The 144179-nt window shown below is 43.0% G+C and overlaps 6 protein-coding genes and 1 pseudogene across 6 annotated transcripts; all 7 read right to left on the reverse strand.

Annotated features, from left to right (window-relative positions):
• Nucleotides 1-692: 692 nt before the first annotated feature.
• On the reverse strand, nucleotides 693-58362 carry Ube2k (ubiquitin conjugating enzyme E2 K). The gene is made up of 7 exons (XM_036200412.1): nucleotides 58024-58362; nucleotides 30513-30606; nucleotides 24386-24444; nucleotides 14082-14164; nucleotides 4087-4186; nucleotides 1851-1979; nucleotides 693-1590 (listed from the first exon to the last, which is right to left on the reverse strand). The coding sequence occupies exons 1-7, from the start codon at nucleotides 58084-58086 to the stop codon at nucleotides 1516-1518; spliced, it is 603 nt and encodes a 200-aa protein (XP_036056305.1). The 5' UTR covers nucleotides 58087-58362; the 3' UTR covers nucleotides 693-1515.
• A 37839-nt stretch (nucleotides 58363-96201) lies between these two features.
• Nucleotides 96202-97300, reverse strand: LOC118591877 (smad nuclear interacting protein 1-like). Its single transcript, XM_036200333.1, is given in 2 exon segments — nucleotides 96202-96621; nucleotides 96623-97300. Coding segments are annotated over 2 exon segments (1098 nt in total).
• An 8741-nt stretch (nucleotides 97301-106041) lies between these two features.
• Nucleotides 106042-107091, reverse strand: LOC118591878 (annotated as a pseudogene).
• Nucleotides 107092-113281: 6190 nt separating this feature from the next.
• Nucleotides 113282-114358, reverse strand: LOC118591880 (smad nuclear interacting protein 1-like). Its single transcript, XM_036200334.1, has one exon. The coding sequence runs from the start codon at nucleotides 114356-114358 to the stop codon at nucleotides 113282-113284; it is 1077 nt and encodes a 358-aa protein (XP_036056227.1).
• Nucleotides 114359-121360: 7002 nt separating this feature from the next.
• LOC118591881 (smad nuclear interacting protein 1-like) lies at nucleotides 121361-122437 on the reverse strand. Its single transcript, XM_036200335.1, has one exon. The coding sequence runs from the start codon at nucleotides 122435-122437 to the stop codon at nucleotides 121361-121363; it is 1077 nt and encodes a 358-aa protein (XP_036056228.1).
• Nucleotides 122438-129414: 6977 nt separating this feature from the next.
• On the reverse strand, nucleotides 129415-130512 carry LOC118591882 (smad nuclear interacting protein 1-like). The gene has a single exon (XM_036200336.1). It carries the CDS (start codon nucleotides 130510-130512, stop codon nucleotides 129415-129417), a length of 1098 nt encoding a protein of 365 aa, XP_036056229.1.
• A 6129-nt stretch (nucleotides 130513-136641) lies between these two features.
• LOC118591883 (smad nuclear interacting protein 1-like) lies at nucleotides 136642-137739 on the reverse strand. Its single transcript, XM_036200338.1, has one exon. It carries the CDS (start codon nucleotides 137737-137739, stop codon nucleotides 136642-136644), a length of 1098 nt encoding a protein of 365 aa, XP_036056231.1.
• Nucleotides 137740-144179: the final 6440 nt, after the last annotated feature.

The raw sequence follows: 144179 nt of genomic DNA on the forward strand, positions 1-144179 counted from the left end.
ACAAGTTGCTGGAAGAACCTTCACATCTTTAATATTATAGTATAGTTAATGGTTCTTTTATTGCTTATAGTATCAAGATTATTGAAAAGTCAAATGAAGTTATGCTGAGTAAATAGGTTCAAAAAGTATTTTCCAAACACTTTATGACTATAAGATGAACACTTCAAAAAAACAAATCTTTTAGTATGACTTCCAATAGAGAGCCTTACTTTAATTCAGACTGATTCCATTACATTTCTGTTATTTATGCATTGGTCCTCAAAATTTATAACTGAATCTCCTATGTAACAACTGCCTACATAAATTCATTTGAACCTTATTAAGATGGTTAAATGAAGTGTTTGAGTTTGTAAAACGAACAGTGTTCAAATGTTGAACTTAGGATGAGATGTGACGGTCATTAAGAACAGGAAGTCTATGTACAAGAGAAGGGAAGTTTCAATTCTCACATTCTCAGAAACATCATAAGAAAGCTAGAGTTATAATGCACCCTATTCCTATGTGCATGTCAAGCATGTACAGTGGGACACTAACAGCTTTCGTGTGTGGACATGGGGAGTGCAAGAAGAGGCATCTCAAGTGTCTGATAAAGCAAACTATAAAGTCCTAGTTAAACCGGACACTACTGGAAACAGTTGGCTGCATCCTTCAAGTTTCCAAAGATTTCAACAGTTTAAAAATGTCAAATTCACTGAAAAAACTAAGTAGGGTCCTTTTATTAAACCTGGGAACACTGCAACATCAAGTATTACTTCTTTCATAAGAGAAATAAAGTTGGCAGCCCCATTTGTACATTATTACTTACATAGTGAAGAGCTCAGACAGGACATTTCAAATCTATGACCTAAAACAGAACGAGGATACTTCCTCAGCACAGCTCCACCAAACACGGAGAACTGACCATGGGAATTAGCTCTGGGTGCTAACAGGGAAAAGTAAGCGTGTCCTCACCCGTCCACAGGGACCAAAAGGCTCTAATTAGGTTATCTTTAAATCTGGATAAATCTCATAATTCAAGACCTTCCTAATGCTTAAAAGGGTGGTCTTTTCAGCTACCCATCCTAAGAAGTCAAGTACAAGCATGCAAGCAAATTCACAGGCACAGAGGATCCAGGTTCAAACGCTTAAGGTAGCTGTGATGCAACACGACACTGTGAGTGGCCGACACTCGAGTGTTACCCTAGCCAGTCAACAGAAGCCTGAAGTCAACTTCGCTAGTCTTCTCACACTGCTAAACACTAACTGAGCATGTTTTTCCATGGGCTTAGCTTAGCTCAAAGAATTTTTACACTATTAAGAAAAAAATTAAAGTATTTCCCCTTTTTAAATTTACACAGACGTTTAATTAGCTTTATTTACAGAGCAGGGAATTTTTTTTTTTGCAGTCTCCAATGGTGCCTAGATAACATCAGTAGGCAAGAATGCCAGTTTAAAAGAAATTTATGCAGAATCCTAAAAATAACAGATGTTGGTGCTCCTCAAGAGGTGAGCGTGGCTGGCAGCAGCTTCCATGCCTCAGTTACTCAGAAGCAGTTCTGTTGCAGTCTCTACATCCCATGATTTTGAAGACAAGGCCACTATTACTGCATTCTGTAAAGAAGAGCACAATAGCATCATCACATCTCAAGGAAGCACTTGCTAAGCTCTGGAAACACTATGGTTTGCACGGTGAAAAAAATCATGCAATCTTTCCTCTACCAAAGACTGGAATCAACAAACAGAATCATTACTGATTTCAATATCAAACACTATTCACCAAAACTACATCTCTTTTCCACTGCTAGCCCACCTGTCCCAAGGCTGGGAACAGTTTAGAACGAGGAAGTCAAATCAATTCCTCCTGTACTTACCCTATCAAAGCCCATAGCACACAGGTTTTCTATTTTTTTGGTGTATTCTGGACTAGAAACTGGTGCTCCAGCATACACATGTGCCCAAAGTCGAGCTGTCTGCTTGAACATTTCAGGATTTTGTTTGTACTACATGGAGGGGGAAAAAACAATTAACATGACAATACAGTTGATCAGTAACATAGCAGCTCAACTAAGCCTCTATTTAAGACAGGACTGGTGGGCTTGGGCTGTGGGGCAGTGAACGGCAGGGCTAGCCCGGGTCGACAGCTCAGTACCAGTGCCTCAGGTGACCAAACAAAGCGATTCATTTCTCACTGCACATGTGTCGTTCAACCCATGAAGCTTTGTGAAAAGAAAGGACAGAGCAGTACAATTAACAGACACTAATACTAAGTGAACTATTGCTGAGATGGCATACAAATTACACAACTAAACAAAATCAGTAGCATGTGAAATTACATGAACGTTGGCTGATAAATATAACCAACTATGCTACTACTAGGCAGAGCTCAAGCTGAGACACCTCTCTTCAAGCTGTTCTGTGTAGTGATAAGAACACAACACTCAAAAAACCTAACTTGTATCATGCTTTAAGAAAATTTAAAACTCAAGAGTCCTTTTAGATGGTAAGATTTGGCACATGAATTTGAAAGAGATGTGTGATTTTATTATTATTATTATTATTATTATTTATACAGTATTCTGCTTACATGTATCCCTGAAGGCCAAAAGAGGGCACCAGATCGAACTACATATGGCTTTGAGCGACCATGTGAGTGCTGGGTATTGAACTCAGGATCTCTGGAAGAGCAAACAGTGCTCTTAACCACTGAGCCATCTCTCCAGCCCCAAATCTGAAATTCTTTAAGAAATACCTTACAGGAAAGATGCTTGCCAATTTAGTTGGATTTTTTTTCTTTAGTAGTTCCACATCTCATAGTGTGTGTGTGTGTGTGTGTGTGTGTGTGTGTGTGTGTGTGTGTGTGTTGGTCTGTATATGTCACTGGGAACATGAACAGGGCACTTGCTGTAGAACTCTGACCACTTGAGTTTGATCCTGGAACTCAAAACGTAGATGTCTCCACCAAGTTGTCATCTGATACACACATACACATACACACACACTGTGGCTTTTGTAAAAACTATCAATTCATTTAATATTGTGTTTAATCCTAGCACTCAAGAGACAGAGGCAGGTGGATCTCTTGAGTTCCAGGCCAGCCTGGTCTACAGAGTGAGATCCAGGAAAGGCAGCCAGTCAGGACTGTTATACAAACCCCACCCCCCAAAAAATGGAAGAAGGCAAGCAAAAATTAATCATAGGGCCGGGTAGTGGTGGCATATGCCTTTAATCCCAGCACTTGGGAGGCAGAGCCAGGTGGATCTCTGTGAGTTTGAGGCCAGCCTGGTCTACAGAGTGAGATCCAGGACAGGCTCCAAAAACTACACAGAGAAACCATGTCAAAAAAAAAAAAAGGGTTGGGGATTTAGCTCAGTGGTAGAGCGCTTGCCTAGCAAACGCAAGGCCCTGGGTTCAATCCTCAGCTCCCCCACCCTCACCCCCCCAAAAAAAAGAAAAAAGAAAAAAAATTAATCATAGGAACTGAGAACTCCAAATATAGGGGGAAAAGAGAGAAGTATTTCATAAATTGGGAGAAGATGTTTGACTCTGTGAATCAGAATATTTTAATGAAGAGGTTAGCAAATGCTGTCTAAAGGTATGGATACTAGTTATTTAAACCTTTCATACCACAGACAGTGTATAACACTGTCACTGTGACTGGAGAGCAAATGAACAAGTGGATATGACTCTGTTCCTATAAAATAAGACTAGCCAAACCATCCAGAGTGGATGTAACTTGCCTTAGCCTTAGAGGAATTAAAGATAAAAAGCAATACATCCTCCACTCAACACATGACAATCACTACCCATACCACTACTGCCGGCCCCACTCAAGTGGTTATCACATTTACCACCAGGAAGAACCCAAGAACGGCTGCAGAGGGCGCCGTGAGTGCGCAAACCATAACACAGATGTGGGAAATAAATGTAGGATCTGGACGGTAGCCACACAGGGCTCACTGTGCGATGCTTTCATACATTAGGAAATACCATGTGCCCAATGAAACCATTCCAAATTTAGTCCCAATATACGATGTTCATATGCTGACATCAAGTATTAAAAACTACATACACACGTCTAAGGAAGTCTTTCAAAGTCTGCCTTCTTACCTGATTCGCTACTACTGCATCTTGGGGGTCATCTGGTTCCGCAGCTGCCAACAGGGCTTGCAATGACAATAATACTGTGCGCAGAGTCATTGCCGCTGCCCTAAATTTCAAAACAGGAAATATCCCACTTAAAGGGGGCTCTGAATGACAAAACCAAAGTGCATGTTTTCTGAATTGAAACAAGAGTCAGCAAATGTGTGTTTGCCAGTATTTTACCTACAATGAGTCTACTTCTAAGACAATGTAAACCACTGCATCCTGATCTAACCTTGCTTCTTCTCCTCCTCGGTACTTTTACCTATCTTGTAAGCTTTATCTATGCACGCTATTTTTTTAAATTCATTTTCTTCTTAAACAAAATAGTTTACAATTTATGTGTATGAGTGTTTTTTTCCATGTATGTTATGTACACCATAGTGCCTGGTGCCCGTGAAGGTTAGAAGAGGGCTCTGGATCCCCTAAAACTGGAGTTACAGATGATCATGAACTGCTATAAGGATGCTTGGAACCAAAGTCAAGTCCTCTGCAGGAACACATGCTCTTAACCAGTTCCTTACCCACATCTCTTAATAAAGAGACAATTATAAAGTTATTAATACTATACAACCTGGGGAATTCTTTGAAAAAATATTACTGTTTTTTGTTTTGCAAGACAGGGTTTCTCCATGTAGCTTTGTGCCTTTCAAACGCACAGAGATCTGCCTGTCTCTGCCTCCCAAGTGCTGGGACTAAAGGTGTGTACCACCACCGCCTGGATAATTTGATTGTTTTGAATTATAAGAATATTTATGTATGTACATGTGAGCACAAAAGCAGCTGATCCCCTCCAGTTGAACTACAGACAGTTGTATACCACTCCACATGGGGACCTGAATTCAACTTGGGTCCTTTGAAAAGCAGTACATGCCTTTGAGCACTGACCCATCTCTCCAGACATCATCAGAAGGGCAAATAAATTGGCTTTGAAAAGTTCTGCTATCAGTCCATAATATTCCAAACTAGGACAAGTTTTTATTTAAAATATTACCACTTGGGTTTGGAGAGAGGCCCCCAGTTACCCATGTGTACTGCTTTTGTAGAAGGTCTAGTTTAGGTCGCAGCACCCATACTGGACAGCCCACAATTGCCTGTAACTGTAACTCCAGGAGACCTAATGCTTTCTGGCCTCCTGAGGCACTCACATGGACTACACATACACACACCAATACATAATTAGAAACAGAAATAAGTAATGCTTCTAAATATATTTACAACAAAAACCTTGGACTTTATAAAGCAATTATTTGTTTAAAATTTGCTTCTCAAATACTGAAATGTTAATGAATGTAAAAACTACAACGCTAATACGTATTGAAGAACCAACAGTACAGTCTTCTGAGGCACTGGCCTGTCAGCCTAGGGCCTTGTGAAGGCAAGGCACTCTACCCTGAGCTACACCTGTAACCCCGGTATGCTCAATTTTTAACCACACAAATGATCGTTCTAAATCAATCTTTTCTGGTTGAGCTCCTAATTCCTAAAAACAAACAAACAAAAAACCCCCAGGACCAGCCTCATCTACAGAGCAAGTTCCAGGACAGCCAGGGCTACACAGTGAGACTCTGTCTCAAAACAAAACAAAGCAAAGCAAACCAGTAACTACTTGCAGTATCCATGGATAGTACATAAACAAGGCAATCCTGAATGTTTAGGCAAAAAAGATAACTTTTAGAAACAGCATGTGTTAAAGCAGTCAGTTTCATTGAACGTCCTTCCCTCCTGATAAGCAGCATCAGCAGGACTAGGGACTTAGCTCAGGGACGAGGTCTAGCTACAGAATAAAGAACTGGTCCCTCCTGTCTCTTCTTCCCAAGCTAAGACTTGCGGCACGTATCACGAATGCTCAGCTGATGCCTTGGGAACTTAAGAAATGAAAATTCTCATCACACCCCTGCTCAATTAGAAGCTGGAAATATTTGAACAGATTGTCCAAAGAAAATAGTATTTGAAAAATACTAGTCTTTACACTTGAAGCTAACTGGCACCAGCTGTCCCCCACCAATGAAGTGGGTGCAAGGTAAGTCTCTCTTTCATATATTGAAATGTTCGTACAGAGCCGGGCGGTGGTGGTGCACGCCGTTAGGCCTAGCACTCAGGAGGCAGAGGCAGATGGATCTGGAGGCCAGCCTGGTCTACAGAGTGAGTTCCAGGACAGCCAGGGCTGCTATACTGAGAAACTCTGTCTCAAGAGGGAAAAAAAAAAAAGTTCACTATACATCGTTCTCTACAACGATCTTTGGGAAGCCAGGCATGGTAAAATAGATATAATCCTAGCAGCAGGAGGTCCAATTCAGCCTAAGCGATAAAGCAAGACTGTCTAATTCAAGGGAAAAAAAGAAGAAGCAATCAGAATGAAAATTTCTAACTGGTCAAGTTATATCTCTAAGGAAGCTACAGCAATTAGGAAAACCTGGCATGATGCTTCGATGGAGCTGACCCTGCCAAGCACAGTCCTGAAAACCTTTACACTAGCAGGTGGTAGATACAGAAAACCAAGACTTCAAGGGAATCCTTAACTACACAAAGCATTGTGTGCTACACTGAGACCTATCTCAAAAATCAAACAAAAATAATAGAGTAAATAAAACAATAAACAGGCTGACATGCTAGATTAGCATTTAAAAGGCAATCATTCTTTTAAAAACTTTTAAAGCACAGCTTGGTGGCACACGCCTTTCCTCTTAAGAGGCAACCAATACACACATACAATAAAAAAGCTCTTAAAGAAATATAAGTTAAAACACATAACCAAACAAAAGCCCTTAAATATTCATACTTGTCTTTCCATTAACACAGAAAGATAGACATTCTTTCCCTAGAAGCGTGTATTAGCCGGGCGGTGGTGGGGCACACCTTTAATCCCAGTACTTGGGAGGCAGAGCCAGGTGGATCTCTAAGCTACACAGAGAAACCCTGTCTCAAAAAACCAAAGAGAGAGAGAGAGAGAGAGAGAGAGAGAGAGAGAGAGAGGGAGAATATCACTCTAATTTTAATTCTTTAGGAATTTCAGTGGTGGAGAGATGATTCAGTGATTAAGGGTCCTTGCCAATCCTTCAGAAGACACAAGTACAGTTCTCAGACCCCACGCAGCTTCCATGTGTCTATAACTATAGGTACAGGAGTTTCAACACTCTGTGGCCTCCACAGGCATCATGCATACATGTGATACACACATACATGAAACCAAAAGGCCAAAAACATATTTTTTTATCTTAAAAAAAATTCTAAGGTTTTCTTTCTTTTCTTTTCTTTTCTTTTTTTTTTTTTTTTTTTGTTTGTTTCTTGTTTTGTTTTTCGAGACAGGGTTTCTCTGTGTAGCTTTTGGAGCCTGTCCTGGAACTCACTCTGTAGACCAGGTTGGCCTCGAACTCACAGAGATCCGCCTGCCTGTCTCCCAAGTGCTGGGATTAAAGGTGTGCACCACCACAGCCCAGCTTCTTTCTTTTTTTAATATTCATAGGTGCTGTGTCTGCAGGTCCAGGTACACTTGACCAGGAGGTGCAGTCAGCTGTGTGAGCTGCCAGTGCTACTTAACTGCTGTGTCGTCTCGCCAGCCCCTCTAAGGTTATGTTTAAAGGCACGTTGACATTTAAAAGTAGCCTAAATTTATCAGCAAAAAGATGACCCACACTAGCAAAGCAACAGGCCAGAAGAATAACATCACAAAATGGAAACATGCAACGCAAGCTGCTGCCTAACCAAATATGCTGATGGACTGTGTGTTCTTTTGCTGGAGTTATAACACAGAACCAAGTCAAGCATTCTCGAACACAGAGCTAAGTGAGCTAAAGCCCAAGTCTACCAAGAACTGCCTTACACCCTTGCTTTTGTTCAGCATTGTGAAGAAAAATTTCACTTTCTGTCCTAACAAGGCTTTGAACTAATGCTAGAATTACAGGTGTGGGAAACCTTGATTCATGTGTTTTCGAACGCCTGCACGCGCTTTATGTAAGTGTATATGTATGCACGCACCTGGCTATTTTTTAATCTTTGTTTACTTTATGTGGATGAGTGTTCTGTCTGCAATGTTTGTTTGTATATCATGGGTGTGGCTAGTGCCTGCAGAAGCCAGAGGAGGGTGTGGATCCCCTGCCACTGGAGTTAGATGTGAGCTGCCATGTGGGTGCTAGGAGTTGAACCCAGGTCCTCTGGAAGAGCAGACAGTGCTCTTAACTACTGAGACTTCTCTCCATCAACTAAACTACTTCTTTTAAAAAATTATGTTTGGGGCTGGAGAGATGACTCAGTAGTTAAGAGTACTCTTAACTCTTCAGAGGACTCAGGTTCCTAACACCCACATGGCAGCTTACAACTGCCTATAACTCTAGTTCCAGGAGACTGGACACCCATGGGAAAACACCAATAAACATAAAATAAAAAATAAATTAGGAGAGAAAGAAAGTCTGTTTGAGCCAGATAGTGGTAGCACATGACTTTAACCCAGCAAAGACAGGAGGTTCTCTGAGTTCCAGACCAGCCTGGTCTAACAGAGCAAATTCCACAACAGTGAATTCTAGTTCATGCCTTTAATCCCAGTGCTCCTGAGGCAGAAGGAGGAGGCAGATCTCAGTAGATTTGGAGCCTGGTCTACAGAGTGAGTTCCAGGGCAGCCAGGGCTACACAGTGAAACTCTGTCATGAAAAACCAAAAAAAAAAAAAAAAAGAAGAAAGAAAGAAAGAAAAGGGAAAAGAAAAAAAAAGAAATAAAAAAAGGATGCTTGCCATCAACACAAAACAAAAGCAGTTTCTAGTAAAGATGTGTACTGGAAATTTAACTCTCATTCAGCGAGTACAAACTGTGGAAATTCCTCAAAGCAGTAAATGGAGTTAATATAATAAAAATTAAACAGCTATCCAGCCATTCTTCTTCTGCAAAGAAAGGGAAGGTGAGACTTCAACACTCATTCAGACACTCAGGCCAGCAGACAATACACAAGTGCCCGAAGAGAGACAGTTTCAACTGACGGATGAATGGGTAAACAAAACCTTTTAGTTTTTAGTTTAGCCTTAAAATGTCATCTGTGACATGTACAATGCTACCATACCAATAAACCTTAAAGCCTTATGTGAATTAAAATAAATTGGACATAAAAGAACAAATTATCTTATGATTTTATTGAGGGCAACTGAAGTATTCAAATTCAAGTTTCATCTTTTAGGTCAGCACCCAGGAGGCAGAGGCAGGTGGATCTCTGTGAGTTTAAGCCAGCCTAGACTACAGAACAATTTCTAAGACAGCCAGAGCTATAAAGAGAAACCCTGTCTCAAAAAAACCAAACAATGAAAGTAATTCTTGAAACTGTCTGCATAAAGTATATGGAACTTACCATAATTCAACCACATACTTAAAAATGGTCAGGAAGAAGCAAACTGTCCCTTCCCCACCATCCCTCAGGATACTCCTTTCCAATTTGGGCAGAATGGTTCTCATAGAGTGGTAATAAGGACCATCTGACACTAAGAAGAATATACTACCAACAACCATAAGCACACTCATGGAGAAGCCTCAAAGATTAATGCCCTATGCACATGGAGATGTAAGAACGCCAAGAAAGGAGACAGGACTCCAAAGATGTTACTCAACAGAGTTGTCTGGGCTGAATGTGCAATATGCCTAACATGTGCTAAGGGGGAAGACTAGCAAACCACGCCTTGTTCATTTGCTGCAGTGATTTGAATGAAAATATGTTCTATCCAGTGACGTGTATTTCAACACTTGGTCCCCAGCTGATAGTGCTGTTTGGAAAGTTGAGGGTACTTTTAGAATGTAGAGCTTTGCTGGAGGAGGTAGTCATGGGAGTGGGCTTATACAGCTTCCCCACTTCCTGTTCACTGTTTGCTGGTATGCCAATGAAATATGGTAAGAGCTGCACTGTGGACTCTTGCCTTCTGGAACCATAACATAGCCCTCTCATTTCTAAGTTGCTTATGGTCATGATATTTTATCTCATCAACAGAAAAACAACTGATACACTTGCATTCCCACTTTTTAAAACCTATTTTCCTGTCCCAAAAAGAAAAGAAAGGAGGTTGGCGGTAAACAAATAAACTGATCAATGAACGAAGTACATGAATAAATAAGTAAGGAGGCATGAAGACATGAAGTTGGGAAAAGATGGCAGGGGGTACTGAGGGAGTTGAAGGGGAGAAATGTATATACATTATGAAATTCTCAAAATAAAAAGTATTAATTTCTTTAAGTAATACTAGCTAGGTATGGTGGTATACCCTTAAATCCCAACACTTATGAGGAGGGCTAGCCTGGTCTTTATAATGAAACCTCACCTAATAAATAAATAGATGACAGATAAATGAATGAATGAATGGTACAATACTAGCCAATGATACTCAATGACACTTTGAAATAACTGCTACAAATACAAACAGCGCCAACCCTAGAACCTATCTTTACTGGCAATAACACATGTTTTTATTGTTTTATATTAACCTTTAAAATTTACATTTGCTAATATAAAAAATTAAGTATCTGAAAAAACTTGCGTTCTTTTCACAAGTGCTGGTTAAATCTGTACTTCATTGAGCTTTTCAGGATTTCATACGTATAATTAATTTTATTTTAGGAAGTACTAAAAGGCAAACAGAAATATGAAATTTCAAAATGTATTAGTTTGGGGTCGGCTAAGACGGCTCAGCAGGTAAAGAGTCTTGCAGTGCAAGGCTGGCAAACTAACTCTATGCCCAGACTGAAAAGGCAACGGAAAGATCGACTCCACAAGTTGGCTGTCCTCTCACCTCCACGCACGCCCTGATGCCGGTGCTCACACACCACCTACACACACTGATGAATCTCAAATAGTCCAGCACTGGCCTGGCATGCAGCCCAAAGTTCAATCACCAGCAAGGCAAAAACCATGAAAACACCAGGGACGAGGGAGGGAGGGAGGGAGGGAGGGAGGGAGGGAGGGACAAATGGAGCCAGCCACAGCTTGACAATCTGGATTGAATCCCCAAGACCCATATGGTGGCAGGAGAGGACGCCTCAAAGTTGCTCCAAGTACAGCATGACACACATACTCACACACATACACAACCACAGACATACAGGCAGACAGACAGAAATACACATTTTACACCTGTCTTTAGCAAATTAACACAGCTTTAATGACACTGCAGCAAATGGCCTGAGCAGGCGGGGGGGGGGGGGGGGGGGGGGGGGGGCTCTGCAGTCCCTCACACAAAAGGGAAGTGGCACTGGGAATCCAAAGGGTAGTAGGGAAGCTGCTTGTGAGACCACAAGTTCCCTAACAGATTTGTGTAGACAGACACAGCACCAGAGAAAAGAAAAGCCAAACCTGGTATGGAGGTGCACGCCTTTAACCTGAGCATGGGGAGGCAGAGATAGATGGATCTCTGTGTGTTCAAGGCCAGGCTGATCTACAGAGCAATATCCAGTAATAGCCAATGCTATATACTGTGAGACCCCGTCTAAATTTAAAAAGAAAGGAAGAAAGGAAGGGAGGCAGGGAGGGAGGGAGGGAGGCAGGCAGGGAGGGAGGGATCATAATGAGGCTTCCACCTAAGAAACTGAACAAATGTACAACTGCTAAGAGCTTAAATGAGGAAGGCTATGGAAAGAAGCCAAAACAAGTTTCTTTACGTTTCCTTATGTGAATGGGTATGTTTTGCCTGTAGGTATGTCTGTGGACCATGTGTGACCGTAATGCTCCCTGACCAGAAAAGGGCATCAAATGTCACCGCACCACATGTAGGTGCTGAGATTCCAACCTAAGTTCTCTGGAAGAGCAGCCGGTGTTTCTAACTGCTGAGTCGGCTCTCCAGGCCCCAAAGAATTTTTTTTTTTTTTTAAAGTATTTCACTATGTAGTAGAACTGGCTGTGTAGAGAGACCAGCCTCTAACTAACAAAGACCTGCCTGCCTCTGCCTCCTGGATGCTGACATTACAAAAAGTGTGCATCACCAACTCCAGGAACAGTAGGATGATAGGTTTTTAACACACTCAAGATGTTTATTATGTAATTCAAATATAGATAAGTAGACATTAACATGAGATGGAGTGTAAGAACATACTCATATGCTGGCAAGATGGCTCAGTGAGTAGAGGCATTTGATGGGAGAAAGAGGTACAGACTTCGAGAGGCTGTCCTCTGCCTCGCTCCATGCTCCGTTACTCCATGTGCACACAGACACAGGTATTTTAAAATGTAAAAGGAAATGTAATAGGAAAATAAGGAGGGTATTTGTAACATGCCAGTCTGGAGGAGAAGAATCTAGAACCGATCCCTGCAGCGTTCTCTCTCGTGTGCAAAGACCCGAGAGACACAGAAAAAACAAGCAGGTTATGGAGTGGAAACAGGAAAAGAAAGCCAGAATGGACATCCTAGAAGCAAAGTAAAAAGAGAACATCTCTAATTATGCAAATATGCACTGACATCACTGAGACGTGAAGTTAGAAGAGGCTGTAAATAAAACGTCACGGAAAAAAACCAAACCAAACCACAAGACCTTGACTTTTAAGATGCTGGCAAAAAAGTCACAAATCAAAGAATGACTTAGTTAAATATACTCTAAAATAAATCAAGAAACTTCAAACAAAAAGAAACCAAAACAAGAATCCTACTCTGTCACAGTATTAAAAAACAAAAACAAACCCCCTATACTAAATGTCACCACTGCAGTGTGAGTACATACTCACCACTTTCCCTTCGAAAGGTAAGGCAAGGTTAAACAGCTGAGCACTGCCACGTGATTTCTGGAAGATCGGTGCATTCTGCCAACAGCACTGCTTCCCTGTGTCTGGTGGGGTCCCACATTTTTACTCCCCCTTTCAAAGCAGGCCCTCACTATGGAGCCCAGACTGGCTTCGGACTTCACAATCACCCTACCTCAGTCTTCCAAGTGTTGGAATCACAGGTAACTATTACCTTACTCAATTTCATTTTATAATTCTGGACAGCTTTTCCATTCATAAGATTATGTGCTAATTATGAGTAAGAACATTGAATGGCTAATCTATTCCATCAGATTAATTACTGCTAAAATATACCAGGCTCCATTCCAAATATATCACATGAACCAATGTACTTCATTTTCTCAGGCCAGTAAACATAAGCATCATCTCACAAATGAGAAAGCCAAGGGGCACAAATCTGCTTATAACCATACAACCTCACAAGTGGGATAGGGATTTAAATCTGAAGGCTACAGAAACAGGAACTCTTAAATAGGCAACCACTAAGCAAGAGCGATGAATATACTCCTATAATCCCAGCACTCTGAAGGGTAAGGCAAGAAAAGAGCTCTAGTTCCAAGGCCAGCGTGGGCTCCACAGCACAACCTTCTTTAAAAGAAAACAAACAAGCAAACAAAGCAAACCAGTGTGCTTGTGTACGCAGCTGCACCAGTGAACTAATTCAGCAAGCGAAGGTGCTTGCTGCTTCCCACCGAGATTGCTACCTTGATCCTGGGGCCCAGAGAGTTCAGTGCATAGACATCTACAGGCTTTGTCTGACCTAACACACACACACACACACACACACACACACACACACACACACACACACTTAAAAATCAAACTCAAAAATACAAATACAATAACTAGGCAAATGACACGAAAGAAGACATGGGTAAAAGAAAATACTACTTGCAAAAGAACTGGTGCCACACGAGAGCCTAACTGCTCAATGAATGTAACTCTACGTGAAGACGACTGCTTCACCTTACATTTTCAGTCTCTTACAAACACCGCCTTTAGATAAACAAGAAGGAAATTTACCAAAATAAGAAATGAAACCCACGATTTTTTACATGTAAAATTACTTTAGGCAGTAGTTTATAAAAAGTCTCTTAAGTACATAGTTGAAAGTATATTTTGATTGAGATCATGATAACTTATGTTTTGGAGAATTAACACACTTAACATTCTTAGTCTTGGTTCTCCTATGAGACAGAGAAGAGCAAATTCGGAAGTCTCTTACCATTGATCTTTCAGGATATCCAAACAAATAGCCCCTGTGACGGAACTAATATTAGGATGCCATATTTTAGTGATAAACCGGACCTAGAATATAAAGCACACTTGAGTTTTTAAGTAACAAGGGAAAAGCAAAACAAAACAAACACTCCAATATGTAAAGGTAAAACAGAACTAGAAGAAAATAACATTCCAAAAGAAATTATATACTTTTATGGCATCATCTTTCCAAGGAGGTGTTTAGTAAACAAAACTTTCAGTAGGCCAAAGGTCAACGACATATGTTTAAAGCTTTTAATGTACATTCTACATGCAAACACAACTAACAATTATCGGATGTTTATACTGTACCTAGTATTATGCTAGATATGAGAAATAAAAGACTAAAAATCCAATAAAGTAGCATGTAAAACCAAATAGAGACATTAAATGATACCTACCCAAGTATGAGGTAAGGTACAAATCAGGCTTAAAGAAAAATGGATGCGCCGGGCGGTGGTGGTGCACACCTTTAATCCCAGCACTCAGGAGGCAGAGGCAGGTGGATCTCTGTGAGTTCGAGGGCAGCCTGGTCTACAGAGTGAGATCCAGGAAAGGCGCAAAACTACACAGAGAAACCCTGATGTGAAATACCAAAAAAAAAAAAAAAAAAAAAAAAAAAAAAAAAAAAAAAAATGGATGCATATGTACTAATGGCTTATAGTACCTCTAATTTTTCTATACAAGTTATTCTCAAACATTATTAAATAATTCAAATATCTGAAGGCCTACTATTACACGTCTAACACTACTGAAAACCTTAATCTTAGCGTTTAAGAAAACTAAAATCAAGATGGGTGTGGTAGTAGACATCTTTAATTCTAGCACTGGGGGACCAGAAGGCAGACCTCTGGGAGAGTTGGAGGCCAGCCTGATTTACAGACAGTTCATACCAGCCACAGCTACAAAAACACTGTATTCAATGTTACCTATCTTCTCTCAGTAGCTCTAACGAATGCTCACTCCTGATTTGACTATTTGTGATAGGCCAGCTCATTCGTCCAATATAAGGTCATGCTATTAGCTTGACTTTAGACCACACCCGAGCCCTCCATAAATGCCACACTTCCCTCATTCTGGGATTTGCCGCTGCTGTCTGCCTGAACTTTTGTGTGCCGTTTCTTTCCTCGGGAACATTCTTCTACACTCTCCTCCCCGCACCAATCTCATTCTTTCAGCTTCCATTACCTTTCACTTCTTCATGGTCTATTCCCACAAAACCCTCCACTTCTCCCCATAAATGACTTCACGTGTCTGCCTTGTCTGGTCTTTAATAAAAGGTTCTGTCTCCACCCACCTGCTATAGCATCTTCAGTGTCTAAAGTACCTGACACTTACTATATATACTTACAACTATGGCAAATTTATTATCACAGGGATAAACAAGAGCTCTTTCAAATACAAAGTAAGACATACAGAACTTATGGAGTCATTTCTTTTGTTTGTTTTTCCAGACAGGGTCTCTGTGCAGTCCTGGCTGTCCTTGAACTTGCTCTGTAGATCAGGCTGGCCTCAAATTCAGAGATCCTGCCTCTGCCTGCGCCACCATGGCCCACCATTTCTTTTCTTTTTTTTTTTAATTTTTATTTTATGTGCATTTCCTGGAACTGGAGTTATAGTTGTGAGCTGCCATGTGGGTGCTGGGAATTGAACCTGGGTCCTCTGGAAGAGCAGCCAGTTCTCTTAAGCACTGAATCATCTCTCCAGGCCCATTTCTTTAAAAACAAACAAACAAAAAAAAAAACCCTATTTTATTTGTGTATGTGTGTGCACACACATATGCACTCTAACTACACTTGAATGGTCCCTGAAAAGGCTAGAAATGGGTGTCAGATCCCTTGGAGCTGGAATTGCAGGAAACTCTAAGCTGCCTAAGATGTGTGCCTAGAAATGAACTCAGATCCTCCTCAAGAGCAGCAAGAGCTTTAAAATGAACCAGGCAGCCCTCCAGCAACCATTTCTTTGTAACAAATATACACACAAAGATGTACAACTTAATAACCAATCAATAAATTAAACTCATAAAGACATCAAATAATCACTGAAATTAACAGCAATATCTCAAGGAAAGCATAGCATTCTATAATTTTGGATAATTTATTTTGAGACAAAATCTCACTATGTATCCCTGATAGGTCTGGAACTATATAGATCAGGCTGGCCAAGAAATTGCCTGCCTCTGTCTTTTAGATTTATTTATTTATTTCATGTATATGAGTGCTCTATCTGCATGTATGTCTTTATACCAGAAGAGGCCATCAGATCTCACTACAGATGGTTGTGAGCCACCATGTGGATGCTGGGAATTGAACTCAGAACCTCTGAGAGAAGAGCAGCCAGTGCTCTTAACCTGAGCCATCTCTCCAGCCTCTACTTTGTGATCTTAAAGTGCTTCAGCCTTTGTGAGAAGAATGAAATATAAAGTATTTTTCTGTTTTGTTTTGGTTTTTCTTTTGTTTTTAAGATAATGACCCCAAACTCAGGATCCCCCTGTCTCAGCCTCCAGGGTAGAGAAATTTTAAAACTGCACTAACATGGCTAGCTTTTGTAAAATAGAATTTCAAATTACTACTAAAGATGCCAGAAAGAGTATTTAGGCAAGTGATCTGAGGACATACTAATTCATCTTGTTCTTGCAGGGAGTGGGGAGCCATAGTGTGCCTAGGAGACCCAGGGAATATAGAGGAAAGAACTCTACCAGTGAGCTATACTGCAAAACACTATATCTTGTTTTTAAAGAGAAACTCACACTTTTTTTTTATACTTATAGCAACTAATTCTTTTTTTTTTTTTAAAGATTTACTTATTTATTACATATACAGTGTTCTGTCTGCACGTATGCCTGCAGGCCAGAAGAGGGCACCAGATCTCATTACAGATGGTTGTGAGCCACCATGTGGTTGCTGAGAATTGAACTCAGGACCTCTGGAAGAGCAGTCAGTGCTCTTAACCTCTGAGCCATCTCTCCAGCCCTACCCATACATATTATTGAAGATATATATGTAAAGAACAAGGAATTAAATGGAGCAAGGAAACTGTTAAATCAATTCTTATTCTGATGTGAAATTTCCTGTTTAAAGACAATCTTTCTTCAAGAACACACTCAGTTACCCACTCAGCAGTGACAGACTAGTAAGACATGTTTGTCTACACCAGCATTCCATCCCCAATTTTTCTTTATTGTTTTTAACCTTCTTTCTTGCTCTGCCTTTCCTGAGCCTTATGTTATCCCTAAGCAACCACATGCTTTCCACACCACTGTTCTAAACCCACCTACTATCCACTATATATATATATACCAATGTTTCTTCCATTTCTTTAATTCCTGAACTAAGTTTACAGAAATCTAAAACTTTAAAAAAAAAAAAAAAAATAGGGTTGGGGATTCAGCTCAGTGGTAGAGTGTTTGCCTAGCAAGCACAAGGCCCTGGGTTCGATCCTCAGCTCAAAAAAAAAAAAAAAAAAAAAAAAACTGGCAGGGATGAAGTTAAGAAATTAGAAGTTAGAGCCACGTGGGTGGCACACCTCACATCCCAGCAACTGGGAGGGAGGAGGAGAGGACCCTAGGGCTAGTCACAGTATCTGTGTAGAGTTCTAGACCTGCCTGGACTGAGTGTAAAATCAAATCGGTAGCAGATGTCGGTACAAGCTTTGAATCCCACTTGGGAGGCAGAGGCAGGCGGACTGCTGAGAAGACTGGCAAGCCAGGTGCACACACCCAGTTTCAGGGCAGCCAGAGATACAGAGTAAAACTATGTCTCAAAATAAACAAGGAAACAAATTAACAAAACAAAACAGGCAAGTAAGCAAACTAAGAGTGGCTGAGATGGCTCAGTAACTGTAAGATCTTGATGAGCCAGTCAGTCAGACTTGGTACTTGGGAGGCAGTGAAAGGCCTCTCTGTGAAGTCACTTGGCCAACACAATTGGACAGACCCCCCAACACCACCCCCTTGGGATACAGAGTCTCACTATGCAGCCATGGCTAGCCTGGAACTCACAGAGACCCACCTGTCTTGGACCCAGAAAAGCTGGAATACAACACAATGCACAGCCTGTAGGACTCTCAAGCAAGCAAGCAAGCAAAACTTGTGCTATGGGGCCTACCAGCATGAATTCAAATCCCCACCTAGAAGCTGTCCACATGCACACCACAGCATAACTGTACAATAATGCTATTTTAGAGAACAGTGCAATGGTACAATGTTCTTTTTGAGTCACATTCCACGTCAATTACAAACATTTAAGTGATTTATAGTACTCTGGTACTATATACACTAATAAAAACAATTCAAGTCTCTTTATTTTCATGCATTAGCACCATGTAAGAAATTCAAAGCTTGCTGGGCAGTGGTGGTGCATGCCTTTAATTTCAACACTTGGGAGGCAGAGGCAGGTGGAGCTCTGTGAGTTCGAGGCCAGCCGGGTCTACAGAGTGAGTTCCAGGACAGACTGCAAAGCTACACAGAAAAATCCTGTTTTAAAAAAAAAATCTGAATATTGTATACACAGAGAAAAAATTATTACAGATCAGAAGAGACACTGCTTAATTAGCTATACAAGCAACGACTATCAGTATTATTCTCTCTTCCTACAATGTACAGTCTCCATCTCCCTCACTCTTTAATTCATTAATATTACAGCTTCATGTCAGACACAAGTCCACAAGTCCATCACTAACTTCAATGAAAACAACAACGTAAGAAGACTGTACTTACTCCAGAATAGAAAATACTTCACTAAGAGGAAAGAAAATACTCTATTATTGAAAACAGGCAGACCTGCTGTTAGATGACTCAGTAGTTAAGAGTACTGGCTGCTCTTCCAGAGGACCCAGCTTCAAGTCCCAGCACCTCTATGGCAGCTCACAACTGTCTGGAACTCCAGTTCCAAGGAATTGGACACCCTCACAGACACACAAACAGGTGGGACACCAATGCACATAAAATAACATTTATTTTTAATTTTTTAAAAAAGATTAGCATTGTTATTTAATATTCAGTTTCAGAGCTGGAGAAATGACTCAGTGGTTAATAGAACTGGTCATTCTCCCAGAGGACTGGGGGTTCAATTCCAAGCACCCAGACGTTTGTTTCTTTTTAAAAAATAAACTGCATTTAAAGAAAACCAAAGGCTCAGATCTTTACTGTTTTATTTTAGTGTATAAGGATGTTTCCATGCATTTATGTCTGTGCACTACGTATGTGCCTGGTGTCCAAGAAGACCAAAAGAGGCACTGGACACCATGAAACTGGAGCTGCAGATGGCTACGAGCCATTACATGGGTCTGGGACTCAAACCCAGATCCTCTCAATGAGCAGCCAGTGCTCTTGACACCATCTCCCCAGTCCCCCTACAACTATTTCTAACTTCAATTCCAGGGTATACTAGACACTCTTCTGACTTCCAAGGGCACTGCATGTATGTGGTGGACATACATATATGCAGACAAAACCATACACATAAAATAAAAATAATCTAAAGCAATTACTACTTATTTCATTTATTAAAGAGCTATACTGGCTAGTCCAGTAGTGAGTTGGCCATTCTAACTCAGGGCTTAAACAGCTATATACCCAGCCCATCAGCATCTAATTCTAAATTACCTTTTGGCGGGGGAGGGGAGGTTCGAGACAGGGTTTCTGTAGCTTTGGAGCCTGTCCTGGAATTCACTTTCTAGACCAGGATGGCCTTGAAGTCACAGATCTGCCGGTCTCTGCCTCCCGAGTGCTGGGATTAAAGGCAGGCACCACCACCACCCAGCTCTAAATTACTTTTACTACCTCAAGAAGAAACCCTGGGCCAAAGCAATTGCCTAGTAGGCACAAGGCCCCATGTTCAACCTGAACATAACAAAAATAGAAAAGAAAAAATGAAAGCCAAGGGCTGAGAACATGAGCCAGTGAGAAAAAGTAACTGACGCACAAACGTGAAGGCCTCACTCACTCACACACAGAGGGTGGGTAATACACTTGGTTCTTACTCCTTCAGGCTCGCAGAAGGATAATCAGTCTAATAACCTAACACACAGACTACCCAATCCTCAAGAACCTGGATGCTCATCAACCCTTAGACCAAGTTCTGTCACCTTTTAGAGCTAAAGGCCATTACAGAAAATTCAAAGCACAGATGACAGCTGTCACTATTGTTATCTAATACTGAAAATGCAATGGCTATAAAGTCTGTTTCTTCCTTTCTTTTCATTTCCATTTGGAATGAAAAATACAGTGTTGCTTGAGTCTAGGAGTTCAAGACAGGCACAGACCAGCACAGGCAACACTGGGCATATAATATCATATATCTTATTCTAAGAATTCAGGACAGAGAGGCAGGCAGATCTCTATGAGTTCCAGGCCAGTCAAGGCTACATAGAGGGACACTGTCTCAAAACAATCGAAATACCCATGGACTGACCAGATGGCTCAGAGAACAAAGGCAGTTGTTACAAACCAAGTCTTACAACTTGAGTTTGATCCCTGGGCCCCAACTAGTAACAGGAGAAACAACTCTCAGTTTGTCCTTTAACAAACATCAGTGTGTGCACATTGGACCACTTGCATGTACAGTGTGAGTGTGTGTGCATACACAGTAAATAAGCAAATAAATTTATTGAAAGCCCACTCGTGTGAATGGATAAACAAAGTGGAATGTGTGCATACAATGAATGAAACACTCAACATTAAAAAGGGAAGAAATTTCAACATGTTACAACATGGATGAATTGAGGCAACAAAATGCTAAGTGCAGACACCAAAGGGCAAATACTGTGTGATTTGTCATATACAATGAACATAGAACAGCCAAATTCACAGACACCGGGAAAAAATAGAACAATGGTTTTTCTTTGCTTTTGGGGGGAAGTGGGGAGAGTGGTATTTTATTTAGATAGGGTCTCTTCTATTTGTAGCTCTAGCTGACCTGGAACTTGCTATGTAGACCAGGTTAGCCTGGAACTCACAGAGATTCACCTGTCTCTGCCTCCCCTCAGCTGGAATTTCAAGAGTGGTTTATAAAAGCTGGAAGTAGGGCACTAGAGAATTACTGTTTAATGAACACAAATTTCACTTTAGGAAGATGAAGAAACTCTGGAGTAGACATTTATGGTTATACAAATGTCAATACATACTGCTGAAAAATACATCTAGAAATGGCTGAGGGGACTAGGGACGTAGCTCTAGAATGCTCACCTAGAATGTAGAAAGCCCTGCCTGAAATCCCAGCACTCAGGAGGTAAATGCAAGAGGATCATCAAGGTTATCTTCAGTACATAGACAGTTACTCTGTTTCAATTAAAGGGTTAAATCGGTAAATTTTATTTTACAATTACAAAAAGAATAGCAAACTCTCTTCCCTCTCAAAGTCAGGTATATCGCCGGGCGGTGGTGGCGCACACCTTTAATTCCAGCACTCGGGAGGCAGAGGCAGGAGGATTTTTGTGAGTTCAAGGCCAGCCTGGTCTACAGAGTGAGATCCAGGAAAGGCTCCAAAGCTGCACAGAGAAACCATCTCAAAAAATCAAAAAAGTCAGGCATATCTTAAAATAGATGTACATAAGCAACAGAGCTCCAAACTCATTCTGGAACACTGCAGGTGAAGCCAAGAAGTCAAGTCTAATGTGCACAAGGCTATAGGTTCAATCCACAACAACAGAAAACAATGAACGAAAAATATTCAACCTGCAATTTTCACTACCATATTAATTTTTGTTTGTTTATATTTTGATGCTGTGATCTTTTTGGTTTGTTTTCTCGAGGTTTCTAGTACAGCGCCAGAGGGCCTCAAACTCAGTCCTCCAACTGCCATCTCCAGGGGTTGAGGTTACAGGTTCCTATCCACTTTTTGGTTTTTCGAGACAGGGTTTCTCTGTGTAGCTTTGCGCCTTTTTCCTATCCACTCTTAAATAGAAACAACCAATAGGTTAAGTGATGTATTCCAGAACATTTCAGCTGCTATGATATGCTAATCAAGGACATTACACTATTAAAAGTTATAGATAAAATACAGAAGTAATAATGCCACTGAAAGACACATGTTCAATACATGAATTGGTACTCTATTATGTCAGCATTATATAAATTTTATAAAATACTAATGAGATGGGGAACAACTCTTTACTTAAGAGCATTTCTTGCTCTTCCAGGACCCAGGTTCAGTTCTCAGCACCTACAAATGGCAGCTTACAATGTCTCAGAACTACTTGTATCCAGATTCCAACTATAAGGGCTACTTCTAGTCTCATGGGCACCCATACACACTTAGCATATTCACATTCACGTGTACACACATAAATACCTTTAAGAACAAAAAATACAGGCCAAAAAAAGGAAAGCCTTCAAATCCATCATTTGGGAGCCAGAGGCAGTTAGACTTCTGGGAAGTTCCTGAGGCCAGCATGGTATACATAGGGAGTTCCAGACAGTCAGAGTTGCACAGTGACATACTGTCTCAAAATGGGGGTGGTGAGGGTGGGAGAGGAAGGAAGGGGTGTAGAGTTGGCTCAGAGGTTAAAAATGTTTAATGGAGGTCTATCAAGATGGTCTGGAGATTAGGAGCACTGGCTGTTCTTTCTATGAATCCAGGTTTCATTCCCAGCAACCACATGGCAGCTTACAATTATCTGTAACTCCAGTACCAGGGAAGGCCCTCTTCTGGCCTTCTGTGGTCACTGCATCACAGAGTGCACAGAAATATATGCAGGACAAACACTCAAGACATATTTAAAAAAAAAAAAAAAAAAATCCAAGAATATCCGCTCCTCTTGTAAAGAAGCCATGTTTTGTTGCCAGCATCACTAGGTGGCTCCTAACCACCTTTAACGCTAGCTCCAGGGGCTCAAGGAAGTTCTCTCTGGACTCTTAGGGGTCTGCTCTTCCATATGCACACAGAGATATACAATTAAAAATTAAAAATACATAATCTATTAAATTATTAACCCAGCACTTGGAGGCAGATCTCTGATTTCGAGGTCAGCCTGGTCTACATGGTAAGATCCTGCCCAAATAAATAAAAGCAGATAAATCTAAAACTTTTCTTTAAATGAAAGCTAAAAAAGAAGTATTTGTCGGGCACAGTTTACAAACATCTATCACTCTACCCACAGCTCAAAGAGAACTAGTTTCAAATGATACAGATAAAGACTCAAGTGCAGGAGGAAGCACCTCTCTCCAAACATCCAATGATCCAGGCTGGGATCGAGCCCCAGGGTGGATCACAGGAGGGAGACTAAAATGGACAAGAAAGTGAGATCCAGTTGCGGGAGCTGTGAGTGCCAGGACAAGGAGTTCAGACACTGTTAGCAACAACAAAAAAAAGGTAGCAGCACTCTTCTTTAGGAACTGAGCTGGGCGGTGGTGGTGCACACCTTTGATCCCAGCACTCGGGAGGCAGAGCCAGGTGGATCTCTGGGAGTTCGAGGCCAGCCTGGTCTACAGAGAGAGATCCGGGACTGCAACAAACACTACACAGAGAAACCCTGTCTTGAAAGAGGGGGAAAAAAAGGAACATTTACTGAACAATGAATGGGTAGGATGACAAAGGTAGACAGCTGATCACATAATAAAGTAATAAAACTAAATGCCTAAACAATGGCTATCAACGTAAAGGTGTAAAGAAACCGACTTACTCAAAACTCTAAAGTTTAGGCTAGTTTCCTTGTTCCATACAGTCCTGGAGTAACACCATTCTTTCTCAACACTCATCACGGTTAAAATAATGCCTTTTCCCTTCTACAACGTGAGCTCCATAAAAGAGTGGAAATCTTCCTGATAAATTCCTTGCACACTTTACGCATTTTTTTAGTTTGTTGTTTGTTGTAGTTTGTTTGGGGTTTTTCTTTTTGGCAGTAATTCAAATAGAACCCAAGGCCTAGCACATGCAAGGAAAGTGCTCTACCAATGAGCTAGCTAATCCCTGATCCTCAATTAATTTCTAAATGAGTGTAATATACTTCTTTAAACAACATTTATTTAAAGCAAGTAAGAAGCTCTCTCTAAATCAGTAATATATTTATCTGAAGCTAGTATTTGAGCCCTTATGAAATACAAATTTTACTTCAATATACAGTCATCAATGGCTACCTTTAGTAAACTCTGCTTTTCATTCTAACTTCAGAAGCAAACCATTGACCAGTGCGTGAAATCTTGTTTATTAAATTTAGTCACATTAACTCAGAATGCTGTAACTGAAATACATTGATATTCATATATTAATAAGGTGAGTCAAAAATACAAAATATTTTAAAACTCCATGCACAAAAGCAGGCTTACAATACCTTAGGGGGATTAAATGGATATGTTTCTGGTATTTTTATCTCTAGTTGATATCTTCCACCTAAAAAAACAGGAAAAAACAAAATTGAGAATGCTGATTGACTCAAATATGTGAAACCAAATACACTGAAAGACTATTTCAAAATATCTATTTTGTATTGAGTGTTGAGAAAATTAGAATTCCAAAATAAAATAATCAAAGTTATAATTTTATAAGAATAAAGCATAGAAAACTTTCACTGTATGTAATTATATTAATTAGCAGTAACAGAACTAGAGATACAAAAATACATTAACTCTACAGACAAACCAAGGTCAAATATTTTATTATTAATTAGTAGCATAAGGTTCAGAGGTCTTATTTTCTCTAGTCCACCTGGTAAGAGATACTAACAGGAAACAGAAGGTTTAAAAAAAGGAGAGAGGCAAGGAATTACAGGACACACAGTAGAGACAAACGACATAGATATGTCATTAACAAAAGGAAAATTCTCTGAACTAGTTCTCTCCAGAGTCTCGACCTTTCCATTTATGCCCCTAAGTGGGGCAAGGTGTGACAGACCTGTAACCCCAACACTTGGATAGTATATAAAGAAGAGAACCACTGGACAGTGGTGGTACACTCCTTTTAATCCCAGTACTAGTGAGGCAGAGGCAGGGGGACCTCTGAGTTCGAGGCCAGCCTGGTCTACAGAGTGAGTTCCAGGACAGTCAGGGGTACACAGAGAAACCCTGTCTCAGGAAGGAAAAAGAGAGAAAGGGAGGGAGGGAAGGAAGAAAAAAAGAGAAAAGAGAAGGGAAAGGAAAGGAAAGGAAAAGAAAGGAAAGGAAAGGAGAGCAAAAGAAAAGAAGAACCAGAAACCCAAGGCCAACCTTGGCTTCATAGAAAATTCAAGACTAGCTTGGGCTACATAAGACCTGTCTCAATAAAATTAAAAGAATCAACTTGTGTCCCTATCTTATATATCAACATTTTGCTTAAAAGAACAAAACAGGGAAGAGAGGGATCTCTGATTGGTATGTAAACTGAATAAAAAATTTTTCTTAATAAAAGAAAAAGGGAAAAAAATCGCAAAACAAAACAATAAACAGGCTCAACACTATCCTCTTCCAAGATTTTACAAAGTACTAATTGGCGATAATTTATATAAACAGAAAGCAACATTCTGTTTGGTTTTAAAGTTACCTTGACCAGAAGCTAAACAGGCATTTTGAAAAACTCTTAAAAAAAGAAAAAAAAAAGACAAACATAGCTGGGTTCTCACAAATGAAGTGTTCAAAATGAACCATGGCTCCATGTTCCTAATCAATGAAGGAGAGTTTTGCAATAGGTGGGACTGACTAAGAATACCCCTCTAAACTGGGTGTGGTAGCACATTCCTACAATGCTAGTACTTGGTATGGGGAGACTAGAAGATCTCCTGATTCAAACCCTGCTAACCTACAGAGCAGAGCATTCAAGGCCAGCCTGCCTTAAAAACACCTCTCCTTTACCCCAAAATTCTACCTCTAATTAACCTCCCAGTTTTAGATTTCATGACCCACTAACATGAAAGATTTGCTATTAAAAACAGGAAATAAAACTGTGCTTCTGAAATACACATGAAACAAAGGGATTTTTCTATTAATAATCAACGTATGAACTAGATTAAAAAAACTAGCCATGTAACTTAAAACTTAGAGATTTCACTACACTATTATTCCTTCATATTCATATGAAAAATAATGCATAATAAGAAGTATGCTAGTCGGCCAGGCAGTGGTGGCGCACGCCTTTAATCCCAGCAATCGGAGGCAAAGGCAGGCAGATCTCAGTAAGTTCGAAGCCAGCCTGATCTACAAAGGGAGTTCCAGAACAGCCAGAGCTACACAGAAAAACCTTGCCTCAGAAAACTAAAAGAAGGCATTATTATCATCAACCAATCAGCTCTTGATAAATGTTAAGTAGGGAACTGTTGTCAGTACATCAGGGGTTCTATCAATCTACCTTTCTCCACTGTTATGAATGTATGCATGTGAATCTCAGAAAAAAATAAAGAGCATTTCACAATACTAGGTTCTGTAAGCAACACCCACCTCTCCTCTCATGCAAATCCCAAGGTCTCACTATCTAGCCCAGGCTGGCCTTAGACCTGCAATTCTCCTGCCTCAGCTCTCCAAGTACTGGGATTACAGAAATGCAACATTATTCTGGATCTACAAAAGCTTTCTGATTCCAATTTTTTTTATCTTAAATTCCTTTGGTATGGTCCCTCTATTAAATGATATGTGAACCGAACAAGAAATCTGAATCAAGAACATATGGTGAAAGTGAAATACAAACAAAACCAGTCACAACAGAAGACAGAAAGACAGGTAAGAGAAAGGCACTGAAAAGAATTTTGTAACTATGGAGATGACCCTTTATATTAAGGGTTATAAATATAATTCCAAATACAGGTATAATGCAATTGGCTTGAATAATATACAGACTCAGGTTCTCCTTTCCAGTCGCTTACTACAGTGAGATTAAAACCACAGCCTATACTCACGAGGAAGTGGCTCCAGCGCATGTGCGCGCGCACACACAGTGCTCCCCACACAGGCCTCTCCTTTCCCTGCAGAGCCTCTCTTCTTCTGACTAAACTTCACCTTTCTGTCACAAAGCTCTTCCTTCTTAAAGGCCTAACATGATTTTCCAGAGTAGTTGAAGAGCCCAGAGATACTATGTAAATACTGTTAGACTGTGGAGTTCTCCAAATCTCATTTCTACTCCATGTTACACTGGTTTGTCTGGTATTAGACAACAACTTTCACAGAAAAATCACTGTAGCATCAGTCATGACATAAAATAATTTCCGCTTGGACAATGGATATTAATCATTAAGTTATCTCACCTGTGCAAACATCTCAGCCCATCAAAGCAGTTAATTGACGCTGGGTATTAAGCTCAAGGGCCCAGTCATACAAGTGGCCCCATCACTGAATATCTAAGGCATTTTTATAAGCACAATACACAACGACCTTCAATAAATATATTTACTTCTTGAGGAATAGCTTTTATTCCATTTATGTTTTACGCTACTTTATTTTAGAAACCAGGTCTTGCTATGTTACCTAGGCTAGCCTTGAACTCTTCGGCTCCAGTAACTCTCCCTCTTGATCACCTAAATATCTAAGTACAGACATACCACCACACACAACTTTAACAGCTCCCAATTATTAAACATTTAGCAACGTTTTCTTCTATCTTGTCGGGTGGGAGTGGGGCTGAAGCACATCCTCTGTAGCCTAGTCATTTCCAGAACTTAGGTATCCTAGGGTAGCCCTGAATTCGGGGCAATCCTCAGCCTCCTCAATGCTAGGGATGCAAGCATGAGCCCACTGTATCCAGAGAGACAACCGTGAACTTCAACTTCCTCCAAAGAGAAGAGAGGAAGTGGAAGAGAATTACTGAACGGCCATTTAAAGTCACAAATCTGAAAGAACTTTCAGACAAAAAGAACTAAATTAGTTCTTTACCACAAAGTTATTTAGGAAAAGGAAGTTAAGAAACCTGAGTAAGTGAAATGCAATATGGTAAATTTTCCATGTTTATTCTCCTTGATAATCTTTTTAATAATACAGATGAATATTTACAGGTAAACTTTTACTTTAAATTAGACCACAAACAAAAGCAGGCAGAGGAGCCACAGCTCAGTTAGAGCTTCTCCAGCAAGCACAAGGCCCTGAATTCTAAGCCCAGAATGCCTATCTCAGCTCCAAAAGAAAGCATCAGAAGGGAAAAACAAACAACTCATACCCTCAAAAACAAAACAGCAAGCCTGCCTTCCTTCCACGGTAAAGCAATTTTCACCTGTGCTCATATGCAGAAGGAAAAGTTTGACTTAACTGGTACTTTTCTTCAAATATTGCTTCAACAGTTTTATGATAAAAAGATCTTAAAATAATCTACTCTTCAGGCACTTGCCCCCAAATCATAAGAGAACTAATAAAAATACTGTCTTATTTTGAAGCAGCTACAGAAAGAAACAAATAACTTGTTTTAGCAAATTTGGACTGTTTTATCTTAGTTAAGAAAAAATACGTATTATCCACTTTTTCCAAGCTCACTCACTTAGGAAACACGCATGGCTAATAAGGTAACACACATTCATTCTACCCACTGAGCCAAAGAGGTCCCCGGGTATTATAAGTTTGCTGGAGAGCTCTAGAATAATAATACTATTTCTTGCATTTTAAAAATATCTGAACAATCTCAAAAAGCACTTCAGGAACAGTCATGAGGTTAGGGACATAGACCAGTTTATAACTTCTTGGGAACATACAAAGGCCTTGAATTTGATCCTTAATACCGCAAAGAAATAATAAAAGAGAAAAACAAAAACATAATTACAATACCTGCCATTAAAGAAGCTAGAAGAGCAAAACAATATTTGCTACTATGACATTTGATTTTTATAAGATAATTAAAATCTTCTAATGGATGTCAAAAGAACTAAATGAGCCAGGTGTGGTGGACCGTGCCTTTATTCCCAGCACTTTGGGAGGCAGAGGCAGGCACATCTCTGTGAATTCAACTCCAGCCTGGTCTACATAGTGAGTTTCCAGGACAGCCAGGGCTACACAGTGAGACCCTGTTGGGAGAGGAGGGGTGTATAACAAGCCAGACATATTAGTAGGTATGGAATACTTAGTAATATAAAATTTTTACACTTCAAAATTGGTGTCCCAGGCATATGGGTTGTGCCTGGGAGCCCAGCACCAGCCTCAAGCACAGCTCCCAGTCTGAGGACAGCTTAGGTCCAAGAGAACCTGTCTCAAAAAAATCTGAGGACAGGAGAGAATAGGGGGAAAGAGATAGGAAAGTCAGGCAAGGGTAGCTCACACCTATAATCCTTAGGAACTTAGAGAACGGAAGCAGGAGGACTGCTTCGAGTTTGAGGCTAGCTCAAACTACAACAAGAAAGACTTGCTAGTGACACTCTAATGATGCTCTAGCATCATGAATGAAAACAAACTTGGCCAACAATATTGAGTTCTTCTGAACTTCACTGCAGATTACTAAGAGCACTACATTTAAGGAAGCCATCAGCACCACTTCTAATACTTGGGGAATCATGATCTCCTCAAAAGCAGAAAGTTATTTAAAAGCATAGGCTTTGAAGTCAAAGGCAAGCTAAATCCCAACTGTTCCACTTAAGATGTTTGACCTTAGACAAATGACTTATCTCTAAACTCAAATTGTCTATTAAACAGGGATTAGTGTACTTACCTTGTATGATTAGGTGAAAACTGAATGAGAAAATGCATGTAGTGCTCTTACAAGGAAGAGCTACCACATAAGGCCATATGCTTTCTATTAAACAAATATTTGAATAGTTATTATGCCAAAAGCCATGGTTCTCCTACATGACCCAACTTGCAACAATACATGCTAATGAAGATTTGTCTAAGAAATCCAAATACTATAGGTTCTTCCCTTATCATATACTTAATTCCAGGTTCTAAAGTAAAGAGCTAAAGTCATAATTATGAATATGGAAATCAGCAAAGCTATTTTCTTTTTTGTATGTTTTAAAATAATCACTGAAGTGGTTTTAAATAAAGAAAATTAAGTATCTGAAAATCTGTATCATTACGTGACCAAATGAAATATGAAATGATAGGAAAGGAGAGCTTTAAAAGCAAAACCAACATCTTATTAGTCAAAATGTTAAGACAAGGTCTGTTATTAATCATATCAAGGGTATCTGAGTATATCTAAGTTCAAGGCTTAACATTCTATATTTAATCCTGTTATGCTATAAAATGTGTGGCTACTTTAAAAACAACAGAATTGAGACTAAGATAAAGAAAGAAGCATAGCAGAATAAGACATATGGAATGTTAAATTTTAGCCTATGCAACCTGTAACCTGGCTCTACAAAATGTATTTGAGAAATTTTTTTAAAAATCCGTTAAAACTCAGTTAAAAAAAAACACAACAAAAAACAGTCCAGTTAGGTGTCAAAATTTATCATCTTATAAACTGTAGTATATCCTAAGCCAAACATGAGTTTTATAGATAGATGTTCAAGATTACTCTGACTCAATCTTTCAGACAAGGTCTAATACGCACAATATTTTGATACAGAAAAAAGTACTTGCCTTCATATGGTGTGTCTGGAGGTCCTGCTATTTCTCCTCTTAATTCTGTAAAATTCTCATCTACAAGATCTACTTTAATTTGATTTTTGCTCGTCTTAAAAATAAACAGAAAATAAATGTTAGTTATACCAGCAAAAAGAAAGTCTAATTTAAAATATTACCTATGTTAAAAACCCATTTTTCATGTTTATCTACTTTAGTAAAACAAGTCAAAGCTCTTCTAAAACCTAAAAAAATTTTTTAATCAACACATTTTAACTTCGATATTTTTAATAAACCAGTACCAGTTTGAACAAGAGCACAAATGCTTGCTGACCTTGTAAGAATTATCTTACAGACAGATCACTCTGTTGGCCAATTCAGTGGGTGCTATTCATCTGTAGTGGACTGCTAAGATACTTTGTCTCTACACAGTCTCTGCTCAATCCCAAGAAAACAGATGGTTCAGTAAAAGCCATTTAGCTCTCCTTTGAATTAATCATAACAACTCTTAGATATCTGATTAACTGGTTAAATTACTATACCACCCACCGCAATGATAAACACTCTAGGCACAGCATTCTTTTCCATGGTAAAAGCCAAAATTCATTACTAGAATCTGCTAATGCCTTCAATTTATTTTTCTGCCTCATTCTAATGCCTCATTTTTCTGCTTCATTTTCTTCAATGACAACTATCTTCTAACTAAAACAAACCTACTTTTTACCTTATCTAAACCTACTTGCACTTAATGATTCTCAAAGTATTTTTCATAACCTTGTGACACACCGTCCAAGAGCCATGGTAACTTTAAATAATTCAGAACCACACCCAATGTGATTTACATTAGCATTCTTTTCTAAAGGATTTACCTGCCTGCAAATTAGCTCTCTTTATTTACCACCTTATGCTTTTCTTGTTATTTTATTGCTCTGCATACTGAACACTCTTAATTTACCAGTTTTCTTAATTTAAAACTAAAGACCTAATGTATAGGTTTTTTTCATTTGAATTCCATACTTTTATGTAAGTAACAGGCCTACATGTATGAAAGCAAGCTTCACAAAAGAGTCAACAGCAAGCTTGGTTTTTGTAAGCACCTTCTGAATGGATGGGCAGCAGGAATGATTGCTGTTTAAGGTCTTTAGTGTCTTCTTTTCACCTCTAACAGAAACCAACCAGTTTTACTGTCTGTCTAATAAATATTTTTAGCATAGAAATAGCATATACCTCAAAATCCAGGTTTTAAGTGTTCCTCACTCAAAGTATTTTAACAAAGGCACAGGATGAAAAACCATGACTTTTATGCATTCTAAAAGCATTCTAATTGGTAATGGTTTCTTTCATAACTGTCTATCTAAGATGACAGTATCTCATTTTTTTCAAAATATTTTGTTCAAAGATTATTAATGATAAATATACACGAGAAGTGTCTTCCTGTATCCTAGGAAATAAGAACTCTTTTTTAACTGTGGGGGAGGGCGCAAAAATGTGTATTTTAGTAAAGTAAAGAACACTGTGTCCATTATGAACAAGAGTCAGAACTGGAGGCACCGAGTTCTGCCACACAATCAAGCAACCGTAAGCACTAACTCCATACTTCATTTCTCGCACTAAGATGTTTAAGCAAAACAGTCTCTTGTAAAGCATCAGTGCATCAAAAATCACTACAAGGCATGCACAGTCAAACCTCTTCTGTGTAAAAGGAAGTAAGCAATGATAAAATGTTGCAGGACTAAAGAATCTAGTTAGAGTCAAGTTTTTGGAAGGGAAAGAGAAGATAATAAATTAGAAAACTTCTTTTCTTACAACTATCCCAATTCTCTGGTTAGTAAAATACTAAGTAAATAATTACTAATTTTTATACCTGTCCTTCTATCTGTCTACATCACCCCCATATTATAATTCAGAGAGAAAAATAATGGAATCTTTTTTTCACTCTAGAGAAAAAAGACTATTAGTGTATGAAGAATTTACTAAATCAGCTCAAGAAACTACCACCACCATGATGAATCCCATTATAAAGAGGCATTCTACATGGTGTAGAGTAGGGTCTTTATCTTCAGATAACTAAAAAGAAAATGGAAAGTTAAAAACTAGGATTTTTCAAAACTCAATTTTTCTATCAAGTTAATTATTCTTTAGAGCTTTACAGTTTGATTTACACATCTAATTATTTCACAATCCAAACCTCCCACTACCCCCACATCCTAACTTAAAAATCTGTGTGTAACTCAGGAACATTAGGAAACATGGACAACAGCCCTGGAAAAGGCATGGCCTCTTCAAACATGTGCTGAATCCTGCTCTGTCCCTGACTCGTGTTAGTAGTTCAGGGTATGTCACTGAACCCATAACTATATCAATTGTATTACTGAGCATTTATGTCTCACAGTCATTTTGATAACATAAATTTTACTATCTCTGTAATTTATGTCTTTTTTTGTTGTTTTTGTTTTTAAAAGGGGGGATAGTAGTGGTGCTGGGAATCAATCCCAGGATCTTTGGGCATTCGAGGTAAGACATCACCAGCATTATCTCAGAGTAAGTTATCTAAACAGACACTCCATCATTACCCTTGCTTAACAATAGCTACAAACCTTTGATTACAAAGCCTTGTTTTGGTTTTGGGTTTGTTGTTGTTGTTGTTTTTTATTTGGTTTTTGTTTGGATTTCTCTGTGTAACAGCCCTGGCTGTCCTGGAACTCGCTCTGTAGACCAGGCTGGCCTGGAACTCAGAGATCCGCCTGCCTCTGCCTCTGAGTGCTGGGATTAAAAGCGTACACCACCACCACCACCCAGCTACAAAACCTTATTTTATAACTCACTTCTCAGTTCTGCTACCAGACTAATATAACTTCCAAAAATGAAAAATAACATGTTACACATGAAGAGTACATCAGCCAGAGGCTGCAGTATTTACACAAACCCCTGAAGTGTGGTATTTGGGCACTGCAACTTTAGTGAGGATAACTGCAAAGTTGTTTTTCTATAACCTTGTAATAGTTCAGCACAAGGCAGGAGTTCTAGTCTCAGTTTTCCTGATTCTCCTTTGGATCTACAAAGCATTACTAATGCTTAAGCACAAAATAGATGGCCAGGCACCTCTTGAGTTTGAAGCTACATAGCAAGTCCTAGGACAGCAAAAAGCAGGGGGAGGTAGGGGAGATGAGTAAAAGACACAGCTCCTAGTAAGCAATATAATTATTAAAATAGAACAAAGCAGCATAGAACGTTGAAGATAATCTGTATGAAGCTAACTAGGTGAACATTATTGCTAACGAGAAAATGCAGAATCAGTTGGTAAGGGTGCCTAGAAGGCATGAAATCCTGGCTGGATTTGTGACCCCAAAACTAGGGAAGTGGAAGGAGAAGAATCAAAAATTGAAGGTCATCCTCAGCTACCCAGCAAATCTGATGCCAGCTTAGACTACATGACTTTGTCTCAAAAGGAGGAAATCGAGAAGAAAACTGGAGGAAAAAGGAAAAGATGGCCAGTCACATGGTTCAATGAGTAAAGGGAGCTGACACCAAAAGTGACAATTTCTAGAACCCAAGTGGTAGGAGAACCAACAACCCACACATCAAGACAAGCTGTCCTTTGATCTCCTGCACCCACATGTGCACCTGCACACAAATGTAAAATTAAGATGGTAAAAAATGGTGCAAGATGCAATGTAGTTCTAGGCTGGGAACAGGTATACAGAGCATGGCTGCAGCTTAAAGCTAACACTACCCTTCCCTCACCTCCAAAAAGGGTTGAGACACGTCTAATACATTTTCAGGGATGAGGGGAAAATAGTATAGAAAGCAATCCTTGACACAGCAATGCTGAGTCCAAGTATCAATGTGTGCTGCTACTGTTCTTTCAGTCTCTCTATGCAGACCAGGCCAACCTCAAACCTGTGGCAATCTTTCTGCTTCAGCCTAAGTGCTGGGGTTCTGATTATGTGCCACTATGCACACGTGGTATTGAGGATCAAAACAAGGCTTTGCAAATGTTAGGGTAAGCACTCTGCCTAGCTGAGATACAACACTAGCCCATAAATACTGTATTTGTTATTATAAGTACATAAAAGCCTGTGCATCACTTGCTTGTCTGGTGCCCATGGAGGGCAAAAGAGGCCACTGGATCCCCTGGAACTAGAATTACAGGGTGAGACATCATGTAGGTGCAGAGAATTGAAAGAGCACGTGCTATTAACTACTAAGCTATCTCTCTAGCCCAATTACTTTATTTTTTAAAGGTAAAAATTTTCAAATTCACCTTGCTTACATTTATTCTAAAGTGAAATTTTAAGCCAAATATCAAGCTGACATGGTAGTACATACTTATTATCCTAAACATTAAGAATGCTGAAGTATAAGGATCACCTTAAGTTCAGGGCCAGCCTGGTCTACCTACACATCAAATTCCCATCCAGATGAACTGCATGAACAGACCATCTTTAAAGGGGGTTGGGATATGCTGCTGGAGAGATAGCTCAGTGGTTAAGAACACAGTTTCCAGCATCCACAGGGTGTCTCTCAACTGTCTCTAACTCAAGTTCCAGGAACCCTAAATCACCAGCTGTGCAGGTGGTACACACACACCCACAGGCAAAACAGTATACACATAAAAACAAGAGGCCGAAAGAGGTGGTGCTTGCCTTTAATGTATCTCTGAATTCAAGACCAGCCTGGTCTACAAAGTGAGTTCCAGGTCAGCCAACAGTACACAGAGAAACCTTGTCTTAAAAAAAAAAAAAAAAAATTAAATAAACAAACGAATGAATGAATAGAGGGAGGATGGGAGAGAGGGAGGAAGACAAGACTACTATATGGGCATGGTATCCAGTACTCCTTCAGAAACAAGTCTATGAATGAAGCTGTTTGAGCATTCTGAGTTTCTAAGAAAGACCTCCACTCCTCCAATATATGAGCTGTTCTTGGAATGTGCTTTTGTGCCTCTCTCAGGTATAGTAAATAAGAGTGGGTTTGCTTCAGATTACCCATGATGTTACAAGCAGGGGTTGTCCTAGTGAGTGCATAAACCTTGAATTCATGTGAACTTTGCTAAAATGACCCTGCATAACCCTCCAAATACCCTCAGAATATAAACTGTCCTGAATAAAGGTGGCTATTTCATGAGACTCAAGTCCACCTATTTTTAGGCAACATTCTCCGAAGGTGCACGCCACCAACTAAGGCAGTAACATTCTTTTTTTGTATGCATGTATTTTGTTTTTCAAGACAAGGTTTCTCTGTGTAGCTTTGCGCCTTTCCTGGAACTCGCTCTGTAGCCCAGGCTGGCCTCGAACTCAGAGATCCGCCTGCCTCTGCCTCCCGAGTGCTGGGATTAAAGGCGTGCGCCGACGCCGATGCCGCCACCACCACCACCACCCAGCAAGCGGTAACATTCTACATCTGAGTTGCTTCCCTCCAGCCCTGGTATAAAGAAATTATTAATTTAAACCAAGTGTTGGTGACAAATGCCTTTAATCCCAGCATGGTCTACAAAACGGGTTCCAGGCAGCCAGGGCTGTTACAAAGAGAAACCCTGTCTTGAAAAAAGCCGGGCGGTGGTGGCGAACGCCTTTAATCCCAGCACTCGGGAGGCAGAGCCAGGCGGATCTCTGTAAATTCAAGGTCACAGCCTGGGCTACAGAGTGAGATCCAGGAAAGGCACAAAGCTACACAGGGAAACCCTGTCTCGAACCCCCCCCCCCCAAAAAAAAAAAAAAACCCAGAAAAAAAAAAAGGTGAGCTGAACCCACCCTGGGCTCTACAGTGAATTCTGTGCCAGCCTCAGCTACCGAATGAGAACCTGTCTGAGAGGAAGAGAAAGCACACCAGCAAACGGAGGCAAGAAAAAGGAAAGGATTTGATTCTCCACAAGCTGTATGAAATAAAGCTATTTTTTAAAGCTTAGCAGCTGCCATTTATTAAGTTTCAATGAAAGCTGGGACAAGTCCCACTCAGGACCTGCGGCTCCTCCCAACAAGTCTCACCCACCCTACCCTAACCCTCTCCCTCCCAGGAGCTGGGCTTCGCTTCCCTTCCCCACCTTCTCTTCCCTATACAACTTTCCAGGGCCATCATGTCTACAGAGCAGACATGGCCTCGGTTTTTCATTCACCATCATTTTCTTAAAATGTAATACACAATTCCACAGTACACACTGTTTACCTCTCATTTATTAAATCTCAATGACTTAGAAATAAGCCAAGATTTCTATATCAAAAATTTTTTTTGTGTGTTGGTTTTTGGTGCTAGGGATCGTGATACATGATGACAGGGGTTCTTGGGCATGATAACAGGAATTCTACCAGAAGTACACCTATAGTCCCTAAACAAATCTTTTAATTCTGAAGCATGAGGCATGTAATATTCCCAAAGAAGAGTTGACATGAAACTAAGGGACTAAGACATTAATTAAAAAAATAAAACAAAACAAAAACACACAAAAGGGACTGGCAAAATGGCTCAGAGATTTAAAACACTTGATACTCTCCATGTTCGGTTCCTAGCACTCACAGGGTGGTGGTTTTCACACCCATCTGTAACTCCAGTTCCAGAGGATTGGTACACATACATACACACATTCAAGCAAACACTCCAAATATAAAATATTTAAAATTTTTTAAAATCAAGAAATATGGTGAAATATATCAACACTATAAAACTAGCTGCCCCATTTAATCCAACATTCCAGGTCCTTTAAAACAGCTAAAATATCATTCATTACAATTTTTTTAAAAAGCTATAATAATTATGCAAATCACAGCAGAAAGAATAATAACAAAAAGACAATAATCTCAAAATCCAACAACTGAAGGATAGCTTCAAGGATTATCACACAATTCAAAGGAATAAACCAACAGAGGCACTGGAATAAAAGTGAACCAAGAGAGAAGATAAAGAGACAGTTCAGTCTGTAAAGTGCTCCCCTTAGAAGTTCCAGGACTTCAAACAAACAAATACGATCACAATGGACATGGTGACAGTCCCAGTCCCAACACCGGGGAGGCAGGATGAGTAGATCCCTCAAGTTCACAGGCCACCCAGCCTAGGCACTTACCAACTTCTTATCCAACGGTAGACCTTGTCTCCAAAAGAAATAAATAAGAACCTGAAGACTGACGCCTAGAATTGTCCCCTGGGTTCCATTTGTGTGCATGCATGTACTCACACTCAACATGTGTTGTGTCTTCTGATCTAAAATGTTTGGAAGTCATTACTCACACTAGAAGACATAAGCACAGAAATGGGAGTGGGATCTACATATGCACAAAACCCTCTGGTTCAATCCTCAGCACCACAAAAAAGGAAACCACAACAAGGCATAAGTGAGCAGAAGTATGAGCAATTAAAACCTCCTAGGAAGTTCCCAAGCTATCTGTCTTTTCCTCAAACACTGGTCCTCAAAATGACTATGAAAAGAACTCCAGCAGGGAAGAAAAAGGTGGCTATGTTGTAAGTCCACAGTACTCTGTCCTTAAACAAGATCCACCATCAAGAGAAACACTGCACCACAGTCTGCCCAGAGGCAAGAAAAATATCCAACTACGGCCAGTTCTAGCCTTGCAGTCTTACCTAAGGAGGGAAAAACAAAAGCCACACTAGGAAAGGTAACCACCAGGTACACAGATTCAGTAAAGACTGAAGACCACCCATAGAATGACAGAGCAGTTCTAGCTATCCCAGAACACCTTGCCATCAGCAGGCTCCTGTGTGACAACAGCTTACATACCTCTGAACTTAAGAATGGTAGGTATAAACACTGGGCCGTGGTGGCACATGCCTTTGGTCCCAGTACTTAGGAACCAGAAGCAAGTGGATCTCTGAGATCCAGGCAAGCCAGGGTTACACAGAGAAAACCTGTCTCAAAAACAAAACAAGACAAACAAAAAGAACAGTCTAAGGAACTCCAAAGATGACAATGAGACAAAACAATGCATGAGAGAAAATTTTATCCTCTGACATCTGCAGACACACAGCAAAGACTCAACACTGACTAACCCTTAATCAAATAAGCATAAAATCTCAAAGCAGAGATAGAGGCATCATTGGAAATAAAAGGACAGCCAGGGCTGTAAAGCAAGATGCTGTGGCCACCTCCTCAACAAGAAAACAAAGGTGTGTGGGTAAAAACCAGACCAGTCATGGGTAAAAGTCCTTGCTGCTCAAGCAGAGCATGAGGGCACATGCTTTGGTGGTGTTTTGTTTGGTTGGGGTTTTTGTTATTGTTCTTTTATTTTTCGAGGCAGGACTTCTCTGTGTAGCCCTCAATGTATCCATAGACCAGGCTGGCCTTGAACTCAGACCCACCTGCCTCTGCTTCCCATACTGGGACTAATTATGTGTGCTACCACACTTTACTGCTTTGTGGTATGTGGTGGGTATTATGTTCCCTGAAATATTGTATGTTCCCCCAAAATAAACATATCTGGGGTCAGAGAACAGACAGCCACTAGAACAAAGCCAAAAATGGTGGCTAGAAAATGGGAAGAGTAAGCCAGAGCAGAAGCTGGGTGGTAGTGGTGCATGCCTTTAATCCCAGCACTTGGGAGGCAGAGCTAGGTAGATCTCTGTGTGTTCAAGAACACAGCCAGCATGGCAGACACAGGCCTTTAACCTCAATACCAACCATAGAAGACCTGGAGATCTGTACAAACAGGCAGTGACAAGGAGGTCATGTGGCTGGGTTTACAACCAATGAGAAAACAGAACAGAAAGCCTATAAAAAAGACAGGACACACAGAAGTAGGTCTCCTGTGGAGAGGAAGGACAGCAGAAGCAGTGAAGGGTAAGGCTCTCAGCTATTGCTCTGACCTCTTGGTTTTTAACAGCAATTGTTCTGTTTCTTATTTAACAAGACGGTTACATCTACAGTGGTACTCTTGTTTTGGGGTCTTTTGTTTGTTTTGTTTTGTTGGTCAGTTTTGGCTGTGGGTTTTCTTTTTAGTCAGGGTCTCATTTCTAAAACGGTTTAGTATTTATTACCATTAAATGTTTGATTATTATACCTATTATATATACTTATGTACTTAAAACTGCATAAACATTTCTTGGGTAAGAGGTCACAATTAGAAAAAGGTCAAGAAGACTTGAAATTACTTCCGGTAATACCATAGGAGAGTAGCACTTACACCACTTATTTTATTTTACGGGTATGAGTGTTTTGGCAACATGCTTGTCTGTGCACCATGTGCTTGCCTAATGCCCAAAGAGGTCAAAAGAGGGCACTAGATTGTTACAGATGGTGGTGAGCCACCATGTGGGTGCTAAGGGCTGAATCCAGGTCCTCTAAAAGAGCAACAAGTGCTCTTAACCACTTAGGGAAAAACACAAAAACAAACCTTCCTAAGAGTTGCTGGCTGTGTTGTTTGTTCACAGCAATACAACACTGACGAAGACAATCCCTAAAGGTTTATAAATTGTTAAGTTTAAAAAAATGTAGAATAATCAACACATACTCTGTGTGTGACAGCCCTGGCTTTTTGACAATACTGGGGATTACCTTTACAGGAGAAACCAAGAGCTTGCTCTCCCTCTCCAAACAAAGACAAACAAACCTAAAGGTGGACAGCTATAGGCCAAGAGGTCCTTACCAGAGAGGGGCATCTTGTTCTCAGACTTGAAGAAATAAATTTGAGTCAGCAAGGCTGGGCAGTGGTGGCGCACGCCTTTAATCCCAGCACTCGGGAGGCAGAGGCAGACAGATCTCTGTGAGTTCAAGGCCAGCCTGGGCTACACAGAGTGAGTTCCAGGAAAGGCGCAAAGCTACATAGAGAAACCCTGTCTCAGAAAAAAGAAAGGGAGAGAGAGAGAGGAGGGAGGGGGGGGGAGGAGAGGAGAGGAGAGGAAAAAGGAAAGGAAATCATTATCTTGCTGAGCAGTGGTGGCACATACCTTTTGTGAAGTGAAAATTCTGTCTTAAATACACACACACACACACACACACACACACACACACACACACACACACACACCCTATATGAACTGGTATGAATTTGATGAACTAGGCTACCTCATGATTTTACTAATGGCTGAGTATATTACAATCCCCCTTTCAAAAAGCTTGGCTTAGGGACTGGAGAGATAGATAACTCAGCAGTTAAGAGCATTGGCTGCTCTTCCAGAGGACCGGGGTTCAATTCCCAATGTCCACATGGTTGTGATTCCAGTTCCAGGGAATCCAAACCCTTACACAGACATACATGTAGGCAAACACCATGCAAATAAATAAATCATTAGGGAAAAAAAAAAAAAAAAAAAGCTTAGCTTAGGGAAATAAACTCAATTCCGAAAGACGCCCATTCAGCATTGTACAGTATAGTGGGAAAATACTAAAACATGTTTAAACTTCAGTTCCTACAGTCCTTAAAAAAGGACTACTTAATGTAACAAAGAAAGTGCATACATTAAGGGAGAAAAAGACACATACAGCATACATAAAAGTGTACTTTGATTAAATGGGGGAGGGGGGACCCTGTTAGACAGATGTCTCAGCGGTTTTCCAAAGGACATGGTCTTAATTCCAAGTACCCACATGGCAGCTCATAACTATCTGTAACTCCAAGTCCAGGAGATCCCATGTACTCTTCTAGTCTCCATGGGCACCAGGCACACATGTGGTAAACACACACACATGCAAGCAGAACAACAACAACAACAACAAAAAAAAAATGTATTAATTTTTTTGAAAAAGGAAAAGAAAGAAAAAACAAAGAAGCTAGGGCTGGTAATCCTACCTACTCAGGAAGCTGAGGCTGGAGGGTTAAGTTCAAAACCACCCTGATCCACTTAGTGAGAGCTTGTGTCAACCTAAAGGGCAAAAGAGGGCTGGGGATGGATGTAGCTCTGTGGCACACCACTTGCCTAGCACGGGAGAAGCCCTGTGGTCAATCTCCAGGACTACCAATAACAGAGAGCGATATTGGCCAGCATCAGCAACCATCTTGTACAGCGGTTCTCAACTGTGGGTTGCAACCTCTTTGGGGGTCCAACACTGGGATGACATATCAGATATTTACATTAAGATTCGTAACAGTAGCAAAATTACAGTTATGAAGTAGCAGCGAAAATAACTTGGTTGGGGGAGTCATCACAACATGAGAAACTGTATTACAGGGTCACAGCATCAGGAAGGTTGAGAACCACTGATCCAGTTAGATGAAACTGTATATAGCTTACTTCCATCATCTTTTTGTACAAAAGAAAGGTTTTAAAAGTTTGTATGTGTGAGCGTTTTGCTTACATGGCTGCATGTGCACCAAGTACATGTCTTGTGCCCGCAGAGGTCAGAAAAGGGCACCAGATCCTTTAGAACTGGATAGTTATGAGCCACCACACAGGTGCTGGGATTCAAACCCAGGTCCTCAGCAAAAGTAACTTAGCCACTGGGATCTCTCTCCTGCACCATCCGTACATTTTTTTAATCCTCACAAAAAGCAAATAGACAGGACTGTGTTCCTGGCAAATATTAATAAACTGCAAACCCTCATTCTTCTACTGTTTTGTTGTTTCTTTGTTTTCCGGGAAAAAAAGATTTCTCTGTATAATGGCCCTGGCTATCCTGGAACTCACTCTTTAGACCAGGCTGGCCTCGAACTCAGACCCACCTGCCTCTGCCTCCCAAGGGCTGGGATTAAAAATATACATCATCACCACCCTGCTTCAAACCCTTATTCTTATGATAATCTCCTTGATTCTTATCAACAAAAATTATACCTTTCCCCCAAATATTTCATTGTTCCCAGATTCCCCTTTACCCTAAATTATGTTCACTTTCTTTAGCAAACCCAACAGCTGGCTTCATCCCAACATCAACACTCTGATCACTTCAATCACTGTTAAATGGTCTGCACACCAAAAACCCCAACTGAAACTAAACATCATCCTGAGCGTCTCTGTTTCTAGTCAAAATTAATCTTCCCACTTTGTTATGCATACCACCCCTACCCCTCTCCTTTTTCAAAGACTTCCCTAACAATCTTGTTGGAGGGAAAAAAAAAATCGGATTACTCTCTAGTATACTCAAACTCATCTACCCACCAACATACAATTCCCTCCATTATCTGCCACTTCTTCTCAAAGCTCCCTCAGACCTGACTTCCCCAGCTCTTTAAGGCCTCTCCTCTCTACTCTCCTGTTAAGCTAAACTCCTAATGTTACATTCTCACCTCATCCTTTAGTAACCCATTCCAAACAGATTTCTGTCTTCACCTTTCTAATAGAAACTCCAGCAAGGACACCAATGGTAATAATGTTGAAAATTCAAGGGTCTTTTTCCTTTTAGCAGCCTAACAGGCCAATTTCCTCCGAACACTCTTTTCTTGGCTTTAGTGACACCATGCACTTCTGCTTTTCTTAACACAAGTATTAACTCACTTCATCTTTTGTTAGTTTTCCTCAGTTTCAATTTCAGTATGTGCAAAAGGCTGAAAACAAAAGATCAGGACTTCATCCTAAAATCTGTATTTCAGGCGATTTCCCCCCTAAGATTCCCCAGTTGAGGATTTAAATGTATCACCTGCTTAGCTGACGTATGTCAAATCTCTCTCTAGATCTTGCCTTGCTTGTTATTTTTCATCAACATAAACCTAAAAAGGAAACAGCAAAATTCTTTTCTTTCCCATCTCTATCATCTCAAAAATTAGCATCACCACTAATTACTAAAACCAAAGACTTCAGTGTTTTGCTAATCCATGAGATTTTGTTGTTTGTACCTTTCGAGTATATCCCAGCACTGTACTACTCTTCAGCTCCCTACTCAACTCTACCCCAATTTACTAACATCTCTTGTCCAAGCGACCATCCTGCGTTTTTTCCTACCCTTTCTCAATAGCAAGCTAATGAATTTCCTTTCTCAATTTGATAGGGTGGTATAGTGATATTTTATTTGTATTGAAATGTGTGTTCAAGGACACAGCCAGCATGGCAGACACAGGCCTTTAATCTCAATACCAACCATAGAAGACCTGGAGGTCTGTACAGACAGGCAGTGACAAGGAGGTCATGTGAGGTTCACAACCAATGAGAAAACAGAACAGAAAGTCTATAAAAAAGATAGGAAACACAGAAGTAGCTCTCTTGCGGAGAGGAAGGACAGCAGAAGCAGTGAAGAAGGGTAAGGTTTTCCGCTCTTGCTCTGCAATTGTTCTGTGTTTCTTATTTAACAAGACGGTTACATCTACAGGGTGGCATAAACCTGTGGTGACAACACTTGAGACAGGCAGGAAGATCTGGTGGAATCCCAGGCCAGCCAGTCTACACAGCAAGACCTGATTCAAGAAACTGACAATTTTACACCCCCCCCTTTTTTTAAACTAATGAAAACAATGGTTTTAACTGGAAATCGATGTGTTCTACCAAAATACACTTTTGAACATTTCAATTTATCTGTGCATGGGGTGGGTGACATGTGGAGAAGAGAAAACAATTTGTAGTAGGTGGTCCCTCCCACCATGTGAGTCCCAGGGATCAAACTCAGGTCATTAGGCTTGGCAGCAAATACCTTTCTTTACCTGATAAAACATCTCACCAGCCCTAAATTACATTTCTTAATCTTCTTTAATTCAGTAAGAAGGTTTTTAAAAAGCAAAACCAGAAGTCATTGAAAAGAACTTCTGAGAAAGCTGTATGAAGGAGGCAAACTTGGCTGACTTATGTCTTTCCCTGCTGAACTTCAGATATGTTGTCTGGACAACCGTTTTGAGAATTTAAAAACATAAGGCACATCTTTAAGGACTATTAATTGAACATGAGAAGCAGTCTATGTCTTCCTGTAGTCCCAGCAGCACTGAGACAGATCAAGGTTGGAAGAAACTGTCAGGCCACATACATAGCTGGACCCTATCTCATAAATCCAAAGGATTTTCCATCTGTAATGCTAACATCACCTAAAACACCACCTTCAGACTTCCCACTTGTCTAAATTACTGACCACTATCTTCTTTGTTAGATCCAGAAACTCAAACCTCCAGATCAGTAGATCTCAACCTGTGGGTCACACCAGCAGACATTTACAATTCATAACAATAGCCAAATTAGTTATGAAGTAGTAACAAAATAATTTTATGGTTGGGGGTCACCACAACATGAGGGACTGTATTAGAGAGCCACAGCATTAGGAAGATTGAGAACCACTGCTCTAGATCCTTTTTCCTCAAATGCTCCCCATCTCCACCACCCCCACACATTAAAAAACACAACACCCAAACTTTGTATTTTCCTTTAAACTCGCCAATGGTTTCAACAGTCACTTAAAACATTCTAAGTTGATTTGGATCCTACCACCCTTTCCAAGTTCATCTTCATCATTGCCCACAAACTCCTAGCTATGTTTTAGTTAAACAGAACCCATTGCTTCTCTGAGTACTGATCTTAACAGTTTCAAGTCCAAGGGCTATGTAGTAAGACCACCTAGGCCTACCACTGCTAATGTCTCAAAACACTAAAAAAGAAAAGAAAAGGGCTGGAGAGATGGCTCAGTGGTTAAGAGCACCGACTGTTCTTCCAGAGGTCCTGAGTTCAATTCCCAGCAACCACATAGTGGCTCACAACCATCTGTAATGAGATCTGGTGCCCTCTTCTGGCCTGAAGGGACACATGCAGAATACTGTATAGCTGTATACATAATAAATACATAAATAAATAACTCTTCTTAAGAAAAAGAAAAGAAAAAGGCCAGATCTGGTGGAGCACACCTTTAATCTCAGTACTTGGGAGGCAGAGGCAGGCGAATCTATAAATTCAAGGCCAGCCTGGTCTAGAGAGGTACTTCTAGGACAGCCAGGGCTACACAAGGAAACCCTGTCTTGAAATTTAAAGACAAGGTGATGCTCAGCACTTGGAAAGTGGAAGGAGAAATTCAAGGTCATCCTCAGGTACACAGTGAAGTTAGGGTGCCCTGGCATATGTCTCAAAACAAAAGGTAGATGTAGATAAGAGATAAAGAAAAAAGGAAGGATCACTGTGGTGGGATTATAGTAAGATAACCTTTACTACCTATCTAAAGCAAACCTGTAACTTTTTTTTTGGGGGGGGGGGGGTTTTCGAGACAAGGTTTCTCTGTGTAGCTTTGCGCCTTTCCTGGAACTCACTTTAGAGACCAGGCTGGCCTCAAACTCACAGAGATCCCACCTAGCTCTGCCTCCCGAGTGCTGGGATTAAAGGTGTGCGCCACCACCGCCAGGCCAAACCTGTAACTTTTATATTTACAAAAGCTGACTAAGAAAAATTAAGCTGGGCAAGGTGAGTGAGCACATGCTTTTAATTTCAGGAGGTAGAGGCAAGCAGATCTCTGTCTATAGCCTGCTTGTCTACACAGCAAGTTCCAGACCGGCCAGGGATGCTTATGAGACCCTATCTCAAAAGGGGCGGGAGAAGGAAGAAAAGGAAAAGATCTTTTTTTTTCCATCTGTAGTTGTTATGATTATCAACTTTCCATAGCTGATCCTCCTGACATATAACTAAGTTTTATTCAAGTTTACCCAAATATGGCTATGTAAGGGTTATCCCCATGGAACTCTCTCCCTGAGGTTAAATTCAATTACTCAACCTTACAGCTTCCTTTAAGCTATACACACACACTTAAAATTAGCTGTTCAGTATCTCACCGCCTTGGTAGGCCTAAATCTACTCAGTAAAGCAGTGACAATGTCTATTTTATTAACCATCTAAGCAGTATTCAATAAATATCTGCTGAATAAATGAAAATATGAAGATAAACAAAAGAACCCACGGGAATATAGATGATGTCATATATACTACATAGATGCCCCTTGAGATCTTCAAAGGAGAAAACAACCAAATAAACCCAAAATAACTTCCTTCTGACCATCTTGCTTCCTAGTTTTTGACCTGGACTTCATTTTCTAAATAGAGGACTCAACCAAATTAGTCACCCATATATGGAATAGATATACAACTTGACCTGGACACCATCTTTAACAATTTTACACTTCTCCTAGTCTCAGAAACAGAACAAAATGTATTACTTACATGATGGTTGGGATAAGCTCCCCAATATCTTGAAACTTACTCAGGAACACAAGTGCCTCCTACTAAGCCACAGTGTACTTGAATAACAGAGAGTGGAGTATCAATAAGCTAGGTCTCCACCTTCAATGATACATCACCAGGGTTTTTTGAAACAGGGTTTCTCTGTGTAACTATGGCTGTCCTGTGTAGCCCAGGCTGGCCTGGAATTCAGAGATCCACCTACTTCTGCCTCCCAAGTACTGGAACTAAAGAAGTGAAACCACACCTGGCCCATTCTCATGTAGGCACATGGAGGATAGTACAGCACCTCACAAAGCAAACATCTTAGGACAAAGTATGACACAAATCCAGAGACATTTTTTAAAAAGGCCTGACAGCTGGGCATGGTGGCACACACCTTTAATCTCAACACTCCAGGAAGAGGCAGGCAGAGAGTTCAAGACCTGTTCTACATATACTGAGTTCCAGGCCAGCCAGGGCCACACAGTATACCTTGCAGGGGGGTGAGGTCTGACATAAATAACCACCTAGGGCTGGGGATATAACTGAGTACTACAAAACGTGCCAGGCATATACAAGGCACTAAATTTGCATGGAAGCAGAGATGTCTTAGTGGAGCACTTAGGTTAATTTAGAAACCAGGCATGGCATAATTCTGTAATCCCTGCATTCAAGAGGCGGAGGCTAAATTGTAAGCCTGTTCTCATTCAAAAGAATGAATGAATGAAGACTGTTATGGGATATTCATACACTGTGTGAAAATGTATTGCTGTGACTGGTATAATAAAAAGCTGAACAGCCAATAGCTAGGCAGGAGGTATAGGCAGGACTTCCAGGCACAGAGAGGACTATGGGAAGAAGAGAGGCAGAGTCCATAGCCAGACACAGAAGAGGCAGCATGGGCAGTATGGAGAGGTGAGGCAATAAGCCACGCAGCAGAACATAGATTAAAATATACAGGTTAATTTAAATTATAAGAACTAGTTAGGAACAAGCCTAAGCTAAGGCTGAGCTTTCATAATTAATAAGTCTCCATGTCGTTATTTGTGAGCTAGTGGCTCAAAGAAAAAATACAACTACAGAAAACATTTACATATAAAACAAATATTCATAAAAAAAAACTAAAAAATTTATAAAAAAAAACCCAACAACACCTAAACTACATCCAAAGACATAATAAGAAATCAGTATATACCACTCATATATACACTCAAAATTCTCAGCATAAACTGGAAATAACTAAATATCTAACAAATGTAAAAAGTGTTCTGAACTTTTTTTTTTTTTTAATCCTAGGGACTGAAGAGATTGTTCAGTAGTTAACAGTAATGACTGTTCTTGCAGTGGCGGCACACGCCTTTAATCCCAGCACTCGGGAGGCAGAGCCAGGTGGATCTCTGTGAGTTGGAGGCCAGCCTGGGCTACAGAGCGAGTTCCAGGGCAGGCTCCAAAAAGCTACACAGAGAAATCCTGTCTCGGAAAAAAAAAAAAAAAAAAGAAAAAAAAAAAAAAAAAAGAACAGCATTAAAGAACATTCATTAAGGACAGCATTAAACAAGATAACTCAGAGATGAGTAAGACAATCTCAATAGACAACTTGAAACAAATCTAGAAAATACAGTCATCACTTGGGAGAAGTACATAAAAATGGACAGGAGAAGCTAGAGAGATGATTCAAATGACTAAGAGAGCATGCTGCTGTCAGAGGGGCCAGTTCACTTCTCAGCACCCCTATTAGGGGGCTCACAATTGCCTGTAACTTCAGCTCTAGAGGATCTGATGTGCTCTTCTGGCCTGTTCAGGCATACACACATATATACACATATACATATGATATACATGTTTCTTTAAAAGATCTACTTTAGGTGGTGGCACACACTTTTACTCCCAGCATTCCGGAGGCAGAAGCAGAGACAGACAGATCTGAGTTTGAGGGCAGCCTGGTCTACAGAGCAAATTCCAGGACAGCCAGAGCTACAGAGAAACCCTAGAGGGGAGAGGGAAGCTTTTTGTTTTAAAAAAAAATCCCAGTAGGGTTAGGATGTAGCTCAGTTGGTAGAACATTTGCTGAGCACGACAAAATCCTAAGGTTCAATCCTTGTACCCCATAAACAGAATGGGGTGGTATATAACTGTACTCCCAACACTTGAAAAGGTGGCAAAAGAATTGAAGTTCAAGGTCACCCTCAGCTACATATCAAGTCTGAAGCCAGCCTAGGATACAAGAGAACCTGCCTCAAAAATAAGTGGAGAGGGGAGCACAAAAGCAAAGTGTACCTATCCAAGATCTGAAGCGACGACACTTTAAAATACCAAGCTAGCACATTCCAGGAAGCACAAGATGCTTAGAAGAAAAGGATTCTAAGAATTTTCAAGTTTTCTACAAGTCTATCTAGAAAATTGTACAGATGTAAGTACAATTAATAATATATTGAGTGCACTAAAGAAATCTGACAGTGACACTAGAGAACAGGAGTACATTGAGGGTTCAAGAAACTTATCAAGTGGCATTTTTAGCCATGGATGGTGACACATATAACCTATAATCATAGTGCCTGGAAAATGGAGGCTAGTGGATCAGGAGATTCAATACCAGTCTTGGCTATACAGAAGTTCAAGGTCAGCAGAGTCTACATGAGACCCCATCTTCAAAAAAAAGAGGTAGTATTTTAGGATAAATAAGTTTCATTTATTTCTTTTTGTGAGTAAGAATTTCATTTTCTTGTTCAGGTAGGTATTAATCTCCTGGTTCCAATGATTTCTTCTTGCCTCTTCCCAACCCTTTGGGTGCTGGGATTATATGCACGTGCCCCATACTTGGCTTAAGGAGGTTACAGAACCAAAGGACTGGTAGGATGTGGTCCTAGCACTTGGGAGGCAGAGGCAGGAGGTCTCTGAGTTGGAAGCCAGCCTGATACACATATTTAGTTCCAGGACAACCAGGACTATGTAGAGAGACCCTGTTTCAACAAAACAAACAAAAGGCAAAGGCAAAGGATTGGAGTCAGGAAGATGGATCTACAGGTAAAGAAAAGACTGGTAAACTGGGCTCAATCACATTAACTCACATGATGGGACCAGAGCCAACTCCTTGCAAGTTGCCCTCTGACCACTACACCCCCAACCCCCACTTCTTTTTTAAGCAAGGCAAGGGGCTAGTGAGATAGCTCAGTGGTTAAGCCATATGGTGAAAGTAGAGAACTGACTCCCAGGAGTGGTTCTCCAATCACACCACATCTGCCATGGCATACATACAAACACACTAATAAAAATGGGGGGATGTACCTAAAGACTTGGTACACGCCTACAGCTGAACTAAACAGCAAGCAGCAGTTCAGTACTATGCAAGCTTTGAGATACAAGTCTGAAGTTTATACAGGGATAAAAGTATAAATCTGAACCTTGATCCCAAATAGGCTAGGAAAGCTATAAAGGCTATGACTATGAAATAGGCAGCAAAGGACATAAAGAAAATGACAGTACAAGATCATTTTTAACTTTTTTATATTCCACGTATGTATTTTTGATATAAGGCCCCAGCTGGTCTCTCAAAAGCTGAGATTATAGACATGCACCACCACACCTGGCTTCTTTATTTTTAAATACATGTTCAAGTGTGTGTCTTCCTGGTCCATGTGAGTGAAGTGGCCAGAGTGGCCAGAAGACAGCGGGTACCCTGGAGCTGGAGTTACAGGAGGTTCTAAGCAGCCCCAAGTGGGCACGAGAACCAATCCTGGGCAATCTGCAAAAGCTGTAACTACCCTTAACAGCTGAGCCCTAACAGTAGCCCCTATTTTCATTGTCTGTGTGTCTGTGTAATGTACATGGAACCAGCAGTCACTATCAGGTGTGTTCCTCCACAGACCTCCTTCTTTTTCCTATTTATTTATTTATTTTCTGGAGGAGGGATGTGCATGTCATGAAACAAGCATGTGGGGGTTAGAAGATAATCTGCAGGATCCTGTGAATCAAACTCAAGTAGTCAGGATTGGGAGTGAGTGTCTTTACCTGCTGAGCCTTCCTGTCAACCCCTCACCTTATTTTTTTGAGCCAAGGGTCTCTCAGTGAACCTGGAGCTTACAATATTAGCTAGACTGGCTAACCAGCAAGCCCTGGGTACCTGCCTGTCGCTTCGACCCTATCCCCACTGTACCTGACTTTTATGAGTGCTTAGGATGAAACCAACTCTCCACACTTGAGCAGCCAGCATTTTACCCATTGAGCCCTCTCCCTGGCCGAGATCTATAATGGAAAGGTGGGGTAAAACTAAGTGACAGGGAGGCAGTCATAAAGAACCATATAGTGAGAGTATGTAAGTTACATAGAGTAAGAATAGTGAAACTCGTAAAAACAGAAGAGAGAAGGGTGACTACCAGGAATGGAGAGAGAGCAGAGTGTTCCTGAGTACAGACTTTTTTCAGTTTTACAGGACAAGGAAAGTTCTGGAGAAAACGGGTAGTAATGGCTGCACAACACCACTGTAAATGTATTTAACACCACTTAAGCACACATCTAAAGGTGATTAAGCTGGCAAACTTTGTTTAGCGCTTTATCAGGGCCAAGGGGTAGTACTGGAATCAACTCAGAGCCTTGCACACAAATGAGCTGTCCAAAGCTATGTGCTTTTTTTGTTTGTTTGTTTTTCGAGACAGGGTTTTTCTGTGTAGCTTTGCGCCTTTCCTGGGTTATGTGCATTTTTATCATACTTTCACAGAGTAAATTTTAAAAAAAACCACATAATAGGAAATATCAAATATATAAAAAGAATGCTTTAAAAATTAATCAAGGGGGAAAAAAGGAAAGAAAAAAAGACGTGGAGGAAAGAGGGACATTTTCTTTTCTATTTTCTTTTCTTCTTTTTGTTTGGTTTTTGAAGACAAGGTTTCTCTGTGTAACAGTCCTGGCTGTCCTGGAACTTGATTTGTAGACCAAGCTGGCTTCGAACTCCTAGGTCTGCCTGCCTCTCTGCCTCCCAAGTGCTGGGATTAAAGTCCAGCTGAGGAGGGACATTTTCAATACATACTTTTCCTTAGTTTACAAACTGTCTCCTAAAAGAGATTAACACCTTGAAGCCCATATATCCCTATACATTATTCTCTCTGGCCATCTGCCCACATGATGACAAGCTCTTAACGTAAACAATGACGTCAACTCACAGAAGCAGTCACTGAGGAGCTAAGGAGCTGGCTCCATGAGGAAAGCACAAATGTTAGCAAGGAGTTCGAATCTCCAAAGCCATGTATGCACTTCCAGTGTCCCTAATGTGAGACCTGGGCAAGACAGAGAGTCCCCCAGAGACTCCCAAGGCAGCCAGTCTCTCATAAAACAAAGAACAAAGAGACATCCTGTTTCAAACAAGAAGGAATGGTAAGACCAACACCCGAGAATGTCTGTAGTGTCCTCTCAAAGTGAGACCCTGTCTCAAAAAAAAAAAAAAAAGAGCTAGAATCAGTATTTAGAACTTCAGTAGAAAAACCAGGACTTAAAATCCCATTATGAAGCCTACACTCTTAATTACTAAATTTACCACTTTACAATCCAAGAATTAAGTATCTCTGCCTCCTGGCAAGTTTAAATTCTCATAAGAGGGATAAAGGAAAACAAATAGCTAATAGTAAAACTCTCTTTGCATTTTTATCAGTATTTACTAGTATTATAAAAAGACTATCATATGGAACACTGACATACTGTTTGGAGTAGACAAAAATGCGTTGTTCACCATTAACTAGCTTGGTATCACTGACCCACAACCAACCTCTTTGGACCTGTTTTCCAGTCTTTTTCTTTTTTAAATCAAGACAGGATTTCTGTGTGTAGCCCTGGCTGTTCTGGAACTCGCTCTGTAGACCAGCCTCAAACTCAAGATCCACCTGCTTCTTTCTGCCTTCCAAGTGCTGGGATTAAACGCGTGTGCCATCACCACCAAGCAGTTTCCCAATCTTACAGGTAAGGAACTCATTATGGTATCTTTGGGCTCTTTAAAAACAAACACGCACACTCACACACAATAAATTTTAACCATTCCTAAGACACTATTAACTACAGTGGGGTTTTGTCACTGTGGCTTTTGAGATAGGCTCTGAAGTAACTCAGACTGGCCCTAAACCCCTCATTCTCCAGTCACCACACCTGGAGGGTTTTTTGTTTGTTGAGACTGGGTGTCTCTCTGCAGCTCTGGCTGTCCTAGAATTTGCTATGCAGACCAGACTGGCCTCCAATTCACAATCATCCTGCCTCTGCCACTGGAGTGAATGCTAGCATTAAAAGCCTGGAGTGGAGGTTTTCGTTTTTGGTTTTGTTTTTTGTTGTGGTTGTTTTTTAAACAAAAGATTTTGAAGAGCCCTCTGAAATAGCTTACTTAGCAGGTAAAACTGGTCTGCAAGTCTCATGACCTGAGTTTGATTTCTGGAACCCACAGTGGACAGAAACACCTTTCCAAAGTTTTCCTCTGATCTATACACATAGACAGATGACAGACAGAAAATTTTAATTTTTAAGGGGATTTTTCAAAAACCTTCAAACTTGAATCATACAGTATATACTCATGTCTATTCTTTTACTCAAACACACTAATCTGTGCTGTCAGAAATCAGAAAACATGGGCATAGTGGCATGCATGTTTCATCCTATCACTGAGTAAGCTGATGAGTTCAAATCAAAACCGACAGATAGGCCTTTAATCCCAGCACTTGGGAGGCAGAGGCAGGAGAACCTGTTAAGTTCTACATAGCGAGTTCTAGGGCGGTCAAGACTATAAAGAGACCCTGTCTCAAAAAACAAGGAAAACAAAAACAAAAACAAAAACCCAGGAGGTCTACACAGCATGTTTCAGGTCAACCAGGGAGGGCCATATAGTGAAGCCCCTTCTGAGATTTTTAAAAACAAAATGAGAAAAACAACTGGAGGTTACAGGATTCAGGAGTAAGAGGCAGGTGAAGCTCTGACTTGAGGCCAGCCTGGTCTAAGCAGTGAGTTCAAGAACAACCACAACTGCAGAGAGGAGAGTCTCTGTCTTTAAAAAAGAAAAAAAGAAAAGGATAATCAAAAAGAAAATAACAAAGAAACTATGTCCTACAGAAATCAAAACACATTCTTTTAGAAGTTTGCAAGCTACTTGCATATAAGATAATTTAGGTCAAGCCAGATCAACTATAGTAAATTTAGTAAAATTTAAAATTATGAAAGACTAAATACTAAAGAAAAACTTAAAACACAACAGTAATTTCATGAAACAAACTTGCTTCTACCACAGATTTAAACATTCCTTTAATTCCTGCACTTGGGAGGCAGAGGCAGGGGGATCCAGTGAGTTTGGCGGCCAGCCTGGTCTAGAGAGTGAGTTCCAAGACAGCCAGGACTGTTACACAGAAAAACTCTGCTTCAAAAAATCAAAGAAAAGCAAAAATCAGCAAACTATAGCTAAGAATTATTAAAAAAAAAAAAAAAAAAGGACAGGTATCATGAGCATAAATATACCAAATTAAGAGCATTTTATATCACTAAACTTCAAATTTAAAAATATTTCATGTAGAAATTCAAGTAAACCTTTAATTATAGGTACCAATTAATGAGTTTATACTAACATTAACTAGTGCTTAAATGCTTTATCAAGTAATACAAAGTATTACAAGTAATAAAATGGCCAAGAGGTGGTGGCACACACCTTTAATCTCAGCACTCAGGAGGCAGAGTCAAATGGATCTCTTGAGAGTTCAAAGCCAGCCTGGTTTACAAAGCAAGTTCCAGGACAGGCTCCAAAGGTTTCCATAGAGAAACCCTGTCTTGAAAAAAACCAGGGTTGGGGATTTAGCTCAGTGGTAGAGTGCTTGCCTAGCAAGCGCAAGGCCCTGGGTTCGGTCCTCAGCTCAAAAACAAAAGAAAAAGAAAAAAACCAAAAAGTAATAAAATGTAGGCCCAATTTCGATAATTAAACGTATGCCTATTCTTACCAAGTGTAGTGCATAGTAACAAGCAAATCCAAATTCTAAAGCCACATTTGCAATAAAGTCATGTAAACAATAATTTAACTTCTTTGAACCTCAATTTCCTCATCTAAAAAATAGGAGATCTAATTCAAAAACCCGTTACTAAGAATTAGCAATAATCTATAAATAATAGTTGAAGAGGCATTCTGTAAAGGGCAGCTGCAATAATTGGAAGCAATAATACAACCTATGAATATATGACTTACTCTTCACAAATAGCAATTCACCTGACTTGACTCACAAACTATAATGCATTTTAGGTAAATTTCCCATTCTAAGCAACTCTGAGCCACTACTTAAAATTCCATCATATTGTAGAGTATCTAACTGATAAAGGCCTATCTCCAAGTAGTACTGTATGAAAAACACATGCCGCCTTTATTCATCAAGTACCATTCACATGACTCAAAGTCCATAGTGTGCCCAGTGATGCAACTTCCCTACACATAAATCAGTTTTAACCATTTCCCATAAATCCTTTCACTGTAGTGTACTGGCAAATACAAACCTCCACTTCCGACACAAACATGATTGTCTCTCCTTAGTACCTGACTTTGTCTTTCACATGTATGTTAAGGGCTTACATTTTAAGTAATACACTCAGCAAATAACTACTTCCAGCCAATTCCTATGACTAGAATTCAGTCAATGGAAGCTATCACAGAGTTCCGCCTGCTTCTGCTCACCCACCTCCAGTGCTGGGATTAAAGGTATGCTCTGACAAGTTATCTTTACAAAGGTACTTAAAAAACAGGCCAAAAATAAGTCATTAGATCAAACCAAAATTCTTAAACACTAGCATATGGATGAAACCTGGTACACTGGAGATTTACAAGAGGTCACATGCTGAAATAATTACTTGATCAGCTGTTCGGATATATATTTTTTCTTTCTGTTTTTGTTTTTTGTTTGTTTGTTTGTTGTTTTTTCAAGACAGGATTTCTCTGTGGAGCTTTGGTGCCTGTCCTGGATCTCACTCTGTAGACCAGGCTGGCCTTGAACTCACAGAGATCTGCCTGGCTCTGCCTCCAGAGTGCTGGGATTAAAGGCGTGTGCCGCCATCACCCGGATGGATATATATTTTATATACTTAAAAAGAAAATCTATAGACTGCACTATGAGTCATTCACTGAGGTGAAAATTAATCACTACAGCCTATGTATGGAACTGGGCATACTACAATGTCAATGAAATAAAATATTGGTTGAGGATAAAACTACCTGTTGGTTGTGCTTTTCTACATTATTAAATGTTTCTGGTTGAAACAGGGTTTCTCTGTGCAACTGCCCTGGCTGTCTTGGAACTCACTCTGTAGACCAGGCTGGCCTCGAACTCAGAGATCCACCTGCCTCTGCCTCCCAACGTTGGGATTCATGGCCAGCATGTGCCACCAAGCCAGTTTACAATATTAAATTTTATCTGTTCTTTTCCTAGCATCCTTTGCAGTTTATTTTCCTGGATTAAGTTCCCTGCTAGGCTTATAAAGGCACTGTTCCTGAATAATTTGTGTTCACATTTCCTATTTTCTTCCTCAGAAAAACTGACCATTTTTCCTTTGTTTTAGTCTCATACACTGGAATGAGCGTTTATTTCATTTGCATGTGTGGGTATAGAGGTCAAAGGACAACCTTCTACTATGTGATTCCTCAGGACCAAACTCAGGTCATCAGGCTTGGCAACAAGCCTCCTTTCCCCACGGAGCCATCTCCTCAGCCCATCACTTACATAGAAAGTCACATCACATAAAGCAAAGAAGGTATATGAATTTTCAGGGAAGTAACTTAAGTCTAAAGACCTGTACAACTTTATTGCATAACAAATGTTTTAGGCTCTGATAACAAAATGAGCTCTTATCTCTCATTAAGAATACATATCTACAACCCCAAAGTACATTTGCTTATTAAAGAAAAAGTTACAATCACTGTTAAAATGTATGTGAATACAGACACTCAGGCTGGTTCTGCACTGTTCCACAGAAACACAAAGTCATCCTTCCATTCAGAGTTTTGGCAAATGAATACAGAGGTCAGAGTTCATGCTATGTCAAGTGGATCACTACTTATTTCCGAGCCTGTTTACTAAGTCTGCTAATACAGGCATTTCAATTTGAAGTAACTTTCTACTTCAAATTGATGGAGAATTATCTGCAGACCCAACGGCACAAATGCTGGAGTGCTGGAAGATTTCTAACAACTACTCACACTTAAAATGCCTAATTTTAAAAATCATTACTGACATGAGCAGGATACCAAGCATATATGAAAACATAACAGCACTATTTATGGGACAAGGGAATGTGAACCTTGAGAAAAAGAATTATTTTCAGAATTTTGTTCCTAAATTCATTCACAGAAAATCTGGCATTTTTGTTTATTCAGGTCTGAAAAACTGTACTATCACTTTACACTGCTGAGTCAAATTATTAAATTCAATATTTCACAAAAAATAAATATGGTCAGCATTAATATATTTAAATCCTGAAGGACTCATCGGCAGCGAGAGTCTTATTTTTTAAATCTGCTACTTCATGATATACTATTTTGTGTCCGAACAAACCTAACTCAATAATGAGCTACAACAATATGTATCTGATGAAATCTCTTCTTTTTAATGGGCCTATTTTCAAAAGTAAGACTCAAGTTAACTCCGAGGGGCATCATAATGAAGTTTCACGGCACCGCACTAGTCAGAGTGGCACTGCCCTAGGGGAGACTCTGATATTGGTAAACAGTATTTTGAAATATGCAACTCATCCACTTCATTATTTTTCCTAGTTCCAATCACTTAATGTAACAAACAACTTGCCTTTCACCAGAAAAAAAAAAAAAACAAACTCTAAATGTCAACGACAGGGCCTAGTTACTGGTGGAGGCGTACGTGGAAAAGAGATAAGTATCTAACTTGGAATTAATCTCCTCTACGTAGTGTAAAATGCCTCAACGCCCCTTCCCAGAACGATACTGACCATCATGTCTCCGTGGGTCCCCCAACACTCTACTGTAAGGGAGTCCATACCGAAGGACCCTTGAGGCTCCTTCCTCAAAGACAAGACAGCACAGGCCTGGCAGGCAATACCCGGAGTACCCCCTAAAAGTGTGGGCCTGGGAGGTGCGCGGCTGCCGGGGATCTGGTTACTCTCTTTCCCCTTCCCCCAACCAACCCACTTCCCGGGTTTGCTCGGCCTGCTCGGTCCCCACCCCGGAGCCACACATCCAGACGTCGCCGCCGCCGCCGCCGCCTCGGGGCTCCCTCCAGAGCTCACGTGTCCCCCGACCAGCGCTTCTGCAGCTGCCCCCCGAAACCCTGGTCCTCCCCAGGCCGGCCGGCCGCGAGACCGTCTAGCCCAGGGCCCGGGGAGGGGAGGGGAGGGGAAGGCGGGGGGGGGAGGAGGAGGAGGAGGAGGAGGGGAGACCGCCGCTTCCCCATCGGCAGCAGGGCGGCCGCAGCGAGGCCTCGGGGTCGCGGCAGGAAGGGCCCCCCTCCCCGCCCGCCCGCCCCGGGCCGACATGGGGTGGTGGTGGGGAGGGGGGGGGGGTGTCCGGTAGATCATTTCTGACCTCCTCGCTCTTCAGCACCTCCTTGAACTCCCGCTTGATTCGCTGCACCGCGATGTTGGCCATGTCTCTGCCCGCAGCTGATTCGTACCCGCCTCCTCCGCCACCGCTACGACCACCGCCACCGCCGCCACCTCTTCCTCCACCGCCTCCGCCCTCAGTGATTCAGACCCGAGCACACGAGCGCTGCCACCGCCACCCTCGCCGCCGCGTTCCCCCTCACTGTAGAATCACCTCCGCGCCCGGCCACCAAAATGGCGCCGGGGCCGCGCATGCGCACCACGCTGACCCGGGCGGGCGGCGCAGCCGCTCCAGTGGGAGCCCCCCATACGTCTGAGCAGCGGAGCCCGCGCCGCGCCGCGCGTCTCAGCCGGGGCTTCGGACGCGTGGCTCCGCCCTGCCGGCGTCTGGGGCCAGGAGGGTGCGGCCTCCGCGCCGCCGCGCCGGGCAGCGGGGTCTGGGCCTGGCAGGGCTTCCCCCTGCCTGCCTGCCTGCCCGCCGGCCCGCCCGTCCGCCCCTGGGACCCGGAGGCCTACCGGTGCCGAGGCTCGCACCCGAGGTGGGAGCCCCACCTGGCGGGCTCCCCCGGCCCCACGCGCCCCGAGCCCCGCTCTAACTCTGCCAGACCCAGAGCCCACGGGCTGGAGGTGGAGGGGGGGTAAAAAAAACTCTGCAGGAACTCGGTCCTGCCCAGCGTCGGTTGGTAAACCCTCACCCTCCACCCCACCCTCCGGGAAATCCACCGCCGTAGCTTTTGTTCTTGGAACCATGATAACTTATGCAGCTATTATTCGGTCATCCCAGGTATTACAGAGGTTGTGTAATGGTTGGATCCCACGGGTTGTTCTCGGTACAGGTAATTGCCAGGGAGAGGCCTGTGGTTGGTTTCAAAGCCAGAAGTTAATCAATCGTTGACCTGTTTAGATAACGAATGCTGAGCTGTAGAACTGAAATGTGTTTTTCAAACTTGAATGTGCTTCGGAGTCCCTGGAGAGCTTGTTAGATTGCCAGGTAGGCCCTATCCCTAGAGTGTGGGTGAGCCTAAGAATGTGTGCTCCTAGCAGGATCCCTGACTGCCTGTTTTTCAGCGACCACACTGTGAGATCGGCTGAACTAAGCGTATGAGAATCTGTGTAATAGTGTAGTGCAGTTGAAGAACGAAGGAGCTTTAGACCTACAAAGGTGCTTGGCAGATTTCAGTTAGACAGTGAGTATAATTGAATGGAGAAGATAAACTACTAAGATGTTTCAAGTGAACAATAGTGTTGAAAGGCGATTTGAAAGTGGTCAGTAGAGTTTAAAGCAAATAAAATAGTTTGGGTGCTGGGAGGTACGTTGAAAATAACGTTTGGAAATAAAAGTGTTATTTTAGGAGTATGTTTCATGTATTTCTTCACCTGATTAACCAGTTGACTATTGTAAGACTGAGTTTACAAGCTGAGTGTGGTGGTACACACTTGTAATCCCAGAACTCCGGAGTCAGAAGCAGAAGGATCATGAGTTCGAGACCAGTCTAAGAGTGCTACAGGACTCCGAGAGGATATTTTTGCTCCCCGTTCTGTCCCAAGCCAACTCCGTTGTCAGCTTCGATTCCCTCATCTGTGAAATAAGGAGGTTGCTAGAGTCCAAAATTCTGAAACATCTTTAAACGTTTCCCTGAGTAGACAATTATAGAAACTCTTGTAGCAGAGCCCCCTAGTGGTTGTAAGGAGGAGTCAACTATTACAACTAAACACGACAAAGAATTTTTGCCATGATAGAACTCTAGAAATGCTGTAGGTATTTATGCCCATACATACAACTTAAAACACTTTGTATCACACTCTGCCCAACCTCAAGAAACGTAACAATCCATCGGGGAACAAGTTATAAAGGTCTGATAATTTCTTTGAAAGATAGGGACCTGGTAATGCTTTTTCTGTGCCGAAGCTTGAACCCAGGGCCTGTGCATGCCAAGTGTGCACTAGGAAAGGCATGCAGCCAGCCAGGTTGTGGTGTGTATTTATGTTTAAGCTGGCTCTGATTATACAACCCAGGCTGACCACAGATTGAAACTTTTCTGACTCAGTCTCCCTAATGACTACAGACAGACACCACCACACCAGGCTCAGGTTTGTGAATTTTTTTTAATGCAAGTAATCATTTAACTGCGGTCACATTTTTGGAATTCATTCTATTAACATTTCTAGAGAACCAAAAGGATGTGACTAGTGATAGCTGAGTAATTTTATGAGTAGTAGCATAGCAGTGTTAATGTTAGTTTTGGCAAAGCACCTTAGTAATTTACAATGTTCGCATTAACAGAAGGTGACTAAAGCATGGACAGAAATCTCTACTATCTTTGCAACTTATCTGTAAATCAATAATTCTCAACTGGTCATGGCAGCTTATTCCTGTAACCCCAACTACTTGGGAAGCTAGGGCCCAGGAGTTAGAGGTCAGCCTAGAGGAGGGTGGTCAAGAGAATGGAGTGTCTGGTCTGGGTGGAGACCCAACATTCCAGCTGGGCTAGTTCACTTGCTGTGGCTACGGGACCACCTTCAGCATACTAAGGAGATAGACGGCTTGATTAAGTTCTTTAATGAGATGTACTTTTCCTTCCCAGAGTTCCCTAGTGAAGTAGCCCAGGAGCTGAGCTTTGTAAGGAGGTAAGTCTGCCCACTCTTCAGAATTGCTCAGAAAAGTTAGATTTTACCTTCCTTCTGTCTGTTTGCCAAGTGTGCTGCTTTTCCTTAATACTTGGCCTCTTCCCCCCAACATTTTGGGCTTCCTTGCTCTTTCTATAAAGCTTCCCACTATATACATGGCTGCTTATTTTTCATGTGTCTGACCTCCATGTCACCTTCAATGATGTTTTTTTCCTTATCTCCTTCAGCAAGCTGCTGAAATTTGGAACTCACCTGACTTGAGGTTTTCATTTTCCTTTTGTTTTAGTTTGTTCTTGAGAAAGGGTTGCACTTTGGCTGGCCTGGAGCTCAGTGGTAGACCAGGCCAACCTCAGAAAAGATCCACCTGCCTCTGCCTCCTGAGTGCTAGGATTAAATACATTCACACCCCCCCCCATTTTTTTAATCCTTGTTTCCATTGGAGTCCATCCTTAAATTCTTTTATTAATGAGATTAAAAAAAAACCCAAAGGGGTAAGATAAATTGCAAAGATAGTAGAGATTTCTGTCCATTCTTTACTCACCTTCTGTTAATGCAAACATTGTAAATTACTAAGGTGCTAAGATATTACTAAGATTCCCATGGCTCAGAGGGTAAGAGCACCGACTGCTCTTCCAGAGGTCCAGAGGTCCTGAGTTCGATTCCCAGCACCCACATGGTGGCTCACAACCATCTACAATGAGATCTGGCATCCGCATCCTCTTCTGTATACATAATAAATAAATCTAAAAAAAATAGCGGGGCAGTGGTGGCGCACGCCTGTAATCCCAGCACTCGGGAGGCAGAGGCAGGTGGATCTCTGTGAGTTCAAGGCCAGCCTGGTCTACAAATCGAGTTCCAGGACAGCCTCCAAAGCTACAGAGAAACCCTGTCTTGAAAAACCAAAAAAAAAAAAAAAAAAAAAAAAAAAAGATCCCAGTAATATCAAGACCTTCACTCAAGAACCTTTTTTAATTATTACACAAGAATTCAGGTGGTGATGTACGCCTTGAATCCCAAGTACTCAGGAGGCAGAGACAGATGGATCTCTGAGTTGGAGGCCAGCATGGTGAGATAGGATAGGATAATAAAGTAGATTATTGTATCTACTTGTAAACTAAATCAATTAACTATCAGCTTTAGATAATTTGCATTGGTTTGTATTCTTGTATATTGGTACAAAAATAAAATTATTTTCCTATTTCTGTGTAAAACAATTTGTATATTCATACAAATGTAAAATTATATTTGTCATACTGTGTATGTTCTACCTCTGTTTAGGATATTTTGTATATATTAAGGATATTGTCATATTGCACTATACATTTCTACCTCTGATTAAGATATTTTATATGTTGTCACAAATTCGAGGTCATTGTTCTTATACTGTACATCTGTTTACAGATTGTTTACTCTTATAATGTGAAGCCTTAGTCTTTAGGTTATTTAAGTTGATAAGATTTACAGATTAATAGTCACCCATGCTTTTCATATTTATAGTCATGTTAGTCAGGTTTTCTAGATATGCAGAAATGTATATCAGATGGATAGGTAATCTTCAAACACTTTATAGACCTAGAGAATATGGCATTTAAATGTTCTAATAACTTAGAATTCTGTTGACATGAGACACAATTGCTCCTGGCAGCACCGATCTGATCCCAAAAGAATGTTGGGCTTCTGAGACATTTCTGTTTGAAAGTTTGTCTTCTTGGCAAAAAATGGCCTGCTGGACAAAGAACTGCCCTCGCCTCCACTGCTGACAGTATGCACATTGTCCTTTTCAGACAAGCAGGACACAAAGAAAAGCTACTGCAGAATCTTGCCAAGACAGGGTAAGATGGTCTTTCCTAATTCCTGCTTCTGAAAATGGTCTGTCAGATATTCTAGGCCTGTAGCCAAAAGTAGATGCCCCAGTGTTTCAGAGAAACATTGGGTGACTATCCAGGCAAGCAGCTGTCTCTTTCATTTCTTGCAATTTTTCAGAAGTTGCTTGCTTGCACTTCCTGTTTACTCAGGTAATATTATTTTCCTTCTCGGGTCTTTGATGGGGTTGAAGACTAGATAGTTGTAATTATAGTTTTACTTAGTTATGATAAAAGGTAGATTAAATGTGAAACTTTAGACTCACAAAAATAGGACAGAAGATAGAGTATTTTCTTTAGCTTTGCTAAATACAAATAGACTAGATATTGTAACTATAATTCTATGCTTGATAACTGTTCTGTTACATGTAATTTTACCATATTAAAATGAAAACCTTCTTTTTGATTAGAGAGAAAAGGGGAAGGGTTTGGGATGGTCTTTCTGTACGCTGTGAATATGTGTTGCTATCATTAGTTAATAAAGAAGCTGCTATGGCCTATGGCAAGGCAGAATAGAGCCAGGTGGGGAATCCAAGCAGAGAGACAAGGAGAAGAAGGCAGAGTCAGAGGAGATGCTGAGCACTGAGGAAGGGGTGGGGAGCAAGATGTAATGGAACACAATTAATGTCACGAAGCCACATGACAAAACATAGAAATGGATTGAATTAAGTTGTAAGAGATAGCTAGTTAATGATAAGCCCGAGCCACAGGCCAAACAGTATATAATTAATATAAGCCTCTGTGTGTTTATTTGAGACTGAACAGCTGTGGGACCAGACAGGACAGAAACTTCCTTCAACACTGGTCTACAGAGTTCCAGGACAGCCAAGGCTACACTAACCCTAAAAAGAAAAATATTACAAAAGAAAGAACTTAGGTAGGTGTGTGTGTAGGTCATGGCATGTATGTAGAGGTCATTGAGACGATTTGGGGAGTCAGCTCTACCATATGGGTCCAGGGATTGAGCTTGGGTCCTCAGGTTGGCAGTGTTAGAAATTAGTTTTCAGGGTTGAAAATAAGGAACCCAGCTTTCCAACTGAAATGTCTGGACAAGGCGAACTTTCCTCTTGACCAATAAGGTGTGTTCAGAAGCATGCACACACAGACAGGCAGTGCATTTGGTTTTTAGTCTAACTCAGGCAGTGACTGTGCCTTCCCCTCATCGGCTGGTTGGGTCCCACCTCACAGTCTTAATTTAATTGGCATGAAAGGAATTGGTGTGCAGGAAATGAAGGAAGGGAAAGAGGTCACCGATGTGGGCCATCAAATTCCTGGAGTACTGCCAGCCTTGAACCTTTGTGTAAACAAAGGAGGGATTAAAACCTTTGCATAAAAGTCTAACCAGGTGGGAGAGGAGATTACAAACACTCGAACTCCATTTTGTAAACACGTTTTATGGTATTTGATAGAAAACAGACTCATATTTGATATTTCTACTACAACAACAGCTAGCCACTGCACCATCTCACCAGCACCTAAATCTGCCTAAAAATAAACTACTTCCTCTAGGACCACCTTTAAAAAATGTATCAGGCCAGGCGGTGGTGGCGCATGCCTGTAATCCCAGCACAGAGGCAGGCAGATCTCTGTGAGTTCAAGGCCAGCCTGGTCTACAGAGCTACTCCAGGACAGCCTGCAAAGCCACAGAGAAACCCTGTCTCAAGAAAAAAAAAAAAAAAAAGTATCGACTCCTCAGTAATGCCATTAAATTAGGAATCCATCCTTGTCAATGTATTGATGAGGTCAGAGCCCGCATGATCTAACTATAAGGTAGGGAAGAGGGAAGATTACATTTGCATATGTAGTGTTTATGAATCTTTAGGTAGTACTGGAAAAAATATGTAAGCAACTGAGCAACAGTAGCCATCCTTGAGAAACAAACCTAAGTATTTGGGGAAAGAAAAGTAGGTTGGGGCCTCCCTGTGAGTGCTGAGCCTGACGATTGAGTTGTGACCGCAGAACGCATGTGAGGGGAGAGCTGACTCTTCTGTTTGTCTCTGACTTCCACACATGCACACCCGTACACATAACACACAAGTGAGTAGAAAAGTAAGTGAATGTTCACCATGCGTCCTGTTGTATTAGTGTATGCAGCGTGTAGTGCAAGCACACCTCCAGCTTGTGATCCTCCTGCATCAGCTTCCCAAATACAAAGATTTTAGACATGTGACTCCACACTAACCTGGAGATTGTTTTCTTTTTTTTTTTTTTTTTTTTTTTTTTGATGTGTTTTGTTTGTTTTTATCAAGACACGGTTTCTTGGCTGTCCAGGATCTCATTCTGTAGACCACGCTGGCCTTGAACTCAAAGAGATACACCTGTCTCTGCCTCCGGTGTTCTGGGATTAAAAGTATGCACCACTACTGCCCAGCCAAGATTGTTTTCTTAATGTTCTCTGTGATTAAATGGCAAAGTGGTACTTTAACAAAATCTATGGTGAAGTTTTTGTGCCACTGAGTCATGAACTAAAAGCCACTTTATTCATGGGACACAGTTTTCACTGAAAATACTGACTGGCGCATGCTCTGTTCATGCAGATGTATTTAATCTAAAAGAAACAAGACTGCCATACAGCTCCATGGTACAGCACTTTTCTAGAATGCACAATTCCGAGTGTGATCACCACAAAAAGAACAAGATACGCCTGTCATTCTGAGGCAAACAGCTACAAATGGGAGTTTTTTGGGTTTGTTTGTTTGTCAACAATAAAGTTCGACTTTTAACTGAAAGTTCTGGTTGTTAAAATTCTTAGAGATGGTGGTAGCACACAACTGTAATTTCAGCACTTTAGAAATGAAAACAGGGGGCTGGAGAGACGGCTCAGAGGTTAAGAGCACTGACTGCTCTTCCTGAGGTCCTGAGTTCAATTCCCAGCAACCACATAGTGGCTCACAGCCATCTGTAATGAGATTCTATATACATAATAAATAAATAATTTTTAAAAAAATGAAATGAAATGAAAGCAGGAAGCCCATCCTGGTTGAGAATATATACCCCCTCCCCCTCCCCCCTCCCCAAAAAGGAAGAAAATGTACCAATGTACCTACCTACCAGGTGTTTCTGATGAAATTTAATTTTTAAAAAAGTGAGTGATACATTTTGAAGAAATGTGCCAGCACCTGCAAGATCTATGTGAACAGTTGACCAATCTTAACAAACTGCCAGTGCTTTAGGAAAACCATTTAAGAATCATCGCCTGCAGGGTGGTGGCGCACACTCCAGAGACAGAGGCAGGGAGATCTCTGTGAGTTCAAGGCCAGCCTGGTCTACAGAGTGAGTTCCAGGACAGTCTCCAAAAAGCTACACAGAGAAACCCTGTCTCGAAAAACAAACAAATCAAACACTCTATTATAGTGTTAATTAATAAATTATAGGGGCTGGAGAGAGACAGCTCAGTGGTTTTAAGAATACTGACTGCTCTTCCAGAGGTCCTGGGTTCAATTCCCAGCTACCACATGGCAGCTCAGAACTGTCTATAACTCCAGTTCCTCACACAGACATCCATGCAGGCAAAAGAACAAAGCACAGGAAAAAAAATTTTTAATATATTAATCATTAAAAACAAAAGAACCGGAGGCAGAGCCAGGCGGATCTTTGTGATGAATTCGAGGCCAGCCTAGTCTACAAAGTGAGTTCCAGGAAAGGTGCAAAGCTACACAGAGAAACCCTGTCTTGAAAAAACCAAAAAAAAAAAAAAAAAAAAAAAAGAAGAAGGAACCAAGCCCACTGAGTAGTGGTGGCCCACAACACTAATCTGAGCACCTGGGAGGCAGAGGCAGGTGAACTTCTGAGTTAAAAGCCAGCCAGTTTACAGAGGGAGTTCCAGGACACCTGAAGCTACTCTGAGAAACCCTGTCTCAAAGGAAAAAAAAGAGAGAATCAAGACAGACCCATGGATCTTAATGCAACTGTAAAAGAAACTGCCGCTATTAGTACTCTAGTTTAAGTCTAGTATGAAAGACTATCTGTAATCACCTGAAAACACAATTAAAATATTATTTTCAAGGCTTTAATCCCCAGCACTCAGGAGGCAAGGTGGACAGACCTCTGAGTTTGAGGCCAGCCTGTTCTACAGAGAAAGTTCCAGGATAGAAAAATTTAACTGTTCTGCTGAAAAGGTTTTGTTTTGAAATCTATAACTATTTTTTCCACTAAAAATGCATAGTCCACATAAGCATGTGTATTCACCCATTCATTGTTTGAATAATTTCAAAGTTTTAGTTTTTTAGCCATACTTTATGTGTAGCCATATCATGTACATATTTTTAAATGGTTTGTTTTTATTTTATGTGCATTGGTATTTTGCCTGCATGTATGTCTGTGTGAGGATATCAGATTCCCTGGGACTGGAGTGACAGGCAGTTCTGAACTGTCATGTGGGTGCTGGAAATTGAACCTAGGTCCTCTGGAAGAGCAGCCAATGTTCTTAGCCACAGAGCCATCTCTCAAACCCCTATAACGTACTTATTAACACTATAATAGAGTGTTTTGATATGGTTTTGTTTGTTGTGGTCTTGTTTTCCTTTTTTTTTTTTTTTTTTTTTTTTTTGTAAGACGGTCTCTATGTAGCTCTGAATGACTGGAACTCACTATGTAGATCAGATGGGCCTCAGATTCACAGAGATCCACTGCCTCTGCCTGAATGCTGAGATTTAAGGCACATGCCATCACTCCCAACCTCATAGAGTTGTAAACAGAAGGAGAAAGGGAAATTTTTGGGGTTGTAAAAGCCCTCTCCCCAGATCAGATATTTAACCATCACTTTCTGAACAAGTCATTGACAAATGTACAGAGACCAGGTGTGCCTAATTTCTTTTGCATTAGTAATAGTCAATGGGATTAAAAAGCAAGCCCAACTTTTGAAGTTACTGCCTCAAAGAAATAACACAAGTTAGATTCTTTCTTAATACAAAACTGGGGCTGGGGAGATGGCTCAGAGGTTAAGAGCACTGGCTGTTCTTCCAGAAGTCCTGAGTTCAATTCCCAGCAACCACATGGTGGCTCACAACCATCTGCAATGAGATCTGGCGCCCTCTTCTGGCATGCAGGCATACATACAGGCAGAACATTGTATACATAATAAATAAATAAGTCTTTAAAAAAAACTGATTATTAGGACTTCAATTTAATTTATATACTCCTCACCACAGGTAGATACTATAATTGAATTAAAGTAGAAAAAATAGCTTTCTACCTTCTTTCATCACTCATTTATCCTTTTGCATACACTTCGTCAATTTTAGTTTCTAACATGATGTTAGAAGGATACCCATGTAATATTTTCAAATATGGTAAAGGAGTTCTGAGCTTATTTGAGAATATTGTATGAAGACATTTTGAGTATATTATGTAAAGCTTGGGGGATGGATATATGTTTGGTTCAACAGTTAAAAGCACTTGTTCGCCAGGCAGTGGTGGCGCACCACGCCTTTAATCCCAGCACTCAGGAGGCAGAGGCAGGAAGATCTCTATGAGTTCAAGGCCAGCCTGGACTAACCAGTGAGTTCCAGGAAAGGAGCAAAGCTACACAGAGAAACCCTGTCTGGGGTGGGGGTGGGGGAGCACTTGTTCTTGCAGAAGAACCAAGTTCAGTACCCAGCACCCACATGGTGGCTCACTACAGTCTATGACACCAGTTACAGAGGATCTGAAGCCCTGAGCACCAGGTACATACATGGTGCACAGACATTCATCAGGCAAAACATCCATACACATAAAACTAGTTAATAATAAAATAAAGCGTGCCGGTGCCCACCTTTAATCCCAGCACTCAAGAGGCAGAAGCAGATGGATCTTGGTGAGTCTGGCCACCCTGGTCTACATATCTAGTTCCAGGCCAGACCAGGTCTCAAAATAACAATAATAGTAATGAACAGGTCTCAGAATGTCCCTGTTTGTGAGGAATATGCAGCTACAAGTGAGATGTAACTAACGGGGCCTTCTCGTTCTCACTGGGCTCACCAGTTGCCTTTCCAGTAGGCCCTCTGCTGAGCATCCCAATTGCCATTGCTGAGTTGGTTAATTCCTTTTAGGTTTCCAAAGCAGAGTGCTTTATTTTAGAGCCTAGAATCACTGAGAAGCCACTAGGCTCACCTCAAAGGCCATGAATTGGCCAATATGAGAACTTACTGTTAAAGTTCATAACTAGTCAGCACTTACTCAGTATTTTAATTATGCCAATTACTTACCATTCATTTAGAACACAAATACTTCCTAAATCAGCGTTACTAAATTGCTCATGTTGTTGGCTCTCACAAATTAACTCTCCATTCTCATCTAGTCTGCTCTGTGCTCTACAGTGCTGGAGGTATGATCTGCAGTGTAGTCTCTGCATCAGTGGGTGGGGCTCCCTTAAAATCTGTGTTCTGTTTCAGTATGGCTAATGGGAAGTTCTGACAGAAGATGCAGCTGGGGGTTGATGGTGTCATTTTCTTCCAAAGCCCACACTTCCTGTCCAGTAGCTTTCCCAATAGCTCTTTAATCACTTCACTGTGTGGAGGCCCAAATTACTCAAGGTCAGAGAGAGAATCTGAGCTGCTTTAGCCAGCAAGGTTGCATCAGGATGATTTGACCACGGGCGTGGTTACCAGGTGTTTGGAAGGGTCTGCACTTGGCTGTATCTAGCAAGGGAGAGGTCTTTTGCCTAGCCGCTTAGCATTGTTATAAAAAGTGCTTTTGAATAAAGTTCTGGGCCGTTGGGTATTGACCCAGGTCCTCCTGAAGCTATCCTGCGTTTCTTTCTTCTCGTCAGCTAGGCTTATCTTTCTACCTGATATTTTCTTATCCATCTCTCCTCAAGAGTACTCAGGGTAGAGTGGGGCAAGTCCCTCACACCACTGAGTATTCAGGCATGTGGATACCAAGGCTTCCTGGTGTTGTTAGCCTTTGTCATCTTTAATGCTTGTAGACAATCTCCGTCAATTCCTCTCGTTAGCTGCCTTGAGATGAAGCTATGCCCTACTCTAAGTTACTCAATACTGTATAGAACAGTAGCTTTCAGGCTCTACATTGCCCTGTGTGACTCCATTTTATAAAATAGCAGTACTCTTTAAGTTCAAGTGATAAGGCCTAATGACTCTATAAATAAATAACCGCCATCTATCCAATATAAACCATGAGGCACAGACTGATAACTTATTTACACAGAGTATTAATACTTAACAAACTTTTCAAATCAGGAACACTTCAGCATGCAGGATTTTCTTTCTTTTTGATTATTTAACTTTATTTTATATGCATTGGTGTGAAGGTATCAGATCCCCTGGAACTGGAGTTATAAACAGTTGTGAGCTGCCATGTGGGTGCTGGGAATTGAACCAGGTCTTCTGGAAGAACAGCCATTGTTCTTAACTACTGAGCCATCTCTCCAGCCCTGGCTGGCTGGGTTTTCTGATACTGTTTTGTTATCATGGTCTGAACACACCAAAAACAAAAACCCCATGGATTAGCTAAAGGAGGCATATCTCACATTAGGGTATTGTAAGATGAATTGCTAAACAGTCTTAATTAAAAAAAAAAAAAAAAGCCCAAAGCCAGATATTGGGGTGAAAAACGGAGAGATCAGAGAAATAGGACAAGCCACAGCCAATCTTACCTCACCAATTCCTCGGCCTCCAGAGAGAGCTACTTCCTATATCCCCACGCCTATACGCCTTTCTGTTCTGCCATCTTATTTCCTCTCTCCACCCAGCTACATAACTTCCTGTCTGTCTGTATAGGCCTCCAGACCTCTATGGTTAGTGCTGGGATTAAAGACATGTGCTACCATCCCTGACTCTGTTACCAGTGTGGCCTTGAACTCACAGAGATCCAAAGGGATCTCTGCCTCCTGAATGCTAGGATTAAAGGTGTGTGTCACCATTACCTGACTTCTGTTTAATATAGTGGCTGGCTTTTTCCTCTGATCCTCAGATAAGCTTTATTGGGGTGTGTGGTGATATTTTATTTGTGCTTTAATAAATAAAACTTGCCTGGAGATCAGAGGAAAAGGCCATCCATTATAAGCTCCTGACACAGGTCTATGTGTCAGATGACAAACATCTGATTGTCCCTGAGCCTTCTATGTGTTTCCCCTTCTTGACTCTGCCCACTCAAACTAGAATTCCTGCAGAATTCTAGGCTCAGCTCTGTAACTGGATTTTTATGTTAAGATTTATTGTGTGAGCTGGGCAGTGGTGACACATACCATTTGTCCCAGGATTCAGGAGACAGAGGCGGGTGGATCTTTGTGAGTTCCAAGACAGCTAAAGCTACACATAGAAACCCTCTCTTGATAAACCAATAATGATAATAATAATAATAATAGTAATAATAGTAATAATAATAATAAAAGTACTGTGTGACATTTCCTGAGAAGTGGTATGTCTAATCACCCCAGAAACCATACTGACAGACTAAAGAGGATTCCATCCAAGACTATTTGCATGAACCCATGAGTTTATTGGGGTTACTCACAGGAGTGTAGGTGACTACAGAGCAGCTGCATCACCAAAAGTCTCTCTCACACACACCCAGGACCCCATCCATGCAGCTAGGTCAGGATGCGTGGGGCAGGAGGACATGGTGACAAATTTCAAGTGAGGGTATCCCGATCCTCTTCTTCCCACTCTTTCTCCAAGAGAGTGTAACCCTTGCCCACTGCTGTCAACATAGACTTAGCTATTGGGCTCCCCCACCCCCAACCCCCACTGTTTCCTTGGAGGACTGCAGGCCAAGGTTTTCTGTAGGTCACCAAAACTGCTGCTGCTTCATGATCGTGGTGGTCCCAACAGAAGGAAATGACTTAACTACAAAAACATCTCGCCACCTGCAGTGACTCTTTGCATCTGTACCATCTCTCTGCCCTTGCCTTTAGTCAGACTTTTTGGAACCCTATATCCTCTTTAACCCTTTCATAGCCATTTTGAAACCAGTATGAGGCTGGAAAGATGACTTAGCAAGTTATGAGTACTTCCTGCCCTTGCACTCATATTGGGTTACACCTGCCTCCCGCTCCAGGGCTTCTGACCCCTCTGGCCTCCAAGGGCACCAGTATTCACCCACACATATACACATAATGGGAGAAATGGGTCCATGGTTGAGGGCACTTACTATTGCAGAGCATCCAGGTTAGGTTCCCAACACTCCCATGGTGGGCTCACATCCATAGTTCCAGTTCCAAAGGATCTGAATTTTTTTTTTTTATTATTTTTTTATTTTTTATTTTTTTTTTGGTTTTTCGAGACAGGGTTTCTCTGTAGCTTTGGAGCCTGTCCTGGACTAGCTCTGTAGACCAGGCTGGCCTCAAACTCACAGAGATCCACCTAGCTCTGCCTCCAGAGTACTGGGATTACAGGCATGCACCACCACTGCCTGGCCGGATCTGAATCTTCTATTGAACTCTACAGGCTTCTACATGCATGTGGTGCGCATACACTCAGGCACACACACACACACACACACACACACACACATAAATAGGTTTATATAAACCTATCTGTGGTAGTGTACACTGTTGGTTGTTTTTACTCTTTACTCTGCTCTTTTGGGGGCCCACCACCCAGCTCCCAAATCACACACGGAGGCTCATTCATTCTTTGTTAGAAATGCCGAGTCTTAACTTGGTTTATTTCTAGCTAGCTTTTCTAAAATTATCCCATCTACTTTTTGCCCCTGGGCTTTTAGCTTTCACTATTCTTTTTTTTGGGGGGGCGGGGGGCATTTCCGAGACAGGGTTTCCCTGTGTAGCTTTGCGCCTTTCCTGGAACTCACTTGGTAGTCCAGGCTGGCCTCGAACTCACAGAGATCCGCCTGCCTCTGCCTCCCGAGTGCTGGGATTACAGGTGTGCGCCACCACCGCCCGGCTGCTTTCACTAATCTATATACCTTTCTTTACTTCTTATTCTGGGGCTGGCAGTGTAGCTGGGTGGCTGCCCTCCCCCCATGTCGTTCTCTCCTTTCCTTGCTCCTCTATCCTTGCTTTTTCTCTTTATATTTATTCTCCAGGGCCTGCCAGCCCTGCCTAGTTCTCTCTCCTGCCCAGCTGTTGGCCATTCAGCTCTTTATTAGGCAGGCACAGTAACTCAGCTTTACAGGATTAAACAAAAGCAACATAAAAGAATGCAACACGCTGGGCGGTGGTGTCGCACACCTGTAATCCCAGCGCTCGGGAGGCAGAGGCAGGCGGATCTCTGTGAGTTCAAGGCCAGCCTGGGCTACAGAGTAAGTTCCAGGAAAGGCGCCAAAGGTATACAGAGAAACCCTGTCTCAAAAAACAAAAACAAACAAAAAAGTAGTCAGAATGTTTGGGCTGGAGAGATGGTTCAGAGGTTAAGAGCACTGACTGCTCTTCCAGAGGTCCTGAGTTCAATTCCCAGCAACCACATGGTGGCTCACAACCATCTGTAATGAGATCTGGCGCCCTCTTCTGTGTACATTAAAAAAAAAAAGAAGAATGCAACACATCTTTGCATCATTAAACAAATGTTCTACAGCATAAAAGAACATAACACATCTGAAAATAATATTGTACAACAGTACACCTTTAATCTCATCACTCAGAAGACAAGGACAGGAGAATCTATGTGAGTTCAAGGCTAGCCTGGTCGACATAGAAAGAATCTGTCTCAAATAAATAAATTTTTGATGCCTAATCTTCATTGCCAACTTGACTGGATTTAGAGTCACCACGGGATGTTTCTATGAAGGTATTTCCAGAGAGGTTTAACTGAAGAGGGATAATCCACCCTGAGTGTGGGTGGAACCATTTTGTGGACAGGAATCCAAGACTGAATAAAAAGGAGGAAGTGAGCTGGGCTATGATGGCACAAGCCTTTAGTCCCAGCACTCAGGAAGCAGAGGCAGGTGCATCTCTGAGCTCAGGTCTACAGAGTGAGTTCAAGGACAGTCAGGGCTACACAGAGAAACCCTGTCTAGGAAAAAAAGAAAGAAAAGAAGGTGAACGAAGCATTTGTCTTTCTCTGCTTCCTGACTGCAGATGTAATGTGACCAGTGACCTCGCATCCCCACTGCTCTGCCTTTTCTGAGATGATGGACTGTACCCTAAGCCAAAATTGCAAGTTCCTAAATTGCTTTGGTCAAGTATTTTATCAGTGAGAAAACTAGCTTAATTTCATTATGTAAAGTGTAATTACTGGACTGAAAGTTAGTAATTAAGGTTGGAATAAAAGGAGCCTGCTTGCAAGTCTTGTGCCTTTGGGGTGTTGGTAAGGGAGTATTGGGGTACCTATGAGAGCACAGAGCCCTTTTGACTCTGTTGTACTTATCTTGAGGGGTCGGCATCCCAGAAACTCAATAGCCACCTAAGCCAGGGGATTCCAGATATTTGCCTCCTGAATTCAAAGAATGAAATTCACAGACCACAGAGGAGAGATTTAGAAAAAGAATTTATTAAGGGAGAGAAGGAGGCAGAAATCCTGTAGAGCAGGAGTTAATAAAGCCTTGGTCGGTGGGGGAGGGAGGAAGGTTGAGCAGCCCAGTTTCCATTCCTCATGGTTTTGGTCATGTCCTCATTATGGTTTTCAGTGAAGAACGTTCTCTTGGGGAAAGAAGAAAAAGCAAAACCAAACCCCATTACTGGCATCTCTAGCCCCTGGCCGTGGTGAAACCAGAGACATTTTTGGCTTAGGCACTTCTAGTGTCTCTGGTGTCTGGCGAGGACAAGGCTATAGACATTTCTGCTTTTAGCCAAGATAGAAACTAGTAACCTTTTCTTTGGGGGTCTCTTACCCAGAACTGCCTAGCCAGTGCCTATCTTCTGTTCTAGCAATATCAAAATGTGTTTTGATGTACTGAACACACTGGTTCTAGAGTCCACCAAATAAACTCTTCAGTTCAACCTAATTCATTATCTATGAAGTTCAGAGAAGCTGCAGGTGATGTTGTCGTCTCTATCAGGCCTCCCTCTAATGCGTAAAACTTGTGAAAATGGCTTACCTTTTCCCTCTGTTGGTTTGGAATGTGAGGATTTCCTTCAACTGAAGCTTCATAACTCAAACACAATAATCATTGTCCTGGAAGAAAAAAAAAATGTTTCAAACTATAAGAAATAAAACAAGATGCCGGGCGGTGGTGGCGCACGCCTTTAGTCCCAGCACTCGGGAGGCAGAGGCAGGCGGATCTTTGTGAGTTCGAGGCCAGCCTGGTCTACCAAGAGAGATCCAGGGAAGGCGCAAAGCTACTCAGAGAAACCCTGTCTCGAATAAAAAAAAACAACAAGACAGAAATGCAAAGGAGGTTATGACAATATTTTCAGTTGTCTTAAGACAGGGTCTCTGGCTGGTCTGGAACATGAAATGGAGACCAGGCTATCTGAAATGCAGAGACCTGCCTGCCTCTGCTTCCCAAATGCTGAGATTCAAAGTGTGTGCCCCAGGGCATGTAGGTAGTTCAGTGACAGAGTCTTTGCCTGGCACTCACAAGGCCCAGGGTTCAAATCCAGCTCCACAAATAAAGTTAAGCAGTGCTGGTTTAAAAAAGAAAAGGTGGGGCAGGTGCTGGAAAGATGGCTCAGAGGTTAAGAACACTGACTGCTCTTCCAGAGGTCCTGAGTTCAATTCCCAGCAACCACATGGTGGCTCACAACCATCTGTAATGAGATCTGGTGCCCTCTTCTGGCCTGCAGACATACATGCTATATACATAATAAATAAAAAAAAAAAAGTGTGTGCCACTACACCTGACTACTTTGGGGGAAGACAACTAAAAAAAGTTTTATATGAATTTTTTTTTTCCCCCCGAAGTGACCACAACAGCACAGAACTGCTGGTCTGGAGTAGGGCATGGTGGCTCCTGCTTGCAATCCCAGCACTTGAGAGGCTGAGGCAAGAGGTTTGCCATCTCAAAGCCAAAACTAGATAGTCAGTTCCAGACCCTACCTAAAAAACAAAACTAACCCAGGAGTGGTAGTGCACACCTTTAACTCACACAGTGCGACTGTCCCAATGCCCTGGCACTGCCACCATCAAATACACTCAAAGCTGCCCCAAAGGGAAGCGCAAGCCTGTGGCCGCCTTTGAAATGCCCTATGGAAGGTCCTTTCAGAAAGGAACTTGCTCTAAAGCGTCTTGATGTAGAAATTAAACTGACAAGACTTAATCACTTAGGGCATACTGACCTGAGAAGGTATATAAAATAAAACATCCTCGGAGACCAATTCATCTCTGCCAGCGGGGGGATTGCATAGATTCAGAAAATCTGTCTGCTGTGAAGGAGAATTTATGAAAAGAAGCTGTGTCTGCAAAGTCTTATTGACTGACAGAAACCTCAATGCCTGGAACCTAATTAAAACTTACCTCGGGCTATCTATAGCACCCCCAAGGAGCCTTTCCTTGCATACCACTGAGTCAGACCTTACATCTGGAGATAAGCAGATAAAAACCTTTGGAATGTATCTACCTGACCGAACCCTATCTCCACCAAGGTGCTAAACATGCTATTAGAGACCTAGAGCTTTCTCAGGTTTCCACCAATGTATTTTTTAAATGCCTTCATGTGTTACTTTCTTTGTTATAAAAAGTTCATGGAACTGCTCCCATGGTGGACCATGCTATTTGGAGAGATCCAAATCTATGTTCCTGGGCCGTGGTCATTCATTTTTGGCTCCAGAATAAGCTCTCTTACTCCATTTAGATGAGAGCTGTGTTTTTTTCATGGACACTACTTGTGCCTGAAGCTTAAAATCACATCAGGCACCACCTTTATGATGTAAACTGAACAAGCCCTGACACATTCAGGCTCATCATTTTAACCTTTTGAACTCCTCCCCCATGACCTTGAACTGAGCATACCCAGAAACATGTATGCCATCTTCCCTTTTTGAATGACACTGAGTATCCCAGGAATATGCCCTCCCTATGTGAGTATGTGTGGCCTGGCCAAATGAAATCATCAGGATTCCTTTGTTGGAGGAAGCATTGTTTGGAAATAAACACTATATGCTGGGTTTTTTTGTTGTTTTTGTTTTTTGTTTTGTTTTTTCAATACAGGGTTTCTCTGTGTAGCTTTGCACCTTTCCTGGAACTCACTTTGGAGACCAGGCTGGCCTCGAAATCACAGAGATCCACCTGCCTCTGCCTCCCCAGTGCTGGGATTAATTAAAGGCGTGCGCCACCACCCCCCGGCAGGTATGCTGTTTTACCTCTAGGTTGTGCTTTGCTCACGCGAGTGCGTGTGTGCGTGTGCGTGTGCGTGCGTGCGTGTGTGTGTGTGTGTGTGTGTGTGTGTGTGTGTGTGTGTGCCTGTGTTCCTTGGGATCACACCCACGGCCTCACGCCTGCTAAGTGTATTCGTTACTATTCTCAGTGACATGACGTAATACCTGCTGGAAACAACCTGTAGATTCAGGGGATACAGACCTTCATGGCAGGGGAGGTAAGGGAACCTGGTAACTATCCACCATATTTGGAGCTCCTATATAATTATTGCATGCTGGCAGATGAGGAAACAGTTTCTGATGGACCATAATCCTCAAGTCTTCCCACTTGTAACCCACCTCATCCAACTAGGCACCACCACCTAAAGGTTACACACCTCCTGAAATAATGCTGCTAGATGGGACCAAGTGTTCATACACATGAACCAATGGAGACATTTCACACTGAAACCTTAACAAAACCACCAAGCAACACTCTGCCACTTGAGCTACCTTCTCCTGCCCCCTCTTACAGCATTTTGTACGCAGGACCATGCTTGGTGTCAATGCTGGTTACTCTTTACACAGTAATAAGAAAATGCTTACAATATAAATAAATAGTAAGTGATAATTTTGAGCATGTATTTAAGAAGTTCTAATTTTACTTCACTTGAAATGCAAGTAAATCCAGTCCTCATCATTTGGGTATCTGTGAAGCAGGTTTTATTGTTATTAAGCACACATACCAGTACATTTTGGGTTTTTGAGATAGGGTTTCTTTGTGTAGCGTTGGTTGTCCTGGAGCTCACTCTGTAGACCCTGCTGGCTTCTGCCTCCCGAGTGTTGGGATTAAAAGTATGTGCCACCACCTCTTTCTTTTTTTTAAAGATTTATTTATTGTGTATTATGTATACAGTGTTCTGCCTATGATGCCAGATCTCATTACAGATGGTTATGAGCCACCAATGTGGTTGCTGGGAATTGAACTCAGGACCTCTGGAAGAGCAGCCAGTGCTCTTAACCTCTGAGCCATCTCTCCAGCCCCCAGCTTAATGATAGCCACCTTGATTGGGTGAGATGGAATTTCAATATTGTTTTAATTTATATTTCCTTGATGGCTAAGGATGTTGAACTTTTTTTTAAAAGATTTATTTATTTATTATGTATACAGCATGTATGACTGCAGGCCAGAAGAGGGCACCAGATCTCATTACAGATGGTTGTGAGCCACCATGTGGTTGCTGGGAATTGAACTCAGGACCTCTGGAAGAGCAGCCAGTGCTCTTAACCTCTGGCCTGGATTTTCAGTGATCCTTGTGCCTCTACTACATGAGAACAAACATTTGTTTTTCGTGTTCTGAGGATCACCTATTCACTGGATTTACCTATTTATTGAATAGATTGTCTCATTTCTTGACAGACTTTCAAATCTTTACATTTAAATTTAGATGTTAATCTGTCAGATTTTTAGCTAACGATTTTTTTCTGCCATCCTGTAGGCTGTTCTTCATTTGACTGTTTCTTCCGCTGTACAGAAGATTTAAAATTTTACTCAACCCCATTTGTCAACTTTTGGTTATTTTGTTGTTGTTGTTTTGATTTGTGTGGGTGGTTTTTTGTTTTTGTTTTGTTTGGGCTTTGCTTTCTTTTTGAGACAGGGTCTCACTATGTAGCCCCAGCTGGCCTGGAACTTGCTATGTAGACAAGGCTGACCTTGAACTCACAGAAATCTGCCTGCCACTGCCTCCTGAGAGTGCTGGCATTAAAGGCATATGGCACCATACAAGGCTAGAAATTTTGTTTTTGTTTTTTGAGACAGGGTTTCTGTGTATAACAACTCTGCCTGTCCTGAAACTCACTCTGTAGACCAGGCTGGCTTGGAACTCACAGAGATCCGCCTGCCTCTGCCTCTTGAGTGCTGGGATTACAGGTGAGTGCCTTCACTGGCTAAAATTCTTATTTGTTTACTTTAGGATGTCTTCAATTTATTCTTTAAGGATTTCATGCATGTGTTCAATGTATCTTGACCATACTCACTCCCAGCTCTTCCATCCAATTCCCTCTGACCTGTGCCAGCAAGTTCCGCTACCACTTCCTGACCTGGTTTTTGTTTGGGGATTTGGGGTTTGTTTGTTTGTTGTTTGTTTTGTAACCTACTAAGTCCAATTAGTAGGCAGCTGGATTGTTGACTGATCTTCTTGGCCTGTTCTTCTGCAGGTCTTGTTCAGGAAGCCATACCTGGAAAAAGCTCATGAGTTCAACAGTCTGGTCATATTCAAAAGATAGCATTTCACAGCACCTGTCCCCATCTTTTGGGTCTTGAATTCTTCATGGTCCCTCTCTATGATGTTCTCTGAGCCTTGGAGGGAGTTATTGATATACAAGTCCATTTAGGGCTGAGCACACAACCATCACATACTCTCAGCACTGATGAGTTATCAGTCTCTGTAATGCCAAGGCTGAAAGCAACACTAATCTACTAAGCTCCAAGAAATAGTTAGAAGGCATTTTAGCAATGTGTAAGTTCCCTACTAGGGCCTCTGGGGTCTCCTTAGCCATTTCCCCCATCCACTCACCCCCAGGTTTACAGTAGTAAGAGGCATGAATTTCCTGCTGTAGAGCGGGCTAAGAGCCAATAAAAAAACTAGTTATAGCTGGGCAGTGGTGGCGCACGCCTTTAATCCCAGCACTTGGGAGGCAGAGCCAGGTGGATCTTGGTGAGTTCGAGGCCAGCCTGGTCTACAGAGCGAGATCCAGGAAAGGTTTGCAAGGCTACACAGAGAAATCCTGTCTCGAAAAACCAAAAAAAAAAAAAAAGGTTATCTGCCTCCTCATAAGTCATGCTGCTGTTGCACCAGTAATCCCATTTCTGGCTGGTAGGTATTACAGCATTACTCAGGGTCCATTGATGTGTAGCACCTTCAGACACGATGAAAACTAACCCATCAGGGAAGAAGTCAGCTCGACTTCTCGAAGTCCTACAGCCAAAGTGTGCTGTGTCTACAGCAATAATGTCCTACCATCTCCTTAGGGCAGGCAATAGTTTTGTGTTCACTTTACACAACTAGAGTCCTTTGGAAAGAGGGAGCTCCAAGTCAGAAAATGTCCCCACTGGATGGGCCCGTGGGCAAGCCTGTGGTGCATTTCCTTGACTGGATGATTGATGTGGGAGGCCCCATCCCACTGTGGCAGTGCCGCCCCTGGGCTGGTTGCTCTGACTGTTCCAAGAAAGCCATGGGGAGCGAGCCAGTAGGCAGCATTCTTCCATGGCTTCTCCTCCAGTGACAGACTTATGTGGAAGTTTAAGCAAAGTAAACCATTCCCAGTTGCTTATGGCCATGGTGTTTTATCACAACAAAGGGAACCCTATGACAGTGACCAAGAGCAAGGGCAATAGCCTGTGGTGTTCTGGGAGTCCCTGAGGCCACCCTAACCAAAAACTCACGGGAGACATCCTATGCCTACCACTAAGATTTTCATTTACTGACCATGTCTCCTAGGGGAAGCATTAGCCACCCATGCAGGGTACCTGTATTCAAACTCTTAAAGAAATATTGAAGTAGCTTTCAAAAGTAGTGGGGGGAGGGGGTAATGGGATGGCTTACGAGGTAAAGGCACTTGTCAACAACCCAACAACCCAAGTTCAAGCCTTGAGACACACATGGTGGATAGAGAGAATCAACTCTTAACCACTTGATCTCTGACCTTCACATGCATACCATGATATAAATGCACATGTGCGTACACACACACAAACACAATAATTTCAATAAATACTACCCCACACACATACAAATCATTAGATCTTTCTCTTTTGTTTTTGTTTGTTGTTTGGTTTGGTTTGGTTTGGTTTGGTTTTGGAGCCAGGGTTTCTCTGTGTACCCCAGGCTATCCTGGAACTCACTCACTTTGTAGACCAGGCTGGCCTCAAATTCAGAGATCCACCTGCCTCTGCCTCCCAATGCTGGGTTAAAGGTGTGTGCCACCCTGTCTGGCAAGTAGTGAGTTTTCATAAGGACTTTTATTGGTGCCTACTAGGTTTCCTAGTGGCTGTACCCAGCAGGACTGCATGGGAGGTTGATTGGACCATGGGCCTGGGTACCAGGTTTGTAAGGGTCTAACTAGCAAGGGGGAGGTCTTTTACTCCACCCCTTGGCATTGTTATAAATAGACGTTTGGAATAAAGTTCTGGGCCAGTAGATAAGGATCCAGGCCCACCCAAGTCTATCCTGTGTTTTTTCTCTGTTTCTCTCCCCACTACTTCTAACTAAGTCTCTTAACCCTCATTCCTCAAGAGTTCCTGGAGTACATAAGTGGGGGCTGGTCCTCCATAGACTTTTCATACATCCTCGGCTTTGAATAAGCCATCCCTACCTAACTCGGCTCCTTTTCCCCTGTCACACCCCTGTTTAAACCTTTAACCTCCAGTACTGTCCCTCCCTGACTTTTATATTACGTGTTTCTTTTGTGGTTACTGTTGTTTGTTTTGAGACAGGGTCTTACAATATAGTCTTGGCTGACCTGGAACTTGCTTTGTAGACCAGGCTGACCTCAAACTCAAAGAGATCTGCCTGCCTCTGCCTCTCAAGTGCTGGGATTAAAAGCATGCATGATCATACCTGGCACTCAGGGGATTGAACCGAGGGCCTTGGGCATGCTAGACAAGTGCCTTACCACTGAGCTACATCTGCCAGCTCCAGTTTTTTTGATGTTTCTGTTTGTTTGGTTGGTTTTGGTTCTTTGAGACAGGGTTTCTCTCTGTAGCTTTGCACCTTTCCTGGAACTTGCTTTGTAGATCCACCTGCCTCTGCCTCCCGAGTGCTGGGATTAAAGACGTGCACCACCACCGCCCAGCCCAGCTCCAGTTTTATATTTGCATTTATTTCTTACTTTGTGTCTATGTTCGTGCACGCACACTCAGGAATGCAATGACTGGAGAACAATTTGCAGGAGTCATTTGTCTCCCACCATATGAGTTCTAGGAATTGAACTCAGGTCATCAGTCTTGACACAAGCATCTTTATCTACTGAAGCACCTTGCCAGTCCAAATTTTAGCTTTGTGAGGCTTTGCTTGGTGAGCCCTTCTAACTTAAAGTCTTTCTTTGCTGTGAGTTATAGTAGTGAGTTTTTCTTGTTCCTTAATTTCCTGCACCTTTGTCTACCACTGTTGAAGCAAAGTCTGGATCAGCCGAGAGTACCTGGAATGAAGGGCTTGCTTTTGCTTCTCTTGTATTTTGAGAGCACACACGAGGTTTTCATTCAAGGTTCTGAAAGAAGCCTTTATATTCCTTTCAAAGTGCTTTCTCATTGCAAGAAGGGACTGTGCACTGTCATTTCGGACACCTCACAGCATCTTCTTAACAGATGTCACCTTTGCTCATCTACCTGGTTCTGAGGAGGGACTGCCCTCAATGAAGTCAAGTTCAGGGTTCTCTGCTGCGGTGATCTCCTGTAGGCTCTAGAAGTCGTCCTTTATCAGATCCATGCTCAGCCGCTTAGCCACTCTCTCCACGGCCTTCCTATTCCTGGGTGTATGGTTACGGCATTCCAGGGCTAGACAGGACTTCTGGAACTTAGTAGATGCCCCTACTCCACCATGATCCCCTCAGAACCTCCTTTCCCTGGGGTTATGGAGTCACACCTGTCATGGCGTTCTTGTCACTATGGCTCAGACGTCTTTGAATCACATGTGGCGGTGCCTCCAACATTGTGGGGTTTTTTGGTCTTTGGTTGGTTTGGCTCATGATTGTTTTGGGTAGTTGGAGTATTTTGTGCGACAATATGAATTTTAGGGTTTCATTTTCTATTTCTGTAAAGACTAAAATTGGAACTTCTAAAATAATAGTGTTTTGATAATTTCATACATACAGTGCATTTGATCATATCTACCCTCTCATTTCCCCTTCGTACCCCTGAACTCTCTCCCCACAGGTCCTTCCCAACTTCAGGTCTTGTTTTTATTTATTAATTTTGAGAGATATAACACATAAAGTTGGATGAGTAGGGAGGTGAGGGTCTGAGAGGATTTGGGGGAGAGGAAGATATTATCAGAATATATTGTTTTCAAAATATTTTGTTGGGAGTGAGGTAACCCAAACCCAGAAGGACAAACATGGTATGTATTCATTCATAAGTGGATTCTAAATATAAAGCAAAGATTCTAAATATAAAGCAATCCACAGAACCAGGGAGGCTATATAGCAGGGGGGACCCTAGGATGACTGTGGCTTATAATAAGTTTTGGTTTTACTCAATTATTGGGCAAGCCTCAATCAAACATTTCACTATTAGGATAAGAATTTATACTGTATCAAGCTGATAATAGAAAATTAAATAAATTAATTTTAAAAAATTTTGTTGCTGGGCAGTGGTGGCACACATCTTTAATCCCAGCACTCGGGAGGCAGAGCCAGGTGGAGCTCTGTGAGTTCGAGGCTAGCCTGGACTACAGAGCAAGATCCAGGACAGGCACCAAAGCTACACAGAGAAACCCTGTCTGGAAAAAAAAAAATCAAAATATTTTGTTATTAAAATCATGAAATAAAAATACATTGTTATTAAAATAATGGAAAAATTTGTTTTAAATTAAAAAAAAGTCCAATGTGTGCTGCCCATATTCACATGGGTGTGAGCCCATCTACTGGAATAGTAGCAACTTACCAGTGGCCACACACCCTGAAAGAAAAGAGACTATCCCTCCAGCAGCCAACCACGGCCAATGGCTCTTCAGCTGGTGGCGGAATCCCATGCTCCCCTTCCCCTCCTTGCTGGAATCTTAGCAGGCTTCATCTTGTGCAGGTCTGGTGCAGGTAACCACCGCTGCTATGAGTTTATGAACGCAGTGGCCACACTGCATCTACAAGACAGCATCTGGCAGCACTCTTCCCTGTCATCCGGCTCTTACGTTCTTTCTGGCCACTTTTCACCTATGTTCCCCGAGTCTGATGAGGGAGTCAATACAGATGTCCTCTTTGGGGCTGAGCGCTCAGAAGCGGCGTTTTCTCAGCGCTTTGACCAGTTAAGAGTCTGTACTGACTACTGCCCACTACAAAAAAGGTTTCTGACCAACGCTGAGAGCAGCAGTAGTTTATGGAGTGAGTTGTTGGCACAGCAGTACGGAGCTGAAAGGTAAAGTTCTCAGAGCCTCCTGGTTCTAGCAGGTTCCACATGGTGCTGTGTGGCAGAGAGGAGGATGGGAGCCTTTTGTCTCGGCAGCCTCAGTGTTCGTGGATACTGGCACACGGGGCCCGGAAAGGTTGCAAGTTCTTCCTGTTTGTTCTCTAGAACTCCACTGTGGACTGTATGTCCAGTATGTGTGTCGCATTGGAATTTGGTTAGTTTTGTTTGTAACGGGGTTCCACAGGTTCCTGGCTGTCCTGGAGCTCTCTCTGTAAACTCTGCTGACCCTGAACTCACCTGCCTTTGCCTCTCAGGTGCTGTGATGAAAAGTGTGAGCTATCCCATCTGTCCCTATGCTTTTTATTCTTGTGTATATAGGGGTATGTGTATGCACATGCATGAGAAGGTCAGAGGTCCATATTGGGCGTCTCCCTCAATTACTCTGTACCACTGATCTGGCCAGCAACTTCCAGGATTCTTCTATGCCTCCCCAGCACTTAGATCACAGTGGTGTACCAAAGCATCTGGCTTTACAAGGGTGATGGGGATCTGAACATAGGTCCTCTGCCTTGGACAGCAATCACGTTACTGATGGGGTCGTCTCTCCAGCCCCCAAGGTATTTAAGCTCCTGTGAATGAGATTGTTTTCCTGACTTCTTTCTCAGGATGTTTGTATCGGGGTATGGAAAGGTTACTGATTTTTGTATATTGATTTTTTTTATCCTGATTCTTGGCTGAAAATGTTTTCAATTCTAAGAGTTTTCTGGTGGAATTTGTGGGGTTTCTCAATGTAGGCTGGGGTGGTTGGACTTGTTCCTTTCCTATTTGTATCCCCTTCTCTCTGTGTTACTGCTCTGTGTGAGACTTCAAGCACCACATTATGTAAGAGTACGAAACGTGAACACTTACCTTGTTTCTGATTTCAGCAAAAACACTCTGAGCTTTTCTGCAATTACTATAATGTTGGCTATAGGTTGGTTATATACATTGCTTTGTTTTATTTTCTATTTTCAAATTGATTGAGTGTTTGTGTGCGTGGACATGCTACAGCTTACATGTGTAAATCACAGGTCGGCTGGCAACAGTTGGTTCTCTGCTTCTACCAGGTGGGTCCTCAGAATGGAACCCAGATCTCAGGCTTGGTAGAGGCAACTTTACCTGATGAGCCATCTCACTGGCCCCCATTGTGTAGATGTAACCGGCTTGTTAAATAAGAAACACAGAACCAATTGCAGAGTTAAAAACCACGAGGTCAGAGCAAGAGCGGAAAACCTTACCCTTCACTGCTTCTGCGGTTCTTCCTCTTCGCAAGAGAGCTACCTCTGTGTGTCCTATCTTTTTTATAGATTTTCTGTTCTGTTTTCTCATTGGTTGTAAACCCAGCCACATGACCTCCTCGTCATTGTCTGTTTGTACAGACCTCCAGGTCTTCTATGGTTGGTATTGAGATTAAAGGCATGTGTTGCCATGCTGGCTGTGTCCTTGAACACACAGAGATCTACCTAGCTCTGCCTCCCAAGTGCTGGGATTAAAGGCGTGCACCACTACCACCCAGCTTCTGCTCTGGCTTGCTCTGACCTCAAGGCAACTTTATTAACATATAAATAAAATCACATTTCAATACAAATAAAATATCACTATACCATTGTATTATTTTTTTATTTTTCTCGTCATGCTGAGGATCAAATCAAGGGTCTAGTGCATGCTCTCAACCACTGAGTTCCATCCCCAGTCAAGAGCACTTACTTTAAATCACTTACTGTTTACTGAGTTCATGCCTTATACCCCGTTTTCATCAAAAATCTCACAATCTATTTATCTATTATCATTTCCAGAATTTTGCCAAGGACAGATGCAGTCATGAGTTTATTGGTTTTTTTTGTTTTGTTTTTTTGCCTGTGTGTGTGTGTGTGTGTGTGTGTGTTTCAGAAAATGAGGACATTTGTCCCTTTCTAGTCACTTGGTACCTCTCCTGTTCCTAACAGAGACACCACCATGTTTCAAGTGCTTTAAGCAAACCAGATAGGTAAAGTTTTGCCCAAGGTCTAGATGCTCTCTGTTCCTTACTGTCTGGACTTAATCTCCCTCCTTACCATGCAGGCCTTACACCTTCCGGTTAGAGGAAGATTATTTGTGATGGAAGATGGAAGCCAAGTCGGAGCTGATTAATTTTGCTTCTTCCTGTCATCTGTCTTCACCGCACCTTCTGTTCCTCGTCTGTCTTGCTCGGAGCATCAGTTTTCCTGACATTTGCATATCCTGCTAGAAAATGCTATTATTATAGCTAGTATTTCTGGATTAGCCTGCTCAAATGCATCACAGTCAGTTTACTAAAGACCTCCTTACTTTAAAAATATCCCAGCCACTCCAAAGTGCATTTACCATTGTTCTCTTGTGTAACAAATAATAACTATAACTCATGACATATTCTTTTCTGTAAAATATCCCCCTTGTAATATTTATTCTAAAATACAGAGACGGTAATAGACCTGCCTTATTATTAAAATGAAGTCCTTTAAAATGGCAGGAGCAAAAAGAGTCATCTCTCTCAAAGTGAAAAATAATTGTAACTCAGGGAAAAGGCAAGGTGCTCTGGTAATAGTGAAAATTTTGCTATACCAGTTTCCCCTCTTCCAAGTAATCCATTCTCTCTGGGGAGATGAGCTAGCCTTACATTTTACCACTTGATCTGAATTTCCATACACTGCATTGTTAGCAAGAAATCAAAGAGCTTCAGCTCTACGTTTAATTGCATCATTTATGCAGTTTTCAAATCTCAAGAGGCAATCCAGCCATCTCTTTCCACGAGCATCTTCAAATTCAGCCACTGCAGAGTTTATGCATGATATTTTTAGCGTCTGGTTTCTTCTCTGCCCTCCCTACGTTCTCTGAGTGTGGCGGTATTTTCAGATCAGTTTGGTAAACTGTTCCAGAACCGTTCCTGTCTATTAGCACTTGCTTGCTCTTGGGTTATAACTGAGTCAGTATCTGTCTTGAAGGCACTAAAGTTGCATTGCCAGATAGTTATGTCAGTAAACAAGACAGTAAGAAAACAAAAAACCAAGAACTCCAGTTCAGCGTGTGGTGCAGGAACTGCAGAAGAGTGAAGCCCCGTGAGGGTCTGTTCCCAGGGTCAGTTCAGGAAACTCCTGAGAATACAAGCCAACGTGTGGCTTATCTGATCTGTGAGTTTTGGAGACTAGATCTCATTGTGGCCCAGGCTGGCCCCAAACTCCCTATGTAGCCAGTGATGGCCTTGAACTTCTGATCCTTCTGCCTCCACTTCCCCAGTGGCCTTGCTGGTGAGGATATCTGAAAAGATGGATAAGTATAAAACAAGCAGAGAAGACAGAAAAGATGTTCCAGACATGCAAAAAGGTGTTGTTGTGTTCAGGAAACAATGGGGTAATTGAACACAGCTAGTGTGGTTTTAGAATGTAACGTGAATGGCCTCCAGCCTAGTTCCCAATAGCCTTTATTCCCTTCTGAAGCCTCAGGAGCGGTGTCTTCACTGTCCACACTTCTCTCATCCTTCTGGTCTTCCAAGCTCTGACTAGAATGGCCTCATTGGCACTGCTTGCCATACCTAGGTCTTCTCTAGCCTGAAACACCCCCCAATTCTTCCTGAAAATCCGGTCCAGAGCCCTGAGTACCTCCTGATCAAGTTTATCACAGTGTCGACCCCACTCCTGGTACCAGTTTTCTGGATTTGTTACTTTCCTCTTTATAGTCACAACATGCTTTACCAACTTAGGAAGGAAGGGCTTATTTAGGGTCACAGTCCACTGTGGTGGGGAAGGGATAGTTGTAATGATTTAACAGCAGGGGAGAGTACCTTAGGGGGTTGGAGCCAAGGGTTGCCACAAAGTCACACCATGCAACAGAGCTCAGGTGAGAGGTTTAGTGTGTGTGTGTGTGTGAGTGTGTGTGTGTGTGTGTGTGTGTGTGTGTGTGTGTGTGTGTGTGCAGAGATGGCCTCTGATTGAGAGTGGAAGGAAGAAAGAGAGTGGGAGAGAAGACACTTGCTTTTTTTGTTTGTTTGGTTTTTTGTTTTGTTTTGTTTTTCGAGACAGGGTTTCTCTGTGTAGCTTTGCGCCTTTCCTGGATCTCGCTCTGTAGAGCAGGCTGGCCTCGAACTCACAAAGATCCGCCTGCCTCTGCCACCCGGCGACACTTGCTTTTTAATGAGGGGATATAGCGCAGGCACATAGGCAAAGTGTGCGTCTGTGGCGGCAGTAGCCACACTATCATATCTTGGCTACAGTTGCTGCTGAAGCGTCTTGCTGTTGCAGGATCCTCGAGAGCAGGCCAGTGTAATGGCTGAATGCTAGCAATAGCTGCCGAGCAGCTCTTCCTGTGGATGCAGGAGTGAGCCAGCAGTCCGTACATCTACCATCAGGAAGCAGATGAATGCCCGTGCTCCGGGGGCTTCTTCCTCTGTTCCCATTTTCTTCAGTGCTGGACTGCGGAATGGTGTACCCCACTTTCAGAGTTGGTTATTCTTTTTCATTTAAACATCTCTGAAAAAAATCCTTACAGACACATCCAAGGGGTATCGCCTAGATTCCAAATCAAGTCACGTAAATTAGCCATCACAATGAAAATTAGCCATCACAAACTGCTGGCAGAAACTGATCACTGGACAGAGATCTTGTGACTTTTTACCTCTGAAATAGGGAGAAAGTTATGCTTATAAAAGTGGTGCAAGCCGGTTGGGGATTTAGCTTAGTGGTAGAGCGCTTGCCTAGCAAGATGAGGCCTTAGGTTCGATCCTCGACTCAAAAAAAAAAAAAAAATGGTGCAAGCCGGGCGGTGGTGATGGACGCCTTTAATCCCAGCGCTTGGGAGGCAGAGGCAGGAGGATCTCCGTGAGTTCGAGGCCAGCCTGGTCTACAGAGTGAGATCCAGGACAGGCACCAAAACAGCACAGAGAAACCCTGTCTGGAAAAACAAAACAAAAAGCAAACAAAAAAAGTGGTTCAAATACAAATTATTATTGTAAAACACAAGAAGGCGCTATTTCTCTATAGAGGCAAAAAATGAATCGAACCCAAATTTCTTATATCTGAAACTTCTCCTCTTCCATCCCAATTTCTATTCCAAGACATAACAAAAGTACATTATGACAGGTTTTTTTTTAAGCTGAGGATCGAACCCAGGGCCTTGTGCTTGCTAGGCAAGTGCTCTACCACTGAGTTAAATCCCCAACCCGACAAATTTTTTAAAGTGTACATTTCTACAGTGTTCTCAGTAGTAAAAAGAAAATGAGAAAGGATTGCTGAGATAATATTTAAAAAATGTAAATACAATAAAACAGGGCTAGAAACAGAAAAGCTGCGGGGCGTGACAAAGAGAAGGGGTAAAGGAATAAAGCCAAGAGAAGCGAACTGCTTTCATACGTGTGTATGGGAACTGTTCTCCTTGCCACAGCCTTGGGTCGCGTTATACTGAGAAACATTTAAATTACTCAGTGTTTCTCTAGCTCTGAAATGGCTTCTCTTCCAGTCTGCTTCTGTCAATTCTGCCTTAAAGGGAGAACACTGAAATGCATCAAGATCCATAGGAAGCTGGGCAAGGAAGAGGGGCTGGAATCACCATGGATATGCACAGCTGTTTTGATTGAATGGGTTGTAAGAAGGAAAGTAGCCAATGCCCCATGTCCCTTGCTTCAGAGATTGTGTCTGAATATGTACTTGCATGAGACTTAGGGACTGAAGGGTTGCTGAATGACAGTACACTAAACTGGCATGCATTATTTGATTAGATGCTTTTTTCATTTTATCTTTAGTTATTTGAATGTTTATCCAGGGTATTGTGTATTTCAGATGGCTTTGAACTCCCGTGATAGAGGATCTGGGACTGTAGGACTGTTCCAACACATCTAGTGCTTGCTATGTTTTTTTATTATCATATTTAGTGTGTGTGTGCACACACCAGTATCTCCTGGCACATGTGGAGGTCAGAGGTAGTTTGGGGAGTTAGTTGTCTCCCTCCATCATGGGGGTCCCAGGAATCTAACTCAGGTCCTCCAGCTTGTCAGAAAACACTTTTATCCACCGAATGTCGCAATGACCCAAGCGATGCATTTTTGTTTCTTTGTTTTTGTTTGATTTTTAAAATTGTGTAGCCGGTTGGTGGTGGCACACGCCTTTAATCCCAGCATTCGGAGGCAGAGCCAGGTGGATCTCTGTGAGTTCGAGGCCAGCCTGGTCTACAGAGTGAGTTCCAGGAAAGGCGCAAAGTTACACAGAGAAACCCTGTCTCGAAAACAAAAGCAAAAACAAAACAAACAAAAAGGATTAAAAAGACATGTGTACCTACATACTAATGCACACATAATAAGTAAATGTTTTTTTAAAAGTTGTAACGACTTGATAGTATTTGAATTTCACCAGCCCCCCCCCCTCTCCCCTCTCTCTATTCTCTCCCCACAATCCCACACACCTTTCTTTCTTGTCAAATCACTGAAACTAGGGGGAGCCAGAGAGCTAAGTGTTTAGGATAGGATTTTAGGTTCCAAGACACATCTTGAGTTTGAAGTCAGTTACTTCTTGTTAATCAACATGGGAAGGAAACAGGATTTGAAAGTCACTGACTTATCCAAAGCAAATACTGTGTGTTTTGTTCCTAGCTGTGTCTCAGAATATGGAAACAGTCATAGTTAAGGTCTCAGGAAATTATGTGAACTGTGTTGCAAAGACAAAACAAAATATCCCATCTAGACAATTGAGCATTCTACTGGAGATCAAAACACCTGGTCAGAACAGTTTCTCAATAACCACTGAGCCATCTCTCCAGTTCAGAACAGTTTCTCAATAACCCCTCTTCTGTCAAACTGAGTTTTCAGCTTCCAAAGTCCTACTTCCTTTTGAAGGACTTAAAAAAAAAAAAAGTGTACTTGTATATAATGGGAGAGAGGAAGCTCATGCCCGGGGCCACAGCCCAAGACTTCCTCCTGATCAAGTTCTCTTCTTGTCTGGGTGCAATGAATGACATCCAGAAAACACCCAGTAAGTGCTAACGAGTGAAGGGACTCGAGGACATTATCCTGGAGGTAATTGGTCATCCACCAACTCTCTCTCTAGCTCTCTCTTTCTATGTCCACATAGTAAGAACTCGGAATTCTCCTGCCTAAAGTCTTTGAGCTTCTGGGATTACAAAATGGTGCCACCATGCTACCTTGCTTTTTGTTTTGTTTTGTTTTCGTCTCTTTGGGCCCTTCTCCTCAACTCTTATCAGGAGAGAAGAGATCCACGGAACCCGGTTTGCAGCTGGCTCCCATCTGAATTCCTGGGGAATTTCCATTGCCAGTTAGCGATGCTGAAACCTGCTGGAGCGACTCGGAGTGCAGAAGAGAAGCCATGAGTAACTTACTAACTGAACGAGGTCCTCACGACGACTAAGAGCACATCGTTCAGTGTGGGTTTAGTGTCTGATGTCTTTTTAGAGGGGTCCTTGAGAAGTAGACTTGTACACTATCAGTGTGGCTGCACATCTGGTTAACGCTCAGAATGTTACTAGAGACCAGCTGTATTGTAGCCTTTGGGGAAAAATTCCTTTTTCCTTAATGGGGATTTTTGTTTGTTGTTTTGTTTGGGAGACTTTTTGAGACAGGGTTTTACTAATAGAGCCCAGGCTGGCCTGAAACTCGCTATGTAGACCAGGCTGGCCTTCAACTCACAAAGTTCTGCCTCCCTCAACCTCACAGGTGCTGGGATTATGTGCCACCATGCCTAGTTTAAGAACAATTTTTGAGCTAAGCAGTAGTGGTGGCACACGCCTTTAATCCCAGCACTCGGGCAGGCAGAAGCAGTTATACCGAGAAATCCGGTCCAGAAAAAGACCAGACGATCAAAGTTGCCATGTCTGTGTTTCTTTGGGAATCAGGAATCCTCATAGGACGCAGCTCCACAACCCAGTGCAGGATAGGACACCAGCATCTATTGGAAGAAGTCATGACCTCCCTACACAGTCATGTCTACACAGGCGAAACAGTGTCCATTTAGCTTCGACAGTCAATAATGAGGTCATGTAGCAAATTGTCACCCCCCACAAAACACTAAGTGCCAAATCAGCTTCTATGAGCTGACCTTTGGTGTATGCCGGAGGTTGTTTTGGTGAAACCCACCTCTCTGCTTCCATTTTCTGTGTGTGTTGAGATTTTCTCTATGTATCCCAGCTGACCGCAGATTCACAACCTTCCTGCTTCAACCTCACAAGGGTTAGCGTTACAGGTGTTTGTCATTACCACAGCTGTATTGCATCTTCTGCAAGGTGATGACAGCGGAGACACTGTAGAAATGGTGGAGTGACTTGACGGAAGAAGAAAGAATTCAAGGCCTAGGGCCTCCAATTAGAAAGTTTTGTTGTAAGCCAGGCATGGTGGCACACACCTTTAATCCCAGCACTCAGGAGGCAGAGGCAGGCAGATCTCTGTGAGTTCAAGGCCAGCCTTGTCTAGACAGGGAGTTCCAGGACAGCCAGGGCTACACAGAGAAACCTTGTCTCAAAAATAGAAAAAAAAAAAAAAAAACAAAATGTTTTGCTGTAGAACGTCTGTTGTAGGAGGGAAGTGATGTCACTGGTGGACAGTAATCTGGGATGAAAGTCAGGAACTAGGACAAGATGTTTATGGAGACAGAAAGAACAGAGAACCTTGACTGAAACATGAAGGCTCCTTAACTGACTTAACCCAGTGAGAAACTTGGTTCAATCAGTTCTTCATTTTTTATTTATTTTTATTTTTATTTATTTTGGGTTTTTGAGACAGGGATTCTCTGTGTAGCTTTGCACCTTTCCTGGAACTTGCTTTGGAGACTAGGCTGGCCTCAAACTCAAAGAGATCTGCCTGCCTCTGCCTCCTGAGTGCTGGGATAGCCCATTTTTTAATGGGATGGTTTAGTATTTTTTTTAATTTTTAAAATTTATTCATTACATACAGTGCTCTATCTGCATGTACACCGACACACCAGAAGAGGGCACCAGATCTCATTACAGGTGGTTGTGTGCCACCATGGGGTAGCTGGGAATTGAACTCAGGACCTCTGGAAGAACAAGCAGTGCTCTTAACCTCTGAGCCATCTCTCTAGCCCCGGATTGTTCAATATTTTGATGTCTAGTTTCTTTTTTGTTCTTGTTGGGGTTTTTATTTGTTTGTTTGTTTGTTTGGGTTTTTGTTTTGTTTTGTTTTTTGTTTTGGTTTTTCAAGACAGGATTTCTCCATGTAGCTTTGGTGCCTGTCCTGGATCTTGCTCTGTAGACCAGGCTGTCCTCAAACTCAAAGATCCGCCTGGCTCTGCCTTCCGAGTGCTGGGATTAAAGGCCTGGGCCACCACGGCCACCGTGTGTATGTATTATTTAAAAGAATTCTTTCACTCACTCCTTTGACCTTTTCCATGTGCTCATGACTGACTATGCTGGAGGGGTAGGGGGTCTTTTTTTCCCTCTAGATTTGACTTTCAATGCCTATTCTGGCTCTCATTTAGGCCCTCCCTGAACTATTCCTTGGGACCAAAAGGAATAGTGGTGCTCATTTCAATCAGTCACTTGCAAGGCAAGGGATTTGGACAGGATCCATTGACAATGAAGCAGACCCTCAGAACCAGAGTGTAACAAAGAGGAATTAACCACAAAGCCCAGCAGAGGAGTCTAGAATGCCGGTGGAAATGTGATTCCAGAGCGAAGACATACAGAGTTGGAGGTCATTTGCCTTGACGTGAATTTGAAGACCCGGGAAAACTTGAGATTATTTAGAGGGATGGTGTTTGTGAGAAGAACAAGAGAAGACAGAGGAACAGAGAAACAGTTCTGGGTGATGGGAGATAGCAAAGGAAGGAGAGATGGGGCCAAAGACACAGTGTTTATGGAGCCAGAGCAGGAGCAGCTACTTCTCCCTGAAGCCATGGCTTGAACGTTTCTGAAGTGTTCTTTCCAGTGCTGGGGAGATGGTCCAATCTATTAAGCGCTTGCCTTGCAAGCATGAGGAAGTGGTGTTCAATCCTGAGGACCCACATTTTCACAATGCCAAGGTAGCTCAACAAGCTGGCTCAGCAGATAAAAGTACTCGCCTATAAGCTTGAGGGTCCCACAACAGGGAAGGACTACTGCAGATGATTCTCTGATCTCTGCATGTGCACTGTGGCACACACACGTGCCTGCCTGCATTCATACATGCACACAACACACACACAACAAACACACACACACAGACACACACACACACACACACACACACACACACACACACACACATAATCAATCAACAACTAAATAATAATAAAAGCAAGTGTGTAGTGTGTGCTTGTAATCCCAGGGCTAAGGGTGTGGAGACAGGCAGATCCCAGGGGCTGACTGGGCAGCCAGCCAAGCCTACTTTGGGATCCCAGGGCAGAGACTCTGTCTCAATTTTTTTTTCCAGAGCTGGGGACCGAACCCAGGGCCTTGTGCTTGCTAGGCAAGCACTCTACCAATAAACTAAGTCCCCAAACTCTCAATTTTTTTTTTTAAAGTCGGTAGTGCCTAAGCAAGGATACTTACTCTACATCATCCTCTGGCCTCAAAAATGCATGTGCTCTGGAGCGCACCACTTCATACACGTTTGTTTTTGGTTTTTCATAGTTCTCCGACTCAGTGTAGTTCTCCCTAGGTAAATGCTGTCCCGATCATTTCATTTTCTCCATCACAATGTCCTTCAAAGTTTGCCTCTTTCTTCATTTTTAAAGATTTATTTATTTTACAGTATTGTGTTTTTGTGCGTATGAGCAGGCCCCAGCACATGTGTGACTAGAGAATAGCTTTGGGGAGACTGTTCTTGCCTTAGACTTGCCTGAGGCATGCTTTCTCTTGTTTCTGCTCCTCAGATGTGTAGTACCCATGCCAGCTAGCAGGCCCCCAGGAGCTCTTGAGTGGGTCTCCTGTCCCCACCTCCCAAGGCCCTAAAGGACTGCTAGGATTTCAAAGGCCTGCCACCACATCTGGCTTTTTATGTAAACCCCAGGGAGCCAGCTGAGCACTCTCTGCAGCATTTCCTTTGGTTTTGGGAGACAGTGTTCCCTTAGTACCCTTAGTACTCTTGCCTGGCCTAGAGCATGTAGATCAGACTGGCCCTGAACTCACAGAGACCCACCTGCTACCTCTGGAGGACTGGGAATAAAACCAGGCAACAGGCTTGGCCATGGTGAAACACGCCTTCCATCCCAGCTCTTGGGAGACAGAAGATGGGTTCAGTTGCCAGCACCCACAGAGTGACAGACTTTGTCTCTAATTCCAGCTCCAGAGCATCCAGCACCTTCTTCTGGCCTTCCAAGGCATGCACAAATTACAAAGCACTCATATACATAAAATTTTTTTGATAGTTACAAATTTTATTTCTTTTAGTCTCAAAAATACACGTAGATGCAAACCAGCTCTCTAAATGCAGGCAGGCTTTGCCTATCATCTGGTATTATTTCTGTTACAAAACACTGTCGTATGAAGATCTGAAACACACCATTTACAAGCACACATACTGTAAGTAATGACCTCCTTTCTGTTTACCCAGACCCCAGGTGGGAAGTTCAGAAGCTGGGCTGCCCCTTGCTTTCCACCCTTGAGAAGTAAATACCAACACATAGTCAAAGATGAAACCTAGAAATGTGGAAACTACCCAACTCCTCTACAAAGTCATTCAGTGTGATTCTCAAAGGGAGAAAAGAGAGGTAACATTTGAAAATGCAAAGCTGAAGAAAAAGACCAGATGATCAAAGCTGCCATGTCTGTGTTTCCTGGGGAATCAGGAATCCTCACAGGATGCAGCTCCACAACCCAGTGCTTGATAGGACACCAGCATCTATTGGAAGAAGTCATGACCTCCCTACACAGTCATGTCTACACAGGTGTCACAGTGTCCATTTAGCTTCGACAGTCAATAATGAGGTCATGTAGCAAATTGTCACCCCCCAAAAAACACTAAGTGCCAAATCAGCTTCTATGAGCTGACCTTTGGTGTATGCCGGAGGTTGTTTTGGTGACACCCAAAGCTTACTAAGAGTCTCTGTTCTAGAGTTTGTCCCCCAAGCAAAACTCCTTGTCCACAAAGCTCAGTCAACTGTATAGGTCCCAAGAACTGTACAAAGAGAACAAGCCACAGTACACATTCCAAGGGCTTAAGTTTCCTTGTGCAGCAGTTCCGAAGGCGCCCGCCACAGCCACACACTTTGTCCAAAACTCAACGTGCGGTTGTTGGTGAGATTGTTCTGTAAACAAACGCACACAATCAGGCGGCTGCTGTACCGAGTTCAACAAAACACGAAGTCAGAGTTCTCCTAGGGCCACACAGCTGGGCAGCAACACAGGAAAGACTTAAGGCAAAAGGACACGCTGGAGAGTCAACCCAAGGCCTCCACTCACAATGGTTTCTAACTGCGGGATGCTTCTCAGTTGCTAGCTGTCAGACACCATTTCCTCCTCTTCCTCTTCCTTTCTGTCTGCTTCAGAGGTGTCTGAAGACTCATGGAGCAAGACATATTCTCTGCTGCTGAACCCAAATTTAAGGACATCCTTTTCCTTCAGTTCGTAGTATCTCTGTGGCTCAATACGCGCGTGGTTCAAGAAGGTTCCATTGCTTGAGCCCAGGTCAATGATGTAGGGCTTCACCGTCCGTCCAGCTGTGCCGTCGGCACGCCTGTGCTCCACAAGCCGGTACTGGAAGACTGCATGCTGCTTTGAGCAAGAGGGATGGTCGATGGGAATGTCGGCGATGAGGCGATCCCGACCCAGAAGGTAAGCACTCTGCCTGTGGATGTACATGACCGGAAGCATGTCCTCATTTTTAAAGGGGTACAGACGCCACCGTTTTTTTGGGGATCCGGGCCTCTGGGGGTTCGTTGTACTTAATGACCACACCCCGGAAGGTATTGGTGTCCTCAAGAAGTGCCCCAGAAAGTTCAAGGCTTGGTTTTTCTTTAATAGACACCTCTTTACTTCTGTTACCAGCAGGGCGAGGGATCACCTCCTGAGCCTCACCACCAGCACCTTCCTTCTGCTGGCGATGCTCCTGGCAGAGGCGCCTGGCATCCTGAAAGTTCCTCTCTTCTTCCTGGGCCTGCAGATCCTGGCTGTCTCCATCCCGACCCTGCCCACTGACAGTCCTCTCATCCCAGCTCCTCCTTTGGTGGGAACGACTGGAGTGCTGGTCTCGCTCTCTCTTCCCAGTTCTGCCCTGGCACGGTTCTGATGGCTTCCGGGGCTGGTGTTGCTCTCGACCTCTCCGTGCATGGTCCTCACGTTCCTGCTTCACTCTGACCGAGGAGTAGTGGGAACTCCGGCTTCTCTTGGTCCGTGGAGACTCGCTTCTTCTCCCTGAGGACTTGTGTTTCCTTTTGCCTGGGGACCGGCTCCAGCTAGCAGAGGCTGGGGCGTCGACAGGTTCAGGGCTCAGAGGCTCCTGCTTCACCTCCAGGGTCGCCAGCGCGTCCTCTGTAGGGTGTAGCCTCCACCAGCTTCGCTCCTGCTTGGCCATCATCCTGAGAGCCGCTTGCATGTCCCGTGAGCTAAGGAGCCCTTTTTTGTTGTTTTCTAGACAGGGTTTCTCTGTGTAACAACAGCTCTGGCTGTCCTGGATCTGCGAACTTGACTTGTAGACCAGGCTGGCCTAAAACTCAGAGATTCCCCCTGCCTCTGCTTCCAGAGTGCTTGGGCTAAAAGGGCCTGCAGCACCCCTGCCTGGCTACTTTCAGAAATTCTTTCCCCTTCACTGCTGCTGAGGCTAGCTTCCTAATACCTGTCTTCAACACTGATTAGTTTAGAGGTCAAGCTCTTACGTGGTATTTTGTTGGTGTTCTGAAAAGTAAAGCTTGCCTGGAGATCAGAGGGGGCAGTTAACCATTAGAAGCCAGGGTGGCTCAGGCCTTTAAGAAACACAGAACCAAATACAGAGTTCAAAACCCAAGAGATCAGAGCACCAGCGAATAGCCTTTAGCTTACCACTCGTTGGCGTTGCTTCTCCAGAGAGAGAGCCTTCTTCCTGTGTCCTGTCATTTTATAGTCTTCTGTTCTGCCTTCTCATTGGCTCTAAACCCAACCACGTGACTTCCTCATCACTGCCTGTCTATAAGGACCTTGAGTTCTCTAGGGTGGATACTGGGATTAAAGGATTAAAGGTGTGTCCCCATGCTTGCCTGTGTCCTTGAAAACACGGAGACTCCGTCTGACTTATGGTGGGATTAAGGGCGTGTTCTACCTCTGCCCTGCTTCTGTTAAGTGACTATGACCTCTAATCTCCAGGCAACTAACATCCTTCCCTCCTTCCTTCCTTCCTTCCTTCCTTCCTTCCTTCCTTCCTTCCTTCCTTCCTTCCCTTTTCTTTCTTTACTTATTTTTTGGTTTTTTCCAGACAAGGTTTCTCTGTATCTCATAACTGTAACTCAGCTTGGAGGGGATCGGAACTCAACTGGTACTGCACACACATGGTGTACAAACATACACTTGAGCACATCCTCCTAAAATTAAAAAGAAATCTAAAAACAAACCAAGTACACATACAATAAAACTAAACACGTCCTTTAAAAATTGTTTCCTATTGGAGCCACATTTATTTACTATTTAGAGGGAGGATCCTGTTTTGTAACCTTGGCTAGCCTCGAACTTACTGTGTAGACCTGTGGTCCCCTACTGGCAACATTTAGGCTTTTCTCCTGCCTCTGCTTCCTGAGGGCTGGGCTTGGGTTTATAGGCATGTGCCACTGTAGTTTGTATTAACAATGTAGTGTGACTGACGGGAAAGATGGTGAGGAAAGGATTCTTTACTTTTTTTAAACTTTATTTTATGTGCATTGGTGTTTTGTATGAATGTGTGTCTGTGTGAGGGTGTCAGATCCCCTGCAACTGGAATGACAGACAGTGTGAGCTGCCAGGTGGGTGCTGGGAATTGAAGCTGGGGCCTCTGGAAGAGCAGCCAGTGCTCTTAACCACAGAGCCACCTCTCCAGTCCCTGAGAGAAAAGACTCTTCTCCTCTCTTCCTCCTTTCCTTCCCTCCCTTGGTTTGTGGGGTAGGCAAATTTATTCATTAAATAAGTTTGTGTCTACGTTTATGGTGAATGTGCTCTCATGTGCTTGCAGAGGCCAGAGGTCAACACTGGGTACCTTCCTCTGTTCCCTTCCTTTTTTTTTTTAAATTAATTTTTAAATTATACTCATAATACTCATAATACTCATGAATTACACTCATGATATTTATTACATTTGTGTTGATTACATTCACACTATTCATTCAATTACTATATTTATGATATTCTTTAATTACATTAATTGTATTGATTTATTACATTCATGATATCATGTCCTGATACTACTGTCCATTTGTGGGTTTTTCCATCATATAAAACAGAGATCCTGTACTTAGGAAATCATTGCTCTATATTCTTTTCTTCTCCATCCTGAGATAACGTCTAATCTTTCTGTGTCTATGAATTTGTATATTCCATATATTTCTTTTTTCTTTTTTTCTATATATTTCATGTAATACAATTCTATAGTATTTGTTCTTTTTAATGTAAAAACATTTCATGTACAACTGCAGGAGAAATAATACACAGGTAGTTTGAACATAGAAACAGGTTATAATTTAAAAGTCCAGGGTTATTTGAAACTGGGAAATATTTTCTCTGTAGAAAATAATAAAAATGATAACATTTCCCAATAACCCCTTTTAAGCCAAATGATAGCTGAATTATACGTATAAATATTGATTAGATTATGGGATACAGAAGAAACCTATCTTCATCTGTTCAGAGAGCTATGTTTTACTTAATTTGTGTATGTGAGGTTCCTACTCATCTTCCTCTTCACTGTTTGAATATGGCAGACATTTTTCTATAGGCTAATCCATAATCTTAAAAGATTTTAGCCTTTCCTCCTGAAAATACAGCCAGCATTTTCTTTCATCAGCTTGATCTGGTACAATTTTTTTTTTTTTTTTTTTTTTTTTTGGTTTTTGGAGACAGGGTTTCTCTGGTTTTCACTTGGTAGCCCAGGCTGGCTTCGAACTCACAGAGATCACCTGGCTCTGCCTCCCCAGTGCTGGAATGAAAGGAGTGTGCCACCATCGCCCAGCTCAAATTCTTATCCTAACAGTGAAATATTTCACTAGAGCTTGCCCAGTGATTGGGCAAAACCAAAACCTATAAGCCACAGTCATCCTAGGGTCTCCCCTGCTAAATAGCCTCCCTGGATCTGTGGTTTGCATTCTGATTACCCTTTGGTTTGTATCTAGTATCTACTTATGAGTGAGTACACACCATTTTTTCCTTCTGAGTCTGAGTTACCTCACTCAGGATGATATTTCCTTGTTCCATCCATTTGCCTGAAAATTTCATGATGTCATTGTTTTGCTCTGCTGAGTAGTACTCCATTATGTATATGTACCACATTTTCTTAATCCATTCTTCAGCTGAGGAGCATCTAAGTTGATTCCAGGTTCTGGCTATTATGAATAATGCTGCTATGAACATAGCTGGGCATTTATATTTGTGGTATGATTGAGCATTCCTTGCATACATGCCCAAGAGTGGTATGGCTGAGTCTTGAGGTAGATTGATTCCCAGTTTGCTGAGAAACTGCCATACTGATTTCCACAGTGGTTGTACAAGTTTACACTTCCACCAACAGTGGAGGAGAGTTCCCCTTGCTCCACATCCTCTCCAACATAAGCTGTCTGCAGTGCTTTTGATCTCAGCCATTCTGACAGGTGTAAGATGGTATCTCAGAGTCATTTTGATTTGCATTTTTCTGATGACTAAGGATGTTGAGCAATTCCTCAAGTGTCTTTCAGCCATTTGAGATTCTTCTTTTGAGAAGTCTCTGTTTAGCTCTTTAGCCCACTTTTTATTTATTTTTATTTTTATTTATTTTGGTTTTTCGAGACAGGGTTTCTCTGTGTAGCTTTGCACCTTTCCTGGAACTTGCTTTGGAGACCAGGCTGGCGTCAAAATCACAGAGATCTGCCTGCCTCTGCCTCCTGAGTGCTGGGATAGCCCATGTTTTAATTGGATTGTTCACTATTTTTTTTATTTATTTTAATTTATTTATTACATATACAGTGCTCTATCTGCATGTACACCTGCACACCAGGAGAGGGCACCAGATCTCATTACAGGTGGTTGTGGGCCACCATGTGGTTGCTGAGAATTGAACTCAGTACCTCTGGAAGAACAAGCAGTGCTCTTAACTTCTGAGCCATCTCTCTAGCCCCGGATTGTGCAATATTTTGATGTCTAGTTTCTTTTTTGTTGTTGTTGTGGTTTTTTCTTTGTTTGTTCGGGTTTTTTTTTTGTTTTGTTTTCAAGACTGGATTTCTCCATGTAGCTTTGGTGCCTGTACTGGATCTTGCTCTGTAGACCAGGATGTCCTCAAACTCACAGAGATCCACCTTCCTCTGCCTCCCGAATGCTAGGATCAAAGGTCTGAGCCACCAACGCCTGGCTCCATCTTATTTTTTTTAATTTTTATTATTTTTGTGACAGGTTTTATCACTGTCTAAGGTTTCTATTGCTATGATAAAGACCATGACTTGCTATGAGATGTCTTTCTGTAGGATGTGAATATGCTGTTCCCATTGGTTAATAAATAAGCTGCATTGGCCTGCGGCATGGCATCTCAGAAGCAGGCTGGAAATCGAAGCAGAGGTGCAGGAAAGAGAAAGGCAGGATGAGAGACTCACACCACCTAAGGAGCAACAAGATGTCAGCAAACCGGTAACGACAAGGCCATGGGCAACATGGCAAAACAGATTGATAGGAATAGGTTGAGTTAAGTTGTAAGAGCTAGCTAACAAAAAGCCTCAGCCTCAGTCAAACAGTGTGTAAGTAATAGTAAGCCTCTGAGTAATTATTTTATAAGAGGCTATGGACTGTGGACAGCAGAGATTCGTTTGGACCACTGGCTGGGCAGACAGGAGAAACTTCTGGCTATTTGTGTTTACTTGGGACCGAGCAGCTATGGGACTGGGCTGGACCCAGGAAACCTTCCAGCTACAGTGACCAAAGGCAACTTGGTGAAGAAAGGGTTTACTTGGCTTATGGGTCATCAGGGGAAACCAAGGCTGAAACTCAGGGAAGAAACCTGGAGGCAGGCAGAGGTCATGGAGGAGTGCTGCTTACTGACTTGCTCCCAATGGCTCCCTCAGTCTGCTTTCTTATGTGACCCAGGACCACCTGCCCAAGGGTGACACAGCACAATCAGCTGGGCCTGTCCCATCGCTCATTAATCAAGAAAACTTCCTAAATCTTGTCTACAGACAATACGATGGAGACATTTTCTCATTTTAGGTTCCCCTTCTCAGATCAATAGCTTGTATCAAGCTGAAAACAAAACCAACCAGGACATTCACTTATGGTGATATTTTAATTTGTGCTGAAATGTGATTTTATTTGTATGTTAATAAATAAAGTTGCCTGGGGGTCAGAGCTAATAGCAAGCCATTGAGCAGAAGTCTGGCAGTGGTAGCACAGGCCCTTAATCCTATCACATGGCAGGCAGAGTCAGTGTGTTCAAGGACATAGCCAGCTTGGAGACCACACACCTTTAATCCAAGTATCAACCTTGGAGACCTGGAGGTCTTTATAGAAAGGCAGTGGCAAAGAAGTCATATGGTTGGGTTTACAACCAATGAGAAGGCAGAACAGAAAGTCAATAAAAATATAGACACACAGGAAGTAGGTCACTCTCTGAGAAGAAGGACAAAAGTGACAGTGAGGAGTAAGAAGGTGGTCTCAGCTCTTGGCTGCTGCTCAGTCTCTGGGCTTTTCACTCTGCCTTTGGCTCTGTGTTTCTTATTTAATGAGACCACTCAGAATTACATCTACACTTACTGAACCCAGTGTTCACTGACCCTAGGCTGGCCAGCCAACAGCCTATCTGTCATCATGGTTGGCATGTGTCCATTGCCTCCCCCTCCCCCCACACTCTCCTGTGCTGGTTGCAGTGACTGGCCTTTACACAGGCCCTGTGGGTCTGAATGTAGGTCCTCATGCATGCACCCTAACCACTTCAGCCGCTAAGCCACCTCCATTTTCTGTGTGTGTTGAGATTTTCTCTACGTATCCCAGCTGACCACAGATTCACAACCTTCCTGCTTCAACCTCACAAGGGTTAGCGTTACAGGTGTTTGTCATTACCACAGCTGTATTACATCTTCTGCAAGGTGATGACAGCGGAGACACTGTAGAAATGGTGGAGTCACTTGGTGGAAGAAAAAGAATTCAAGGCCAAGGGCCTCCAATTAGAAAGTTTTGTTGTAAGCCAGGCATGGTGGCGCACACCTTTACTCCCAGCACTCAGGAGGCAGAGGCAGGCGGATCTCTGTGAGTTCAAGGCCAGCCTTGTCTAGACAGGGAGTTCCAGGACAGCCAGGGCTACCCAGAGAAACCTTGTCTCAAAAATAGAAAAAAAACCAACAAAATGTTTTGCTGTAGAACGTCTGTTGTAGGAGGGAAGTGATGTCACTGGTGGACAGTAATCTGGGATGAAAGGAACTAGGACAAGATGTTTACGGAGACAGAAAGAACAGAGAACCGTGGCTGAAACATGAAGGCTCCCCAACTGACTTAAACCAGTGAGAAACTTGGTTCAATCAGTTCTTCAAATTTTGTTCCAGCTGGGGTCTACTTCACTGTGGGCTCTCTTAGTGAACCTGAATACAGGAGATGAAGTTTCCCACTCAAATTTCCTGACCATTAAGGACAATGTTGGGCTCACAAGTGTGCACGGTGGAGTAGGCTGGAGTGTCCCCAGGTCCCTGTTCTAGTCACTCTCGTGAGCTCTGCCTTCTTCCCCTTGTCAATGCTTCTCCTTAGGCTGATTCTGAAGAATGTGCTAATCTGGGCTGGCAAGATAGCTGGGTACAACAGCGTTGCCCCCCAAGTCTGATGACCTGGCTTCAATCCCCAGGACCTGTGGTGGGAGGATAGAACTGACTCCCCAAAGTGGTCCTCTGACCTTCACATGCTCATTGTGGCACACAGTTGCCTGCCCTCATTCACACACACACACACACACACACACACACACACACACACACACATACACACAAACACACACACTAATAATTAATCAATCAACAACTAAATAATAATAAAAGCAAGTGTGGTAGTGTGTGATTGTAATCCCAGGGCTAAGGATGTGGAGAGAGGCAGATCCCAGGGGCTCACTGGGCAGCCAGCCAAGCCTACTTTGGGAACCCAGGCCAGAGACACTGTCTCAATTTTTTTTTCCCCCAGAGCTGAGGAACTAACCCAGGGCCTTGAGCTTGCTAGGCAAGCACTCTACCACTGAACTAAATCCCCAACCCCTCAATATTTTTTTTAAAGTCGGTAGTGCCTAAGCAAGGACACTCTACATCATCCTCTGGCCTCCAATATGCATGTGCTCTGGAGCGCACCACTTCATACACGTTTGTTTTTGGTTTTTCTTAGTTCTCCGACTCAGTGTAGATCTCCCTAGGTAAATTCTGTCCCGATCATTTCATTTTCTCCATCACAATGTCCTTCAAAGTTTGTCTCTTTCTTCATTTTTAAAGATTTATTTATTTTACAGTATTGTGTTTTTGTGTGTATGAGTAGGCCCCAGCACATGTGTGACCTGAGAATAGCTTTGGGGAGACTGTCCTTGCCTTAGACTTGCCTGAGGCATGCTTTCTCTTGTTTCTGCTCCTCAGACGTGTAGTACCCATGCCAGCTAGCAGGTCAGAGGGGTTCTTGAGTGGGTCTCCTGTCCCCACCTCCCAAGGCCCTAAAGGACTGCTAGGATTTCAAATGCCTGCCACCACATCTGGCTTTTTATGTAAACCCCAGGGAGCCAGCTGAGCCCTCTCTGCAGCATTTCCTTTTGTTTTGGGAGACAGGGTTCCCTTAGTACCCTTAGTACTCTTGCCTGGCCTAGAGCCTGTAGATCAGACTGGCCCTGAACTCACAGAGATCCACCTGCTTCCTACGTCTGGAGGGCTGAGAATAAAACCAGGCATCAGGCTTGGCCTTGGTGACACACGCCTTCAATCCCAGCTCTTGGGAGAAAGAAGCTGGGTTCAGTTGCCAGCACCCACATAGTGACTGACTTTGTCTCTAATTCCAGCTCCAGAGCATCCAGCACCTTCTTCTGGCCTTCGAAGGCATGCACAAATTACAAAGCACTCATATACATAAAATTTTTTTGATAGTTACAAATTTTATTTCTTTTAGTCTCAAAAATACACGTAGATGCAAACCTGCTCTCTAAATGCAGACAGGCTTTGCCTATCATGTGGAATTATTTCTATTACAAAACACTGTGGTATGAAGATATGGAAAACACCATTTACAAGCACACATACTGTAAGTAATGACCTCCTTTCTGTTTACCCAGACCCCAGGTGGGAAGTTCAGAAGCTGGGCTGCCCCTTGATTTCCACCCTTGAGAAGTAAATACCAACACATAGTCAAAGATGAAACCTAGAAATGTCCAAACTACCCAACTCCTCTACAAAGTCAGGCAGTGTGATTCTCAAAGGGAGAAAAGAGAGGTAACATTTGAAAATGCAAAGCTGAAGAAAAAGACCAGATGATCAAAGCTGCCATGTCTGTGTTTCGTGCGGAATCAGGAATCCTCACAGGATGCAGCTCCACAACCCAGTGCTTGATAGGACACCAGCATCTATTGGAAGAAGTCATGACCTCCCTACATAGTCATGTCTACACAGGTGTCACAGAGTGTCCGTTTAGCTTCGACAGTCAATAATGAGGTCATGTAGCAAATTGTCACCCCCCCCCCAAAACACTAAGTGCCAAATCAGCTTCTATGTGCTGACCTTTGGTGTATGCCGGAGGTTGTTTTGGTGACACCCAAAGCTTACTAAGATTCTCTGTTCTAGAGTTTGTCCCCCAAGCAAAACTCCTTGTCCACAAAGCTCAACGACTGTATAGGTCCCAAGAAACTGTACAAAGAGAACAAGCCACAGTGCACATTCCAAGGGCTTAAGTTTCCTTGTGCACCAGTTCAGAATGCGCCCACCACAGACACACACTTTGTCCAAAACTCCACATGGCGTTGTTGGTGAGATTGTTCTGCAAACAAACGCCCACAGTCAGGCGGCTGCTGTACCGAGTTCAACAAAACACGAAGTCAGAGTTCTCCTAGGGCCACACAGCTGGGCAGCAACAGAGGAAAGATTTAAGGTAAAAGGACACGCTGGAGAGTCAACCCAAGGCCTCCACTCACAATGGTTTCTAACACTGCGGGAAGCTTCTCAGTTGCTAGCTGTCAGACACCATTTCCTCCTCTTCCTCTTCCTTTCTGTCTGCTTCAGAGGTGTCTGAAGACTCATGGAGCAAGACATATTCTCTGCTGCTGAACCCAAATTTAAGGACATCCTTTTCCTTCAGTTCGTAGTATCTCTGTGGCTCAATACGCGCGTGGTTCAAGAAGGTTCCATTGCTTGAGCCCAGGTCAATGATGTAGGGCTTCACCGTCCGTCCAGCTGTGCCGTCGGCACGCCTGTGCTCCACAAGCCGGTACTGGAAGACTGCATGCTGCTTTGAGCAAGAGGGATGGTCGATGGGAATGTCGGCGATGAGGCGATCCCGACCCAGAAGGTAAGCACTCTGCCTGTGGATGTACATGACCGGAAGCATGTCCTCATTTTTAAAGGGGTACAGACGCCACCTTTTTTTGGGGATCCGGGCTTCTGGGGGTTCGTTGTACTTAATGACCACACCCCGGAAGGTATTGGTGTCCTCAAGAAGTGCCCCAGAAAGTTCAAGGCTTGGTTTTCTTTAACAGGCACCTCTTTACTTCTGTTACCAGCAGGGCGAGGGATCACCTCCTGAGCCTCACCACCAGCACCTTCCGTCTGCTGGCGATGCTCCTGGCGGAGGCGCCTGGCATCCTGAAAGTTCCTCTCTTCTTCCTGGGCCTGCAGATCCTGGCTGTCTCCATCCCGACCCTGCCCACTGACAGGCCTCTCATCCCAGCTCCTCCTTTGGTGGGAACGACTGGAGTGCTGGTCTCGCTCTCTCTTCCCAGTTCTGCCCTGGCACGGTTCTGATGGCTTCCGGGGCTGGTGATGCTCTCGACCTCTCCGTGCATGGTCCTCACGTTCCTGCTTCACTCTGACCGAGGAGTAGTGGAGACTCGCTTCTTCTCCCTGAGGACTTGTGTTTCCTTTTGCCTGGGGACCGGCTCCAGCTAGCAGAGGCTGGGGCGTCCACAGGTTTGGGGCTCAGAGGCTCCTGCTTCACCTCCAGGGTCGCCAGCGCGTCCTCTGTCGGGTGTAGCCTCCACCAGCTTCGCTCCTGCTGGGCCATCATCCTGAGAGCCGCTTGCGTGTCCCTTGAGCTAAGGAGCCCTTTTTTGTTGTTGTTTTCTAGACAGGGTTTCTCTGTGTAACAACAGCTCTGGCTGTCCTGGATCTGCGAACTTGACTTGTAGACCAGGCTGGCCTTAAACTCAGAGATTCCCCCTGCCTCTGCTTCCAGAGTGCTTGGGCTAAAAGGGCCTGCAGCACCCCTGCCTGGCTACTTTCAGAAATTCTTTCCCCTTCACTGCTGCTGAGGCTAGCTTCCTAATACCTGTCTTCAACACTGATTAGTTTAGAGGTCAAGCTCTTACGTGGTATTTTGTTGGTGTTCTGAAAAGTAAAGCTTGCCTGGAGATCAGAGGGGCCAGTTAACCATTAGAAGCCAGGGTGGCTCAGGCCTTTAAGAAACACAGAACCAAATACAGAGTTCAAAACCCAAGAAATCAGAGCACCAGCAAATAGCCTTTAGCTTACCACTCCTTGGCGTTGCTTCTCCAGAGAGAGAGCCTTCTTCCTGTGTTCTGTCATTTTATAGTCCTCTGTTCTGCCTTCTCATTGGCTCTAAACCCAACCACGTGACTTCCTCATCACTGCCTATCTATAAGGACCTTGAGTTCTCTAGGGTGGATACTGGGATTAAAGGATTAAAGGTGTGTCCCCATGCTTGGCTGTGTCCTTGAAAACAAGGAGACTCTGTCTGACTTGTGATGGGATTAAGGGCGTGTTCTACCTCTGCCCTGCTTCTGTTAAGTGACTATGACCTCTAATCTCCAGGCAACTAACATCCTTCCCTCCTTCCTTCCTTCCTTCCTTTCTTCCTTCCTTCCTTCCTTCCTTCCCTTTTCTTTCTTTACTTATTTTTTGGTTTTTTCCAGACAAGGTTTCTCTGTATCTCGTAACTGTAACTCAGCTTGGAGGGGATCTGAACTCAACTGGTACTGCACACACATGGTGTACAAACATACACTTGAGCACATCCTCCTAAAATTAAAAAGAAATCTAAAAACAAACCAAGTACACATACAATAAAACTAAACACGTCCTTTAAAAATTGTTTCCTATTGGAGCCAAATTTATTTACTATTTAGAGGGAGGATCCTGTTTTGTAACCTTGGCTAGCCTCGAACTTACTGTGTAGACCTGTGGTCCCCTACTGGCAACATTTAGGCTTTTCTCCTGCCTCTGCTTCCTGAGGGCTGGGCTTGGGCTTATAGGCATGTGCCACTGTAGTTTGTATTAACAATGTAGTGTGACTGACGGGAAAGATGGTGAGGAAAGGATTCTTTACTTTTTTTAAACTTTATTTTATGTGCATTGGTGTTTTGTATGAATGTGTGTCTGTGTGAGGGTGTCAGATCCCCTGCAACTGGAATGACAGACAGTGTGAGCTGCCAGGTGGGTGCTGGGAATTGAAGCTGGGGCCTCTGGAAGAGCAGCCAGTGCTCTTAACCACAGAGCCACCTCTCCAGTCCCTGAGAGAAAAGACTCTTCTCCTCTCTTCCTCCTTTCCTTCCCTCCCTTGGTTTGTGAGGTAGGCAAATTTATTCATTGAATAAGTTTGTGTCTACGTTTATGGTGAATGTGCTCTCATGTGCTTGCAGAGGCCAGAGGTCAACACTGGGTACCTTCCTCTGTTCCCTTCCTTTTTTTTTTTAAATTAATTTTTAAATTATACTCATAATACTCATAATACTCATGAATTACACTCATGATATTAATTACATTTGTGTTGATTACATTCACACTATTCATTCAATTACTATATTTATGATATTCTTTAATTACATTAATTGTATTGATTTATTACATTCATGATATCATGTCCTGATACTACTGTCCATTTGTGGGTTTTTCCATCATATAAAACAGAGATCCTGTACTTAGGAAATCATTGCTCTATATTCTTTTCTTCTCCATCCTGAGATAACGTCTAATCTTTCTGTGTCTATGAATTTGTATATTCCATATATTTCTTTTTTCTTTTTTTCTATATATTTCATGTAATACAATTCTATAGTATTTGTTCTTTTTAATGTAAAAACATTTTATGTACAACTGCAGGAGAAATAATACACAGGTACCTTGAACATAGAAACAGGTTATAATTTAAAAGTCCAGGGTTATTTGAAACTGGGAAATATTTTCTCTGTAGAAAATAGTAAAAATGATAACATTTCCCAATAAGCCCTTTTAAGCCAAATGATAGCTGAATTATACATATAAATATTGATTAGATTCTGGGATACAGAAGAAACCTATCTTCATCTGTTCAGAGAGCTAAGTTTTACTCCAGTTGTGTAAGTGAGATCCTATTCATCTTCCCCTTCACTGTTTGATTTACGGCAAACATTTTTCTATAGGCTAATCCATAATCTAAACCGATTTTAGCCTTTCCTCCAGAAAATACAGCCAGCATTTTCTTTCATCAGCTTGATGTGGTACAATTTTTTTTTGTTTGTTTGTTTGTTTTTGTTTTTGTTTTTCAAGACAGGTTTTCTCTGTGTAGCTTTGTGCTTTTCACTTTGTAGCCCAGGCTGGCTTCGAACTCACAGAGATCACCTGGCTCTGCCTCCCCAGTGCTGGAATTAAAGGAGTGTGCCACAATTGCCCAGCCCAAATTCTTATCCTAACAGTGAAATGTTTCACTGAGGCTTGCCCAGTGATTGGGCAAAACCAAAACTTATAAGCCACAGTCATCCTAGGGTCTCCCCTGCTAAATAGCTTCCCTGGATCCTTGGTTTGCAGTCTGATTGTCCTTTGGTTTGTATCTAGTATCTACTTATGAGTGAGTACATACCATATTTTTCCTTCTGAGTCTGAGTTACCTCACTCAGGATGATATTTCCTTGTTCCATCCATTTGCCTGAAAATTTCATGATGTTATTGTTATGCTCTGCTGAGTAGTACTCCATTATGTCTATGTACCACATTTTCTTAATCCATTCTTCAGTTGAGGAGCATCTAAGTTGTTTCCAGGTTCTGGCTATTATGAATAATGCTGCTATGAACATAGTTGGGCATTTATATTGGTGGTATGATTGAGCATTCCTTGCGTATATGCCCAAGAGTGGTATGGCTCTGCCTCCCACGTGCTGGGATTAAAGGCGTGCACCACCACAGCCACCCTGTGTATGTATTATTTAAAAGAATGCTTTCACTCACTCCTTTGACCTTTTCCATGTGCTCATGACTGACTATGCTGGAGGGGTAGGGGGTCTTTTATTCCCTCTAGATTTGACTTTCAATGCCTATGCTGGGTCTCATTTAGGCCTTCCCTGAACTATTCCTTGGGACCAAAAGGAATAGTTGTGCTCATTTCAATCAGTCACTTGCAAGGCAAGGGATTTGGACAGGATCCATTGACTATGAAGGAGACCCTCAGAACCAGAGTGTAACAAAGAGGAATTAACCACAAAGCCCAGCAGAGGAGTCTAGAAGGCCAGTGGAAATGTGATTGCAGAGCAAAGAGATACAGAGTTGGAGGTCATTTGCATTAATGTGAATTTGAAGACCTGGGAGAATTTGAGATTATTTAGAGGGATGGTGTTTGTGAGAAGAACAAGAGAAGACAGAGGAACAGAGAAACAGTTCTGGGTGATGGAAGGTAGCAAAGGAAGGAGAGATGGGGCCAAAGACGCAGTGTTAATGGAGCCAAAGCAGGACCAGCTACTTCTCCCTGAAGCCACGGCTTGAACGTTTATGAAGTGTTCTTTCCAGTGCTGGGGAGATGGTTCAATCTATTAAGCGCTTGCCTTGCAAGCATGAGGAACTGGTGTTCAATCCTGAGGACCCACATTTTCACAATGCCAAGGTAGCTCAACAAGCTGGCTCAGCAGATAAAAGTACTCGCCTATAAGCTTGACGGACCCACAACAGGGAAGGACTACTGCGGATGATTCTCTGATCTCTGCATATGCATTGTGGCACACACACGTGCCTGCCTGCATTCATACATGCACACAACACACAAACACACACACACACACACACACACACACACACACACACATACTCATACTAATAATTAATCAATCAACAACTAAATAATAATAAAAGCAAGTGTGGTAGTGTGTGCTTGTAATCCCAGGGCTAAGGGTGTGGAGACAGGCAGATCCCAGGGGCTCACTGGGCAGCCAGCCAAGCCTACTTAGGGATCCCAGGCCAGAGACCCTGTCCTAGTTTTTTTTTTTCCATGGCTGAGGACTGAACCCAGGGCCTTGAGCTTGCTAGGCAAGCACTCTACCACTGAACTAAGTCCCCAACCCCTCAATTTTTTTTTTTAAAGTCGGTAGTGCCTAAGCAAGGATACGCTTCATCATCCTCTGGCCTCCAATATGCATGTGCTCTGGAGTGCACCACTTCATACACGTTTGTTTTTGGTTTTTCTTAGTTCTCCGACTCAGTGTAGTTCTCCCTAGGTAAATGCTGTCCCCATCATTTCATTTTCTCCATCACAATGTCCTTCAAAGTTTGTCTCTTTCTTCATTTTTAAAGATTTATTTATTTTACAGTATTGTGTTTTGTGTGTATGAGCAAGCCCCAGCACATGTGTGACTAGAGAATAGCTTTGGGGAGACTGTTCTTGCCTTAGACTTGCCTGAGGCATGCTTTCTCTTGTTTCTGCTCCTCAGATGTGTAGTACCCTGCTAGCTAGCAGGTCAGAGGGGTTCTTGAGTGGGTCTCCTGTCCCCACCACCCAAGGCTCTAAAGGACTGCTAGGATTTCAAAGGCCTGCCACCACATCTGGCTTTTTATATAAACCCCAGGGAGCCAGCTGAGCACTCTCTGCAGCATTTCCTTTTGTTTTGGGAGACAGGGTCCCCTTAGTACCCTTAGTACTCTTGCCTGGCCTAGAGCATGTAGATCAGACTGGCCCTGAACTCACAGAGACCCACCTGCTACCGCTGGAGGGCTGAGAATAAAACCAGGCAAAAGGCTTGGCCATGGTGGCACAAGCCTTCCATCCCAGCTCTTGGGAGACAGAAGCTGGGTTCAGTTGCCAGCACCCCCAGAGTGACTGACATTGTCTCTAATTCCAGCTCCAGGGCGACCAGCACCTTCTTCTGGCCTTCGAAGGCATGCACAAAGTAAAAAGCACTCAAATACATAAAATATTTTTTATAGTTTCAAATTTTATTTCTTTTAGTCTCAAAAATACACGTAGATGCAAACCTGTTCTCTAAATGCAGACAGGCTTTGCCTATCATGTGGAATTATTTCTATTACAAAACACTGTCATATGAAGATCTGAAACACACCATTTACAAGCACACATACTGTAAGTAATGACCTCCTTTCTGTTTACCCAGACCCCAGGTGGGAAGTTCAGAAGCTGGGCTGCCCCTTGATTTCCACCCTTGAGAAGTAAATACAAACACATAGTCAAAGATGAAACCTAGAAATGTGGAAACTACCCAAATCCTCTACAAAGTCAGGCAGTGTGATTCTCAAAGGGAGAAAAGAGAGGTAACATTTGAAAATGCAAAGCTGAAGAAAAAGACCAGGCGATCAAAGTTGCCATGTTTGTGTTTCCTGTGGAATCAGGAATCCTCACAGGACGCAGCTCCACAACCCAGTGCAAGATAGGACACCAGCATCTATTGGAAGAAGTCATGACCTCCCTACATAGTCATGTCTACACAGGTGTCACAGAGTGTCCATTTAGCTTCGACAGTCAATAATGAGGTCATGTAGCAAATTGTCACCCCCCAAAAAACACTAAGTGCCAAATCAGCTTCTATGAGCTGACCTTTGGTGTATGCGGGAGGTTGTTTTGGTGACACCCAAAGCTTACTAAGATTCTCTGTTCTAGAGTTTGTCCCCCAAGCAAAACTCCTTGTCCACAAAGCTCAACGACTGGATAGGTCCCAAGAAACTGTACAAAGAGAACAAGCCACAGTGCACATTCCAAGGGCTTAAGTTTCCTTGTGCAGCAGTTCGGAAGGCGCCCACCACAGACACACACTTAGTCCAAAACTCAACATTCAGTGGTTGTCGGTGAGATTGTTCTGAAAACAAACGCCCACAGTCAGGCGGCTGCTGTACCGAGTTCAACAAAACATGAAGTCAGAGTTCTCCTAGGGCCACACAGCTGGGCAGCAACAGAGGAAAGATTTAAGGTAAAAGGACACGCTGGAGAGTCAACCCAAGGCCTCCACTCACAATGGTTTCTAACACTGCGGGAAGCTTCTCAGTTGCTAGCTGTCAGACACCATTTCCTCCTCTTCCTCTTCCTTTCTGTCTGCTTCAGAGGTGTCTGAAGACTCATGGAGCAAGACATATTCTCTGCTGCTGAACCCAAATTTAAGGACATCCTTTTCCTTCAGTTCGTAGTATCTCTGTGGCTCAATACGCGCGTGGTTCAAGAAGGTTCCATTGCTTGAGCCCAGGTCAATGATGTAGGGCTTCACCGTCCGTCCAGCTGTGCCATCGGCACGCCTGTGCTCCACAAGCCGGTACTGGAAGACTGCATGCTGCTTTGAGCAAGAGGGATGGTCGATGGGAATGTCGGCGATGAGGAGATCCCGACCCAGAAGGTAAGCACTCTGCCTGTGGATGTACATGACCGGAAGCATGTCCTCATTTTTAAAGGGGTACAGACGCCACCTTTTTTTGGGGATCCGGGCTTCTGGGGGTTCGTTGTACTTAATGACCACACCCCGGAAGGTATTGGTGTCCTCAAGAAGTACCCCAGAAAGTTCAAGGCTTGGTTTTTCTTTAACAGGCACCTCTTTGCTTCCTTTACCAGCAGGGCGAGGGATCACCTCCTGAGCCTCACCACCAGCACCTTCCTTCTGCTGGCGATGCTCCTGGCAGAGGCGCCTGGCATCCTGAAAGTTCCTCTCTTCTTCCTGGGCCTGCAGATCCTGGCTGTCTCCATCCCGACCCTGCCCACTGACAGGCCTCTCATCCCAGCTCCTCCTTTGGTGGGAACGACTGGAGTGCTGGTCTCGCTCTCTCTTCCCAGTTCTGCCCTGGCACCGTTCTGATGGCTTCCGGGGCTGGTGATGCTCTCGACCTCTCCGTGCATGGTCCTCACGTTCCTGCTTCACTCTGACCGAGGAGTAGTGGGAGCTCCGGCTTCTCTTGGTCCGTGGAGACTCGCTTCTTCTCCCTGAGGACTTGTGTTTCCTTTTGCCTGGGGACCGGCTCCAGCTAGCAGAGGCTGGGGCGCCCACAGGTTCGGGGCTCAGAGGCTCCTGCTTCACCTCCAGGGTCGCCAGCGCGTCCTCTGTAGGGTGTAGCCGCCACCAGCTTCGCTCCTGCTGGGCCATCATCCTGAGAGCCGCTTGCCTGTCCCTTGAGCTAAGGAGCCCTTTTTTGTTGTTGTTTTCTAGACAGGGTTTCTCTGTGTAACAACAGCTCTGGCTGTCCTGGATCTGCGAACTTGACTTGTAGACCAGGCTGGCCTAAAACTCAGAGATTCCCCCTGCCTCTGCTTCCAGAGTGCTTGGGCTAAAAGGGCCTGCAGCACCCCTGCCTGGCTACTTTCAGAAATTCTTTCCCCTTCACTGCTGCTGAGGCTAGCTTCCTAATACCTATCTTCAACACTGATTAGTTTAGAGGTCAATCTCTTACGTGGTATTTTGTTGGTGTTCTGAAAAGTAAAGCTTGCCTGGAGATCAGAGGGGGCAGTTAACCATTAGAAGCCAGGGTGGCTCAGGCCTTTAAGAAACATAGAGCCAAATACAGAGTTCAAAACCCAAGAGATCAGAGCACCAGCGAACAGCCTTTAGCTTACCACTCGTTGGAGTTGCTTCTCCAGAGAGAGAGCCTTCTTCCTGGGTCCTGTCATTTTATAGTCCTCTATTCTGCCTTCTCATTGGCTCTAAACCCAACCACGTGACTTCCTCATCACTGCCTGTCTATACAGACCTCCAGTTCTCTATGGTGGATACTGGGATTAAAGGATTAAAGGTGTGTCACCATGCTTGGCTGTGTCCTTGAAAACACAGAGACTCTGCTTGCCTGGTGATTGGATTAAGAGCGTGTGCTACCTCTGCCTGGCTTCTGCTAAATGACTATGACCTCTAATCTCCAGGCAACTAACTTCTTTCCTTCCTTCCTTCCTTCCTTCCCTTTTCTTTCTTTACTTATTTTTTGGTTTTTCTGAGACAAGGTTTCTCTGTATCTCATAACTGTAACTCAGCTTGGAGGGGATCTGAACTCAACTGGAACTGCACACACATGGTGTACAAACATACACTTGAGCACATCCTCCTAAAATTAAAAAGAAATCTAAAAACAAACCAAGTACACATACAATAAAAATAAACACGTCCTTTAAAAATTGTTTCCTATTGGAGCCACATTTATTTATTATTTAGAGGGAGGATCCTGTTTTGTATCCGTGGCTAGCCTGGAACTTACTGTGTAGACCTGTGGTCCACTACTGGCAACATTTAGGCTTTTCTCCTACCTCTGCTTCCTGAGGGCTGGGCTTGGGCTTATAGGCATGTGCCCCTGTAGTTTGTATTAACAATGTAGTGTGACTGACGGGAAAGATGGTGAGGAAAGGATTCTTCATTTTTTTTAAACTTTATTTTATGTGCATTGGTGGTTTGTCTGAATGTGTGTCTGTGTGAGGGTGTCAGATTCCCTGCAACTGGAATGACAGACAGCGTGAGCTGCCAGGTGGGTGCTGGGAATTGAAGCTGGGGCCTCTGGAAGAGCAGCCAGTGCTCTTAACCACAGAGCCATCTCTCCAGCCCCTGAGAGAAAAGACCCTTCTCCTCTCTTCCTCCTTTCCTTCCCTCCCTTGGTTTGTGAGGTAGGCAAATTTATTCATTGAATAAGTTTGTGTCTACGTATAGGGTGAATGTGCTCTCATGTGCTTGCAGAGGCCAGAGGTCAACACTCGGTACCTTCCTCTGTTCCTTTCCTTTTTTTTTTAAATTAATTTTTAAATCATTCTCATAATACTCATTAATTACACTGATGATATTAATTACATTTGTGTTGATTACATTCACAGTATTCATTCAATAACTATATTTATGATATTCTTTAATTACATTAATTGTATTGATTTATTACATTCATGATATCATGTCCTGATACTACTGTCCATTTGTGGGTTTTTCCATCATATAAAACAGAGATCCTGTACTTAGGAAATCATTGCTCTATATTCTTTTCTTCTCCATCCTTAGATAACTACTAATCTTTCTGTCTCTATGAATTTGTATATTCCATATATTTCTTTTTTCTTTTTTTCTATATATTTCATGTAATACAATTCTATAGTATTTGTTCTTTTTTAATGTAAAAACATTTTATGTACAAGTACAGGAGAAATAATACACAGGTAGCTTGAACATAGAAACAGGTTATAATTTAAAAGTCCAGGGTTGTTTGAAACTGGGAAATATTATCTCTGTAGAAAATAATAAAAATGATAACATTTCCCAATAAGCCCTTTTAAGCCAAATGATAGCTGAATTATACATATAAATACTGATTAGATTCTGGGATACAGAAGAAACCTATCTTCATCTGTTCAGAGAGCTATGTTTTACTTAAGTTGTGTAAGTGAGTTTCCTACTCATCTTCCCCTTCACTGTTTGAATATGGCAGACATTTTTCTATAGGCTAATCCAAAATCTAAAAAGATTTTAGCCTTTCCTCCTGAAAATACAGCCAGCATTTTCTTTCATCAGCTTGATCTGGTACAATTTTTTTTTTTTTTTTTTTTTTTTGGTTTTTTGAGACAGGGTTTCTCTGTGTAGGTTTGTGCTTTTCACTTGGTAGCCCAGGCTGGCTTCGAACTCACAGAGATCACCTGGCTCTGCCTCCCCAGTGCTGGAATTAAAGGAGTGTGCCACCATCGCCCAGCCCAAATTCTTATCCTAACAGTGAAATGTTTCACTAAAGCTTGCCCAGTGATTGGGCAAAACCAAAACTTATAAGCCACAGTCATCCTAGGGTCTCCCCTGCTAAATAGCCTCCCTGGATATGTGGTTTGCAGTCTGATTGCCCTTTGGTTTGTATCTAGTATGTACTTATGAGTGAGTACATACCATATTTTTCCTTCTGAGTCTGAGTTGCCTCACTCAGGATGATATTTCCTCGTTCCATCCATTTGCCTGAAAATTTCATGATGTCATTGTTTTGCTCTGCTGAGTAGTACTCCATTACGTTTATGTATCACATTTTCTTAATCCATTCTTCAGCTGAGGAGCATCTAGGTTGTTTCCAGGTTCTGGCTGTTATGAATAATGCTGCTATGAACATAGCTGGGCATTTATATTTGTGGTATGATTGAGCATTCCTTGCATATATGCCCAAGAGTGGTATGGCTGAGTCTTGAGGTAGATTGATTCCCAATTTCTGAGAAACTGCCATACTGATTTCCACAGTGGCTGTACAAGTTTACACTGCCACCAACAGTGGAGGAGTGTTCCTCTTGCTCCACATCTTCTCCAACATAAGCTGTCTGCAGTGCTTTTGATCTTAGCCATTCTGACAGGTGTAAGATGATATCTCACAGTCATTTTGATTAGCATTTCTCTGATGACTAAGGACGTTAGCAATTCCTCAAGTGTCTTTCAGCCATTTGAGATTCTTCTTTTGAGAATTCTCTGTTTAGCTCTTTAGCCCATTTTTTATTTATTTTTATTTTTATTTATTTTGGTTTTTCGAGACAGGGTTTCTCTGTGTAGCTTTGCACCTTTCCTGGACTTGCTTTGGAGACCAGGCTGGCTTCAAACTCACAGAGATCTGCCTGCCTCTGCCTCCTGAGTGCTGGGATAGCCCATTTTTTTAATTGGATTGTTTAGTGTTTTTTTTAATTTTTTAAAATTTACTTATTACATATACAGTGCTCTATCTGCATGTACACCTGCACACCAGAAGAGGGCACCAGATCTCATTACAGGTGGTTGTGGGCCACCAGGTGGTTGCTGGGAATTGAACTCAAGACCTCTGGAAGAACAAGCAGTGCTCTTAACCTCTGAGCCATCTCTCTAGCTCCAAATTGTTCAATATTTTGATGTCTAGTTTCTTTTTTGTTGTTGTTGGGGTTTTTATTTGTTTGTTTGTTTGTTTGTTTGGGTTTTTGTTTTGTTTTTTCAAGACAGAATTTCTCCATGTAGCTTTGGTGCATGTCCTGGATCTTGCTCTGTAGACCAGGCTGTCCTCGAACTCACAAAGATCCGCCTGGCTCTGCCTTCCGAGTGCTGGGATTAAAGGCATGGGCCACCACGGCCACCTTGTGTATGTATTATTTAAAAGAATGCTTTCACTCACTCCTTTGTCCTTTTCCATGTGCTCATGACTGACTATGTTGGGGGGGAAGGGGGTCTTTTTTTCCCTCTAGATTTGACTTTCAATGCCTATGCTGGGTCTCATTTAGGCCCTCCCTGAACTATTCCTTGGGACCAAAAGGAATAGTTGTGCTCATTTCAATCAGTCACTTGCAAGGCAAGGGATTTGGACAGGATCCATTGACAATGAAGCAGACCCTCAGAACCAGAGTGGAACAAAGAGGAATTAACCACAAAGCCCAGCAGAGGAGTCTAGAAGGCCAGTGGAAATGTGATTCCAGAGCGAAGAGATACAGAGTTGGAGGTCATTTGCATTGACGTGAATTTGAAGAACTGGGAGAAACTGAGATTATTTAGAGGGATGGTGTTTGTGAGAAGAACAAGAGAAGACAGAGGAACAGAGAAACAGTTCTGGGTGATGGGAGATAGCAAAGAAAGGAGAGATGGGGCCAAAGACGCGGTGTTTATGGAGCCAGAGCAGGAGCAGCTACTTCTCCCTGAAGCCACGGCTTGAACGTTTCTGAAGTGTTCTTTCCAGTGCTGGGGAGATGGTTCAATCTATTAAGTGCTTGCCTTGCAAGCATGAGGAACTGGTGTTCAATCCTGAGGACCCACATTTTCACAATGCCAAGGTAGCTCAACAAGCTGGCTCAGCAGATAAAAGTACTCGCCTGTAAGCTTGAGGGACCCACAACAGGGAAGGACTACTGGGGATGATTCTCTGATCTCTGCATGTGCACTGTGGCACACACACGTGCCTGCCTGCATTCATACATGCAGACAACACACACACACACACACACACACACACACACACACACACACAAACACACACACACTAATAATTAATCAACAACGAAATAATAATAAAAGCAAGTGTAGTAGTGTGTGCTTGTAATCCCAGGGCTAAGGGTGTGGACACAGGCAGATCCCAGGGGCTCACTGGGCAGCCAGCCAAGCCTACTTTGGGATCCCAGGCCAGTGACACTGTTTCAGTTTTTTTTTCGAGAGCTGAGGACCTAACCCAGGGCCTTGCGCTTGCTAGGCAAGCACTCTACCACTGAACTAAGTCCCCAACTCCTCAAGTTTTTTTTTTAAAGTCGGTAGTGCCTAAGCAAGGATAGTCTACATTATCCTCTGGCCTCCAATATGCATGTGCTCTGGAGTGCACCACTTCATACACGTTTGTTTTTGGTTTTTCTTAGTTCTCCGACTCAGTGTAGTTCTCCCTAGGTAAATGCTGTCCCCATCATTTCATTTTCTCCATCACAATGTCCTTCAAAGTTTGTCTCTTTCTTCATTTTTAAAGATTTATTTATTTTACAGTATTGTGTTTTGTGTGTATGAGCAGGCTCCAGCACATGTGTGACTAGAGAATAGCTTTGGGGAGACTGTTCTTGCCTTAGACTTGCCTGAGGCATGCTTTCTCTTGTTTCTGCTCCTCAGATGTGTAGTACCCTGCTAGCTAGCAAGTCCGAGGGGTTCTTGAGTGGGTCTCCTGTCCCCACCACCCAAGGCCCTAAAGGACTGCTAGGATTTCAAAGGCCTGCCACCACACCTGGCTTTTTATGTAAACCCCAGGGAGCCAGCTGAGCCCTCTCTGCAGCATTTCCTTTTGTTTTGGGAGACAGGGTCCCCTTAGTACCCTTAGTACTCTTGCCTGGCCTAGAGCATGTAGATCAGACTGGCCCTGAACTCACAGAGACCCACCTGCTACCGCTGGAGGGCTGAGAATAAAACCAGGCAAAAGGCTTGGCCATGGTGGCACACTCCTTCCATCACAGCTCTTAGGAGACAGAAGCTGGGTTCAGTTGCCAGCACCCCCAGAGTGACTGACATTGTCTCTAATTCCAGCTCCAGGGCGACCAGCACCTTCTTCTGGCCTTCGAAGGCATGCACAAAGTAAAAAGCACTCAAATACATAAAATTTTTTTGATAGTTACAAATTTTATTTCTTTTAGTCTCAAAAATACACGTAGATGCAAACCTGTTCTCTAAATGCAGACAGGCTTTGCCTATCATGTGGAATTATTTCTATTACAAAACACTGTCGTATGAAGATCTGAAACACACCATTTACAAGCACACATACTGTAAGTAATGACCTCCTTTCTGTTTACCCAGACCCCAGGTGGGAAGTTCAGAAGCTGGGCTGCCCCTTGCTTTCCACCCTTGAGAAGTAAATACAAACACATAGTCAAAGATGAAACCTAGAAATGTGGAAACCACCCAAATCCTCTACAAAGTCAGGCAGTGTGATTCTCAAAGGGAGAAAAGAGAGGTAACATTTGAAAATGCAAAGCTGAAGAAAAAGACCAGGCGATCAAAGTTGCCATGTCTGTGTTTCCTGTGGAATCAAGAATCCTCACAGGACACAGCTCCACAACCCAGTGCAGGATAGGACACCAGCATCTATTGGAAGAAGTCATGACCTCCCTACATAGTCATGTCTACACAGGTGTCACAGAGTGTCCATTTAGCTTCGACAGTCAATAATGAGGTCATGTAGCAAATTGTCACCCCCCAAAAAACACTAAGTGCCAAATCAGCTTCTATGAGCTGACCTTTGGTGTATGCCGGAGGTTGTTTTGGTGACACCCAAAGCTTACTAAGAGTCTCTGTTCTAGAGTTTGTCCCCCAAGCAAAACTCCTTGTCCACAAAGCTCAACGACTGTATAGGTCCCAAGAAACTGTACAAAGAGAACAAGCCACAGTGCACATTCCAAGGTCTTAAGTTTCCTTGTGCAGCAGTTCGGAAGGCGCCCACCACAGACACACACTTAGTCCAAAACTCAACATTCGGTGGTGATCCGTGAAATTGTTCTGAAAACAAACGCCCACAGTCAGGCGGCTGCTGTACCGAGTTCAACAAAACATGAAGTCAGAGTTCTCCTAGGGCCACACAGCTGGGCAGCAACAGAGGAAAGATTTAAGGTAAAAGGACACGCTGGAGAGTCAACCCAAGGCCTCCACTCACAATGGTTTCTAACACTGCGGGAAGCTTCTCAGTTGCTAGCTGTCAGACACCATTTCCTCCTCTTCCTCTTCCTTTCTGTCTGCTTCAGAGGTGTCTGAAGACTCATGGAGCAAGACATATTCTCTGCTGCTGAACCCAAATTTAAGGACATCCTTTTCCTTCAGTTCGTAGTATCTCTGTGGCTCAATACGCGCGTGGTTCAAGAAGGTTCCATTGCTTGAGCCCAGGTCAATGATGTAGGGCTTCACCGTCCGTCCAGCTGTGCCATCGGCACGCCTGTGCTCCACAAGCCGGTACTGGAAGACTGCATGCTGCTTTGAGCAAGAGGGATGGTCGATGGGAATGTCGGCGATGAGGAGATCCCGACCCAGAAGGTAAGCACTCTGCCTGTGGATGTACATGACCGGAAGCATGTCCTCATTTTTAAAGGGGTACAGACGCCACCTTTTTTTGGGGATCCGGGCTTCTGGGGGTTCGTTGTACTTAATGACCACACCCCGGAAGGTATTGGTGTCCTCAAGAAGTACCCCAGAAAGTTCAAGGCTTGGTTTTTCTTTAACAGGCACCTCTTTGCTTCCTTTACCAGCAGGGCGAGGGATCACCTCCTGAGCCTCACCACCAGCACCTTCCTTCTGCTGGCGATGCTCCTGGCAGAGGCGCCTGGCATCCTGAAAGTTCCTCTCTTCTTCCTGGGCCTGCAGATCCTGGCTGTCTCCATCCCGACCCTGCCCACTGACAGGCCTCTCATCCCAGCTCCTCCTTTGGTGGGAACGACTGGAGTGCTGGTCTCGCTCTCTCTTCCCAGTTCTGCCCTGGCACCGTTCTGATGGCTTCCGGGGCTGGTGATGCTCTCGACCTCTCCGTGCATGGTCCTCACGTTCCTGCTTCACTCTGACCGAGGAGTAGTGGGAGCTCCGGCTTCTCTTGGTCCGTGGAGACTCGCTTCTTCTCCCTGAGGACTTGTGTTTCCTTTTGCCTGGGGACCGGCTCCAGCTAGCAGAGGCTGGGGCGCCCACAGGTTCGGGGCTCAGAGGCTCCTGCTTCACCTCCAGGGTCGCCAGCGCGTCCTCTGTAGGGTGTAGCCGCCACCAGCTTCGCTCCTGCTGGGCCATCATCCTGAGAGCCGCTTGCCTGTCCCTTGAGCTAAGGAGCCCTTTTTTGTTGTTGTTTTCTAGACAGGGTTTCTCTGTGTAACAACAGCTCTGGCTGTCCTGGATCTGCGAACTTGACTTGTAGACCAGGCTGGCCTTAAACTTAGAGATTCCCCCTGCCTCTGCTTCCAGAGTGCTTGGGCTAAAAGGGCCTGCAGCACCCCTGCCTGGCTACTTTCAGAAATTCTTTCCCCTTCACTGCTGCTGAGGCTAGCTTCCTAATACCTATCTTCAACACTGATTAGTTTAGAGGTCAAGCTCTTACGTGGTATTTTGTTGGTGTTCTGAAAAGTAAAGCTTGCCTGGAGATCAGAGGGGGCAGTTAACCATTAGAAGCCAGGGTGGCTCAGGCCTTTAAGAAACATAGAGCCAAATACAGAGTTCAAAACCCAAGAGATCAGAGCACCAGCGAACAGCCTTTAGCTTACCACTCGTTGGAGTTGCTTCTCCAGAGAGAGAGCCTTCTTCCTGGGTCCTGTCATTTTATAGTCCTCTATTCTGCCTTCTCATTGGCTCTAAACCCAACCACGTGACTTCCTCATCACTGCCTGTCTATACAGACCTCCAGTTCTCTATGGTGGATACTGGGATTAAAGGATTAAAGGTGTGTCACCATGCTTGGCTGTGTCCTTGAAAACACAGAGACTCTGCTTGCCTGGTGATTGGATTAAGAGCGTGTGCTACCTCTGCCTGGCTTCTGCTAAATGACTATGACCTCTAATCTCCAGGCAACTAACTTCTTTCCTTCCTTCCTTCCTTCCTTCCCTTTTCTTTCTTTACTTATTTTTTGGTTTTTCTGAGACAAGGTTTCTCTGTATCTCATAACTGTAACTCAGCTTGGAGGGGATCTGAACTCAACTGGAACTGCACACACATGGTGTACAAACATACACTTGAGCACATCCTCCTAAAATTAAAAAGAAATCTAAAAACAAACCAAGTACACATACAATAAAAATAAACACGTCCTTTAAAAATTGTTTCCTATTGGAGCCACATTTATTTATTATTTAGAGGGAGGATCCTGTTTTGTATCCGTGGCTAGCCTGGAACTTACTGTGTAGACCTGTGGTCCACTACTGGCAACATTTAGGCTTTTCTCCTACCTCTGCTTCCTGAGGGCTGGGCTTGGGCTTATAGGCATGTGCCCCTGTAGTTTGTATTAACAATGTAGTGTGACTGACGGGAAAGATGGTGAGGAAAGGATTCTTCATTTTTTTTAAACTTTATTTTATGTGCATTGGTGGTTTGTCTGAATGTGTGTCTGTGTGAGGGTGTCAGATTCCCTGCAACTGGAATGACAGACAGCGTGAGCTGCCAGGTGGGTGCTGGGAATTGAAGCTGGGGCCTCTGGAAGAGCAGCCAGTGCTCTTAACCACAGAGCCATCTCTCCAGCCCCTGAGAGAAAAGACCCTTCTCCTCTCTTCCTCCTTTCCTTCCCTCCCTTGGTTTGTGAGGTAGGCAAATTTATTCATTGAATAAGTTTGTGTCTACGTATAGGGTGAATGTGCTCTCATGTGCTTGCAGAGGCCAGAGGTCAACACTCGGTACCTTCCTCTGTTCCTTTCCTTTTTTTTTTAAATTAATTTTTAAATCATTCTCATAATACTCATTAATTACACTGATGATATTAATTACATTTGTGTTGATTACATTCACAGTATTCATTCAATAACTATATTTATGATATTCTTTAATTACATTAATTGTATTGATTTATTACATTCATGATATCATGTCCTGATACTACTGTCCATTTGTGGGTTTTTCCATCATATAAAACAGAGATCCTGTACTTAGGAAATCATTGCTCTATATTCTTTTCTTCTCCATCCTTAGATAACTACTAATCTTTCTGTCTCTATGAATTTGTATATTCCATATATTTCTTTTTTCTTTTTTTCTATATATTTCATGTAATACAATTCTATAGTATTTGTTCTTTTTTAATGTAAAAACATTTTATGTACAAGTACAGGAGAAATAATACACAGGTAGCTTGAACATAGAAACAGGTTATAATTTAAAAGTCCAGGGTTGTTTGAAACTGGGAAATATTATCTCTGTAGAAAATAATAAAAATGATAACATTTCCCAATAAGCCCTTTTAAGCCAAATGATAGCTGAATTATACATATAAATACTGATTAGATTCTGGGATACAGAAGAAACCTATCTTCATCTGTTCAGAGAGCTATGTTTTACTTAAGTTGTGTAAGTGAGTTTCCTACTCATCTTCCCCTTCACTGTTTGAATATGGCAGACATTTTTCTATAGGCTAATCCAAAATCTAAAAAGATTTTAGCCTTTCCTCCTGAAAATACAGCCAGCATTTTCTTTCATCAGCTTGATCTGGTACAATTTTTTTTTTTTTTTTTTTTTTTTGGTTTTTTGAGACAGGGTTTCTCTGTGTAGGTTTGTGCTTTTCACTTGGTAGCCCAGGCTGGCTTCGAACTCACAGAGATCACCTGGCTCTGCCTCCCCAGTGCTGGAATTAAAGGAGTGTGCCACCATCGCCCAGCCCAAATTCTTATCCTAACAGTGAAATGTTTCACTAAAGCTTGCCCAGTGATTGGGCAAAACCAAAACTTATAAGCCACAGTCATCCTAGGGTCTCCCCTGCTAAATAGCCTCCCTGGATATGTGGTTTGCAGTCTGATTGCCCTTTGGTTTGTATCTAGTATGTACTTATGAGTGAGTACATACCATATTTTTCCTTCTGAGTCTGAGTTGCCTCACTCAGGATGATATTTCCTCGTTCCATCCATTTGCCTGAAAATTTCATGATGTCATTGTTTTGCTCTGCTGAGTAGTACTCCATTACGTTTATGTATCACATTTTCTTAATCCATTCTTCAGCTGAGGAGCATCTAGGTTGTTTCCAGGTTCTGGCTGTTATGAATAATGCTGCTATGAACATAGCTGGGCATTTATATTTGTGGTATGATTGAGCATTCCTTGCATATATGCCCAAGAGTGGTATGGCTGAGTCTTGAGGTAGATTGATTCCCAATTTCTGAGAAACTGCCATACTGATTTCCACAGTGGCTGTACAAGTTTACACTGCCACCAACAGTGGAGGAGTGTTCCTCTTGCTCCACATCTTCTCCAACATAAGCTGTCTGCAGTGCTTTTGATCTTAGCCATTCTGACAGGTGTAAGATGATATCTCACAGTCATTTTGATTAGCATTTCTCTGATGACTAAGGACGTTAGCAATTCCTCAAGTGTCTTTCAGCCATTTGAGATTCTTCTTTTGAGAATTCTCTGTTTAGCTCTTTAGCCCATTTTTTATTTATTTTTATTTTTATTTATTTTGGTTTTTCGAGACAGGGTTTCTCTGTGTAGCTTTGCACCTTTCCTGGACTTGCTTTGGAGACCAGGCTGGCTTCAAACTCACAGAGATCTGCCTGCCTCTGCCTCCTGAGTGCTGGGATAGCCCATTTTTTTAATTGGATTGTTTAGTGTTTTTTTTAATTTTTTAAAATTTATTTATTACATATACAGTGCTCTATCTGCATGTACACCTGCACACCAGAAGAGGGCACCAGATCTCATTACAGGTGGTTGTGGGCCACCAGGTGGTTGCTGGGAATTGAACTCAAGACCTCTGGAAGAACAAGCAGTGCTCTTAACCTCTGAGCCATCTCTCTAGCTCCAAATTGTTCAATATTTTGATGTCTAGTTTCTTTTTTGTTGTTGTTGGGGTTTTTTATTTGTTTGTTTGTTTGTTTGTTTGGGTTTTTGTTTTGTTTTTTCAAGACAGAATTTCTCCATGTAGCTTTGGTGCATGTCCTGGATCTTGCTCTGTAGACCAGGCTGTCCTCGAACTCACAAAGATCCGCCTGGCTCTGCCTTCCGAGTGCTGGGATTAAAGGCATGGGCCACCACGGCCACCTTGTGTATGTATTATTTAAAAGAATGCTTTCACTCACTCCTTTGTCCTTTTCCATGTGCTCATGACTGACTATGTTGGGGGGGAAGGGGGTCTTTTTTTCCCTCTAGATTTGACTTTCAATGCCTATGCTGGGTCTCATTTAGGCCCTCCCTGAACTATTCCTTGGGACCAAAAGGAATAGTTGTGCTCATTTCAATCAGTCACTTGCAAGGCAAGGGATTTGGACAGGATCCATTGACAATGAAGCAGACCCTCAGAACCAGAGTGGAACAAAGAGGAATTAACCACAAAGCCCAGCAGAGGAGTCTAGAAGGCCAGTGGAAATGTGATTCCAGAGCGAAGAGATACAGAGTTGGAGGTCATTTGCATTGACGTGAATTTGAAGAACTGGGAGAAACTGAGATTATTTAGAGGGATGGTGTTTGTGAGAAGAACAAGAGAAGACAGAGGAACAGAGAAACAGTTCTGGGTGATGGGAGATAGCAAAGAAAGGAGAGATGGGGCCAAAGACGCGGTGTTTATGGAGCCAGAGCAGGAGCAGCTACTTCTCCCTGAAGCCACGGCTTGAACGTTTCTGAAGTGTTCTTTCCAGTGCTGGGGAGATGGTTCAATCTATTAAGTGCTTGCCTTGCAAGCATGAGGAACTGGTGTTCAATCCTGAGGACCCACATTTTCACAATGCCAAGGTAGCTCAACAAGCTGGCTCAGCAGATAAAAGTACTCGCCTGTAAGCTTGAGGGACCCACAACAGGGAAGGACTACTGGGGATGATTCTCTGATCTCTGCATGTGCACTGTGGCACACACACGTGCCTGCCTGCATTCATACATGCAGACAACACACACACACACACACACACACACACACACACACACACACAAACACACACACACTAATAATTAATCAACAACGAAATAATAATAAAAGCAAGTGTAGTAGTGTGTGCTTGTAATCCCAGGGCTAAGGGTGTGGACACAGGCAGATCCCAGGGGCTCACTGGGCAGCCAGCCAAGCCTACTTTGGGATCCCAGGCCAGTGACACTGTTTCAGTTTTTTTTTCGAGAGCTGAGGACCTAACCCAGGGCCTTGCGCTTGCTAGGCAAGCACTCTACCACTGAACTAAGTCCCCAACTCCTCAAGTTTTTTTTTAAAGTCGGTAGTGCCTAAGCAAGGATAGTCTACATTATCCTCTGGCCTCCAATATGCATGTGCTCTGGAGCGCACCACTTCATACACGTTTGTTTTTGGTTTTTCTTAGTTCTCCGACTCAGTGTAGATCTCCCTAGGTAAATGCTGTCCCGATCATTTCATTTTCTCCATCACAATGTCCTTCAAAGTTTGTCTCTTTCTTCATTTTTAAAGATTTATTTATTTTACAGTATTGTGTTTTGTGCTTATGAGCACGCTCCAGCACATGTGTGACTAGAGAATAGCTTTAGGGAGACTGTTCTTGCCTTAGACTTGCCTGAGGCATGCTTTCTCTTGTTTCTGCTCCTCAGATGTGTAGTACCCATGCCAGCTAGCAGGCCCGAGGGGTTCTTGAGTGGGTCTCCTGTCCCCACCTCCCAAGGCCCTAAAGGACTGCTAGGATTTCAAAGGCCTGCCACCACATCTGGCTTTTTATGTAAACCCCAGGGAGCCAGCTGTGCCCTCTCTGCAGTACTTCCTTTTGTTTTGGGAGACAGGGTTCCCCTTAGTACCCTTAGTACTCTTGCCTGGCCTAGAGCATGTAGATCAGACTGGCCCTGAACTCACAGAGATCCACCTGCTACCTCTGGAGGGCTGGGAATAAAACCAGGCAACAGGCTTGGCCATGGTGGCACACGCCTTCGATCCCAGCTCTTGGGAGACAGAAGCTGGGTTCAGTTGCCAGCACCAACAGAGTGACTGACATTGTCTCTAATTCCAGCTCCAGGGCATCCAGCACCTTCTTCTGGCCTTCGAAGGCATGCACAAAGTACAAAGCACTCATATACATAAAATATTTTTTTATAGTTACAAATTTTATTTCTTTTAGTCTCAAAAATACACGTAGATGAAAACCAGCTCTCTAAATGCAGACAGGCTTTGCCTATCATGTGGTATCATTTCTATGACAAAACACTGTCGTATGAAGATCTGAAACACACCATTTACAAGCACACATACTGTAAGTAATGACCTCCTTTCTGTTTACCCAGACCCCAGGTGGGAAGTTCAGAACCTGGGCTGCCCTTTGCTTTCCACTCAAAGATGAAACCTAGAAATGTGGAAACTGCCCAACTCCTCTACAAAGTCAGGCAGTGTGATTCTCAAAGGGAGAAAAGAGAGGTAACATTTGAAAATGCAAAGCTGAAGAAAAAGACCAGATGATCAAAGCTGCCATGTCTGTGTTTCGTGGGGAATCAGGAATCCTCATTGGACACAGCTCCACAACCCAGTGCAGGATAGGACACCAGCATCTATTGGAAGAAGTCATGACCTCCCTACATACTCATGTCTACATAGGTGTCACAGTGTCTGTTTAGCTTCGACAGTCAATAATGACGTCATGTAGCAAATTGTCACCCCCCCCAAAACCACTAAGTGCCAAATCAGCTTCTATGTGCTGACCTTTGGTGTATGCCGGAGGTTGTTTTGGTGACACCCAAAGCTTACTAAGATTCTCTGTTCTAGAGTTTGTCTCCAAAGCAAAACTCCTTGTCCACAAAGCTCAACGACTGTATAGGTCCCAAGAAACTGTACAAAGAGAACAAGCCACAGTGCACATTCCAAGGCCTTAAGTGTCCTTGTGCAGCAGTTCGGAAGGCGCCCACAACAGACACACACTTGGTCCAAAACTCAGCATTCAGTGGTTGTCGGTGAGATTGTTCTGCAAACAAACGCCCACAGTCAGGCGGCTGCTGTACCGAGTTCAACAAAACACGAAGTCAGAGTTCTCCTAGGGCCACACAGCTGGGCAGCAACACAGGAAAGACTTAAGGCAAAAGGACGCGCTGGAGAGTCAACCCAAGGCCTCCCCTCACAATGGTTTCTAACAGTGCGGGATGCTTCTCAGTTGCTAGCTGTCAGACACCATTTCCTCCTCTTCCTCTTCCTTTCTGTCTGCTTCAGAGGTGTCTGAAGACTCATGGAGCAAGACATATTCTCTGCTGCTGAACCCAAATTTAAGGACATCCTTTTCCTTCAGTTCGTAGTATCTCTGTGGCTCAATACGCGCGTGGTTCAAGAAGGTTCCATTGCTTGAGCCCAGGTCAATGATGTAGGGCTTCACCGTCCGTCCAGCTGTGCCGTCGGCACGCCTGTGCTCCACAAGCCGGTACTGGAAGACTGCATGCTGCTTTGAGCAAGAGGGATGGTCGATGGGAATGTCGGCGATGAGGAGATCCCGACCCAGAAGGTAAGCACTCTGCCTGTGGATGTACATGACCGGAAGCATGTCCTCATTTTTAAAGGGGTACAGACGCCACCTTTTTTTGGGGATCCGGGCCTCTGGGGGTTCGTTGTACTTAATGACCACACCCCGGAAGGTATTGGTGTCCTCAAGAAGTGCCCCAGAAAGTTCAAGGCTTGGTTTTTCTTTAACAGGCACCTCTTTGCTTCCTTTACCAGCAGGGCGAGGGATCACCTCCTGAGCCTCACCACCAGCACCTTCCTTCTGCTGGCGATGCTCCTGGCGGAGGCGCCTGGCATTCTGAAAGTTCCTCTCTTCTTCCTGGGCCTGCAGATCCTGGCTGTCTCCATCCCGACCCTGCCCACTGACAGGCCTCTCATCCCAGCTCCTCCTTTGGTAGGAACCACTGGAGTGCTGGTCTCGCTCTCTCTTCCCAGTTCTGCCCTGGCACCGTTCTGATGGCTTCCGGGGCTGGTGATGCTCTCGACCTCTCCGTGCATGGTCCTCACGTTCCTGCTTCACTCTGACCGAGGAGTAGTGGGAACTCCGGCTTCTCTTGGTCCGTGGAGACTCGCTTCTTCTCCCTGAGGACTTGTGTTTCCTTTTGCCTGGGGACCGGCTCGAGCTAGCAGTGGCTGGGGCATCGATAAGTTCGGGGCTCAGAGGCTCCTGCTTCACCTCCAGGGTCGCCAGCGTGTCCTCTGTCTGGTGTGGCAGCCACCAGCTTCGCTCCTGCTTGGCCATCATCCTGAGAGCCGCTTGCATGTCCCTTGAGCTAAGGAGCCCTTTTTGGTTGTTGTTTACTAGACAGGGTTTCTCTGTGTAACAACAGCTCTGGCTGTCCTGGATCTGCGAACTTGACTTGTAGACCAGGCTGGCCTCAAACTCAGAGATTCCCCTTGCCTCTGCTTCCAGAGTGCTTGGGCTAAAAGGGCCTGCAGCACCCCTGCCTGGCTACTTTCAGAAAGTCTTTCCCCTTCGCTGCTGTGGCTAGCTTCCTAATACCTGTCTTCAGCACTGATTAGTTTAGAGGTCAAGCTCTTACGTGGTATTTTGGTGGTTTTCTGAAAAGTAAAGCTTGCCTGGAGATCAGAGGGGCCAGTTAACCATTAGAAGCCAGGGTGGCTCAGGCCTTTAAGAAACACAGAGCCAAATACAGAGTTCAAAACCCAAGAGATCAGAGCACCAGCGAACAGCCTTTAGCTTACCACTCCTTGGCCTTGCTTCTCCAGAGAGAGAGCCTTCTTCCTGGGTCCTGTCATTTTATAGTCCTCTGTTCTGCCTTCTCATTGGCTCTAAACCCAACCACGTGACTTCCTCATCACTGCCTGTCTATAAGGACCTTGAGTTCTCTATGGTGGATACTGGGATTAAAGGATTAAAGGTGTGTCACCATGCTTGGCTGTGTCCTTGAAAACACAGAGACTCTGCTTGCCTGGTGATTGGATTAAGGGCTTGTGCTACATCTGCCTGGCTTCTGCTAAATGACTATGACCTCTAATCTCCAGGCAACTAACTTCTTTCCTTCCTTCCTTCCTTCCTTCCTTCCTTCCTTCCTTCCCTTTTCTTTCTTTACTTATTTTTTGGTTTTTCTGAGACAAGGTTTCTCTGTATCTCATAACTGTAACTCAGCTTGGAGGGGATCTGAACTCAACTGGAACTGCACACACATGGTATACAAACATACACTTGAGCACATCCTCCTAAAATTAAAAAGAAATCTAAAAACAAACCAAGTACACATACAATAAAAATAAACGAGTCCTTTAAAAATTGTTTCCTATTGGAGCCACATTTATTTATTATTTAGAGGGAGGATCCTGTTTTGTATCCGTGGCTAGCCTGGAACTTACTGTGTAGACCTGTGGTCCACTACTGGCAACATTTAGGCTTTTCTCCTGCCTCTGCTTCCTGAGGGCTGGGCTTGGGCTTATAGGCATGTGCCCCTGTAGTTTGTATTAACAATGTAGTGTGACTGACGGGAAAGATGGTGAGGAAAGGATTCTTCATTTTTTTTAAACTTTATTTTATGTGCATTGGTGGTTTGTCTGAATGTGTGTCTGTGTGAGGGTGTCAGATTCCCTGCAACTGGAATTACAGACAGCGTGAGCTGCCAGGTGGGTGCTGGGAATTGAAGCTGGGGCCTCTGGAAGAGCAGCCAGTGCTCTTAACCACAGAGCCATCTCTCCAGCCCCTGAGAGAAAAGACTCTTCTCCTCTCTTCCTCCTTTCCTTCCCTCCCTTGGTTTGTGGGGTAGGCAAATTTATTCATTGAATAAGTTTGTGTCTACGTATATGGTGAATGTGCTCTCATGTGCTTGCAGAGGCCAGAGGTCAACACTGGGTACCTTCCTCTGTTCCCTTCCTTTTTTTTTTTAAATTAATTTTTAAATTATACTCATAATACTCATAATACTCATGAATTACACTCATGATATTAATTACATTTGTGTTGATTACATTCACACTATTCATTCAATTACTATATTTATGATATTCTTTAATTACATTAATTGTATTGATTTATTACATTCATGATATCATGTCCTGATACTACTGTCCATTTGTGGGTTTTTCCATCATATAAAACAGAGATCCTGTACTTAGGAAATCATTGCTCTATATTCTTTTCTTCTCCATCCTGAGATAACGTCTAATCTTTCTGTGTCTATGAATTTGTATATTCCATATATTTCTTTTTTCTTTTTTTCTATATATTTCATGTAATACAATTCTATAGTATTTGTTCTTTTTAATGTAAAAACATTTTATGTACAACTGCAGGAGAAATAATACACAGGTACCTTGAACATAGAAACAGGTTATAATTTAAAAGTCCAGGGTTATTTGAAACTGGGAAATATTTTCTCTGTAGAAAATAATAAAAATGATAACATTTCCCAATAAGCCCTTTTAAGCCAAATGATAGCTGAATTATACATATAAATATTGATTAGATTATGGGATACAGAAGAAACCTATCTTCATCTGTTCAGAGAGCTAAGTTTTACTCCAGTTGTGTAAGTGAGATCCTATTCATCTTCCCCTTCACTGTTTGATTTACGGCAAACATTTTTCTATAGGCTAATCCATAATCTAAACCGATTTTAGCCTTTCCTCCAGAAAATACAGCCAGCATTTTCTTTCATCAGCTTGATCTGGTACAATTTTGTTTGTTTGTTTGTTTGTTTTTGTTTTTGTTTTTTCAAGACAGGTTTTCTCTGTGTAGCTTTGTGCTTTTCACTTTGTAGCCCAGGCTGGCTTCAAACTCACAGAGATCACCTGGCTCTGCCTCCCCAGTGCTGGAATTAAAGGAGTGTGCCACAATTGCCCAGCCCAAATTCTTATCCTAACAGTGAAATGTTTCACTGAGGCTTGCCCAGTGATTGGGCAAAACCAAAACTTATAAGCCACAGTCATCCTAGGGTCTCCCCTGCTAAATAGCTTCCCTGGATCCTTGGTTTGCAGTCTGATTGTCCTTTGGTTTGTATCTAGTATCTACTTATGAGTGAGTACATACCATATTTTTCCTTCTGAGTCTGAGTTACCTCACTCAGGATGATATTTCCTTGTTCCATCCATTTGCCTGAAAATTTCATGATGTTATTGTTATGCTCTGCTGAGTAGTACTCCATTATGTCTATGTACCACATTTTCTTAATCCATTCTTCAGTTGAGGAGCATCTAAGTTGTTTCCAGGTTCTGGCTATTATGAATAATGCTGCTATGAACATAGTTGGGCATTTATATTGGTGGTATGATTGAGCATTCCTTGCGTATATGCCCAAGAGTGGTATGGCTCTGCCTCCCACGTGCTGGGATTAAAGGCGTGCACCACCACAGCCACCCTGTGTATGTATTATTTAAAAGAATGCTTTCACTCACTCCTTTGACCTTTTCCATGTGCTCATGACTGACTATGCTGGAGGGGTAGGAGGTCTTTTATTCCCTCTAGATTTGACTTTCAATGCCTATGCTGGGTCTCATTTAGGCCTTCCCTGAACTATTCCTTGGGACCAAAAGGAATAGTTGTGCTCATTTCAATCAGTCACTTGCAAGGCAAGGGATTTGGACAGGATCCATTGACTATGAAGGAGACCCTCAGAACCAGAGTGTAACAAAGAGGAATTAACCACAAAGCCCAGCAGAGGAGTCTAGAAGGCCAGTGGAAATGTGATTGCAGAGCAAAGAGATACAGAGTTGGAGATCATTTGCATTAATGTGAATTTGAAGACCTGGGAGAATTTGAGATTATTTAGAGGGATGGTGTTTGTGAGAAGAACAAGAGAAGACAGAGGAACAGAGAAACAGTTCTGGGTGATGGAAGGTAGCAAAGGAAGGAGAGATGGGGCCAAAGACGCAGTGTTAATGGAGCCAAAGCAGGAGCAGCTACATCTCTCTGAAGCCACGGCTCGAACGTTTCTGAAGTGTTCTTTCCAGTGCTGGGGAGATAGTTCAATCTATTAAGCGCTTGCCTTGCAAGCATGAGGAACTGGTGTTCAATCCTGAGGACCCACATTTTCACAATGCCAAGGTAGCTCAACAAGCTGGCTCAGCAGATAAAAGTACTCGCCTGTAAGCTTGACGGACCCACAACAGGGAAGGACTACTGGGGATGATTCTCTGATCTCTGCATGAGCACTGTGGCACACACACACACGTGCCTGCCTGCATTCATACATGCACACAACACACACACACACACACACACACACACACACACTAATAATTAATCAACAACTAAATAATAATAAAAGCAAGTGTGGTAGTGTGTGCTTGTAATCCCAGGGCTAAGGGTGTGGAGACAGGCAGATCCTAGGGGCTCACTGGGCAGCCAGCCAAGCCTACTTTGGGATCCCAGGCCAGAGACACTGTTTCAGTTTTTTTTTCGAGAGCTGAGGACTGAACCCAGGGCCTTGCACTTGCTAGGCAAGCACTCTACCACTGAACTAAGTCCCCAACTCCTCAAGTTTTTTTTTTTAAAGTCAGTAGTGCCTAAGCAAGGATAGTCTACATCATCCTCTGGCCTCCAATATGCATGTGCTCTGGAGTGCACCACTTCATACACGTTTGTTTTTGGTTTTTCTTAGTTCTCCGACTCACTGTAGTTCTCCCTAGGTAAATGCTGTCCCGATCATTTCATTTTCTCCATCACAATGTCCTTCAAAGTTTGTCTCTTTCTTCATTTTTAAAGATTTATTTATTTTACAGTATTGTGTTTTGTGCATATGAGCACGCTCCAGCACATGTGTGACTAGAGAATAGCTTTGGGGAGACTGTTCTTGCCTTAGACTTGCCTGAGGCATGCTTTCTCTTGTTTCTGCTCCTCAGATGTGTAGTACCCATGCCAGCTAGCAGGTCAGAGGGGTTCTTGAGTGGGTCTCCTGTCCCCACCTCCCAAGGCCCTAAAGGACTGCTAGGATTTCAAAGGCCTGCCACCACATCTGGCTTTTTATGTAAACCCCAGGGAGCCAGCTGAGCCCTCTCTGCAGCACTTTGTTTTGTTTTGGGAGACAGGGTTCCCCTTAGTACCCTTAGTACTCTTGCCTGGCCTAGAGCATGTTGATCACACTGGCCCTGAACTCACAGAGATCCACCTGCTACCTCTGGAGGGCTGAGAATAAAACCAGGCATCAGGCTTGGCCGTGGTGACACATGCCTTCAATCCCAGCTCTTGGGAGACAGAAGCTGGGTTCAGTTCCCAGCACCCACAGAGTGACTGACATTGTCTCTAATTCCAGCTCCAGGGCATCCAGCACCTTCCTCTGGCCTTCGAAGGCATGCACAAAGTACAAAGCACTCATATACATAAAATATTTTTTTATAGTTACAAATTTTATTTCTTTTAGTCTCAAAAATACACGTAGATGCAAACCTGCTCTCTAAATGCAGACAGGCTTTGCCTATCATGTGGAATTATTTCTATTATAAAACACTGTTGTATGAAGATCTGAAACACACCATTTACAAGCACACATACTGTAAGTAATGACCTCCTTTCTGTTTACCCAGACCCCAGGTGGGAAGTTCAGAAGCTGGGATGCCCCTTGCTTTCCACCCTTGAGAAGTAAATACCAACACATAGTCAAAGATGAAACCTAGAAACATGGAAACTACCCAACTCCTCTACAAAGTCATTCAGTGTGATTCTCAAAGGGAGAAAAGAGTGGTAACATTTGAAAATGCAAAGCTGAAGAAAAAGACCAGATGATCAAAGTTGCCATGTCTGTGTTTTGTGGGGAATCAGGAATCCTCACAGGATGCAGCTCCACAACCCAGTGCTGCATAGGACACCAGCATCTATTGGAAGAAGTCATGACCTCCCTACATACTCATGTCTACACAGGTGTCACAGTGTCCGTTTAGCTTCCACAGTCAATAATGAGGTCATGTAGCAAATTGTCACCCCCCCCCCAAAACACTAAGTGCCAAATCAGCTTCTATGAGCTGACCTTTGGTGTATGCGGGAGGTTGATTTGGTGAAACCCAAAGCTTACTAAGATTCTCTGTTCTTAGTTTGTCCCCCAAGCAAAACTCCTTGTCCACAAAGCTCAACGACTGTATAGGTCCCAAGAAACTATACAAAGAGAACAAGCCACAGTGCACATTCCAAGGGCTTAAGTTTGCTTGTGCAGCAGTTCGGAGGCGCCCACCACACCCACACACTTTGTCCAAAACTCCACATGCGGTTGTTGGTGAGATTGTTCTGCAAACAAACGCCCACAGTCAGGCGGCTGCTGTACCGAGTTCAACAAAACACGAAGTCAGAGTTCTCCTAGGGCCACACAGCTGGGCAGCAACAGAGGAAAGACTTAAGGCAAAAGGACACGCTGGAGAGTCAACCCAAGGCCTCCACTCACAATGGTTTCTAACAGTGCGGGATGCTTCTCAGTTGCTAGCTGTCAGACACCATTTCCTCCTCTTCCTCTTCCTTTCTGTCTGCTTCAGAGGTGTCTGAAGACTCATGGAGCAAGACATATTCTCTGCTGCTGAACCCAAATTTAAGGACATCCTTTTCCTTCAGTTCGTAGTATCTCTGTGGCTCAATACGCGCGTGGTTCAAGAAGGTTCCATTGCTTGAGCCCAGGTCAATGATGTAGGGCTTCACCGTCCGTCCAGCTGTGCCGTCCGCACGCCTGTGCTCCACAAGCCGGTACTGGAAGACTGCATGCTGCTTTGAGCAAGAGGGATGGTCGATGGAAATGTCGGCGATGAGGCGATCCCGCCCCAGAAGGTAAGCACTCTGCCTGTGGATGTACATGACCGGAAGCATGTCGTCATTTTTAAAGGGGTAGAGACGCCACCGTTTTTTGGGGATCCGGGCCTCTGGGGGTTCGTTGTACTTAATGACCACACCCCGGAATGTATTGGTGTCCTCAAGAAGTGCCCCAGAAAGTTCAAGGCTTGGTTTTTCTTTAACAGGCACCTCTTTGCTTCTGTTACCAGCAGGGCGAGGGATCACCTCCTGAGCCTCACCACCAGCACCTTCCTTCTGCTGGGGATGCTCCTGGCGGAGGCGCCTGGCATTCTGAAAGTTCCTCTCTTCTTCCTGGGCCTGCAGATCCTGGCTGTCTCCATCCCGACCCTGCCCACTGACAGGCCTCTCATCCCAGCTCCTCCTTTGGTAGGAACCACTGGAGTGCTGGTCTCGCTCTCTCTTCCCAGTTCTGCCCTGGCACCGTTCTGATGGCTTCCGGGGCTGGTGATGCTCTCGACCTCTCCGTGCATGGTCCTCACGTTCCTGCTTCACTCTGACCGAGGAGTAGTGGGAACTCCGGCTTCTCTTGGTCCGTGGAGACTCGCTTCTTCTCCCTGAGGACTTGTGTTTCCTTTTGCCTGGGGACCGGCTCCAGCTAGCAGAGGCTGGGGCGTCCACAGGTTCGGGGCTCAGAGGCTCCTGCTTCACCTCCAGGGTCGCCAGCGCGTCCTCTGTCGGGTGTAGCCTCCACCAGCTTCGCTCCTGCTTGTCCTTCATCCTGATAGCCACTTGCATGTCCCTTGAGCTACTGGAGCCCTTTTTTGTTGTTGTTTTCTAGACAGGGTTTCTCTGTGTAACAACAGCTCTGGCTGTCCTGAATCTCCGAACTTGACTTGTAGACCAGGCTGGCCTCAAACTCAGAGATTCCCCTTGCCTCTGCTTCCAGAGTGCTTGGGCTAAAAGGGCCTGCAGCACCCCTGCCTGGCTACTTTCAGAAAGTCTTTCCCCTTCGCTGCTGTGGCTAGCTAGCTTCCTAATACCTGTCTTCAGCACTGATTAGTTTAGAGGTCAAGCTCTTACGTGGTATTTTGGTGGTTTTCTGAAAAGTAAAGCTTGCCTGGAGATCAGAGGGGCCAGTTAACCATTAGAAGCCAGGGTGGCTCAGGCCTTTAAGAAACACAGAGCCAAATACAGAGTTCAAAACCCAAGAGATCAGAGCACCAGCGAACAGCCTTTAGCTTACCACTCCTTGGCCTTGCTTCTCCAGAGAGAGAGCCTTCTTCCTGGGTCCTGTCATTTTATAGTCCTCTGTTCTGCCTTCTCATTGGCTCTAAACCCAACCACGTGACTTCCTCATCACTGCCTGTCTATAAGGACCTTGAGTTCTCTAGGGTGGATACTGGGATTAAAGGATTAAAGGTGTGTCACCATGCTTGGCTGTGTCCTTGAAAACACAGAGACTCTGCCTGCGGGGTGATGGGATTAAGGGCGTGTGCTACCTCTGCCTGGCTTCTGCTCAATGACTATGACCTCTAATCTCCAGGCAACTAACTTCCTTCCTTTCTTCCTTCCTTCCTTCCTGCCTTCCTTCCTTTTTCTTTCTTTACTTATTTCTGGGTTTTTTGAGACAAGGTTCCTCTGTATCTTTGTAACCTGTCCTGCACTAGCTCTATAGACCAGGCTGGCCTCGAACTCACAGAGATCCACCTGGCTCTGCCTCCCAAGTGCTGGGATTACAGTCGAGTGTTACCACCGCCCAGCCTCCAGACAACTTTATTAACATACAAATAAAATCACATTCCAGCACAATAAAATATCACCATATTTCCCCTTTCTAGTCTCATTTCAGCTGAGAGCCAATCCGATGAAGACTTAGAGGCTTCCAGTTTGAGGAAAGAGGATCGGCTGAGAAGTTGGTGAGATGAGATTAGCTGTGGCTGGTTCTGCTTCTCTGACCTTTTAGAATTCACCCCAATACCTGGCTCTGGGTTTGTTTTTATTAATAAGACCTTTTAAGATTTGTGTTACATCCTACATTGGGGAAGGTGTTTTGCTTTTGTTTCTGCAGGAAGAGAAAATCTATGGATACCAACAAAATTAATAAAACTTCACTTTGAACAGGAGAAACACCTTGATGAGAAGTAATAGCTCATCCACCCATGTGATAACTCTACAAGATCTGAGAAAAACTCAGCAAACAAGGGTCAGGGCAGGATTCTGTTTTTTGGTTGTTTGGTTTTTGTCTTTACATGATAACAGAAATTTCCATCTTCAAGAAATCATAAGGCATAAAAACATGTTGCTAAAAGAAAAAATTAGGAGATTGTGTCTCATATCAGAAGAGCCAACTGGTGTGGGACAGAAGAAAACCAATAATCTAGGGACCATTGTTGTCAAGATTCTATTTTTCTCCATGCTTATTCTTGATTTCTGGGAATCATTTCTCACATGTCATGTCATCTTCATATCCAAACTTTCCATTTTGATATTAATAATGTTCAAGTTTTCCACAGTGAAAAAAAATCTTTCCAATAGCATTCCCTGAAGTCTCCAGAAGGAAGATGGGTCCTCACAACAATGACTCTACCCAGTCTATAATGATGTCATTGAACCAAAAAATAGTACTCACTGATCAGCTTTGAACTGCGGACTCTTCAGGACAGTTCTAAGATGAGATGGTCCATCATATTACACTTTTAGCCAGAATCTCAGACGGTCTTACCCATTACTCCAAGACTGGCTGCAGACTCCACAGCTAGTCCTATTAAGACCTAACTATCTAAGCTTTCTCACAGGACCCCACAGAGATACTGTTGCTCCTAACCAGCAGGAAGCAATTCTAAGAAAACGACGCCCCTTCCCAAAAGTTTCATTTTTCTCAGAGTTATGGATGGGTGGTTATAGGATTGGGCTTGGAAGGATAAAATTTAGACTCAGTATTCTCAGGATACTCAGGCATAGTATATTAAGGTAGATCATTGTATCTACTAGTAAACTGATTTAGCAAACTATCAGCCTTGGATAATTTGCCTGATATGGATTCTTGTCTATTTGATACAAATGTAAACTATTCTTATATTCCTATTTAAGATATTTTGTACATTGTTACAAATACAAAACTATAATTGTTGTTTTGTACATATATTCCTACTTGTTTGAAATATTTTGTAGCCGGGTGACTGACGGTGGCACACGCCTTTAATCCCAGCACATGGGAGGCAGAGCCAGGCAGAGTTCGAGGCCAGCCTGGTCTACAGGACAGTCACCAAAACTATACAGAGAAACCCTGTCTCGAGGAAAAAATAGAAATATGTTGTATTTTGATACAAATGTAAAAGTATATTTATTATACTATATGTATGTTCTACCTCTATTTAGGATATTTTGGATATTGATACACATTAAGGATATTGTTGTCATATTGCATATTGCACTATAGGTTTCTACCTCTGTTTAAGATACTTTGTGTATTGTCACAATTTTTAGGTCATTGTCCTTACATTGTACATCTGTTCACAGACAGTTTACCTTGATAGGTAAAGTCTTAGTCCTTATGTTCTTTAGGTAGGTAAGACTTACAGATTAATAGTCACCCAGGAGTGTCACTTCTAGAGTTAGGTTAGGTTCTCCAGCTTTACAGAAACATATGTCAGATAAATGGTAATCTTCAAACACTTCATAGACCTAGAGAATACGAAATGTTTTGATAACTTAGAATCCTGTTGACATGAGACACGATTGCTCCTGGCAGCACTGATCTGATCCAGAGAGAGTGTTGGGCTTTTGAGACATTTCCATTTGGAAGATTGTCTTCTTCTTGGCACAAAAAATGGCCTGATGGGCAGAGAACTGCCCCTGCCATAACTGCTGACAGTGTGAACACTGTCCTTTCCAGTCAAGCAGAACACAAGGAAAAGCAGCTACTGAACCTTGTCAAGACAGGGTAAGATGGTCTTTCAAAATTCCTGCTTCTCAAAATGGTCTGTCAGATATCCTAGGCCTGCAGCCAAACTGGATGCCCCAATGATGCTGAGAAACTTTAGGTGACTGTCCAGGCTGCCAGCTGTCTCTGTCCATTCTCACAAGAATTTTGGAAATTGCTTGCTTGTATTTTCTGTTTTCTCAGATATTATGTTCCTTCTCAGGTCTTTGATGGAGTTGAAGACTAGACAGTTACAGTTACAATCTCTCATATCTTAGCTAGAACATATTAGTACTAGAGTTAGAATCTTCAGAATAGAACAGCTATTGGAGTAATCCTGGTTATTTGCAATTTACTGATGATCTGGACTTTTCTGGACATTCAGCATGTCTTTCTTGTTTGATGTTGTTCTTGTTGGTTGTAGTTCCATTTTTGTTTATGGTATTATCTTTTGTTTTTCCTGGACAATACTTGATAATCTTTTTTTTTTTTTTTTTTTTTTTTTTTGAGCTGAGGATCGAACCCAGGGCCTTGCTCTTGCTAGGCAAGCGCTCTACCACTGAGCTAAATCATTTTTTTTTTCAAGACAGGGTTTCTCTGTAGCTTTGGAGCCCAGCCTGGCCTTGAACTCACAGAGATCCACCTGCCTCTGCCTCCCAAGTGCTGAGATTACAGGTGTGTGCCACCACTGCCTGGCGCTAAATCATTTTTATTATATATAGTTTGCATTAAGTTTAGAACTTTCTTCTTTAGACAAAAAGGGGAAATGCAGTGGTATTTGCCCCGCCCATGACCTTGGGCTATAGTATAGGGCCTGAAGGAGGCGGTTCTTATTGCCTGTTGTCTGTGACCTCTTAAAAAGAAAGGGAGAGGGGTCAAAAGCCCCCTCCCCTGCTGCCTGTTCCAGGCGGATTCACTCCTGGTCTCAGATCAGAAGGCGACTTCCACTGTCTGCTCCGTTCTGTATTTGTGAGTGTCTTCCCTCAATTCACCCTAGGGAATTTCCCGAAGATTCCTTAAGGAGATTCCTGTGGATTCATCACATTCGGAATAGTTTTTTTTGGTTTGTAGTGTCGGAAGCTACACTTCCTGGTTAGTTTGCTCCCATGGCTTTTGTGCCAGAGTGGAGGCAAACCCTGTCACAGGAACAGGAACATGTGGTGGTATTGTGTTTCCTACAATATTGTGCACCCTAATACATTTATCTGGGGTCAGAGGACAGACAGCCACTAGAACAAAGCCAAAAATGGTGGCTAGAAAATGGGTCAGAGCAAGCCATAGCAGAAGTTGGGTGGTGGTGGTGCACGCCTTTAATCCCAGCACTTTGGAGGCAGAGCTAGCTGGATCTCTGAGTTCAAGGCCACTTTAGAAACAGCTAGACAGGGTGACACACGCCTTTAATCCCAGAAATCCAGCCTTTCATCCCAGGGAGTGAAAGTAGAAAGATATATAAGGCGTGAAGACCGGGAATTAGAAGCATTTGGCTGGTTAAGCATAGGCTTTGGAGCAGCACAGTTCAGCTGAGATTCATGTGGATGAGGACACAGAAGTTTCCAGTCTGAGGAAACAGGATCAGCTGGGGAACTGGGGAGGTGAGGAAACTATGGCTTGTTCTGCTTCTCTGATCTTCCAGCATTCACCCCAATAATTGGCCTCAGGTTTGATTTTATTAATAAGAACTTTCAAGATTCCTACTACAGGAACATACAGAAGAAGGCCCTTCCACCTCAGCCAAAATCCCACCAGACCTTACTGAGGACACACCCACAATAGACTAATCTCTCCATAGGCTCAACCTTTTTTCTTTTTTCTTTTTTTTTTTAGACAGGGTTTTTCTGTGTAGCCCTGGCTGTCCTGGAACTCCCTCTGTAGACCAGGCTGGCCTCAAACTCAGAGATCTACCTGCCCCTGCCCTCTGCCTCCCAAGTGCTGAGATTAAAGGCATGTTGCACCACTGCCCAGCTAGCTAGGCTCAACTCCTTAAAGGTTCCACACCTCCTTATGCTGTGGACCAGGAGACTAAGCTTTTAATGCATAGAAGCCCTTGGAAGACACCCCTACCAAACTACACCAACAGCTAAAGACGACTAGATTTGCTCAAATAACTCTACTTGCAAGTCTACAGCCTCTGCAGGCAAGTAAGGACGTCATCACGGCAAAGGCTCCGTCTTTAAGGACTCCGGCGTAGCCATGCCAGGCCCCTTGCCTACTCTGTGTAAGGTGTGGAGCCAGATGCAGTTTCTCTTTCAAATCAGAATGCTTTGGTGAAGCAGACAGCCCAAACTGGAGTCTTGGCCAAAGAGTTTTGTAATTTGGTGGCTAGGTAGGTATATTCTTGCAAAATATCATCTCACGGGCATAGCTGGAAGCAGGTGTGAGGCATCAGTGTGACAGATATTAATGATCAGTGTTGAAAGGGTGGTGTAAGATACAGCCACAGCCACACCTCACAGGCCCATGGTTGCCACACAACACTATCAATCAAATGTTTATGCCCTGGACTGGATTGGTGTGGGAACTTCAGGAATGCAGTGTGTGTGTCACAATATAATCCACTCTCTTGGCTGAGTCAAGGCCTTTAAAATTTTCTTAGGGACTGGAGAACAGCTCATTGTTAAGAGAGTTTATTACTCTTGCAGAAGACTAGGGTTCAGTTCCCAGCACCCACATGGTAGCTTGTTGGGGAATATTATTTAAAAGTGTGTTACTTTTATGTTGCATTTGTTTAACTCTGTGAAGCTGTGTTACTGTGACTGTCTAAAACACCTGATGGTCTAATAAAGAGCTGAACGATCAATAGCAAGGCAGGAGAAATAGGCAGGGCTGGCAGGCAGAGAAAATAGAAAGAGAAATCAGGGAAGTAGGAGGAAGAAACGAGAGAGGGAGGGAGAGGACACTAGGGGACAGCCACCCAGCCACCCAGCCAGACATGGAATAAGAAGGAAAGAAAAGGGCTGAAGAGATGGCTCAGAGGTTAAGAGCGCCGACTGCTCTTCCAAAGGTCCTGAGTTCAATTCCTAGCAACCACATGGTGGGTGGCTCACAACCCTCTGTAATGAGATCTGGCGCCCTCTTCTGTGTACATAATAAATAAATAAATAAATAAATAAATAAATAAATAAATAAATCTAAAAAAAAAAAGAAGAAGGAAAGAAAAGTTATACAGGAATAAAGAAAGGGAAAAACCAGAGGGAAAATACAGATGGGTTAATTTAATTTAAGGAAAGCTGGTAAGCAACAAGCCAAGCTAAGCGGGCATTTATAAGAATAAGCCTGAATATGTGATTTATTTGGGAGCTGGGTGACAGGCCCC

Source organism: Onychomys torridus, chromosome 10, assembly GCF_903995425.1.
Source record: "Onychomys torridus chromosome 10, mOncTor1.1, whole genome shotgun sequence".
Classification (NCBI taxonomy): Eukaryota; Metazoa; Chordata; class Mammalia; order Rodentia; family Cricetidae; genus Onychomys; species Onychomys torridus.

What these genes read in the sequence shown, in the direction of transcription:
- Ube2k (XM_036200412.1), bottom strand. Translation starts at nt 58,086, where the DNA reads ATGGCCAACATCGCGGTGCAGCGAATCAAGCGGGAGTTCAAGGAGGTG. An exon ending in AGGTGCTGAAGAGCGAGGAG is followed by an intron (nt 30,607 to 58,023) that starts GTCAGAAATGAT and finishes TTTATTTTTAAG; the next exon opens with ACGAGCAAAAATCAAATTAA. An exon ending in ATGCAGTAGTAGCGAATCAG is followed by an intron (nt 1,980 to 4,086) that starts GTAAGAAGGCAG and finishes CCCTCCATGTAG; the next exon opens with TACAAACAAAATCCTGAAAT.
- LOC118591880 (XM_036200334.1), bottom strand. Translation starts at nt 114,358, where the DNA reads ATGGCCCAGCAGGAGCGAAGCTGGTGGCGGCTACACCCTACAGAGGAC.
- LOC118591881 (XM_036200335.1), bottom strand. Translation starts at nt 122,437, where the DNA reads ATGGCCCAGCAGGAGCGAAGCTGGTGGCGGCTACACCCTACAGAGGAC.
- LOC118591882 (XM_036200336.1), bottom strand. Translation starts at nt 130,512, where the DNA reads ATGCAAGCGGCTCTCAGGATGATGGCCAAGCAGGAGCGAAGCTGGTGG.
- LOC118591883 (XM_036200338.1), bottom strand. Translation starts at nt 137,739, where the DNA reads ATGCAAGTGGCTATCAGGATGAAGGACAAGCAGGAGCGAAGCTGGTGG.